The sequence below is a fragment of the Myxocyprinus asiaticus genome, chromosome 15, assembly GCF_019703515.2.
Source record: "Myxocyprinus asiaticus isolate MX2 ecotype Aquarium Trade chromosome 15, UBuf_Myxa_2, whole genome shotgun sequence".
NCBI classification, from domain to species: domain Eukaryota; kingdom Metazoa; phylum Chordata; class Actinopteri; order Cypriniformes; family Catostomidae; genus Myxocyprinus; species Myxocyprinus asiaticus.
In genome coordinates, this window is record NC_059358.1 from 42,296,429 (window position 1) to 42,440,607 (window position 144,179).

General features: G+C 37.8%; 3 protein-coding genes and 2 pseudogenes across 4 annotated transcripts; 2 read left to right on the forward strand and 3 right to left on the reverse strand.

Annotated features, from left to right (window-relative positions):
- The first annotated feature begins 5,051 nt into the window (after positions 1 to 5,051).
- LOC127452645 (CUB domain-containing protein 1-like) lies at positions 5,052 to 21,236 on the forward strand (annotated as a pseudogene).
- Positions 21,237 to 21,700: 464 nt separating this feature from the next.
- LOC127452651 (tetranectin-like) lies at positions 21,701 to 34,122 on the reverse strand. The gene is made up of 3 exons (XM_051718286.1): positions 33,957 to 34,122; positions 33,380 to 33,478; positions 21,701 to 23,018 (listed from the first exon to the last, which is right to left on the reverse strand). The coding sequence occupies exons 1-3, from the start codon at positions 34,051 to 34,053 to the stop codon at positions 22,618 to 22,620; spliced, it is 597 nt and encodes a 198-aa protein (XP_051574246.1). The 5' UTR covers positions 34,054 to 34,122; the 3' UTR covers positions 21,701 to 22,617.
- Positions 34,123 to 42,321: 8,199 nt separating this feature from the next.
- Positions 42,322 to 51,779, reverse strand: LOC127452703 (fasciculation and elongation protein zeta-2-like; annotated as a pseudogene).
- A 1,422-nt stretch (positions 51,780 to 53,201) lies between these two features.
- Positions 53,202 to 61,728, forward strand: LOC127452556 (protein cornichon homolog 4). The gene is made up of 5 exons (XM_051718093.1): positions 53,202 to 53,338; positions 53,693 to 53,761; positions 56,865 to 56,977; positions 57,063 to 57,203; positions 60,204 to 61,728. Exons 1-5 carry the CDS (start codon positions 53,270 to 53,272, stop codon positions 60,229 to 60,231), a joined length of 420 nt encoding a protein of 139 aa, XP_051574053.1. The 5' UTR covers positions 53,202 to 53,269; the 3' UTR covers positions 60,232 to 61,728.
- A 2,361-nt stretch (positions 61,729 to 64,089) lies between these two features.
- On the reverse strand, positions 64,090 to 118,917 carry LOC127452532 (WD repeat-containing protein 26-like). Of its 2 annotated transcripts, XR_007899283.1 has the most exons (15): positions 118,034 to 118,916; positions 94,383 to 94,482; positions 93,902 to 93,958; positions 93,240 to 93,376; positions 88,287 to 88,384; positions 82,721 to 82,877; positions 82,380 to 82,518; positions 81,920 to 82,060; positions 77,188 to 77,307; positions 73,588 to 73,733; positions 73,403 to 73,481; positions 72,623 to 72,752; positions 69,856 to 70,050; positions 69,173 to 69,249; positions 64,090 to 67,605 (listed from the first exon to the last, which is right to left on the reverse strand). XR_007899283.1 is itself a non-coding variant. In XM_051718046.1 (14 exons), the coding sequence occupies exons 1-14, from the start codon at positions 118,276 to 118,278 to the stop codon at positions 67,583 to 67,585; spliced, it is 1,767 nt and encodes a 588-aa protein (XP_051574006.1). In that variant the 5' UTR covers positions 118,279 to 118,917; the 3' UTR covers positions 64,090 to 67,582. The 2 variants fall into 2 exon arrangements, 1 of the variants encoding a protein (XP_051574006.1); XM_051718046.1 differs by lacking the exon at positions 69,173 to 69,249 and having other exon boundaries at positions 118,034 to 118,917.
- Positions 118,918 to 144,179: the final 25,262 nt, after the last annotated feature.

Genomic DNA, 144,179 nt, shown 5'->3' on the forward strand with positions numbered 1-144,179 from the left:
CCTAAAAAAAAAAATTATTATGTGAAACACAAAAGGAGAAATAAGGCAGAACATTAGGAACTGACATTATCAGTCACCATTTTCTATCATTGCATCTTTTCTATTTAAGTGAATGGCTGACTGAAATTCAATATTGCAATATCTTCTATTGTGTTTCACAAAATAATAACATACAGGTTTGGAACACAGAGGACAGAGAGGGAGGAAACTTTGTTGAAACGTTTCAACAATGCAAAAAATATTATTGTCTAAAAACTATTACCTTCTGAATTATGAAGAAAATGAAAGAGGGGTAAGGCACTGGACGTCTCTCTGAAATAGAAAAATAGGTACATTAGTGACATTATTAAGCAGTATTATTAACAGTCCCACTGCTAATAACAATCATAAAATCATTATGTTTAATCATTTAGGTAAAACACAAAAGACACCAACGGTTTCCCAGCACAATTTATAGGTACAGCAGATGACAATGAATTTAAATGTATGTTGAATTGTTGTGAGACATACTGTACAATTGTAATATTATAAAGATAACGTGAGACGTCTACCTTTGCCATGCTTATTTGGACCTCTGTGAACATTAGTGCAGAAAATACCACAAAGTTTGTCCCTAAAATTAAAACAGTTAAAACAGTTTTTACATCTATTCACCTTGCATGCACGGCACCACTGCAGGCGTCATAGGACATTCGCGAGCAGAAGACAGATACATTAATGAACTAAAATTAAAGTTTCGAAAATATGAGTGAAATTGATCATGTTGAAGTTGACCATCTACAACAACTGATTTGAGTCCAGTATGGTGAATTATCTAAATTTACCTCAGGTACCGGCTGCCTCACGGAAAACTGGGCAGTGTGCAAATAGGGCATTTAATTACAAAATTACCAAGCAGGAATGTTTTTAAAACACTGAAGGATAAAACAATTCAAATCTAAAGTGACATTCAATGATAGACTGACAAAACATTGGGTAAAATGATGAATAAAAGTACATTTATGCTTACATTTTTCTAGCGACGCATCCACTGACAGTTGGCCCGGTGTAGATTCAAAAACGCATATGCGCAGAACTCAGATTTCTCTAACCAAGTTTCAACATAGAACAAATGTTAAGATTTCGACCAAATGGGTCGCCGGTACATGTTGATGAAACAACCTCATTCCGACGTTGAATATATGTTCTATTTTCGACCTAACAATGTTCTGATGTACCGACCAAATAATGAATGTTGATTCAACATTGAAAATTGATTGATGACTGATCCCGACCCTTACAACTAAAAATAGACATTGAATTGATGTCTCCTTGCTATCTGGGCTTGGGGTAGTAGTCCGCTGTGATTGGTCGAGAGGATCAACAGCGGGGACTGTTGGGCAGTAGTCCACTGTAATTGGTGGAGAGGATCAACAGCGGGGACTGTTGGGCAGTAGTCCACTGTGATTGGTGGAGAGTATCAACAGCGGGGACTGTTGGGCAGTAGTCCGCTGTGATTGGTGGAGAGGATCAACAGCAGGGACAGTTGAGTAGTTGTCCGCTGTGATTGGCTGAGAGGATCAACAGCGGGGACTGTTGGGCAGTAGTCCGCTGTGATTGGTCGAGAGGATCAACAGCGGGGACTGTTGGGTAGTAGTCTGCTGTGATTGGTTGAGAGGATCAACAGCGGGGACTGTCGGGTAATAGTCCGCTCCGCTGTGATTGGTTGAGAGGATCAGCAGCTGGGACTGTTGGGTAGTAGTCCGCTGTGATTGGTGGAGAGGATCAACAGCGGGAACAGTTGAGTAGTAGTCCACTGTGATTGGTGGAGAGGATCAAAGCAGGGATTGTTGGGTAGCTGTCCGCTGTGATTGGTCGAGAGGATCAGGAGCAGGTACTGTTGGATAGTAGTCAGCTGTGATTGTTCGAGAGGATCAACACCGGGGACTGTTGGGTAATAGTCCACTGTGATTGGTCGAGAGGATCAACAGCGGGCACTGTTGGGCAGTAGTCCGCTGTGATTGGTCGAGAGGATCAACATCGGGGACTGTTGGGTAGTAGTCTGCTGTGATTGACTGAGAAGATCAACAGCAGGGACTGTTGGGTTGTAGTCTGCTGTTATTGGTCGAGAGGATCAGCAGCGGGGACTGTTGGGTAGTTGTCCGCAGTGATTGGTCAAGAGGATCAGCAGCGGGGACTGTTGGGTAGTAGTCCGCTGTGATTGGTGGAGAGGATCAAAGCAGGGATTGTTGGGTAGCTGTCCGCTGTGATTGGTCGAGAGGATCAGGAGCAGGGACTGTTGGATAGTAGTCAGCTGTGATTGTTCGAGAGGATCAACACCGGGGACTGTTGGGTAATAGTCCGCTGTGATTGGTCGAGAGGATCAACAGCGGGCACTGTTGGGCAGTAGTCCGCTGTGATTGGTCGAGAGGATCAACATCGGGGACTGTTGGGTAGTAGTCTGCTGTGATTGACCGAGAAGATCAACAGCAGGGACTGTTGGGTTGTAGTCTGCTGTTATTGGTCAAGAGGATCAGCAGCGGGGACTGTTGGGTAGTTGTCCGCAGTGATTGGTCAAGAGGATCAGCAGCGGGGACTGTTGGGTAGTAGTTCGCTGTGATTGGTCGAGAGGATCAGCAGCGGGGACTGTTGGGTAGTAGTACACTGTGATTGGTCGAGAGGATCAGCAGCGAGGACTGTTGGGAAGTAGTCCGCTATGATTGGTCGAGAGGATCAGCAGCGGGGACTCTTGGGTGATAGTCAGCTGTGATTGGTGGAGAGCATCAGCAGTGGGGACTGTTGGGTAGTAGTCCGCTGTGATTGGTCGAGAGGATCAGCAGCAGGGACGGTTGGGTAGTGGTCCGCTGTGATTGGTCGAGAGGATCAGCAGTGGGGACTGTAGCAGATGTGTAGATAACGTTGTGCTTCCAGGGCTATAGCCCCGAATTCTTTCTCCCTCATTCCCGTACCATGCGCCTATATTTTCCCTATGGTTGCAAGGAGCTGTGGCATCTATATACAGATACAGGAAGAAGCAGTAAAAAAACTCCTCATGATTCAGGCAGCTGTAACCCCAGCCCGAAGATTCATCTGACCCAGCTAGACTGTTTGTGCTCTGGCAGGTTAACATGTTGTTCCAGTGCAGCTTTTGGCTGGAGACAGTAAACCAGAGGCATATACAGTATATAAACTTCAGCTAACTTACTCGAATCTCGTGAATGATGAAGTTGTATTTTTTTTTTTTTTTTATGTCTTCTGTTAAAGCAGCTGTTTTAACACATAATGCAATTTGTTATTATCAATATTACTCTGGTCAGTTTAAAATATGTAAGGGATAATCCACGGCTAAGTGTGCGTTAAATGATTTTAAATGCACAATGTGGAGTGAAGAATGTGGAGTGATGCAAAGCGGAGGATGTTTGCCTCCGCGAAGTGCATTTAAAATCATTTAACATTACATATAACAGTAATACTACTGTTATATATAACTAATTGATTAGTTACAGCTGTAATATATTTCATGCAGTGCAAATTTTGACTGGAAGAATAAAAAATAACGGTTAATTTTATCTAAGGGCTGTTTTGGATCTGCAGTTCTGCCTGTTCTAAATCAGACAGAGAAAAAGTTGTGCAACCACACACCTGGTCAAAACTGTGAATTTAAATGCACAATCCAGAAATAATAATATCCACAGAATGTAGAGGGGTTGGCACTCCAGAGAAAATGTATTATTTCATCTTTATTCATTGTCATTTTCACATTAATGTGGAAAACCTGATGTTACAAATGTGGCAGTGACAGTAAAAGTAACACTTACTGTATAATAAGGGGAAACCCATTCAAAACACACCCTGCAGATTTGGACCTCTGAGACATCAGTATGGTATCCATCAAGGCTGCACGATTGACTGAATTAATAAAATCGCAATTTGTCCATGAACGGTAGCACTTCACTGCAAAATGCTGTGTGCATTTTGTAAACAACAGCACTTCACGTTCAGTGTTTGAGTCAGAAATGTGTGAGTGCGGGGGGCCTCTAGTGGCTTTAGGCAGCACTTCAGCACATAATATACACAACACATTACAGTTTAAATCATCGAAAAGACGCATTTAATAGGTCCTGATTTCCTTCACTCACCCTCCATGCAAAACAAGCTGAATTCCATTATATTAGCTATGCTGATGAAAGTGGTTAGGAAAAGTTTTCAATTGCTATATCTCACTCTGCTTGCTTTGTAATGTCATGTTGCTATGGTTACAAACAGCACATTAAAACTGACCGGAACTACCTGTGCTTTCAACGGTTTGAACTGCACGCATTCCAGTCATTCAGAATTGAGTATTCGAACAGACCATGGTATAATTAAATATATAACCCTTAAAACAAAGAGTAATTCACATGTGCTCGAGGAATTTGCTAACTTTAAGTCACAAGCCAGACATTTGCGTTTTTTTGCAAAACTCTTTTAAGACACGATGCCATGAACCTCACAAACGCTGCAAAATCTAGCTAATATTTTTTTCTTACAAGCACCTATTTTAGTGGATTTACTGCCTGTTATCTTCTATTTATTAATAATAAGCTATAAAACTGTCAATTGTACACAATGTGCGGTGAACTACGGAAAGGCAGAAGGGACAAAATAGTGTTTTTTGTTTTTTTTATCCCCTTTTCTCCCAATTTGGAAATCTGATCACCCAATGAAGTGAACCTTTTCCACAGTAATAACTGATACATTTCAGATGGCTACATTTCCAGTAGCCATATTCATTATTGATTTTATTTTAAAGTGTAATAAGAGTCTTCGTATATTACACTTTGACAAATATTCACCCCACAGATGTATTCTCTATAGTCTTTATGTATTCTTTTTGTTATAAATTGTCTGAAATTCTTTTGGTCTCTCAGCTCCAGACTCATGTCATAACCTGTCAAGTTTAAGGGATCCATAGGCTTAACTGGGCAAGTCACAGCTTGGATATGGGGAATATTTCCATGAAATATCAATGTGTTGTCGGTGGAGTTTGATTATAGGTGGTTGATGGTTTGTTTGCACTCTTGAGACAGGATAACCTGGCCACAGGGAAGATGGCTTTTATACCTTTGTGAAGAATGCATTGTAAACCAGGAAACCACTTTGTTTTCTTTGATGATTGGTGAAGACATGCGGTTTACTATTGATGACTCAGTCTTACATTTTTTATTGGCTATAAGTGTTATTGGTACATTTTAAAGTTATGCAAATTTGGAGTTGCTGCGTTATGTTTCTTTTTGGATTATTCCTGTTGTCAACCTGGGCAGTCATATGTAAGAGCCATACACACTCTCTGCTTTTTTCTAAGCTGTTTTGTCTTTGGAGTTTTAACAAGTTTTAACTTGAATTATGATGTTCAACAATTAATAAGGATTATTTTTAACTCTTTAACTCTTCAGTCAGCTGAACAATCGACAACAAGGTATTTCACAGTCCAGCCTACTGATCAGACTGTACAGTATATCTATCCCTCAGCCTCGTTTTCATCCCGAATAATTACAAATATAGTAAATATATCATCTGCACTCCCATTGGTAGTTGCTGGATTACATTGCTGTTCATTTGCATGGTTGAGCTCTGCTGAGAGCAATTGTGACACTCAATATAGCGATTTTAGGAATGGGAGTCCCACTTTACCATTGAAAGAGCCAGTCACCTTATTGATAGAGGCATTGCCTGTTTTTTTTTTTTTTTTTTTTTTTTCTTTCATTTATTTATTTTTTATTAATTTTTTGCTCTAGAACAAGCATGCACATTTGTTGGACTGGCCTGCAAAATACAGCTTTTAGTGCGATTTAAGCTAAAAGAAACACAATTTATAGATTTCAGTCTTTCCCCATACAAGTAGATAAGCTATACTCAGGGTTGGGAGGTTTACTTTTGAAATGTATTCCACTACAGATTACAGAATACATGCTGTAAAATGTAATTTGTAACGTATTCCGTTAGATTACTCAAGGTCAGTAACGTATTCTAAATACTTTGGATTACTTCTTCAGCACTGGTAGATTTTTTCACTTGTTTTGACTATAAAAACTCTGCCAGTACAGTAAGACAAAATACACATGTTAAAAATACATTCTCTGAAAAACCTAAATATCTTCTGCAGTGTTGTTTCTAAAACAAAATAAATCAAACTGATCTTGTTTTAAGGATTTTTAGATATTTTTTAAAGGAAAACAATACAACAATTATTATCAAGAATATGATTTTTGCCCTAATATCAAAGGTCATACTAGAAAAAAAGAAATTATGATCCAACATGAATTTTCTTGATAAAAAAATATGATCATGCCTGGTAACGTGTGCATGTAAAATGGCTAGAAATAGCATTTTAGCTTAGCGTAAAGCTGACAATTTACACAAGGTTTATTTCTATTTCTTCTGCTCCAAACTTACTTCAGACTTCTCTGTCTGCTTTTGATGCCAAGCACACATACATGATCCCCTTCCTGGACCCCCTTATTAAGTATAATGGCAGTTAGAAATTTTAATGTATAAAAAAAGAGTCAATTTTAATGTGATAAAAATAGTAACAGTGACATTGTAAAACATGTTGTTTGCAAAATCAAATAATTGGCGCTGTACTAAAATTTTATCATATTCATTTTCAATTTAAAATATTACTCTGTAATGCTTTGACAGTAAATAATAAAAAATAATCATGATTAATCTCAGAATTTCCGCCCATTCTTTAGAAAAAAGAATGAAGTAATATTGTCAACAAATTTAGTTTTAAGTTAACTTTACCCATAAAAAATTAATTTTGTAAAAATGTATGTGCCCACTGAAGCACCCCCTTGCAGCCCCCTTGGGGGTCCCCGGACCCCAGTTTGAAAAGTCCTGTCCTAGTGGACTGACTTGCCTAACAAGGTGCTCTGCTCAAATTTGTCACATTGCCAATAGTCGCTGTCGCTAATGTTGCCAGAAATTGCCAACCTCCCTTGAAAATGAATGACTTCCAGATGCTTTGTTGCTGCAAATCGCTGTTTGTGATCACAATTTTAAGAAAAAGAACAGTTGTGCCAGTCTTCTGTGGTCCTGAAAAGTAACACACTTTTGAATTTAAAATGTTCAGGGCCAGAGAATATATTTACTGTGCAGATCAGCAGAGAGACTGGTGAGGAATCACATCGTCCTGCTATATATTCTTCTGAATATCTCCTGCAGGTCCACTTTCCTGGGATTAGTTCTGACTCTGTTTTGATACTGTATCTACACTGGAGGCATGCTTCGCATCATGATACAATTAGGTTGCACCATAAAAATCACCACAAAAAACAGTTGAATGCACTAAATGCACCCGTTGCCAATTTTTGACATCTTGCAGAGCTACTCCAGCCAATTTATTTTCCCCAAACTATATATTGAAACTGTACAAATAAGAATAAAGTAACCTGATTGTCCATGTTATCCTAGCATGATTTGAGAATGTTCTATAAAACATCTTAGGCACTTCAATGGAAACTATAGGCATTTTTCCACCATCGGGCCAAACAGTTCTGAGCACAGTGAGTAACAGGTCAAATAGCATTTCCTCTTGAGCAGGTTCAGTATTGTATAATTACAAACTGTTCCCAGCCTGCATTTCTCAGAACTTTAGTGACATGACAACTCATGATTGGTCACTTGCTCAGTCCATTCTAATCTTGATTTTGCAGCACCACGATAGAAAAAGAAATCTTAACAATGCTAACGAGTACGGAACGATACGGAACCTTCCTTTGTTTTACATTTTTCAAAATGCAAAAACTTTCTGTTTTAGTTTGAATCCCAGATTTTCTGTGCTCTCAGACTTTTAGACCTCACTGTATATATGCAGTTGTAGCAAAACTAACATTATGAGTAAAACTGTCCACTGTCGGGCCAAATGAAGGCATGCTAGTGCGTGCCAAGGCCAGTAGCTTTCCCGCTGTCACTTCCAGGGCTTAATCGTGCCTCCTCGGGGCTTATTCAGGGTCAATGGCCTGCCGATTACCCTTGGGCCAAAGAAGGCCAACTGGGGATTGAGGCGTGGTCAATGTCAAAGGCGGAGTTTAGCGAGATAACTCATGCTGCGTTTCATTCAAGTCGGATGTGGGATATTCCTACTTGAATTCTCCAAACTTCAACCATAAAGGAATGCCATTGCCAGATGCTTGGAAAATTATGTTTAAACAACCAAAACTGCAACACTCTCATTAGCATAACTTGGGGTTGATTGTTTCCTAGCAACCCAACTGATAAACAATGCTGCTATGCTAGCATTTGTGCTACAGTTGTACGATCATCAAAAGATAGTTTAATTTACCGTGTTTTGTACACCTGTCTCTGCAAACGTTTGTTAAACAAGCTATAATATCTTGTAATGGAGGAACTTTGACTCATTGATCGATATCATTTTATAAAATGAATGTTTATCACTAACTTTGTACATTTCTGGGTTCCAACATATTTGTATGACATCACACACCTCCAGTTGCGGACACATTACAAATCCATTAAGATGCACAATGGACAAAGAGGTACCCAAAGGAAGAACATTCCATGGTTCAAGATCATGGATGGTGTGCTGGGACATCGTCTTGCTGTTAGTGGAGAGACCACTCGGGACACCACGGCAGTTAAAGTCGGTGAGTTATCAACGTTGAATTATCTTGCTAGCTAGCTAACGTTTACATACAATATAAACTTGATATTCAAGATAACTAGATAACATGCCTGTTTGTTTTGGCTTGTGAAATGGGAGGGGTGTGTGACGTTTGCACCAGGGCGGCGTATTAAAGGTGGGTTTTAGGGCAACGTTGCAGGGATTTTGGCCCAATGGTGGGAATGCAGATCGATTTTGGTCTCTCGTCTCGTGGTCTAAAGCTATTGGTACTGTCTGACCAGTTTATGGCCCTGGCTCGCACTGGCCTATAGTGGAAACATGGCTAATTTCAGAAATCTTTGCCAACACCTAGCCCTAAAAATATTAGTAACAGCCTATAGTATCTCCTTATCCAGACAGAATTAATTTATTAATCTTATAAGGTTAAAAAAAAATGCACTTATATAGGAAAGAAATGCCCATAGAAATCAATTCCACGGGGCAAATATTGGCCCTTAATGGAAAAGTACATTTCTGACACTGTTGTTTACAGACTCAAGCCTTTATGTCAGTTGCTTCTAGTGTAGACACAGTGTTACATACCTGCCTGAAATTCCAAAGTCTTAAGCTCGTTCAGACATGTTTGATTAAAGTTGGAATTAAACTTTGCTGGAAAGCAGATATCTAGGAGCAGGACTGAGCATGTCTGCTTTACAGTTTTTCATTAAAGGATTAGTTTACCCAAAAAAGGAAATTCAGTCACTGTTTACTCACCCCTGGGTTGTTATAACCCCACATGACTTTCTTTATTTTTCTTAACACAAAGGAAGAAATTGTGAAAAAAATGTTGTGCTCAGTGTTGTCAAACAATGGCAGTTTATGGTTCAAGCTTCAAAAGGACGCAAAAGTATAATTCATAAGTTTATTAATTTATTCCATGAGACTCATGATTGTTATGAAAACATACGATTAGCTTTGGTGAGAAACAAACTGAAATCTTTAGTGAAACTTTTGACCGACCGTTACTCTCCTCTGCGCGTTCATGATGAGACTTCACGAGAGAAGCAATTCACACGGCCAATTCAAGAGAAAACGTGTTTTGTTTATCTAAAAACAGGTCCACCACAGGGATAGAAACAACACAACACAACACAGCTGCACACAAACCAGAGAACTGAACTTACTAAATATATCTGAGACTCGGAGAATAGATGCATTTCTTTGCCCAGCCTAATTTGTTTGAAACCGAGTTCTCAATCAAACAGAGAGCGTACTTGTGCCAGGGATGGGTGATACCGCTTATTTTCTTTTCAATCCGATACCAGTAATTTCAAGTCTAATATTGTCGATAACAATTCTGATACCTACATTTACATTTACATTTATTCATTTGGCAGGCACTTTTATCCAAAGCGACTTACAAAAGAGGAAAACATAAGCGAATCATCTTAGGAGACAGTGGTACAAAAAGTGCTGTATTACAAAGTATCACTAGCATCATAATAGTATTCAAAACAGAATAAAGTGCAACTTTATTTATTTTGTTTATTTTTTTTAATGACTGGTTAAGTGCTCATGGAAAAGATGTGTTTTTATTCATTTTTTGAAGACAGAGAGTGAGTCAGCTTCACGGATGGAGTTGGGAAGGTCGTTCCACCAACGTGGTACGATGAAGCTGAAAGTCCGGGAAAGTGTTTTGGTGCCTCTTTGTGTTGGTACAACTAGGCAACGTTCCTTAGCCGACCGCAGGCTTCTAGTGGGCGCATAGCTCTGCATAAATGATTTTAGGTATGCTGGAGCAGACCCAGTAACTGTTCTGTATGCCAGCATCAGAGCCTTGAATTTGATACTTGCATCAACCGGCAGCCAGTGGAGAGAGACAAGGAGTGGTGTAACGTGCTCTCTTTGGTTCATTAAAGATCAGACGTGCTGCTGCATTCTGGAACATTTGGAGGGGTCTAGTTGCACATGCAGGGAGGTCTGCAATGAGAGTGTTACAGTAGTCCAGTCTAGTTATGACAAGTGACTAAACAAGCAGTTGTGTGGCATGTTCAGAGAGGAAGGGTCTTATCTTCCTGATATTGTAGAGTGTAAATCTACATGATCTTGCGGTCTTTGAGATGTGGTCTGTGAAATTTAGTCTGTTGTCGATGGTTACCCCTAGATTTCTGACCGATTTGGAAGGCGTTATTGTAGTTGCACCCAGCTGCACGGTGATGTTGTGTTCAACAGCAGGGTTGGCTGGAAAGACAAGAGTTAAGTCTTGGCTGGGTTGAGTTGCAGGTAGTGCTCCTTCATCCAGGCCGAGATGTCCGCCAGGCAGGCAGAAATTTGAGCAGTCACTGTGGTGTCGTTGGGCTGGAAAGACAAGTAGAGTTGCATGTCATCAGCATAGCAGTGGTAAGAGAAACCATGTGCCTGAATGATGGGTCCTAGTGATGTTGTGTATATAGAGAAGAGAAGTGGCCCAAGCACTGATCCCTGAGGTACCCCAGTAAGTAGCTGATGTGGCTTTGATACCTCACCTCTCCAGGCTACCTTGAAGGACCTACCTGAGAAATAGGAGAGATACTTCTATTAAACTGATTTTTTTGCGAATTCTTGGGATGAAATGGGTGATTTATAATATTATTTTTTGTCATAATTCAACTCATTATTATTATTTTTTACATTTGTGAGCCTAAAAAGAAAATTATTAGACTTCTGTTTTGTTTACCCTTACAAAAATTAACCATGGTTTCATTACAGTAACTACAGTTTAACCATGGTATTTTGTTTTTTGTACTTAACCATGGTTACTACTACAATATTACTGTTGTAAAACCATTGTTAACTATTACTTATTAACAACAATTACACACAAATTCATTATAAGAAATGTCATCTTTAGATATGTTGTTATTTTATTGTGAATTTACTCCAGAAGCTGATTCTCTGATTTTGTATCATTACCTCTACAAGGCGCTGATCCCTCTTGTTTGAACGAGTCTTTGTATCTTTCAGTATTTATGCATGTTAAGATGAGCGGAAGAAGAAAAAGTTCCCATCCTGCACAAGTATTTGCTTATATTGCTTAATCCTTTTTATTTCACTTTGACGCATATTATTCTTCATGTTCATGGTAACCAAATACTAATATCCCTAGTTAAAAAATGTTAGAATCGATATTTTTGTGTGAGAATCGATATTTTTGATAAAACATCAATATCGGAAGTATTGATACTTTAGGATTGATCTGTCCTTCCCTAACTTTTGCGTACTTTTGAAGCTTGAAGAGGTGGTCACCAGTGACATCACTGAGCACAACATTTTTGTCATTGAACACTGTAAAAAGGGTCCATTCACTTTCCAGTGTGCTCGGAAAGACTTACTGTTGTCCAACTTTGACTTAACACATCTCCCCCACAATGTGCAGTATTTGTAAGGACATTGAGCCCAAAGATCATCCTGCCTTTCAAAAGTTCATTCACACCTTCACCTGGAATCTAAAGCCCCCAGCTAGAAAGACATTCCAGTTGAATTTCAGTCCGATGGGTTTACGACAGATTGGACCCACAGACAGCGCGCAGACAAACACATTTACACACAGGGGAGAATGTCGTTGTTGGAAGGTTTTGTCAAAATGGACCCATCAGACAAGTCGATGTGCGTAATGTTGGCAAGATGTCTTTGGAAGTGTCCGGTGGTCAACTTCTGAACATGAAAGTTAGTGGAGTATCAGTGAGGGATATAATTGATAACTGTAAGTGCACTTGTATGGCTTTTATATTTTATCAATGTTAACATATTTACAATGTATCAACTGCTTAACGTTCTCTATTTTACAGCACTGGCTAATATCCATGTTGTTCTCCCAGACATCAGTTCAATCACTGGACCTCTTTTCTCCAAATAATCCTGACAGTGTCCCGGATAATGCAATAACAAGGTGATTATTCAATACTTTAATACTTTAAACCCCGAATACTTTTCAAATGTGCGTATTGTAAACTACACTGTTCCAACCTGCCAGGGAAGCATGAAATACCCAGTAATTAAGTATTTTTGGAAGCGTCTGTATGCCCTGGAAAAAGAACTCAATGCGAGCCAGCCATCAGATGAGTTCGGCCTTTGGAGTTTTAATCTCTCTCTAAGGAACTGCAAAATGTCCTGGCCAAATCCCACCTCAAAAGGCCTTATGGTGCACTTCCAGATCTCTGCCAGCAAGGGTATGTACTGTAGATTTCTTGTCTTGTATGCATAGCTGAGAATGCATTTCCAGAATTAGTGTTCCTATAAGCAATGTGATCATATTTAATCTCATAAAGAACTGGTAAATAATTATGCAACTAACATTAGTATATGCTGTAGACTGTATATTAATATACATATATTAGTATACAGTATTTAAAGTATTTTTTAAAGTAAGTAATATGTCATGCTTCTTGCTTAACTGTGCAATTAAATTCTTAAATATAGGCTGTCTGTCATCCTAGCAAAAGAGCACCAAAGTATTGCATATTTACAAAATTCTTGAGACTGTGGTTAAATGAGTGGTAAAATCATTGGACTTTTAGTCCTCTGAACTGAGCTTAGTCAGCTGATATTAACCTTCATGGGCTGTTCGGTCATTTTCAATAAAAACGGTTTCCTCAATGTAAGTGGTACAAGACCTTGACTTTTCCTAGATTTGCAATCTGAACATACAAAATAATTTGGACTTGATTTGATGAGTCTAAGTGGTTTTAAAAAAAAAAAAACAACACCATTGCTGTTCGCAGACAAAATTGACCAACCATAGGAAATGAATTGGAAAGACCCTGACACTGTAACGCTGGGTTCTTTGAGTGGAAGAGAGGAGACGCAGGAGTAAATCCTTTAATAACAATAACTGACAAAGGCTGGAGTGGAACAAACAACAAAGCTCAACATGCAAACTTAACACAACATAACACTTCAAGGACTGACAAATGAATGAACAAAACTAGAGGGTATTTAAACACAAGGAGCTAAATGAGGGAATGGAATACAGGTGCGGATGATGAAGAACAGATGGAAGTGATGAGGGCAGTGAAACATGGGAGATGTAGTCCGGAGGAAAACTTCAAAATAAGAGTCCTGTGACAGACACAGATCCAATTTTTTTTTTTTTTTTTTTGTAGAATACAAACATCAATAAATTTGCTTATTTGCATATGCAAATTAATGGTGTAAATGAGAAATTTACAGGTTAATAAGATCTAAATAGCATAAAATTACAAAAGGGAAGAAGAAATATTATAATTTCTTAAAAAAAATATGTTAATCTGTCAGCTCGCATGAATTTTAAAAGCACATTCACAATGGGATCTCATGAGTATTCATATGTATTCTTATGTAAAGTGTGGTTCTAGCACACATAAATTTGCTTATGTTTGCATAGACACTGAATGTACAATATTGACATAATATTGACAGCATCTGAAAGATAATTACTGCACATGTGAACAAATTTAGAGACGTACAAATGTTTACAAATCCTTATTCAATCTATGAATATTGAATTCATTGAATTAATTTATTGTATTTATAATCAATAAGATTAATGAAATTCACAAAGTTCATGCCTTCACAAGTGTTTTTTATATTGTTAAGAAATTGTCAGATTAGGTTTAGGGGTAGGTGTGGGATATGAAATTGAATAAAATAGTATATTGTTGCTTATTTTTACCATTTTTTGTCACTATAGCAGAGCCATGCAAAGGGTTTGTGCCAGAGAAGGAAACTCAGATATGTTTAAGGAGAACAGATTCTAAGTCAGCTTGTGGGTTTCTTCAGAAATGACAGAATAATAGTAGCTTCAGGGAACCATTATGAGCTTTATTTCTTTGACTGCAACAAGGATGAACCGGAGTTAACTGTCAACAAAATCATAGGTACCCATCTGCATCATATAAGGTTGTACCCAGTGTGACACTGAATATGTTTTATTGTGATATTTGTTTCATGATGTTTACTTCGGTGTCTCCTGTTAAAACGACAGATTCAACCACTAAATTCAAACATACATGCCTTTTTAAGACTGACATTCAACAAAGTCAGACAACAGTCCAACACAACAAAATAAGAACAGAATACAGAACACTTTGGGCTTATCTGTTCTGTTTATTAACTATTTCAAACATTCTCTGAAATGTGTTCTTCCACCATAGTAAAATAAATAAATTTTATACAATCAAATTACAAATTTCTATTTCTATAGGTGGCATTTCAAAGATTGATTATCTAATGTTATTGGAAATGCCCCATATGTTTTGTGTATTATAACATTTATAAGTAATTCATACTGAAAATAAAGTGTATTAAAACTGTAAAGCAAAACCAAAAAATTCTATGAATTTTATTCAGTTTTAATTCCACTTACCTAATTTCAAATTCTGATTACAATTCTGAATTTTGTTTGCAACCCAACTACATCTCATGACAAGCCATATTAATAGTACGAGATGGCGAAATCGTAAGAAATTGTAAGTGTTGCATTGTATAAATATAGAAGACTTTTAGTCTTCTAAAATTAACAAACCAATGAACAATGTTATTAGGATTTTTCCTAAGTTTAACTCCTAACCCAAACTTAATCTTGGTCACACTTTATTTAGTGTTATACAGTGTTCATGCTACTGTGTATTTAAATAGGTAATTAGTTATACTAATGAACTATTTGTAATTGCTGTGTAATTGTTTTTTAGAGCTGCTTGTCCTTACATATTGTTATTGGTATTACTATGGTAATTAATAATATATATTCCTTCCCTTCCTTGAATGTTTATAGTGTCTTAATGATCTGTCCGAGTGATGATGTGTAGTTTGAGAAGAGGAGGGGTCCAAGCACTGATCCCTGAGGAACACCAGTGGTCAGCTGATGTGACTTGGACACCTCTCCTTTCCAGGAGACCTTGAAAGATCTGCCAGTGAGATATGACTGAAACCATCTAAGCGCAGTTCCTGTGATGTCCAGGTCAGAGAGGGTTGAATACGTCCGTCTCAAGAGTTTTAGGCAGGAAGGGTAGGAGAGAGACAGATCTGTAGTTGTTGACTACTGCTGGGTTATATGTTGGTTTTTTAAGCAGTGGGGTAACTTGAACCAGCTTGGATGGATTGGGAAAGTTTCCAGTTGTGAGGGATGTGTTGATAATGTGTGTGAGTGCGGGTAAGACTGATGGAGAGGCAGCTTGCATAAGATGGGAGGGGATAGGGTCAAGTGGACAGGTGGTAGGACGGTTAGACAGAAGAGCTTTGGAGACCTCAGTCTCGGAGAGAGGAGAGAAAGAGGAAAACAGAGGATGGGATGTTGGAAGAGAGTGGCTGTGGGTGTTAGGTGTAGAGAACTGGATGCTGATGCTCACAAAAGGCATTCTCAATTCAATTTTGAATGCTGCACAACACTTTATTAGCACAGTTTATGTTTTATGTTTTAATAAATATGTCTGTAATTGTCAAGTTACTTTGGGTTTCTTTATCAACAGAATGTAAAGAGTGGGGAAACTGTACATCCACTCAGTTCCCACTAAATTTCAATTTTGAGCAACAGTGTTGCTCCCGGGAGTCCTGAATACAATTACATGGCACCTCCAAGGTCTAGAGAAGAGTACAGTGGAGCTACAGTCCCCAGGTGGTCTTTACCACTCTCTGCCTGAACAGACACGCAACAGCAACATCCTCCTAAATGTATCCCATGTTAGCCATGACATCACTGTTGGGCAGTTTTGTCCACAGGGACCCATTCAGAAAATCCAGATCCGTGAATACAGGATTACAGTTACTGCCTCCCTTATGCATGTCAGAGGCTTTAAACAGGCTTCTATCCCCATCCTAGCAGCTTTATTTATGAAAGACATACACGGTAAATGCTTTTGAAATACGGGCATTATTGAAACTTTTCAACACATTTGCTGACAGAAGTTTTATCTTTGAGGAATTCCTATATATTGATATCATGGTCATCAAGATGCTTTCATTTGCATACCTTTGATCAGGACTATGCCAAAACAAAATTGTATCATACAAGTGGACAGTGTATTATGTGTTTCACAAAAGAAGCTCACGGTACCTTAAGGCTTTTTGAGTTCTGAATGCACCAAAATGTTAAGGAGTAATTGTCCTTCTTGATATCGAAAGTCATAACAGGTATCGAGTGTTTGCTGTTCTTTCTTAAACATACAGATCACTACGTTTTCACTGTTGCACCCAGAGGAAATGATCCAACCTTGTTGGCGACCCCAGGCTGGCTGTCTGGAATGGAGCCATCTCGTACTGTCCCCTGGATTTTTAACCTGGATCCACAGTTAAAGAGCAATCTGGAATTAAATGTTAGTAAACCTAAGTGTGATTAAGGCACATGTTGGCATTGAAGTGCAGCTCATTTGCTCTCAGATGGTATTGTACAATGCCAAAGAGGAGACTTTAGTTGATGTGACCAATTTGACGATCCCAGAAAGTTTCTTCGTCAACATTATTAACTGTGAATCAGGAATCTTCAAGGCAATGATGCAGATCACACTGGTGAATAAAACAGGTAAGAGTGCCCTAACTGGCCAAGAACCTTTCCCAACCAGATGCATTTTTGCCAAAAAACTTTCCTGCATGTACATTTCGCTGCAGTTTCCAGGTGAAATGTCTTCTGAATGCTGCCAAAAAAGGTTTAATTTTTAATAAAGTCAAAAATCCGAACATATCTCCAGTCAGATATTTCTATAAAATTTTAAATGAAACCTGATCAATATTGATGCATTTTTACCAAACATACATAACCCATAACTTTACCTCTACTTAGATTTGACAAATAATTTAACTTTTTCTCTTGCTGTCAATATTCTATTTTTATCCATTTCTGAATGAGATGGTAGTATGCATACGTTAGCTTCACATCCAGAATTGTTTCATGCTCAACTGTGAATTTGATGGAAGGCACTCTAGAGTTCATGAACAAAGTAAATGCTTTTTAATCAATTTTAAAACCAGCCTATAGCATGAGTCATCAGTGTGTTGTGTCCTATATTGAATCTATATGGTGAAAGTCTAGTTCAAACTTCCTTTGAACAGATTAGCATAATTTGGTGTAAAAGGTGTACACATTGCAGTTCATTGGGTTTGTATGTAAAAACCCTTCTTAAATAAATAAAAAAAATGTTTTATCAAAATTTGCTTTGTGAGGTCTACTATAATCGTTTTTGGTTGAAATGCACTCAAAAAATAATTATTTTAAAGGTGTACTCGGTCATTTTTTCCCTATTAAAAAAGTTTGAGATGAGGACTCTAGTCATATCAGTAAGTTACCTTATAAAAGCTGTTTTATTCTACATGGGGCAGGGGTGCCCTCATGAGGGCTGCCATTTCAAAATCACATGACCAGCTGAATACTTCTCGCTTAATCTCAGTAACTGTTTTGTTATTGGACACTTTCACTCTTGGATTAAATTAATCATGGCTGATTGTGAATAGTGAATTTCTACAGTGGCATCTGTAACTGAAAACTATTGATTTTGAATGATGCTGCATCCACACCACTAGGTGTCACTGTAAGTCCAAGATGACACGAACAAAACGTTACTGAGTGCACCTTTTAAAATGTACGCATTTCAATTTCATAACAAAATTTCATCAAATTGAATTGAATAATCTTTAATAAAAATACAATTAAAAAAACCTAAATATTTAATTAATTAATTTGTTTTATTTATTTACATTTTGTTAAACATTACACCGTTTGAACTTGATGGAATTTTGTTATATAACTGAAATGCATAAATCTAAAAACTAATTGCTAAAATATTGTTTTGAGTGTGTCTTATTAAGTTAACTATATTTAACTATATTTATTGTAATGCTTTCAGGCAAACATTTGAGTATCATCCTGAGCATCATGGGAATAATTTTAGCAGTAATTATAAGAGCTGTGATCTGTTTTGTCCTCAGGCGAGTTTTCCAAAAACAAAAACAACAATAAATAAATACTGAGAGTCATTGAGAATGCAGTGTAGCGTACCATCTGATTTTAAACACATTTTCTCTTTTAATGTTGAGCAGAAAAAGGAGAGGAAAAAGGCTCCTCCAGTGTACAAACCCAATGAGCACACCGTCCTTCCAGGCCTCCATGAAGTTCCTAAGGAGGAAGAACACGTATATGCAGAAATAAGGGACTCAATGGTGTACAGCCATCTTCCTGATCTTGAGAGTAAACAGTGTGTGGAACCCTGTTTGAAAGAGAGTGGCCCATCAGTGCCTCAGAGCCCCATAAATGGTGGAAGCCCCATCACTAAAGAAAACACTTTAATTGACAATGAGCTCTATGATGGTTATGTTCAGGGACAGTCCATATCTGGCTCACTGAAGACCCCCAATGCAAACCCAGAAGAGGAAAAATGAGTTCTGTTCCAAAACCTAGTGAGCAGCCTACCTAGACAGCATTGTAAGGCATCAGCATCCTTACAGTGCAAAGACTGTTTCAAATGGTAGGTAGCATAACATTCATAACTATGCTTCATTAGATGCCTTCTTTCGTCTAAATATTAAGGCAACATCACATGTATGTACTGTTCACTTCATGGCGATGGCAATCGCAGAATGCGTTGTTACGAGTTCAGTGAAAAAAATCCATCCAAGAGTCCTGAGACATGTCAATTATAAATATAGTTAATAGAATACCAAAATGTATTGAAAAACATAGTAAAAAAATAAATAAAAAAAAAAGGATTAAAATAGGCTATTCTACTTAGTGTTTGGGTGCTGTGTATGTTTGTGATTATTACACTATTGTGTCATTAGCTTAGCAATGTGCTAACATCAAAGTCTATTGGAATCAATTGTAAGTTGTCTCCTGTGCGCTTCAAGTGAGGAGATCTAGTTGTAAGATACTGCCTATGAAGAGTGCAATGTTGGAAAAGCTACAAGCTACTCATAACTTAGGGTGTGTTCACACTTGTAGTTTGCTTTTCTTGGTCCTCTTGGTCCAGACCAAAAAAGAAAATGAGTCCTGGTTCGCTTAGCGTTCACACTGGCATTTTTAACACCGAACCTAAAGATACAAAGCCAAAGGCATCAGGAAAAATTCACAACCTGATTGGGCAGATTTTATGACGTATATTTTTTGACGGAACTTGCCGATCATCTAAAACAATGCTGGCTGCTGGGCGAAATGTGCTCGTTATATTTATATATGTATATATCGAGCTGAGAACAAACGAAGAGCTAATAAAATGTGTAAAGGAGTCAAAACAGCGCCAGGAATTCCTCCGTTGCACACACAAACGAAGATATGCTGTAAGGACAGCTGACGGCGGTTCCGAACTGTAATGGGCAACATAGCTCCTATGATGAGAAGAACCATGTATGCTTGAGGTCAGTATTAGGCATATTACTTCCTGTTTTTTGTCTGTTTAGACATCTTTGGTCCATGTTGCATTCATATATCAATCGAACCGCACCAGAGTTCGTTTGGAAGCGGACCGAGACCCACTATTCAGGCGGTCTCTGTCCGCTTGTTTGGTGCGCACCAAGGTTCGGATGGCAATGTTCACACTTGTTCAAATGAACCGCACTAACAGAGCAATCGCACCAGAGTTCGTTTTAATCGAACCAAACCTGCCAAGTGTGAACACACCCTTAAAGAGATAGTTGACCCAAAAATGAAAATGATCTCATCATTTACTCACCCTCATGATATCCCAGATGTGTATGACTTTCTTTCTTCTGCTGAACACAAACAAAGATTTTAGAAGAATATTTCAGCTTTGTATGTCCATACAGTGCAAGTGAATGGGTGCCAAAATGTTTAAGCTCAACCAGTAGGTGCTAATAGGCACAAAGAATGTGAATCATCAAAAGCAAAAGAAGAATGTGAATGTGAAAGTGGAGATTTAAAGTAAAAAAAAAGAATTTAAATATTGATCTGTTTCACGCCTACACCTATCATATCAGTTCAGAATACAAAGGCGTTTTCAAATTTATACACTTGGGAGAGCATTTTCCAAAAGCCTAATTTTCGCTGGACAAAAACAAAGTCTAAATGAGGACGGAAGGCCAAAAAGTAGTTTTCGTTTTCAAATGAAAACGTATTAGTGTGGTCGTGGCCTTGGGATTATTTTCACATATACAGCAAAAATGATACACAGGTGTTACATGCTCCCTCTTGAAGTTCCATATTCAGAAATATGTCAGTTATGGAGTCCTCTTATAATATAGTATCAGCCTTCTAACACCACTTCATTCATTACTACACACTACAGATCAAACACCACAACACAACTCTGTGTAAAATATTCATTTGAACATAATTGCAAGATGTATTTAGAGATGTATTTACTAGAAAGGGCCAAAAAACTTGAAAAACTATTGTAAAAGTACTTGCAATCAGACATTGTATTTTATAACTAACAGTCTACAAAGGTTAAATAATTAATGACAGAGATGAAAACAATTGCCAGAAATTATTTTATTTTATTTCCAGTACATATGTTTTATGAAAACACACTTGGGTTAATGTATCATGCAACAATGTAATCCATGTATTTAAAGGGATAGTTCACCCAAAAATGAAAATTCTCTCATCATTTACTTACCCTCATGCCATCCCAAATGTGTATGATTTTCTTTCTTCTGCAGAACACAAATGAAGATTTTTAGAAGAATATTTAAGCTCTGTAGGTCCATACAATGCAAGTGTATGGGTGCCAAAATTCTGACACTCCAAAAAGCACATAAAGAGAGCATAAAAGTAATCCATTCAACTCTAGTGGTTTAATCCATGCCTTCTGAAGTGATATTATAGGTGTGGGTGAGAAACAGATCAATATTTATGTCATTTGTTGCTTGAAATTATTCTCCCTGCCTAGTAGGGGGCAATATGCATGAAGAATGTGAACCACCAAAAACAGAAGAAGAAGAATGTGAAAGTTAAAGTTAAAGTGGAGATTGACTGAGCAGGGAGGATAATTTATAGTAACAATGGACACAAATATTGATCTGTTTCTCACCCACACCTATCATATCTCTTCTGAAGATATAGATTTAACCGCTGGAGTCTTATGGATTACTTTTATGCTGTTTTATGTGATTTTTGGAGCTTTAAAATTGTGGCACCCATTCACCTACATTGTATAGACCTACAGAGCTGAAATATTCTTCTAAAAATTCAGTTCTGCTGAAGAAAGAAAGTCACACATCTGGGATGGCATGAGGGTGAGAAAATGATGAGAGAATTTTCATTTTTGGGTGAACTATCACTTTAAGTACATAGTTAGGTTACATAATATAAGGGATCATTTTGATTAAAATGTGATATTAATGTGAATACATTTGTAAAAAAAAAAAAAAATTATAAATAAAGATATGATGATGCTTTCACAATATATGTCTTTATGTTTGAATATGTTGACGTTTAACATTTTCACATCTATTTGCTCTGGCTATAACCTTACTAACCTTATCTTTTTAAACTTATATCTAAAATTACAACTTTGTCATGACAACGAAACCCTGTAATCCCGGAAAGGTTAGTAATTTTCATGTTAACATGTAAAATGTTTACATCCTATGGCTATACTTTTGAAACGATGTGTACAGTATTTTAGCGTTAGTATGTCCCCATACTAGCCCCTTTCACTTGCATTGTAAGGGCCTTATTGTGTCTGCTTTTTTAATTAACGAGGGGCAAGTCGGAATTCATTTATGCATTGTGAGTGTATAATATATTTGCACATTTTGTCATGTGCAACTGTGAATTGTGTATTTAAGAAATATTTTGAAATAAAATCAAAACAAAATAAAGCTGGTTGAACCACAGACAGTTGTTTCACTCTCCCACAGCTTTCCGATTTTTTTCCAATGTTTTTGACCCGATCCCAGATCCAGAAAGGAAGATGTGAATTTTGAACTCTTCCAGATGCAGCTACTAAAAGCAGTATGTATACTACACTACACTGCCAGAGTTATGTGGAGACTTGTTGAACATTTAATTTCAAAACCAAGGCTATTACTAGGGAGTTGGTCCCCCCTTTACTGCTATAACAGTGAGGAGCTCAGACAATGTTGAACTGGCAGACAGAGGCCTTGTCATGACGGCAGTCCTCATCAAACCACTTTCCATTGGCTGTGCTGGAGAGGATGGCACAGTTCTGACTGCGGCCGCCATCAGGCTGGTGGGTGATCTCTGATTCCCAGTTCTTGAAGCGTATGGTGGAGTCGGTCTGGTCTGTCCATTCCCCCTCCTTGGATATGTCATTGATGCCCAACCATATGTGCCCTTCTGGCCTGATGGTCTGACGGACATACGCGTACAGCTGGTCGTTCTCGTCACCAGAAACAGGGCTGCTAAGTGTGCCACCTTTTGCTATGCAGTCATCGCTCGCTGCGTGAAAGGTCTTCTTCATCGTGTCCGCAAGAAAACACTTGCCAGGGATCTTGATGCCTTTCAGGCAGACTGGAGAGAAAACATGTGAAAAGTGAGTACTTTTTAGGAGTACCCTTCTAAAGGTGGTTAGCTGGTCTCCCAACCAGGTATGAAATGTACAGTATGTATTCTTTAATGTAAAGTGTGATTCTAGCACACGTACATTTGCTTACATTTGCACAGAAACTGAAACGTACAACATATTGATGTACTAACATCATCTAAAACGTAAGTAATTTTACATATGAACAATGTTAGAGCCCTACAAATGTTTACAAATGTTTATAGAACCCATGAATATTGGATTCATGGAATTAATTGGTTAATTTATTTTATGTATAATCAATGAGATTAATGAAATGTTCAATGCCATCACATTTATTTAACAGAGCTGATGCATTTACCTCATTTGACATTATAATAATTTCATTCTGTTTGGTGATTTCTGGTGTCATAGGATTTAAAGTGATATAATGGTCAAAGGATTATATCACTTTAACCAAACCTAAACTATAATGCTGAAATGAATAAAAATTCTTAATGCACTTTGATACAATGTGTTTATTATATAAATGTGTTGTTGCATTGTACTTTATTTATAGTACCTTCATTTAATTACATCTGTAGTTACAATGTTAACCTTAGCCCTAACTAGGGCTGTCACGATTTTGAAATTTGGCTGACGATTAATTGTCAAACAATTAATTGTGATTATGACGATTAATTGTCTGTTTTAGGGCTATAACGATTAATTGTCTCTTTTAGGGCTTTCACGTTTAATTGTCATATAAATTGTAATATTTCTTAAGGTGCTGGATCTGTATCTGACTGAAGGGAAGAGTGAGGGAGGTTTAACAATCCTGGCATCCTGTTCTGGTTGCTGCTGGCACGCTGCACAAGTCTGTGTTTGTTTGTAGCTTGCCAGCCTGCTTAGCATTGCTTATTCCTCTACATTTCTACGTTTTATCCTTGGCCATTTTTCCGCATGCTTCTGTTTTTTTTCTTTCCGCTTTTCTACTGTTTCAACTGCATGTATATTACCGCACGCACCCGTTTTCTTTTCTTTTTCTGTTCTTTTTTCCGCTTGTCTACATCTCGCATTTCGACTGCATGCATTAGTTTTCTCCTTTGTGTTTTGCATGGATTATTGTATCAATCTCAAACCTCTGTTGATCAGGAACTACCACAACAACAGCAAACAACTGCGTGAGGGATTCATATCGATCTCAAACCCTCGCCGCTCAGGATAACCATAAAAACAACAACAAGCAGTTGCAGTAATTCATGGCATCCGCTAATGTTAGGCCACATGTTTACTATAGCTTCATCCGTCAGCAGTGAGAGATTTACATGTGATAAATGTAAGGAATTAGTCAGGCTGACGGAGAAGGTAAATGAGTGAGAGACACGCATCTGAACGCTAGTGGAGGTCAGTGAGAAAGAAAAGCCGGTAGATACTGTTTCGGATGCGGATAGAATAGCAAGCAACACACAAACTTTGGTTCCGGCTGTAGAGCCCCCACAGCAGGGCGTTTGGGTGACGTCTCGGCGGAATACTTGCTCAACATAGCAACATCACTCTCCCGTTCCTGTTAGGGTTTTCAATCGATTCTCTTCACTCAGTGATGCACCCACTTAGAATCATATTGAAAGTGCCCTTGTTATAGTTGATTCTATTGTAAGAAATGTGGAAATAGAGACTCAATCCACTATTGTTAATTCATTTTGGAGGCTCGGGTGTCTGACATCAGATCAAATTTACAAGTGCTGGCTAATGCTAAACATGGATTTTCTACAGTTATTGTTCATGTCAGCACTAACGATGTCCAGCTTCGCCAGTCGGAGATCACTAGAGATAATGTTAAAGAGGTGTGTGAACTTGCAGTAACGATGTCAGACACTGTAATATGCTCTGGCCCCCTCCCTGCTCATCGTGGTGCAGGGTTTATAGTAGATTAGTGTCACTGAATGGCTGGATGTCTGAATGGTGTCCGGAGAATAGCATAGGATTTATAGACAATTGGAAGTGTTTTTGGGGTAGACCTGACCTGCTAATAGTAATAATATTTGACTAACTGAGGCCCAGGTCAGGAAGCAGAAAAACTGACTAATCTGAACTTCTGCTAGCTGCCTTAAGACATCACACAGGTCACATAAACTACAACACATAGAGGCTTTATCACCTAGATATCACATAGAGACTGTGCCTGTTCCCCGAACTACCAAACACAAACCCCTCACTAAATCATTTAGAAAAAATTGACGAAGGTTAAACTTGAAAATAAAAAATAAAAAATTGAAGATAAACATCATATAAAGGTAGGGCTACTAAACAAATCTCCTTCAACCAAAGCACTAATTGTAAATTAAGTTATTACAGATCATAGTTTGGATGTGCTGTGTTTGACTGAAACCTGGCTTAAACCGGATGAATATATTAGTTTAAATGAATCTACTCCCCCAGGTTATTGTTATAAACATGAGCCTCATCTGAAGGGTCGAGGTGTTGCTGCAATTTACAGTGAAGTTTTTGGTGTTACTCAGAGGACAGGATATAAGTTTTAGTCTTTTGAACTAATAATGCTTAATGTGACACCATCAGATACATATAAAAAATCTCTGTCGTCTTTTCCCTTGCTACAGTATATAGATTACCCGGGCCGTATTCTGATTTCCTTGGTGAATTTTCATCAGATGTAGTAGTTACTGTGGGAAGAGCCTTAATTGTTGGTGACTTCAACATTCGCATAGATAATGAAAATGACACATTGGGATTAGCATTTGTAGATATTTTCAACTCTTTTGGAGTCAGACAAAATGTGACAGGACCAACTCATCGCCATAATCATAGGCTAGATTTAATTCTGTCATATGGAGTTGATGTTGATACTATAGAAATTCTGCCGCAGAACGATGACATCTCAGATCATTACCTCCTCTCTTGTATGCTGCAGTCAGCTAATGTTACTCAATCTACACCATGCTATCATTCAGGTAGAACTATTCTTTTGGCCACTAAAGATAGCTTCACTAATAATCTTCCAGATTTATCTCATATCCTCAGTAAATCAAAACAGGATATGTAATAACAGAAAATATAAATAGTCTTTGCTAGCACTCTTGATAGTGTCGCCCCCCTTCGATGAAAGAAAATGAAAGAAAAAAGCCCTGCACCATTGTACATTGATCACACTCATGCTCTCAAGAGAGCAGCTCGGAAAATGGAGCGCAAGTGGAAGAATACAAAATTTGATGTATTTCGCTGTGCATTGAAGGATAGTGTCTGTAGCTACAGACAGGCACTAAAAGCTGCCAGGTCAGCGTATTTTAATAAAAACTCATAAAAAATAACCGCAACAATCCTAGGTGTTTATTCAGTACTGTGGCTAAATTGGTTAGGAATAAAGCCTCGACTGAACCAGATATTCTGTCGCAGCACAATAGTAATGACTTCATGAATTTCTTTACTGATAAAATCGAAATCATCAGAAATAAAATTGGAATTGTGTAATCATCTGTCACAGTACCTCAGAAAACAATGTCTCATCATCTTCCTCACGAGCAACTTCAATCCTTCACTGTCATAGGTCATGAAGAGCTAACAAAACTTATCGAAACATCAAAAGCCACAACATGTATGTTAGATCCAATACCAACTTAGCTCTTAAAAGAGGTATTCCCTGTAATCTCAGAACCTCTTCTTAATATTATTAACACCTCGCTATCCTTAGGACATGTCCCAAGAAACTTTCAAATGGCAGTTATCAAACCGCTTATTAAGAAGCCACAGCTTGATCCCGGAGAGTTGGCTAATTATAGAATTATTGGCTAAATATTATTATTTCAAATCTCCCGTTTATGTAAAAAATACTAGAAAAAGTAGTGTCCTCCCAACTATGTTCATTTCTACAGAGAAATAGTATATATGAACAATTTTAGACAGGATTTAGGCCCCATCACAGTACAGAGACTACAGTTATCAGAGTTACAAATGACTTGCTTTTATCATCTGATTGCGGCTATATTTCTCTTCTAGTGCTTTTAGATCTTAGTTCTGCCTTCGACACCATAGATCACAACATTGTCTTGAATAGGCTTGAGAATTATGTTGGCATTTGTGGACTTGCATTAGCATGGTTTAGGTCCTATTTAGCAGACCGCTACCACTTTGTCTGTGTAAATCAGGAATTGTCAAATCAAACAAAAGTTAAGTACGGTGTGTCACAGGGATCAGTTTTAGGGCCTCTGCTTTTCTGCTTATATATGCTTCACCTGGGAGATATTATCAGAAATCATGGAATAAGTTATTCCAACGATACCCAACTTTATATTTCTTCGAAACCCGATAAAATTTCACAATTCAGTGTATCAATGAAATCAAAGATTGGATGGCCAGAAATTTCGTTCTTCTCAGTTCCGACAAAACAGAGTGTAACAGGACTGGTCGGTGTGGGAATATGGAAGCATGGTTCAGGTATCTTCAAACTCTTTATTCACAAAATAAACACTCAAAAGTTGGATTAAACACTCTAATGTGCCACGCTCCCGTGCATCACTCTCTCTGTCCCCTTCCTCTGGCGTGGGCTCCTCATATCACTCTCCCCAGATTACTGCAACAAGAAACAGCTATTAGACCTAATTATCACCCAGGGATGAATCCTTACCGCTTCCCCTCTCCCCGGATGAATGCTAAACCACGCCCTTGCCACATACCCCCAACACCCAACTCAGACCAGGGAGCCATCCGGCCTGACCACCACTCCCCCCCCTCCATTTCTGGAGAGGAAATCCACGACAGCCATCTGCGCCCCTGGCCTGTGGACCACCTCAAACTTAAAAGGCTGTAATGGCAGATACCAACAGGTAATCTGTGCATTAGAATCCTTCATGCGGTGGAGCCACTGGAGTGGGGCATGATCCGAACTGAGGGTGAAGGCCCGCCCCAACATGTAGTAATGGAGAGTGAGGATGGCCCACTTGATGGCCAAGCATTCCTTCTCAACAGTGCTGTACTTAGTCTCTCTCAGAGAGAGCTTCTGGCTAATGTACAACAAGGGCTGTTCCTCCCCCTCCACCACCTGGGAGAGCACCACCTCAACCCATGGTCCGAGGCGTTTGTCTGTAAAATAAAAGGGAGAGAGAAGTCAGGTGTATGTAAAAGTGGCCCGCCACAAAGTACAGCTTTCACCTGCATAAACACCTGTTGACACTGCTCTGTCCACTGGACTGGATCTGGTGCTGCCTTTTTAGTAAGATCAGTAAGCAAGCTGGTGACGGCCGAATAATTAGGTACAAACCTACAATAGTAGCCAACCAGCTCCAGGAACTGTCTTACCTCCTTTTTGGACTCAGGCCTCAGGCAGGCTGTAATTGCTGTGGTTTTATCAATCTGGGGCACACCTGCCTGTGGCCCAAGTAGAAGCCAATATACCGTACCTCCACCCCCCCCATTTGCGCACTTCTTTGGGTGTGCTGTGAGCCCAGCATGCCTCATTGACCTCAGGACAGCCCTCAGATGTTGCAGGTGCTGCTGCCAATCATTTCTGTAAATAATGACATAGGCAGCGGTGTAAGCAACGTGTGGTCTGAGGACTCAGCCCATGAGCCACTGGAACATAGCCGGAGTCCCGAACAAACCGAACGGAAGCATCACAAATTGGTGTAAACCAGACGGTGTGGAGAAGGCAGTTTTCTCATGGGATATTGGGGTTAAGGGGATCTGACAATAACCCTTTGTCAAATCCAGTGTCGAATTAAAACAAGCTGTGCCTAACCGATCGAGCAGTTCATCAATACAAGACATTAGGTATGTATCATATTTTCACCGCGTTTACTTTCTGATAATCCACACAAAACTGGACCGACCCATCACTCTTAGGATCCAGCACCACCGGGCTGGACCATTCACTGTGGGATTCCTCTATTAATCCCATCTCAAGCATAGCATCCAATTCTTCTCGTATCACTTTTTTCTTGTGCTCGGGAAGTCGGTAGGGATGAGTACATACCACTACCCTTGGCGTAGTCTCGATGTGGTGCTGTATGAGGTTTGTATGACCAGGCAGAGGCAAGAACACATCTGCAAATTTTTTTTGCAACTTGGCAAACTCTGTGATTTGAAATGGCGAGAGATGGTCCCCACAAGTGGGTGAAATGATTGGCTTTTAGGTTCACCCCTGGCCCGAGCTCCGCCCTCTCCAGAACCACCATTGCCACCTCCCTCCATAATTTCAGGAGGTTGAGATGGTATATTTGATGTGCGTCACCTCTATCTGTTTGTTTTACCTCATAATCGAGATCTCCCACTCATCGTGTGACCTCAAAGGGCACTTGCGAGTAATTTGGAGCTCAATGTTGGGAGTAATACAGGGTAGAGAGTGAACGAGAGAGAGAGCGAGGAGAGAGAGAGAGAAAAGGAGGGCTCCTCCGCCCCCGGGTACGCTGCCATATGGTCCTCAGCCAGCTGGACGGCCTCCTCCAGCGACACCGGGCGGTGGTGTTGGACCCATTCCGCTGTTCCTGTTGGCAGACGAAGGATGAACTGCATCAATGACTTCCTCTGTGTCACGCTCCTCCGCCAGCAGCCACTTCCGGCAGGAGGGTGAACATAAACGGGCGACCGTGATCGCTCAGCGTTAGCTAGCAGAAGTGCTGTCATTTTTGCTCTGGGCTGCAGCCGACCCATTGCAAGATGGCTTTCTTTTAGTCCTCATACACCAGGAGGCTCACTGCAGGCTGATGTTGGGCCGTGAGCTAGGCTTCCCTATACAACAGCAGAAGGAGGCAGGCACCCACTGTGACTTTGGCCATTTCCACTGCTCCGCCATTCGCTCAAACAATTCTATGAATGCCTCCGGTTCGTCTTGTAAGCTGTTGGGTCCGGGGTTGCGGCTGAGCCTTGCTCCTGGTGTGCAAAGCTCCAGAGCACCTGCCAATCTGCCACTTGAGCCCAGAGAATTACCTGGAAACACTGGACTTGGTCTTGACGTAGCTCAAACAGGGCCTGGTGTTGAACATGGTGCATGCTGGCGAGGGATTTAATGACTTCAGCCAGCGACGAGGACTCCATGATGGAGTATTGTCTTCCTCAAGATCCCGGGTTTCGGCACCATTGTAACAGGACTGGTCGGTGTGGGAATTTGGAAGCGTGGTTCAGGTATCTTCAAACCCTTTATTCACAAAATAAACACTCAAATGTAGAGTTAAACACACTAACGTGCTGCACTCCTGTGCATCACTCTCTCTCTCCCCTTCCTCTGGCGTGGGCTCCTCTTATCGCTCTCCCCAGATTACTACAACAAGAAACAGCTGTTAGACCTAATTATCACCCAGGGATGAACGCTCAACCATGCCTTCCCACACAGAGGTACTAATTATTTGGACCTAAAACCTCTAAAAAATAAGCTGCTAAAATATAATTTGACTCTCGATGGATGTACTGTTTCATTGTCTTCCACAGCAAAGAACTTAGGTGGTATATGTTATACCAGTCTGTCCTTTGAAAATGTTGTGTATATGTTTGTAGAACAGTTTGTGTTTGTAGAACAGCATTCTTCCACCTCAGAAATATTGCTAAGTTACGACACATGCTCTCTGTTGCTGATGCCGTAAAACTAATTCATGAGTTCATGACCTCAAGACTAGGTTATGGTAATGCATTACTGGGAGGATGTCCAGCAAGTTCAGTAAATAAACTTCAATTGGTTCAAAATGCAGCAGCCAGAGTGCTGACTAGAATCAAGAAATATCATCATATTAGCCCCATTTTATCATTGTTACATTGGCTACCTGTTAAATTTCATATTAATTTTAAAATGTTGTTAATTACATACAAATCTTTGAATGGTCTCGCTCTGCAGTACTTAAGTGACCTTCTACCATACTATATTCCATCATGTTCATTATAATCGCAAACTTTTGGCCTGTTATTAGTTCCTAGAATATCAAAATCCGTAAAGGAGGTAGATCCTTTTCCTATTTGGCTCCTAAACTATGGAATAGTCTCCCTAACACTGTTCGGGATGCAGACACATTCACTCAGTTTAAGTCTAGTCTAAAGACTCATCTATTTAGCAAGGCATACACCTAATTTATCCATCAACTCACAATTAGGCTGCTTTAGTTAGGTCTGCCGGAACCAGAAACAGTGATCATGATCTATAACTCTAGCGTAGATGCCATGCTAATTGAATGGCATCTACGCTATTATTATTCTATTTGTTTCCCTGTTTCAACCTCAGGATTCATATCTAGAGCCAGATCCAGCTCAGGTCCTGCTTGGTGTCAGACTCCACTGTTACGTGTCTCTGAGTGATGTTGACTAAATGCAGCCGGTGCCAGCCAAACATCACTTCAGTCTATTACAATGGACTTCAGAGGATGAACTGATGCAAACTCCAACCATAAGACATGGGATGCTTCATATGCCACTGCCTGAACCTTGGACTTAGGATAGACCTCACCGAAATTACCGGCCGGTTGAACTGTGAAGCACCTCACTGATCTCTGCCTGCATCACCTCGGTCTAATGATGGACTACACTCTTGAAATGGAATACACAGACTATCAATTAATTGCCAGCAAAAGCCTTCAACAGCCAACTAACAAAGGACAATTGCATCTATGTGAACTTCTGCAGTTAATCCAGGATGAACTTCAAAGACATTAGTCATTAATCTTACAGTTCATACAAAATCTTTGTTTAAACACTGGCCCTTAACACTTACTTAGTTTACTAATTTTAAACCATGACTTGCACTGCACACAAATAACTAATACTGGCATTATATTTATGCTGTTTAGCCAGAGGGGAACTGGCCCCCACAGTGAGCCTGGTTTCTCCCAAGGTTATTTTTCCCCATTAACCAACATCTTATGGAGTTTTGTGTTCCTTGCCACAGTCGCCTCACTGGGGTTCTAAATACAATGATTATTTAATTATTTATTTTTATACACAATTTACAATCAAATTTAATCAAACTACATAATGATGACTAAGAATGTATAGATATTACAGTTTCATTTTCTATTGATTTTCATTTGATTTGAGATTTTCTGTAAAGCTGCTTTGAAACGATGTGTGTTGTGAAAAGCGCTATACAAATATAAATGAGTTGACTTGAAGGTGCATGTGTGATTCATACACCTTAAGAAGAAATTTTTACATATTTAACTTCAAAATGTATAAAATCAATAACAAAAATATAGGGGTTTATTATTTCCTTTTAAGGCTTTAAAAACTTATGAATGACATGGAAACAAATATCCAAATATTTTCAAATCCTTAAAATATGTCTCTCTTTTTTGTCAACTTTAGTTCTGGTCAATTTTATATGTACACTGTTGTTTTTGGAACTCATATGTTTAATATATTTTTTTTATAAAAAACAAAATATACAATATATATTTTTATATAATATTATAATATGCAATAGTAAAATATTTCTGTCCTAATTTCTTCACTTTCACATGTTATTTTAATGCTCTTTGATTAAACCCATGAGCCCTTATTTCTCATGAAGCAAAACCTTTGAGATTTCATTTCATCATTTTATCATCTCCAAATAAATCAAGTAACCATGCGTCTCCTCCTCCACTGCGTGTATGAACACGATATGACCAGGAACGTTTGCCATTAAACGATCATTTAAAGTTAAGCTGGAATGCTTTGTGTTCAATATCTATGTTTATCTTTGTTCATTTATATTTTCACAGGAGTTTGGAATGTTTGAGAAGCGGTTCACGTGCTCTTCCGGAAAGGAGCTGCTCTGGTTGACATCCGTGGTGTGGCTCAGTGACGCTCGGAGATCAACTGAATGTTACACAAACGCACCGTTGATGACATTTATATTTTCGCTTAAAATTCCCTTATTTGGGCATTAAAATATGAATGGAATTTGAAGTGCTCAATAATCGCAGTTAGGATTTGGTTAGGGTTAGGGTTAGGTAGGGTTAGGGTTTGGGTTAGTAAGGGTTAGGGTTAGGTTTGGGTTAGGGTTCAACCTCAGTAGCAGCAAATCTGAATCTTGTGTGAGTATTTAAGAACAACATGTATTTACACAGTAAATAAATTATGTATTTATTTATGTGGCACTGGAGTCAAATGCATTACATTTATGCTGCCTTTATGTGCTTTTTGGAGCTTCAAAGTTCTGGCCACCATTCTCTTGCATTGTATGGACCTACAGATCTGAAATATTCTTCTAAAAATCTTCATTTGTGTTCTGCAGAAGAAAGTCATACTCATCTGGGATGGCATGAGGGTGAGTAAATGATGAGTGAATTTTAATTTTTGGGTGAACTATTTCATTAAATATCCCCCAGTCAAACAATACACAGTTCACTGACATGTTCTGTTCTCTTTATGTACATTATCAGACTTGGTTCAGTACCTGTTTGTAAAGCTTGCTGTTCCTTCAACAGATTCAGATCCTGCACAATCTTTTCTATCTGCTTCTTCAGCTCCTCAATAGCAGCACTGTTAGCAGACTCTGAGGTTTAAACCAGCACATATGAACATAATTTACACATTATCTATATAAAATAATAATAATAATTGACCACATTCAATAAAAAAAAAAAAATAAATAAATAAAAAAAACTACTGATTTAAAAAACTTGATCTACAGAAAACAACCCAAATTAGCTCTTCTCAATATTCATTTTGTAACATCTTAAGTTTAAAGTATTATTTTACAATTTTAAACCCAACTGCACAATGCTCAAATACACAGCACAAAGCCAGAATATACATGTGGGTGTGTAAATGACATGAAATACTTTTGGCAAGTTTTACTCCATCTAAAACTATTTCAACTAGTATTTTGCTCATTCCTTTTTAGTAATTATGCAAGCAGTTTTATGGCCATATTAACTGAGAGACTACATGCAATAATTGTACTTTTAGAAACTTAGTACCTTGTAGAAAAAATGTTGCTTGTGTTAAAAATATATATATACGTATTTTACCTTTTTTCCCATTTTTTTTCTTTGTCGAGCTCTGCTCCAGGGTTGCCTGCGACAGACAAATTACACAAAAAAACAGTTTCACTGCTTTAAAATCCATATCACTCACTGTAATTCTCAGTAAAAGATTTTGATACACAAACAGCAGTGATCTGTTCCAGTGCTTGAGTGAAACTAACCATTATGTGCTGCGTAACATCATGAGGACATGAAACACATGAGCACAGATGATTTTAATTTAATGCTGTGTGTGAAACACATCCACAAGCATTTTTTTCTTTGAGGCACCGTTAGGATACATTATTGAAGTAATGAAGTGTAATTTTATTATAACTATTGACTGGGTCCCTTGCCAATATTCGTAGTTATATTGTTTTGTTTTGGTTAGTTGATGCATAATGGATTTATTTTTTATTTTATTTTATTTTTACATTTTAGGTTAAAATTATATGTAAGGAGAATATAAACTGTCATTTTTAAACACCCTTTTGCCTTTTAAAGGAACAGTTCACCCTAAAATTAAAATTCTCTCAGCATGAAGAATGTCAATCGCCAAAAAAACAAAAGAAGAATGTTTAAGTGAATGTGAAAGTGGAGATTTATAGTAAAAGAAGACTTAAATATTGATCTGTTTCTCACACACACTTTTTATATCACTTCTGAAGACATGGATTAAACCACTGGAGTCAAATGGATTACTTTTATTCTGCCTTTATTTGCTTTTTGGTGCTTCAAATTTCTGGCCACCATTCATTTGTATTGTGTGGACCTACAGAGCTGAAATATTCTTCTACAAAACTTTGTTTGCATCCTGCAGAAGATAGAAAGTGATACACATCTGGGATGGCATGAGAGGGGGTAAAAATTAGGAAATTTTATTTTTGTTTGAACTATCCCTTTAATTTTCATTTTAAATGGCCATGTGGAAACAAATTAGTATTTAGAAGTACAAATATTCTATAGTCTCAATTAATATAAGCTCATAAAAGTGTGTATAAAAATTATATACCAAAACAAAAACAAAAAATAGATGTCACACCATGAGGAATATCATCTATCAGTTTATTATGTGTAATTGTTTATAGTGTATGATTCGTTCCGTCTGTTATTTGCAATGCATACCTTGTGAGAACAACATTTTACACTGTTGTAATTATATTCTGTATATATACACTGATCAGCCACAATATTAAAACCAGGTGAAGTGAATAACATTGATTATATATCGTTACAATGGCATCTGTCAAGGGGTGGGATTTATTAGGCAGCAAGTGAACAGTCAGTTCTTGAGTTTCGTGTATTGGAAGCAGGAAAAATGGGCAAGCGTAAGGATCCTAGCGACTTTGACAAGGGCCAAATTGTGATGGCTAGACGACTGGGTCAGAGCATCTCCAAAATGGCAGATCTTGTGGGGTTTTCCCGGAATGCAGTGGTTAGTACCAGGGGTGTAGATTCCGGGAGGGATGGTATATATGATATGTAACCCCAATAACCAAAACAAGCAAGTACAACCCCCCCCCCCCCATTATTTATACCATGATCAATGGTAACATGTAAATGCTTCATGGTGCAGCCTCCCCAATGTTCAAGCCAAATCTACACCCTTGGTTAGTACCTACCAAAAGTGGTCCAAGGAATGACAACCGGTGAACCGGAGACAGGGTCATGGACGCCCAAGGCTCAGTGATGCACTTGGAGAGTGAAGGCTAGTCAGTCTGGTCTGATCCCACAGAAGAGCTACTGTAGCACAAAATGCTGAAAAACGTAATGCTGGCCATGATAGAAAGTGCGTGTGCGTCGTTTACCTGGGGAAGAGATGGCAGCAGGATGCACCATGGGAAGAAGGCAGGCCGGCGGAGGCAGTGTGATGCTGTGGGCAATGTTCTGCTGGGAAACCTTGGGTCCTGGCATTAATGTTGATGTTACTTTGACATGTATCACCTACATAAAGATTGTTGCAGACCACGTATGGCCCTTCATGGCAATGGTATTACCTGATGGCAGTTGCCTCTTTCAGCAGGATAATGTGCCTGCCACATTGCAAAAATTGTTCAGGAATGGTTTGAGGAACATGACAGAGAGTTAAAGGTGTTGACTTGGCCTCCAAATTCCCCAGATCTCAGTCTGATTGAGCATCAATGGGATGTGCAGGACCAACAAGTACGATCCATGGAGGCCCCACCTCACAACTTACAGGACTTAAAGGATCTGCTGCTAACGTCTTGGTTCCAGATACCAGAAGACACCTTCAGAGGTCTTGTGGAGTCCATGACTCGATGGGTCAGAGCAGTTTTGGCGGCACGAGGGGACCTACATGATATTGGGCAGGTGGTTTTAATGTTGTGGCTGATCAGTGTATATATATATATATATATATATATATATATATATATATATATATATATATATATATATATATATATATAGATAGATAGATATAGATATAGATAGATAGTGTATATGCAGTACTGTGCAAAAGTTTTAGGCACTTGTGAAATATATTGCATAGTGAGGATTTCTTCAAAAATAGTGCCATAATTAGTTTTCGTTTTTCAATTAACATCCAAAGTCTAGTAAACATAAAAAAAGCTAAATCAATATTTGGTGTGACCAACTTTCCCTTTAAAACAGCACCAATTCTCCTAGGTACACCTGGACACAGTTTTTCTTGGTTGTTGGCAGATAGGATGTTCTAAGCTTCTTTGAGAATTCACCACAGTTCTTCTAATTCCAGACTGACTCGATGTTCAGTGTGGGTCTCTATGGGGCCATGCCATCTGTTGCAGGGCTACATGTTCTTCTATTCTATTCTATTCTATTTGCAGAAGGAATGTTTGGGAGTCTTAAATGTATATTTCCTATTGACACACTACAGCTAAAGATATAAATAACCATCTTAAGACAAATGTTTTTGTTAAACATTTTATGTGTTTATGTTAAGACTTTTGCACAGTACTGTATATAGTGTGTATAAATATATGTGTGTGTGTATATATATATATATATATATATATATATATATATATATATATATATATATATATATATATATATATATATACACACACACACACCAATCAGCCACAACATTAAAACACATATACAGTTGTGACAAGGAGGAGGGTGGGGCCAGGCCGTGAGGAGACACGGTCGGCCCTGAATCGGGCTTATCAGCCGGGGGGGATAAAGACTAGCCGGAGGCGCCGGTTCCGGAGAGAGATGCAAGTGGCCGCATTGCATGTGTGTCTGTGTTTGTTTATGTTTGTTTTATGTTGAGTTTTATCATTAAACTTTCCTGCCTCCTCCTTGCCCACCTTACTTCGTTAACAGTATACATATAAAAAAGCCTATATACAGTAGGAGAGAAATAAGCTAAATTAACAGAACTTATATTTTAATGATTCTATAATTTTGTGAAGTATACAAATTACGTCTAAAGACTTTTAGTAATAAACATCCTCATCTGAGATTGTATTATTTAGGATTGCATCAGAGCAATAACCTCAGTAAAATGATGAAACACTGACATCATTGTGTATTGAAATGGGTGGAGAGTCGTCAGTCTGTTCTCTGGAGTCGACTCTCACACACAAGCCTAGAGTAATACATGGAAAACATGGGTGTTAACTTACTTTTATAAGAACATTCAGCAATTATATATTATACAACAACTGGAAAGAGGAAATAGACAACAAAAGAAAGAAGATGAGGCTGTTTTCTTCAAGTATACATTTGAAGTCAGAAGTTTCTATACACTTATGTTGAAGTCATTAAAACTCATTTTTTAACCACTCCACAGATTTAATATTAGCAAACTATAGTTTGGCAAGTCGTTTAGGACATCTACTTTGTGCATGATTTTTTCCAACAACTGTTTACTGCCAGATTGTTTCACTTTTAATTGACTATATCACAATTCTAGTGGGTCAAAAATTTACATACACTAAGTTAACTGTGCCTTTAAGCAGCTTGGAAAATTCCAGAAAATGATGTCAAACCTTTAGACAATCAGCCAATTAGCTTCTGATAGGCTATGGAGTCAGTTGGAGGTGTACCTGTGGATGTATTTTAAGGCCTACCTTCAAACTCAGTGCCTCTTTGTTTGACATCATGGGAAAATCCAAAGAAATCAGCCAAGACCTCAGAAAAAGAATTGTGGACCTCCACAAGTCTGGTTTATCCTTGGGAGTAATTTCCAAACACCTGAAGGTACCACGTTCATCTGTACAAACAATAGTACACAAGTATAAACACCATGGGAACATGCAGCCATCATACTGCTCAGGAAGGAGACACATTCTGTTTCCTAGAGGTGAACACAGTTTGGTGCGAAAAATGCAAATCAATCCCAGAACAACAGCAATGGACCTTGTGAAGATGTTGGAGGAAACAGGTAGACAAGTATCTATATCCACAGTAAAACGAGTCCTATATCGACATTACCTGAAAGGCTGCTGAGCAAGGAAGAAGAACTGCTCCAAAACCGCCATAAAAAAGCCAGACTATAGTTTGCAAGTGCACATGGGGACAAAGATCTTACATTTTGGAGAAATGTCCTCTGGTTTTATGAAACAAAAATTTAACTGTTTGGCCATAATGACCATCGTTATGTTTGGAGGAAAAAGGGTGAGGCTTGCAAGCCGAAGTACGCCATCCCAACCGTGAAGCATTGGGGTGGCAGCATCATGTTGTGGTGGTGCTTTGCTGCAGGAGGGACTGGTGCACTTCACAGAATAGATGGCATCATGAGGAAGGAAAATTATGTGGATATATTGAAGCAACATCTCAAGACATCAGCCATGAAGTTAAAACTCGGTCACAAATGGGTCGTCCAAATGGAAAATGACTGCAAGCATACCTCCAACGTTGTGGCAAGATGGCTTAAGCACAAACAAGTCAAGGTATTGGAGTGGCCATCACAAAGTACTGACCTCAATCTGATAGAAAATTTGTGGGCAGAACTGAAAAAGCGTGTGTGAGCAAGGAGGCCTACAAACCTGACTCAGTTACACCAGTTCTGTCTAGAGGAATGGGCCAAAATTCCAGCAACTTATTGTTAGAAGCTTGTGGAAGGCTACCTAAAAAGTTTGACCCAAGTTAAACTATTTAAAGGCAATGCTACCAATTAATATCAAAGTGTATGTAAACTTCTGACCCACTGGGAATGTGATGAAAGAAATAAAAGCTGAAATAAATCATTCTCTCTACTATTATTCTGACATTTCACATTCTTAAACTAACATAGTGATCCTAACTGACCTAAAACAGGGAATGTTTTCTATGATTAAATGTCAGAAATTGTGAAAAACTGAGCTTAAATTAATTTGGCTAAGGTGTATGTAAACTTCTGACAACTGTGTATAATATATACAGTATTTGTGTCTAGCTGTTTTTAGCAAAGCATGATTTTTTTTAAAGACAGAAAAGCAGAAAATAATGCAAAATAGATCACCATATATTTCTAAAATATATATTTTTCTTTTTTGCTTTGAAAAGTATAAATATAGAAACATAAATTGCCATATTATTATTACTATTTTTTGTATTTTTTTACAAAACTATATTAATATCAGGTCATTAATTTAAAAAAAAGACACAAAGACAAAGTTTTGTTCATCATGACATAAATTAAACCTCCTAATTAACACCATCGATAGCTGTCCAGCAAATATCTTGCCAGGGTTACCGATTCAACAGGCACACAAGTAGATCGTACAGTCAGGACAAAACAAAACACAGGCACCAAAAAGTTATCTCATCAGCATATAGATAATAAGGTGTAAGGTGCCTAAAGTTATGCCTTTTTGACAATACTGTAATGCATAGGCCATAGGTGTCATTTCAAATTAGCCAGATGTTTGTTCAGTGCCGTGCATACATTCATTTAAATAGTTTCTACACAACCTTATTAGCGAGTCAAGTTCTTAGAACAAAGGTTGTTTACAGTGAGTAAATAGACATGTAGTGACATAAGGCATTACATCAGTTGATTCACTCACTAGAGCTCTATCAGTCTGAACAGAACATACTGTTAAAAGACAGAGAAGTGCACTCAGGTTACAGGACGACTAATAAACCCTTAGGATTGGAACTACAATACCCCTTGGTGACACAAAAGTCAAATTTACAATCTGTTTCAGAGCACACTTGAAAAAACTGATTCTTACCAGGGGATGGTTTAAAACTTAACATACACACAACTAAACTTTTGCTAAACACATGAACAGCAAACACATGCAAAATACAGGGTCAATACAGAAGAATTCAGTCCTGCAGTTTAAGTCCAATACATCACAACAGTGAGAAGGTAAAATCTGAGTAACACAGTGAATTAAATCCCTCCAGAAGTTCTTGTTTTGGAAAAATCTTCTTTACAGATGTGACGACAGAAGTGTCTTTCCTCTCTCTAGGTGGGGTACAGTACTGCAAATGATCACTTATGTTATAACATTTAAAATTCTGGTATGTTTTATTAGATCTGTTTGACTGATGCAGCACATTTTTGTTGTAATACAATGATATGAAGTTTAGAGATTTACTTCTGAACCAAGTTGAGAACAGTTTCCCCAAAAATGAAAATTCTGTCATTTTTCACTCACTCTCATGTTGTTTCAAACCCGTTTGTTGTTATTTTGTCAGTGGAACACAAAATACGTTTTGATGAATCTTCACACAGCTCGGTTCATAGTTGTTGTTTCTTTCAAGGAATATTCCAGGTTCAATACAAGTTAAGCCTAATTGACAGCATTTTTGGCATAATGTTGATTACCACAAAAATTAATTTCAACTCGTCCCTCCTTTTCTTTAAAAAAAGTAAAAATGGAGGTTACAGTGAGGCACTTACAATGGAAGTGAATGGGGCCAATTTTTGGAGGGTTTAATAACAGAATTGTAATTTTATAAAAGCACTCACATGAATTCTTCTGTTAAAACTCGTGTATTATTTGAGCTGTAAAGTTGTTTAAATCATCGTTTTTACAGTCGTTTTAGGGTTTTATGACGTTACATCGTCATGACAAAGAAGTTATAAAATTAGATATAACTTTACACAGAAAAGGTTAGTAAGTGATTTTATCACACTAACATCATGTTTACACGCATATAGTTTACGTCTTGTGTCTATACTTTTGAAACAGTCAGTATTTTAATGTTCAAAAATTGGCCCCCATTCACTTCAGTTGTAAGTGCCTCACTGTAACCTCCATTTTTGCCTTTTTTAAAGAAAAGGGGAAGCAAGTCAAAACTATTATTTGTGGTTATCAACATCATGCTACAAATGCTGCCGACTGAGCTCAGAGCATTCCTTAAAAAGAACATAAATAACAAATCAGAAATTAAATTTAATACAATTCTTGTAAAAGGTGTTTACACAGAGGCAGCATAAATGTACAGGTAATTTAGAAATTGCTCCTAACTATATACTAATTAAAATTACTAATAAAAAAAAAAAATAACATTCAGTTGCTTTGGAATCTGACTATACTTTGTGCACTGTACGTTTTGTGTTGTAGATTCAGTAATGGTGTTGTAGCTCAGGAAACACCTCCAGAGTATTTTAGGATCTGTCCGCATCGGTGGAAGAATTCACAGTCGAGAACCGTTAACAGAACCAGGTCCCAACCCTACTCATAACACCAGCTGAAGCCCTGCTATAGACTATAGACTGTGTTAAAAAGCTGCTGAAGTCACATGCTAGCGTGGTATGAGGAACAGACAATTTTGGAGGCAAACATGGGCTAGACGTGAGCTTCAGCGGAGGGTTGGATTATCAGTGAATAACAACTGAAACTTTTGTCTGTTCCTCATTTAAAGGGATTGTATTAAATTCAGAAGACTTGTAATAAAGCACACAAGTCCTTTGGACTACTTTAATGGTGCTTTCATGATGTTTTTGGTCCTTATTAGAGCTTGACAGTCATGGTCACTATGAACTCTCATTGTATGGAAAAGAGCTGCAAGAATGCCCAATTCTCAATGTGCTCTCTAAGTCCTCATGGTGGCGTAGTGACTCGCCTCAGTCCGGGTGGCGGAGGACGAATCTCAGTTGCCTCTGCGTCTGAGACCGTCAATCTGCACATCTTATCACGTGGGTTGTTGAGCGCGTTACCGTGGAGACGTAGTGCGTGTGGAGGCCCACACTATAAAGAAAACTACATGGCATCCACGCACAACTCACCACTCGCCCCACCGAGAGCGAGAACCACATTATAGCAACCATGAGGAGGTTACCCCATGTGACTCTATCCTCCCTAGCAACCGGGCCAATTTGGTTGCTTAGGAGACCTGGCTGGAGTCACACAGCACACCCTGGATTCGAACTCGCATAAATAATGACAGAATAATGACAAAATGTAACAAGCACTATTAATTACAAAACACTGAGTGTGTTATAAGCGTTGTTACTTTTAAGAATGTAGCCTTTGTCACTGTCATCTCTCATGGCTTCTAAAACTGGACAAGAGCAAATATTAACAATAACATGTCATGATAGAATGGAGAAACAAACTGCAGCAGCAAAAAACAGGGTATTTGCTTTAATGCACTTCCTCTCACTTTTGGTATAAATCTGCAGGTCTTGGACGGACGACGGCCCGTCGTTCCTCTCAAAATGGATCACTGTTGTTACATACTGAATAAAAGTTGAGATATGGCGAGGTTAGACACTGCTACATCACATATCCAGCTGATTATTTGACAGACATGGGATGTGTCTTAAAATCTAATGAGCTCACTCAATGTCTATTGCCTACATGGGTGTCACGCTATCTAAATAAAAAAAAGAGAACCTGATACGTGACTGATTTGATGCTTGTCAGTAGGATTTATGATGTATAAAATGTGATTTTTATGAGCAACTTCGACACTTCCAGAGCAGAAGAACAGAGGAACCAAGAGATATGGCCACCTGTTTCTCCCCACCCACATGCCCAAAATTGTGCCGAAAGCCATTCTGAATGGCAGTGTAGATGCCCTCCATAGAGAGAGAGAGAGAGAGAGAGAGAGAGAGAGAGAGAGAGAGAGAGAGACCAGGACAAAAGGAAGAAAACAGAATGTTATCTGATCACAACAACTAAGGCAAGAGGTAGAAGAGGAAGAAGGAAGAGCATATCAACAGTCCTGCTAATTTTATTACTATTATGATCTTTTTGTGAGAACTATTCCTTTCACATCTGTCTCAGGTAATTTGGTCACAAGTGGTCATCTGTGACACATTGCTGTTCACACCTGGAATTAACAGGTGTCTCACATACGTTTCCAGTGGCCACTTAACCTCGTGCGACCCCATGTCCACATGTGTGGACGTTGTATTTTGGTACACAACATATAAATTAAATGAATTAAAACCGACTGAATGCTGTTCGCAAGACTCTAGACTGTCATTTAAGGGCACACCGTGTCATGTGACACAACAGTATGACGTTGATTTCCGTGAAATGCTCCTACGGACGCAGCACCAACAAAAGTAAGAAACCTCTAAGATTTTGGACTGAAACCTGTCTGGGTGTGGGCGGAGTAGCGTCTCTAGTTCCGTTTGATATGTCGCTTCATTTGCCATTCATTTTTCGCACGTCAGCGCACTGATAAGCATGACGTCCACATATGTGGAAATTAGGACCGCGTTCCGTAAAAAGTTGAAAAAATATGTTAGTTATTTTGAATATTTTTCAACATTAACACATCTGTGGGTAATTTCGCTTCATTTTAATATACATTTTGTTATATTTTATTTTGTTATCACTGTACAATACAGTTCTATTCATTACATTAGTAAATGCATTCCTGTATATTTACTGTGCATTTTCACATTGAGAATAAATGTATCATCCAAAAGCTGAAAAATGTTGCTTTCAGAGATTTTATATGGAGCTAGGATTAAAATAAGATGCATTTCAAACTGTTCTGAGACCAGTGCAGACAGACAGCACACTGGAGGTTAAGTCATTCACTAAATAGGGAGCAAGGGAGCATCCTACAACTTTTTATGCAGCTAAGTGCATTCACTCCTAAAATCCGGTCAAAAGTTCAGTTTCAGGCTGCAGATGATGTTTGGATCACTCAACATGTTTGGCAGACATGGAACAATGATAATCAGTACATAGATTCAGAATTTTATAATGCTACATTTTATTTTAACATGGTTGTCAGTGATTGGATAATGCTGGACATTACTTTAAATAGGAATGATTTATTCAGCTTTATAGAAAATCAGCTGTAGTGTCTATAATGTCTCAAAAACATGAATAATCAACACTCCTGGACACATAATAAACTATTTTATGAAAGAAATCTGACTTTCTATAGTTTGGTATTATTTAAAATTTCACAACTTAGTCCCGCTGTCCACATATGTGGACATACACTGGCGGACAAAGTTTGGAATGATGTACAGATTTTGCTCTTATGGAAAGAAATTGGTACTTTTATTCACCAAAGTGGCATTCAACTGATCGTTTTGAAAAAAAAAATAATTTTTGAAATTATTAAACTACTTCAGAGTTCTCATCAAAAAATCCTCCACGTGCAGCAATGACAGCTTTGCAGATCCTTGGCATTCTAGCTGTCAGTTTGTCCAAATACTCAGATGACATTTCACCCCACACTTCCTGTAGCACTTGCAATAGATGTGGCTGTCTTGTCGGGCACTTCTCATGCACCTTACAGTCTAGCTGATCCCACAAAAGCTCAATGGGGTTAAGATCCATAACACTCTTTTCCAATTATCTGTTGTCCAATGTCTGTGTTTCTTTGCCCACTCTAACCTTTTCTTTTTGTTTTTTTGTTTCAAAAGTGACTTTTTCTTTACAATTCTTCCCATAAGGCCTGCACCCCTGAGTCTTCTCTTTACTGTTGTACATGAAACTGGTGTTGAGTGGGTAGAATTCAATGAAGCTGTCAGCTGAGGACATGTGAGGCGTCTATTTCTCAAACTAGAGACTCTGATGTACTTATCCTCTTGTTTAGTTGTACATCTGGCCTTCCACGTCTCTTTCTGTCCTTGTTAGAGCCAGTTGTCCTTTGTCTTTGAAGACTGTAGTGTACACCTTTGTATGAAATCTTCAGTTTTTTGGCAATTTCAAGCATTGTATAGCCTTCATTCCTCAAAACAATGATTGACTGATGAGTTTCTAGAGAAATCTGTTTCTTTTTTGCCATTTTTGACCTAATATTGGCCTTAAGACACGCCAGTCTATTTCATACTGTGGCAACTCAAATAGAAACACAAACACAATGTTAAGCTTCATTTAATGAACCAAATATCTTTCAACTGTGTTTGATATAATGGCAAGTGATTTTCTAGTATCAAATTATCAATTTAGCATGATTACTCAAGGATAAGGTGTTGGAGTGATGGCTGCTGTCTAGATTTGATCAAAAATGACTTTTTTCAAATAGTGATGGTGCTGTTTTTTACATCAGTAATGTCCTGACTATACTTGGTGATCAGTTGAATGCCACTTTGGTGAATTAAAATACCAATTTCCTTCCAAAACAGCAAAATCTGTCCATTATTCCAAACTTTTGGCCGCCAGTGTACATTTCTAGGAAATTTGGAATTTGATTCAAATTGTATTTGCATTTACTTGTTTTGTAGAAGGTTGTGCATAGAGAGAATGATCATTCTTGGGATTTTAAGAACCGATGTCGGGATCGTTCAAATAATGATTATGAATAAACGAAATATCAATATTTCACCCAACACGTTTTATTTGTTTTTTGTTTTTTTACAACAACAGGCAAAATAATATAGATTTAAAATATCGGCCATCATATCTGTTATAGGCTAAGTAAAATAATCATCAACTATAGGAATTGGTCACAGATTTCTTCGTTAATGCATCCAGAGATGCATCAATAGTTGTACACAAGCCCAGAATGATTTTATCACCTTGTCTTTACCATAAAGTTTTCATTCCTGGTCATTTTTGTCACTAATAAAACCATTCAGAGCTGCAGTTGATTTTAGTGATCCTGTCACAAAGGCCACATACACACTGCATGTTTTGGGAATGACAGCCACATTTAAAGTAGGAATGAAAATTACCACTTAACAGATTATACAACATTTAGTTCCGGTCCTCGCATCTGATTGGAAGAGAGACGTTCCATGAGTGCTGATGTCTCACACCATCAGCACTCGGATGCTTCACTGTTTGTATTACTCCGCTTGTGTTCGTGCCATTCTAAACTAAAGTGTAAGATCAGCGCAGATGTGTAAAAGAGCTAGATGTGTCTTTTCATTCATCTTGTGAGATTAAAGATTTTAGTCAGCAGGTGGTGACAAAAGACAATTTTTATGTGTTGTGAGCCACTAGTTAATTTTGACGTGCATTGAGTCAGCGCACGTCAGTCAGCAAGTGGTTTCTTTGAAGTCACTGGTATTGTCTCTCACTCCATGATCGCTCGGATAACTACTGCACTACACCTGGGAAATATAGTTAAACTAAGAGATTCAGCATCAAGACTCATCACAGATGAGAGACAAAGTAATCACACATTCCTTTTACCAGAATTTCCAGGTTTAGAGGAGATGTAAATATTCGACATAGCGAGGAGAGAACGGTTAGACGGTTATTTTTACACAAAGAAAATATTATGTATTTGACCAAAATTCAGGTAATCGCACATGCTCAATTGCGCTCTCTCTTTCTCTCTCTCTCAAACACACACACACACACACACACATCCTTGTTTCTCCAATAACTTGTTAGAAACAGTTGGATTAGGACCATTGTTACTAGTTCTAAAGTGACGTTTTCAGTAGTGATGCATCGAAATGAAAATTCTTGGCCGAAACCGAAAAGTGCAAACTGCGTGAGACTGCAAGTGGATGTCGACTGGGTCGGGCTCTTCCGTGTGTTTGACAGCGCTGATGTAGAGCGCGACTCGGCTTAAACAGTGGGTGGGGTTATTTAATCGCTGAACTCACAGCCTCTGCAGAGCCAGCACAGGAAAATTCTCTTTATAATGCGCTAATAACCATAAGAGCGGTTTATCACTTCTGGGAATGTGGACTTTATTGAGCAACTAAGAAATACTAACTGTGCAATCACATTTGAATTTTTAACACAGTGAGATATTTTGTGCTGTTGCGCTCGTTCGAGTGGCCACACACACATACTGTATAAAGAGATGCGTCTCAACTATAAGCAGTTACCGTCAATAGCTATTTATCATCAATCATCTGCTGCTGCATGTTTACATGAAATGTAATTAAACCAGGATCTTTTCACATAAACAATGCATTTTCTCCATGTCAGTGTTCCAGTTACCGTATTTTAAAGTAACGATTTTTTATCAGATGGTCGGGCCAAGATTTTCTGCTTTTATTCTCTTTTTGCTGAAAACCAAAATTAGCAATTTCGTCGGCCAAAATTTCGGTGCATCCTTAGTTTTCGAATTAGTAAAGTAGGTTGGGGCACATCTTTGGAACTTACAATGGCAGATTCTGATCCAATGGCAGGTAAAGTTCCATGCACAAGTGCGTTTTTTTGTGACAGTCCTTAGGTTTTCCTCATTTATTTATTTACTTGTTCATTGAACTGTTGTATAAAAGCAATATAACACTTGCAATTGTGCTGTATGTCCCTATATCCGCACGGCTGTTATTACCTGTGGCACTCATGCCTGCGGCTGAATCACAGTAGTGCTGATATAGGTACATACAGCATTCTTGCTCATGTGATATTGCTTTAATATGGAAAACATCATGTTGATAATTCAATGTTTGTTATGAGATGAAATTTCAAATTCATTTGACAGCAACAGTGCACCAAATGTTCAATTTTTTTTCTTTGTCATCATGTAGTAACAAACTGATGTTAACTGATGTATATCGTCATGAAATCAAAGACCCTATCCTTAATGACACCCCAACAAAAGTGGTCACAGGAGACTAATTTAAGCAACCAGGTGAAAATAGCGATCTGTCTCGCCTGACCACATGTGATGGGATCACCCGAGACGCATCTTAATACCAGGTGTAAACGGGGTCCTTAATAACATCCAAACAAATGTGTTCACAGGAGACACATGTTAATACCAGGTGTAAACAGCGATGTGTCTCACCTGACCACATGTGGATCGAATCACCCAAGACAGATGTTAATAGCAGGTGTAACCGGGGTCATAGAGCTATTTGGTTGCATCAATGTTATCAAGAAAATAAAAGCACAATTACTTCCCCTAAAATTCCCAATCTGCTGATTTGTGTAACTCACAGAAGAGGACAGTCTTTCTGATTGAGTCTGCAGTGCTCCAGCTGTGTTCTTGAGTTTCTTCTTCTTCTTCAGCATCTCTCTGTGTTCCTTCTGTTGGTTCTGCACATCTAAGAGAACTTTGATGAAGCTGTTCTTTGCCTCCTTCTCAAACTCCAGCTCGTCCCTCATGGCCAGATGCTGGATCAACTCCTCTGAATGTCCACGGATGGATGTCTTCACCTCCTACAGAACCTTATTCAGCTCCAATACAGACATCAGCCTTACTCGTGAACACAAATAACACACATGACAGGCGTGAAGCAAACCCAAGCATGGAGCTTGCAGAAGGATGTACTCACTCTCCTCATGGATGTGGCTGGTGTGAGATCTTTGGGTCTTCTGAGAGACATGTGAGAGTTCTGAATGTGCAGAGTTCTGCTCTGATTCCATTTCTGGTGAGTCCTTCATGATCTCCTCCAGCTCAATCCTCAATGATCTAAACACAACACAACTAGTAAAGGAAGACTTTCAAAACAAACTTTGAATGCTTTGAAACTTTCAAAGCCTTGTCAGAAAGTTTAATCAAGTTTAAAAAAAATCCTTTAATCTTCTACTTCGAAATCTGGATGGATGGATTGATGGATGGACAGGACAAACTGATGGATGGACAGATGGATGGATGGACGGACGGACGGATTGACGGACAGACAGACAGATGGATAGGAAAAACTGATGGATGGATGGATGAATGGATGGATGGTTGGGAGGGCCGGACAGACGGACGTACTAATGACTGGATGGATTTGAAAGACTGATGGATGGATGTGCAATGATTTTTCCAAGGAAAAACCACTTCATTGGTTATGAAGTAGTTCCAGGTCTTGACCACATAACGGTTCCATATCACTTCGCCAAATTATTTCAGTTATTTCAAAGAGCCCTAAAGGCTACCATAACAAAATAACAAATTAAAACAAAGTAAATTATTTAAATGGTTTAAAGTAAATCAATTAAGAACATCAAAGAATATCTATAATATCCTACATTTATTTCAATTTTGATTAAAAAGAGCCCTCGCGCTCCCTCGTCTGCCCCGCACTTACACACACACACACACACACTGAGACTCGAGCCGCACCCCCTCGACTTGATCAATACATACATTTCTATTATCCGAAATAACTTTTAATGTTTCAATGTATTTCGCCCTTAAAGCCCCCCCCCTTTCACTTTACCACACAGAGAGAAAAGCAGCGCATCCTCCATTGCTAGTTCTAACATGACGTTTTCGAATTAGCAACGAAGGCTTGAGCTGTATCAAAGCTAGATACACTTGATCAGTACAACAGTTTCTATATTATCTGATATCTCTGGGAAAAACCCTCCCCCTCTCACACACACACACACACACACACACACACTCCCACACTCGTGGACACACATTATACGCATAACGCACACACTTAAGGCCCAAATATACTCCTGAGAGCAAAATGTCATGTCAGCGCACTCCTGCATTTCAGTGGGGATAAAAAAAAAATTGTTAAGATTTATAACGGGAATATGGCGACACACATCTTGGTGATTTTGAAGCGATGTTACTTCTGACGAGAGCTGCAACAAAAGAGGTAATCCCAGAAGCGATCTATCTCATTTTCTGATTTTCTCTTTTCGATCCCTCAAACACAAACCCACACACATGCACAAACGCGCTACCTTATTACTCCAGTAAGTCCTCGAGTAAAGCAGCACAAGCCTCCGTTGCTAGTTCTAATGTGACGTTTTCAAATTAGCAACGAAGGGTTGAGCTGTATTAAATTAAGATGCTGATGCCATGGCGGAAGAAAGTAGTTCCACTCACAAGAGCGTTTTAGGGACGAAAACCAGAAAATGTCTTGAGATAAACCCTGAATGATGTATTTAGGTGTGGTAACCGTGGTATAAGCAGAATAATTGACTCTGGGCCTTTGAATTTTTTACAAATAATGCACACTCCGCTGCGCATCATGACCGCATTTCCACCTCGGGCGTGCATTATTTTTAAACAATTTAATGGTCTGTCATCAATTATTCCTTACATATGCATCTGAGTGAGAAAATTAACCAGTTAGAAAAGTTCATTGTACAGGTATTCAGCTCTTACAGTTTAACATCACCAATAATCCCCAACATACTATGACTGGATTATTTGAATAAATTCTTTCTTGATTTTTCTTTCTTTAAAAATAAATAAATAAATGTTAGTGCGTTGTTAATATCTTGCAGTATTATTTTTTCTTGTCATATTTTCATCAACAGTATGTTTTAATTAAAAACCTATTTTTTGTCTCGTCTTCATTATCGTTAACAAAGTTTGGAATAATGTACAGATTTAAGTGTTTCGGAAGGAAATTGATATTTAATTCACCAAAGTGGCATTCAGCTGATCACCAAGTATAGTCAGGACATTACTGATGTAAAAAACAGCACCATCACTATTTGAAAAAAGTCATTTTTGATCAAATCTAGACAGCAGCCATCACTCCAACACCTTATCCTTGAGTAATCATGCTAAATTGCTAATTAGGTACTAGAAAATCACAGCTGAAAGCTATTTGGTTCGTTAAATGAAGCTTAACATTGTCTTTGTGTTTGTTTTTGAGTTGTCACAGTATGCAATAGACTGGCATGTCTTAAGGTCAATATTAGGTCAAAAATGGCAAAAAAGAAACAGCTTTCAATAGAAACTCATCAGTCAATCGTTGTTTTGAGGAATGAAGGCTATACATTGCTTGAAATTTCATACAAAGGTGTACACTACAGTCTTTAAAGACAAAGGACAACTGGCTCTAACAAGGACAGAAAGAGATGTGGAAGACCAGATGTACAACTAAACAAGAGGATAAGTACATCAGAGTTTCTAGTTTGAGAAATAGACGCCTCACATGTCCTCAGCTGACAGCTTCATTGAATTCTACCCGCTCAACACCAGTTTCATGTACAACAGTAAAGAGAAGACTCAGGGGTGCAGGCCTTATGGGAAGAATTGCAAAGAAAAAATCACTTTTGAAACAGAAAAACAAAAAGAAAAGGTTAGAGTGGGCAAAGAAACACAGACATTGGACAACAGATAATTGGAAAAGAGTGTTATGGATCTTAACCCCATTGAGCTTTTGTGGGATCAGCTAGACTGTAAGGTGCGTGAGAAATGCCCATCAAGACACATCTTGCCACATCTATGGCAAGTGCTACAGGAAGTGTGGGGTGAAATGTCACCTGAGTATCTGGACAAACTGACAGCTAGAATGCCAAGGATCTGCAAAGCTGTCATTGCTGAACATGGAGGATTTTTTGATGAGAACTCTTCAAAGTAGTTTAAGTAGTTTTTGAAAAATATTTTCAAATTGTAATAGAAATTTTAAACGTTATTAATATCCTGACTATACATTGTGATCAGTTGAATGCCACTTTGGTGAATAAAAGTACCAATTTCTTTCCATAAGAGCAAAATCTATTCATTTTTCCAAACTGAATATGAAATCTTTTCTCAGAGGCACCCCTGCAGCACCATTTCTGTGCACGCCACTGAAACCTATTACCATCTAAAAACGTATATATTTTACACTGTTAGGATCTCATCTCGCACCATTGTTCTGATCTATTTTTCACCGTTGTCAGCAATATTGTGCTGTTTCTTAGCTTGTTTAATTCTCTGTTTTCTAGGTGAGACTGACTCAACTGTTTAGGAACGTAATAGATTATGTCATTCATTATGACATCATTCCATAAATAAAATTATTCATTGTTAAAAATGGACTTTGTTGTATTGGTGAGTTTGATTCTACAGGAGGAAATCAAATCCTGCAGGATACCACCTAAATAGTTCCTGTAAAAAAATCCTGCACAATGTGTATGGTTTAACACTTGCTATGTCCTGCAGGATTTTAAATCTACCCAGCACAATATTCCTGCAGGGAATAAAGGTGTTTAATGACCTGTAAGACAATTCCTGCAGAAAATTATTTCCATTCCTTCATAATATTCCGGCAGGATTTCTACAGGAAAATGAGCAGAAAATCCTGTAAGAAAACTGCAGAAAATTCCTGAAGGATTCCTGTAGGATTGTGTGTGTGTGTGTAAGGGTGTAAGGGTGTATTTTAAGGTTTACAGATTGGCCCCATTCACTTCCCTTTTAAGTGCCTCACTTTAACCTCGATTTTTGCCTTTTTTTTTTTTTCTTTTTTTTTAAACCGAGGGACCAGTGCTGAACCCAGAACATTCCTTGAACAGGGGCATTTTTTAATTATTTTTTTTGGCCACCACATTTGAAATATGTGGGACATTTTGGTCACTTTAGTAGCATTTTTTACTCTGAGTCCTAGTTAATTTCTTAAGTTGGTTAGATCAGTGGTTGGTTCTCATGTGAAGCCTGTAAATTGATAAAATCTTAGTCATGGGAAAGTCATGGAAATTTCGGTAAGAATTTACATTTTGCAAGTAATGCTAAACTATTTTAATAAATGTAAAATATTTCATCTGTAATATTGCTCCTGAGTCAAGTAAAACTTGCTCGCTAGCCATAGTGGTCTGATTTTGAGTTTCTTTTCAATTAATTGATCGAACAGACCGAATCACAAATAGGTTGAATGATTCATTAACGAATCGATCTGAATCTGAATGATTTTTGAACATCCTTATCCAGTAATCACAAACATCTGGGAAGGGTCATGGAAATGCAGTGGTCAAAAAGTGTGGCAAATCTTGATATCATTTTAGTCTCGAGCGCAGCAGCATCTTTCTCTAGAGGGATATAGCTGTAGGCTGAGCTCCAAAAAGGGGCGGGACCTCCAAACTGCCAGCAAAGATAAACAAAACCTAACCTTAACCATGTATGGATTGAAAGTGTCGCCCCCTTTCAGAGCTGGCCCATCCCCCTTCTTCAGTAACTCCACCTCTTATGGAGCCATCCCGCCCTCTTTTTAAGATTCCGCCCCCATTTGGAGATCTCCGGGCTTGAGCCGATGTTGTTTCATGTCTCCGCCGCCGGGTGGCACCATTGTGACTCCACACTGACTCTGCAGCACTAGAGAAGAAAACAGCCCGGAAGCGGCGGCGCAGCGGTGAAATAGGAAGTGTAAAATGGAGGCAGCCGTGTTCATCTTTTCACTCGTCGACTGCTGCGCTTTAATATTCCTCTCCGTGTACTTCGTATCCTTTACTCACACTGCACACGAGTGGATCTCTCATTTCTCAGTGTTCACTTGTGTTGTGTGTCTCAGCATGTGCTCACTGAGATTGCGGGCAGATGCTACTGATTGATCTTTATGATCATTTGTCTTATAATGTGTGTTTAATGTGGTTCTCATGCTTTGACACGATGCATGGAAGATCTTTACATTTATTGAGTTGTGAATTTATGCTGATTGGCTCTTTCGTTATGAGTTGAGGGATGGGACATAATGCAGCTTTGATAAACAGGGTGAAGGACCATATTTTTATCATTTATAGATTGCTCTGACTCATTCTTTATGATCTGTGCACATTCTTGAACTCTATTCTCAGATTATTACTCTGTCTGATCTGGAATGTGACTACATCAACGCTCGAGCTTGCTGTTCAAAGTTAAACAAAGTAAGTGTGAATTGAAGTGTTGAAAGTGTTAATGAGAGAGACGTCTTTTATTAGAGAAAAGTAAATGTGTTTGCAGTTTACATTATAAAGCAATACATGTTGTTTTGATGTGTAGATAGATGTGCACAGCGCGGTCCAATATGGAGCTAGAACAATGACAAAAGTATTTGAATCTGAATTTGGTTCATTTGAAATATAGATAAATATATTTTGTCTACTCGAGTACTCAGACTAATTACTCGTCGAGTACTCGAGGGGCAACAACACATAACTGTATATATAATAACATGTCTGCCAAACGTCTTTGGCTGCTAAATTGCATCTTCAGTCTATCGTCTATTCATTATTATAGGCTGTTATAAAATAATCTGTTACAAAATGTACAAAAGATTGCATAATCAAAATAAAATGCATCATATTTTGTTATTATGTGAAGATTCACTGCCCAACTCAATGAAAGAATGTGCACAACGCGTCTGTCTGTTCTTCCTTCAAGTTACCGTAGTAATCTTAGTAAGCACCCACCAGTTTTTTAGTGACTGGTTCAGTGATCATTGGACTAAACTTGGATTGTGCAGTACTATCAATTGAGGATCAAACTCTGTGGAAGTACAATACCTTTTTCAGGACTGTTCTCCTTGGGTTTGATTACATGCACTGGTGAGCTCACATTGGATTGCAAACACTCACACCATCTCAAAGACTGTTAGTTGTATATACACTTAAGAAGTATTGTTGTGTGTTGTGAAGTGTTGTCTGTTGTACATATATTTATTGTTAATACACAAGTGTTTGGAACTTTCCTTTCTTGCTTTTTCACTCATTAACACTCACACAGATTGATCAGGATCCTACTTTTTATTGTGTAACGCAATAGTTAAGGCTGGTCAATACAACATGATCACCATCGATCATCGTTTTCATGATCAATCATTGCTGCAACGTCCGAGTACTTGTGCCCATCCCTAATATAGATGTGAAATTGTGTTTTGTATTTTTAAAAGGCTGATTATTTTCAGTTGACATTTTTTAGAGGTGGAATTAGCTGTAAATTCAGATTAAGAAGAAATTCATAACTCCAAATGCAGATCTCTTGAATTCAGAAATTCATGCAAATTATTATTATTATTTTTTTTTTTAAATCTTCTGTTTAAAAATACAAATTTAGAAAATACACCAATAAAGTCTAAAATTTGGTTAAATCTCATATCTGGAATTCAAATGAATGAAATTCATATACTTTTGTCATTGTTCTAGCTCCATAAGTCCAAAAGTCTGAAACCACACAGAAAAATCTGGTATCCTCTCCCCCCCCCCCCATTTAAACCTGGAAATAAGCAAAGTTTATGGAAATTTTGCAAAATGTAAAATGAATAAAAGTTATGTAAAACAAAGAAGAAATATTACGATTGTGCACTATTTCTAGGTCATTAATCACATATAAAGCAAATGTGTGACCATGATCAATTATTTGTACAAATGATCAGACTTGAGATGCTCTTCGGAACATTCTCAAATTATGCTGGATAAAATGATCATCAGGTTTTGTTAACGGCAGCTCATGTGAATATGCTGTTGTTAAAGTAAAAGGAGGTAAAACATTTGTCAGTTCAAAATGCAAAATAGAAGCATTTTCAATAGAGGTCTTAGATGTTTGGAGCCTAGTCTTTCTTAATACTACATTCAAATTACACTGGTATCACTTTATGAAATTAATATCATTAACAAACATACATTAGATTAATGCATATTATATGGTTAGAAAAGTCATGAAACTTTGATTTATACACTCACTGAGCACTTTATTAGAACACTATGGTCCTAATAAAGTACCCAACGCGGTCTTCTGCTTATCTAGCACACTGCAGATTTGTTGGACAGAGTCAATGGATCAAACAAAGAAAAAGAAACTTACCGGTTGACCAACATGTTGGCTCGTACTCGCTGTGTCCCCAGGATAAATTGATGGAATCGCGTTGGGCTTCCATATATATATGTTTTGTGGCAAAACCCATCTGTTTTGGGGTACAATTTTCAAAACAGTTCTCTGGAAAATGACTACTGCAAACCCGAGTTTTCTCTGGAAGTTTGCACCCATTTATCTGGATTTTCAGATTCTTTGATAATACATGAAGGCTCACCATTTGTGCTTTCGCAACTTTGCATCAAAAACAGAACGTCTCTGCCATCGTCTTGAAAATGGTGAAATGTAGCTTGCAAAATACCGATACTTAGCTACACCTGTCTTCTCCTGATACTCCTTGCTTCACCATAGTGTATGCTAATGATATGGAAAGTCCCACCCCACAAGTTGAGGGGATTGGTTCATAGGTTTGTGAAGTATGAAACCCTGGCTGTCTGAATCCGTGTTTTTTAGTACACTGCAGTTCCAAGACAAAAATGCTCAGCCATGGCGCTGACTGCTGATTTTGCTCATGGTATGTCTTTTAGCATATAAAAAACACCATATGGACATGTAAACAATGTTAACTTGATTTTCACCCAAGGGGGTCTTTAAATATTAGCTTATTTAAATGTTCTTAATTTATAAAAATATTAAATTTGCCAAAATTTCTCAATTTTGGGCTTGTCCCCCGTCTAGATTTTTTAACTTCGCCTCTATAATACATTTCATAAAAAGTGTTCAAATTAGGGCAGTTCTACTTTTTGTTATGCACATAAAACAAAAATTGTATTTTCAATTAATTCTAAGCATTTTTACATCATGATCTGGGAGTAGATATATTTAAAGTGTCATTACCAAATCAGAAGCAATGTCTGAATATTTATTAATAAACTGGTTCATGTTGAAAGTCCAAGTCAATTTAATCAATATTAAATCCACTACAATACTAAATCCACTTGAAGGTTGATCAAGGCCATGATCAGATCTTTATTCCATGTGATAAATGTTTAGATGAAACCGTTTGAAGAGGTTTTACTTTTTAAAGATTCAAGTACTCAAAAGTGCCAGTTCAACAATCTGGACTGAAGGAACTACAGATTTTTTTTAAGCATTTATTGACTTTCTTATGAAAGTTATTTGAATGTATTACCAACAGATTCTTTGCCTTTTGTTAATAACTGCTGTGTTTGTGTTCAGTGGGTGATACCTGAGATGATCGGTCAGGCTCTGGCCACAGTGTTAATGCTGGTGTCCATGCACTGGTTTGTGTTCCTACTCAACCTTCCGGTGGCGTCATGGAATGTGTACAGGTGATCTGTCTGAAACAGGTTTTATAGAGAATACAGTATAAGCCTAAAGAATATCCCACTAACCATTATTGTTCCCTGCAAACAGATACGTGAAGGTTCCGATGGGGAACATGGGGGTGTATGATCCCACAGAGATTCATAACAGAGGCCAGTTGAAGTCCCATATGAAGGAAGCCATGATCAAACTGGGCTTCCACCTTCTCTGCTTCTTCATCTACCTGTACAGGTAAAAACACTTACTCCACTAAGGTCTGACATGCAGCAAACCAAATAATGCAGGCACCTAGTTTTGCATAGCCAGACTTAAGCAAGTCTGATCCACTGTGCAGCTCATTCTGTCCAAGAACCGCCCACTTAGACAGAAAGTTATCTCACTGATATTATCTCACTGATATGTAAAGCATCCAACCAAGGCTCAATTTGTTTTCAGGGCTGGTAAATTGATTATTTTATAATAATAGAATAATAGTTACTCCTCAAAAGTTACCCATGGGATATACACCGTTCAGCCACAACGTTAAAACCACCTGCCTAATATTGTGTAGGTCCCCCTTGTGCCGCCAAAACAGCGCCAACCCGCATCTCTGAACAGCATTGTGAGATGATATTCTTCTCACCACAATTGTACAGAGTGGTTATCTGAGTTACCGTAGACTTTGTCAGTTCAAACCAGTCTGGCCAATCTCTGTTGAACTCTCTCATCAACAAGACGTTTCCATCCACAGAACTGTCACTCACTGGATGTTTTTTGTTTTTGGCACCATTCTGAGTAAATTCTAGAGACTGTTGTGTGTGAAAATCCCAGGAGATCAGCAGTTACAAAAATACTCAAACCAGCCCATCTGGCACCAACAATCATGCCACGGTCCAAATCACTGAGATCACATTTTCTCCCCATTCTGATGGTTGATATAAAAATCAACTGAAGCTCCTGACTCGTATCTGAATGATTTTATGAACTGCACTGCTGCCACACGATTGGCTGATTAGATAATCGCATGGATGATTGTTGGTGCCAGATGGGCTGGTTTGAGTATTTCTGTAACTGCTGATCTCCTGGGATTTTCACACACAACAGTTTCTAGAGTTTACTCAGAATGGTGCCAAAATCAAAAAAGACCAATGAGCAGCAGTTCTGTGGACGGAAATGCCTTGTTGATGAGAGAAGTCAACAGAGAATGGCCATCTTTGGAATGCTCTCGGGAGGCTATTTCCAGTCATGCTATTTCCAGTCATGCCAGTGCAGTTCCTATCTACTTGAATGGAGAAAGACCAAGATCAAAAAAACGGTTGGTCAAGGTTTCGATCAAAGATCATATTTCAAATCGGCAATAAAATGTGATAATATTGGAATCATAAATTGTGCTGCTTTAACTCATATTACGGAAAACAAAAATGCAATTTTCCAGGATTGTATAGCTAATGCGCGGTAGCGAGTTGATTGACAGATGATGTCTGTATCTAAAAGGTGATTGGCTCTTTTACCTGTAAGACGGGACATCCTTTCTACATCCATTGACTGTTGGGTGCTAGAGCTTTTTGGTTGGGTGTTCCAATTTCTCCCATTCATTTAAATAGATGTGGCCCTTCTCTACTAAACAATCTCTGGATTAGTATATGCAATAAGGCACTATTTTTCACAATGAATGCAATGTACCGTGTGCTTATTTCCATGATAGTGTTTAAAAAATATCATTGGAAATGGTCTTTTGGCAATAATCGAAAACTTTTAACAATGTTTATTTGTTGAATACTGTATGCTATAGAAACAAATAGCAAGCTGTATACAACGTGTAATAATGTAATATGCAGTATGATATTGTGTTATTTTGAACATAGCATATCGGTGACTACACCATTATCGACAAACATTAGTTTTAAATGCAATGGTTTGAATTGGCCGATAATGGAAGCAGATAACATCAAGGCTTTCCTTTTCCCTAAATGAAAATACTAAAAATAAATATTAAATGTATAATAAAACAATAATATATTATATTTAATAGTATTAATATTATAATTAGGGCTGTCAATTAATTAACACTAATTCAGTGTTGTAAATTATATTAAAAAAATAAGGCAATTAATCATGCCTCCGGGATGTAATAAGAAATATTCTTACCATCAGAGCAATTCAAGCTTGAAGTACCACCTTCATAATTTTGCAAGTCTCAGTCATCAGGGGGCAGTAAGTGCAGCTGTACAGGCAACAAACCAAACTTACCGACAGGCTTAGAAAAGCCCTTATGATAAATCTATCACTGACAAATTCAGTTGCAAAATGGATTGCTGTGAACTGAAGGCCATTGATAAGCTTATGTTCAATGATATTGAAATAAACAATATTGCCTTCTAAAGCCACTTTTTGTATTGCCCAATCGATACTTGTCTGCCACAATAATGTAATGTATTTTATTTATCTCATAGTAATATGAGATATTTTTAATTCTTTTAATTATATCCCTAGTTATCATTATAAATTGAATTATTTGTATTTGGGGAGCATTCTCTGCAAATATTGATATACGATTAATTGAGATTAATTTGATTAATCTGTATATCATGAAATTAATTCAATAAAAAATGCTAATCGATTGATGGCTCTAATTATAATATTTAATAAGATATAATACTGTATTTAATATTAAATAAAATACTAATGAAAATATATCAAATAAAGTACTTTACTATGCCACAATACAATTAAACTGTTATTATTTTTATCTGTCCTTCATAAAAAAGTTTTGATGTGGGATGTTACTTGACGGATTAAAAATTCTAGATTGGAGCTTCACTGTGAACACTGTTTTTATTCCAATATGAGCCATTTTATTGGTCACATGCAGTGGTGTAACTACAGGCAGTGCAGGGTGGGCAACTGCACTGGGGCCCGGGTTGAAATGGTGGCCCGCGATGGCCGGCCGAAAGGGAATGTTTAAAACAATCACAGGCCCTGTCATCAAAAGTTTTGTCTTAAAGACATGACATAATGTAAACATTTGAAATAATTTGGCTAAACATTCATCACACAGCATCTAGAAAATTCACTCACAATGTGAGCCCACAAGTGGTTTAATTTACAGATTAAATGTTAAATAGTAAACAGTTTGAAACAAGAGCCGCACTGCTGGTTTAGAGAGTCTGCTTCAGTTAAATCCCCATGTTGCCTCTCTGTTTATCTTTCAGTAAGTGAGGTTTCATTTGTTATCTCTGGTGTCTTTTGTAGCATGATCCTGGCACTGATCAACGATTGACCCACAGCAGTCTTCAAGAACAAACTGCCAAATCATAAACTGGCTTTTATGCTTTGTAAAACTAAATTCATCCACCCCAAACAGAAGATGTGCTCCATCATCACTATTCTACGAACAGAAAAACACAACCCACATCTGTTGACCACAAACCATGATGAAGCGTGAGACGGATGTCATTTGGCTCCTGTTTACATGTGTATGTTTTATTTGTGTTGGACTGAGTGATATTGAGCTGCTTCTCAGAGCAGAAGCATCAAGACAATCGCACTGACTCATTGGACCTCTGTTTGGCAAGTTTTAGAGCGCAAACATGGCACTCACAGGTGAATCTCACGCCACATTTCACCCTGAAGTCAAAGAAAAAATAAGAGATTATATTTGCTTACAGAAAATAATGCCTGTTTTAACACCATTAAGAATTTCTGCATTGTGACAACTAAGCATATAATTCCCCTTATTCTCAATGTTTTTCTTTTATTCATATCAGCATTAAACGGATACTATCTTAATGCATAAATACTTAACTCTTCATTTTTTTGCATTATAATATTATGAATGTATGAAATAATGTTGTAATAATTCTAAAATAGGCTTTATTTTCTCTAAGCAAATATAGAGATTTTCAGAAAAAAAGTCTCGATCTTGACCCCTGCATGTATTTTTGAAACATTTGTGTATGTTTAATTGTTTGCAGTTTAATGGAGCGTGACTCAGAGGACAACTAGAATAACCATTATGAGAATAAGATGATACTCTCATAACATCATCTGTTATAACAGCTATCACCGATTCTATTTAACTTACTAGTTATGGGTCATTTCAATGGCATGTTTTTGTTTTCAGAGCGTTTTTACCTCGTAAAAAAAAAACATGTCAGATTTTTATCAAACCAGTCAACCTGATATTTGCTCATTTGGAAGTGAAATTTCATCCTTATATCTTGAATCTTACAAAAGCTATCAAGAACATGTCCAGATCATAATTGGCCCCCAATTAAAAATCAAACGAAAGAAATAATGAATTTTATTTTACATGGATCCTGTTCTAAGGCCACTAAGATTTTTGAATTTCCATTATTTTCATGACAGTTTCGCAGTTTTTATAATATTCTCAGACATGGGTGTGTAATAACAGGTTTTATCCGAATACTCCGTTCTCCTGGTTATATAAAACAACAATACATCGCTGTAGTGATGGGTCCAGCCAAATAGTGCGTCACATGATCTTAATTCAGTTTTATTGAACAGTGTTGTCCTGGATTGGGACAGATGTGTATATTTTGCTGTCTTTCAATAATTCAGTGGCAGATACTGTAAGAATAGGTGCTGCCCTTACCTTTGTGTCATTATAATACTGTCATCTGAGAGGGTTTGATTTTTAAGCATGTAGTATTAAGTGTCATCCGTCATGTTTTTTTTTTCTTTTCTCTTTTTGCATTTTTTTGGCATTTGTGGGTTTTCTTAAATAAAAGATGATCATAAACAAGTTCTCACCATTCATTCATAGAATCGAAATACGATACTTGGAAATCAAATGTAATTTTCAATAAAAATTTGATTTGCAATATTTTTCAAAGCAAAAAATACAGAAAGTCACATATACAGGTGCATCACAAATTAGAATGTCGTGGAAAAGTTCATTTATTTCAGTAATTCAACTCAAATTGTGAAACTCATGTATTAAATTCAGTGCACACAGACTGAAGTAGTTTAAGTCTTTGGTTCTTTTAATTGTGATGATTTTGGCTCACATTTAACAAAAACCCACCAATTCACTATCTCAAAAAATTAGAATACATCATAAGACCAATAAAAAAAACATTTTTAGTGAATTGTTGGCCTTCTGGAAAGTATGTTCATTTACTGTATATGTACTCAATACTTGGTAGGGGCTCCTTTTGCTTTAATTACTGCCTCAATTCGGCGTGGCATGGAGGTGATCAGTTTGTGGCACTGCTGAGGTGGTATGGAAGCCCAGGTTTCTTTGACAGTGGCCTTCAGCTCATCTGCATTTTTTGGTCTCTTGTTTCTCATTTTCCTCTTGACAATACCCCATAGATTCTCTATGGGGTTCAGGTCTGGTGAGTTTGCTGGCCAGTCAAGCACACCAACACCATGGTCATTTAACCAACTTTTGGTGCTTTTGGCAGTGTGGGCAGGTGCCAAATCCTGCTGGAAAATGAAATCAGCATCTTTAAAAAGCTGGTCAGCAGAAGGAAGCATGAAGTGCTCCAAAATTTCTTGGTAAATGGGTGCAGTGACTTTGGTTTTCAAAGAACACAATGGACCAACACCAGCAGATGACATTGCACCCCAAATCATCACAGACTGTGGAAACTTAACACTGGACTTCAAGCAACTTGGGCTATGAGCTTCTCCACCCTTCCTCCAGACTCTAGGACCTTGGTTTCCAAATGAAATATAAAACTTGCTCTCATCTGAAAAGAGGACTTTGGACCACTGGGCAACAGTCCAGTTCTTCTTCTCCTTAGCCCAGGTAAGACGCCTCTGATGTTGTCTGTGGTTCAGGAGTGACTTAACAAGAGGAATACGACAACTGTAGCCAAATTCCTTGACATGTCTGTGTGTGGTGGCTCTTGATGCCTTGACCCCAGCCTCAGTCCATTCCTTGTGAAGTTCACCCAAATTCTTGAATCGATTTTGCTTGATCAATCATAAGGCTGTGGTTCTCTCGGTTGGTTGTGCATCTTTTTCTTCCACACTTTTTCCTTCCACTCAACTTTCTGTTAACATGCTTGGATACAGCACTCTGTGAACAGCCAGCTTCTTTGGCAATGAATGTTTGTGGCTTACCCTCCTTGTGAAGGGTGTCAATGATTGTCTTCTGGACAACTGTCAGATCAGCAGTCTTCCCCATGATTGTGTAGCCTAGTGAACCAAACTGAGAGACCATTTTGAAGGCTCAGGAAACCTTTGCAGGTGTTTTGAGTTGATTAGCTGATTGGCATGTCACCATATTCTAATTTTTTGAGATCGTGAATTGGTGGGTTTTTGTTAAATGTGAGCCAAAATCATCACAATTAAAAGAACCAAAGACTTAAACCACTTCAGTCTGTGTGCATTGAATTTATTTAATACACGAGTTTCACAATTTGAGTTGAATTACTGAAATAAATGAACTTTTCCACGACATTCTAATTTATTGAGATGCACCTGTAATGTAAAATGCCAGTATGTATTGCTAATGGAATAGAGAGCAACAATTGGGTTCTGGTAAAAAATGGATTTTCTCCATCGGGAAATTAACAATAACATTTAAACCAGACCGACTATGAGCTCAGTGCTGTCTGGTGTTTTTTTTTTTTTTTTTTGGTATCTGCAATGTTGCTCCCATAAGCTTCTAAATGAAAAATAATTAACTAAGCTCAAAACTGTTTTTGAAACAAAATAGAAAAAAATATATCCGATTATGAAAACTGAAATAAATGTCACATGTCAAATAACTGCATGTATATTTCTAAGCTGCAGAACACTGTGCCGACAGCAGTGCTTTTACATGGATGACTAAGATCCTACTGGAGTTCCCACGGTCATGGAAAACTTTCCAATGAATATCATGGAAAATATTTTTTTTCTGGTTTCGTTCAATTCTAAAATATTTCATTGGTTATAAATTGCTCTTTGTGAGTGCATTCTCTGCAGAATGATTTAAAAGAAATTCAGTAAATGCAAATAATGGAAATTAATCGTTTAAAAAGATTACTGTAGATCAAACAAGGAACACTGTGGTTAAACTGCAATTCTGAACACTTCAGTTTCTCCAGTTAGATCTTAGTCAGTTCTGTCTGGATTTTATGTCCTGAATTATTAGTTTGAAACAAAAGTTATTACTCACTGGATAGTTTAAAACCCTGAATGCTTTATTGAAAATATGTATACATAACACCTCTCCTACATGACATTACATACTAGTACAATCACTAAGAATAATAACACACTGAAATGCAAAACAGATCTGTCAGAACTCGACTGCCCAGGGTGCTACCGTTACCCCTCATAGCACAAGAAAGTCAATCCAAGACCTCAAATGAAACACAAATATTCAGAAGAAAAGGAAAGTTAGGTTGCATAAACCAGAAACACAACACCACAATTCCGTGATATCTTCATGGTTGAAGCGCATGTGTGAGGGCGTGTTTTCTGCATGCACCCGTTTTTTTTTTTTTTTTTTTTCGTTTGTGTGTGTCACTCCTCAGAAACAAAACAGGTTTTGCTGGTCTGAGTACGAATAACCTGTACAGAGGAGTTTACCTGATGCAGGTGAGAAACGGTTAACATTTGTAAGGGAGGATGCATGGCAAGAAATGCACAAACATATGTATATATATATCTATATATCTATATCTATAGATTCTTCATATATAAATGATGAACACTTAATTACAGAAGAAATCATAGTAGGCAAAGTTTCTTTCGCTCTGAATAATTAAATCATTATAGGGTACACCTGCATGTACTAATGCGTAATATGGTACGAAAGTATAAGAAATTTACAAATAGAAAAAAGCAGTTTAGAGGCCACTTGCCAAGACATCCGCTATATGATAATATAAGTGGAAAAATTATAAATCAACCCCAAATAAAACAGGAAATCATAGGTGATAAAGTCATATATGTCTGAAAAGGATAAAAAAAAAAAAAAACATCCAAAGAAATCCAAAAATGAGACCACCGAAAGGGGACAATATGGAATGAGAGGGAAACGAATATAATGGAACACAGACCACACATGTACACAAGAATCACATTTGGGGGTCCATTCAATGTGTTGGTGTACTTAACCATAACAATATATTTTAGTTCTTATGTCCCCAGCGTCCCTCAAGCCATGTTCACACAAATCAGTTTACTAATGTCATAGTTTTCCAAACTATGGGGGAATGGAGAACGTTTTCAAAATGCTCCTCTTTCGGTGGAGGAAAGCGCCGTTCTAGTGTGGATGAAAGGTGTAAACAATGCGTTTTTAAACGAAAATTAATTAGCTGTATTTTCTTTTAAAAACGCACTTATGGGGGAATGGAGAACATTTTCGAAATGCTGTTTTCGATGGAGGAAAGAACCATTCTAGAGTGGATGAGAGGTGTAAACGTAGCAAAACGAAAATGAATTTGCCATATTTTCTTTTGAAAATGCACTGACTTTGCTATGTTTACGTGGGAATGGATAACTTTTTCGAAACACTGTTTTCGATGGAGGAAAGCGCCGTTCTAGAGTGGATGAGAGGTGTAAACGCAGCAAAACAAAAATTAATTTGCCGTATTTTCTTTTGAAAACGCACTGATTTTGCTATGTTTACGTGGGAATGGACATTTTCGAAACACTGTTTTCAATAAAGGAAAGAACCATTCTAGAGTGGATGAGAGGTGTAAACGTAGCAAAACGAAAATGAATTTGGCATATTTTCTTTTGAATACACACTGATTTTGCTATGTTTATGTGGGAATGGAGAACATTTTCGAAATGCTGTTTTCGATGGAGGAAAGAACCATTCTAGAGTGGATGAGAGGTGTAAATGCAGCAAAACCGAAAATGAATTAGCTGTATTTTCTTTTGAAAACGCGCTGACTTTGCTACGCTTATGTGGGAATGGACAACATTTTCGAAACACTGTTTTCGATGGAGGAAAGCGCCGTTCTAGAGTGGATGAGAATATAAACGCAGCAAAACCGAAAATGAATTAGCTGTATTTTCATTTGAAAATGCACCGATTTCGCTACTTTTGTGCCTCTCAACCACACTAGAACAGCACTTTCCTCCACCTTTTTTTTTAAATCGTTCTCAAATGTGTTTTTAAAAAAAAAAATTTTTTTATGGAGAATGTTTTTCAGTAAAGGAAAGTACCATTCTAGAGTGGATGAGAGGCAGAAACATAGTGAAATCAATGTGTTTTCAAACTAAAAAGTATTAGGCATATTTTCAATTGAAAACATTTACATCTCTCATCCTCACTAGAACAGTGATTTCCTCCACCAAAAAAAAAAAAAAAGAGCGTTTCAAAAACATTCACCATTCCCACACATTGGAAAACAATGACGTTAGAAAACTGAAAACTGAGATTTCAAATGAAAATGGAGTGGTGTAGATGAGGCCTCAGACCAAAAGCCTATAAATTTACTTCAAAAATGACTTCAACTATGATACAAACACCTATTCGCCATTTACGAAGGCAAAGTATGTACGCTGAAGGTCAATATTTACATGACATTAGTTTGTTGTTATCAGGACATTTAGCATGCTGCTGCAAGTCTAAGCAAGCCTCACAGTCTAAAATATGTATCGGTTTATCTGTTGAGGGTTAATTTTCAACCCTGTTAACAAAACATAACTGTGTCCTGTTATGTATCTTTCCTGGTGAATCTGAGTCGGCTCATCTTAAGTATTCGAATAAGAAATTATGAATAATCCATCAACTCTTGCAAACATTCCCCTTCTCAAAATGACCACATTATAGAATAAAATAAAGTACTGTAATCATGAACAGAGGGACAAAATTATGATTTGGGGTCTTGATTGGAATTCTCTAAACAAAAGATGATATCAAGCTGTTAAAAAATGCCTGTAAATTCAGTCATTTAAAATTGACGTTAAGTCATGGAGGAAAACAAAATACTGTATATATATATATATATATATATATATATATATATATATATATATATATATCTCTATCTGCTGGTGAAGACACTTTCAAGCATACGTTGTCACAGAGGTGGCTAAAAGGGCACAAGAGTTCATGCTGAAAAATAAAGATATGATTTGTTCTCTATAGAACACCTCCATTAATGTAATAGTCTTTGAGACCGTGCCACCCCATTTTATGGCCGGAGAAGTTTCGGTGCACACATGCCAGAAAAATGACATTTTTGTGTGTTTGATTATTGTACAGAACAGAAGGCGAGCCTGAGGCCTTGATTCGTTCACAATAATAAATTAAAGCCGTAATAAATAACGTTTTAAAAGACGTTTGTTTTTGTATGTGTGCGTGTGGTTTCAGGAGTCAGTCGTCCACTCAGGATGCAGGGTAGAAAGGAGGAGGAGCTTAAACCGAGATGGGCATGTCCTCAGTGAGGGGTGTGGCATGACCGTTTGGTGCCACATGGTTTTGAAGTCAGGTGGTGAAGGGCAGCAGCCGGCTTCATATTAATTCAAGTGAATTGACGTCTCTGGTGGCGAACGCTGCCAATCCATTGTGAGTTGGGGATGTGAAACCGCCAGAAAAGAACATCCATCTGCCGTTGTTTTCTACATCATGTTTTCATTCTTCATTCACAAAGTCTATAGTGTGTCTCACTGTAAATTTTCCAAAGTGGACATCTGCTCCAGAGTCAACATCAACTGTCCCTGCTGTAGCATTCTACATGAGAAGAGAAGCAGAGAGAATTTTACACAAGATTCCTTCCACTCACTACACCGTGTCCTAATCAGGCACGATGTGACAAGTCTCCAGAAACAAACAATTTGTCTGTCCACACTGAATGCAAAACTGCTGTGTGACACCACACAATCTTAGCCAATCTCAGAAGATATTTTTGGTTTAATACACACAGAGGAACAGGGACTACCCAGCACAACGTGACGGAAATGGAAACGGAGCGCCCAACAAAATGTCCAGTCGCTCGTTACAGGTGATCAGGACAAAAACTCAGATTTATGAGGAAGAGATGCTTTTATCACTTGTTGATTTACTGTCATGCCAAGCCAGCAGTACACAGTGACAAAACTAGATCGTTCCTGTTATAATCAACACAACAGTCTACACCGCAAGTGTAGTGATGTCAGGAATTTGAAGTGTGGACAGCTTTGATTATCAATGTGATTGATATAGTGTTGTCACTACGTGCCACTCGCAGTGTTGTGTGGGTGTTACTGGTAGGGATGTCAATAATTCATTTTAAACACAGTAGTATTTATTTAAATACAGTAGTAATAATTGAAATCAAGGACTGAAAACGTTCCAACGGATGAAAACCGAAAACGAACAAAGTCCCTTTCAATTGTTCTGGAGTGAAAACTTTAAGTGTTCAGAATTACACCACTTCCTGTCTCGTTAAACATGATAAGCATGCGCTTTGATTCTGCTGCATAACACATTTCTTTGCCTTAAAGGAATATTCCGGGTTCAATACAAGTTCAGCTCAATGGACAGCATTTTTGGCATAATGTTGATTACCACAAAAATTTATTTAGACTCGTCCCTCCTTTTCTTTAAAAAAAGTAAAAATGGATGTCACAGTGAAACACTTACAATAGAAGTGAATAGGGCCAATTTTTGGAGGGTTTAAAGACAGAAGTGTTTTGCTCACAATTTTATAAAAGCACTTACATTAATTCTTCTGTTAAACTCATTTTGTGGTAATCAACATTATGCCACAAATGCTGTCGACTGAGCTTAACTTGTATTGAACCCGGAATATTCCTTTAATGCACATTGTGGATGTAGCATTCTATGACAAGCTATTAACTGCCTCTTCAAATTATAAATGTGTGTCTATATGCACATCCCAGTGAGCCACACTTCAATCCCATTGGATGAATTTTAAGAGAAGGCTGGCAGAGCAGATGTGCCTGAATTCTGAAGACAACTAACACAATTTTATCAGCACAGTACAATCTATTGTTACTGCTCATCAATTGTTCTTGTTTAGAAAGTGTATTTATAAAAGTAATTGTCCACTACCTTTTGGACATATATACTGCATAAACACTTTGATGATTTTATTTAAAAATCCAGGTTTTTGTACAACTCTGGTTCATTTCAATTTGAAAAAAGAAATATACTTTTAACGTGTTTTTAAATGTAATCAAGTAATGTAAAAGGTTTTAAAAGTTACTCCAGAAACGTCAAGTGCTAGACTGAGTAGACTTGCGTAAGACTCTCGCTTTATGAGTGCGGTCCATTTGTCATTTAAACTTTAACCTACCGTTTTACTGATGTAAACTGGGGAGTTAACTCATGGTTACTTGATCCTCCTCTGTCATCTCCTGGTTGCGGACAGCCCTAAGGTGTTATAACATCGGGGAAGTTGTTATTGTATGCCAATTTTTTGTCACAAATTTGGCGTTTTACTTGATTATTTGTTTAATCCAAAGTTAAATATCGGCAGACTACGAATATCGGTCTGGAAAGCAGAAAGGCTTGTGTGATTGCTTCATACAGATAAAGAAATGGATCTGATTTACTGATGACTGGCGGACAAAAGAGTCACATCAATTAGTCAAGAAATTATGACCATTTACCTGCAGTCACTTTAAAATCTGTATTTTGAATTAGTGCTGTAAAGGCTTCTCTGAAATGAAGTTTGGTTATTGAGGAAACAAACACAATCCAAACGTCATGCCCCTGAACGGAGTCTATTCCCAGCTTTGGAGTCAAATCTCGATTCCTAAAGCCTTGGAATTGAAGAATTTTTTTAAAAAATCAACTAGCCCTAGTATCCATGTCAACTACTTAAATTTACTTGCTATTTGTACCAGTCACCTTCTCATTTACACATTGCATCCTCTATTATGAGCAGCATATAAGTAATGATTTCAATTACTTTATGTACCACAGGAATTACATCAAAAATAGAGAGCAATTTCATTCTAAAGAGAAATTTCATACCATTTAGCCCTTCGGTCTCCTGCGAGTCCAGAAAGGGGGCGGGACCCCAGACCCGTACAGTGCCATCGTCTGAGGCGCTGGCCATCATGCCCCAGAGCACTGGGTTCCAGCTCACGCAGTTCACTGTGCGCGTGTGACCCGTCAGCTCTGCAATGGGCAGCTCGCTGCGCTTGTGCCAGATGTAAACTTTGTGATCTACAGAAAAAAAACAGGTCACAAAAACTCTGTCGACTCTGTCAGAATGTGCTCCATCCTATATTAGGGTGACTCTTTAATTAGGGATACTTTAGACCAGAGGTTTTCAAACTGGGGTTTGGGGACCCACAGGGGGCCTCAAGGGGGTGCTAGTGGGTACGCGTAAAACGTTTCGGGGAAAAAAAAGTAAAAAAATATATAAATAAATAAATAAAAAAGTCTAAACTGTTTTACATTTTTAGCATTTCACTCCGAAACCATGGGATTAATCACAATTATTTTATTTCATTGACTATATTTTAAAAACCATTAGAAATAAAAATTTTTTTGCATATATATATATATATATATATATATATATATAAAAATCTTATTTTTGAGATATATAAGGGTTGTACCAGTGTTTCCTGCACCGCTTTCCAGCAGCGGTGCTGCGGCGCTTCTGAATCTCCAGCGCTACGGCAAAAGAATATCCAAGTTGAGAGCTTGCAGTCAGAAATGAGTGTGATGAGATAAAAAAAAAAAAAACAAGAGTGTGTGCCGTGAAACAAAGAAAACACGTCTTTCTTTTGCATTGTGTGGGGCTGAACGAACAATCGAAATTAACATATAAATTCGTGCGAGGGATGAGATTTAATTAAACTGTCTGCACACGCTGTTCGTGCGCAGCTCTTCCCTGAGCACACGTGGTGCAATTCAGTGCTCACTCCACAAATTTCACCTCGTGCTTACGGAAACAGATGTGCTGCGTTCCGTTTGAACATGCACTGAACTTGTTGTTTACAGTGCTCCAAATTCACTTTATTTGGCCGCTAAAAGTTACACAAATCTAAAATTACCCTATGACACCAGGTTTTAGTGGACAGAAGAGGAGATGAGAGCATTTCGCCATGTTTGGATTGAGGTGCTCATTCAAAGGCTGATGCGTTGTAAAAGATCGCCTCTCAGTTTCTGCTGCTCTTGTATTTGCATTCAGGGCTATACAATGACACTTTTGCACGCATTTGCGGTTAAAAATTATAACGTGCGAATATAATTTTTAACCCATTCCCACGTGTGCATTAAGTTTAATTTCAAGCGCTTGGATAATCCACAAATAATGCCTATTAACAGCCAGGGGCGGTGCTAGGGGTGGGCTTACTGGGCTTAAGCCCCGGATATTTCAGGAAAAGCCCAGAATGTTTTTATAACCTTGTACTAATCACAGAGTTCTTATGAGCGCAGTAAAATAAAATCCTTTAGAACCAATATTCTGCTCGCTGCGCATCAAATAGTGTCTCCTTTTACGTTAATTTACTCCTGACAAGAACCTCCCACTCATACAAGAAGTACTGACTGACGTGTAAACTGGCCAATCGTTGATGAGAAGTTTCACACGATCCAGCCAATGAGATTTGAACTTTTGGATGTAATTACCTCGACTGCTTTAAGGCAGGCCGTGCACGAAGCGATTTTCGGCTGTCGTGCGAGCTCCCAGGATCGGGAGAGATCGCGAGGAAATCGTTTGTGCTCATGTGGTCGCGGCTCGCATCGTGTGAGAGGAATTACGAGTGGAGCCGAGTTGCTTATGGGCATCTCAAGAGCTCCCGATAATTTTTTTAATTTCAAATAATATATTTTTATATTTCTTTACATTCAGATACCCAAGTATGGGGGCATAGAAGCCCCTGTGACTGAGGAATGATACTGTATGCAGGTTCAGGGGTATCCCCTGAGAGAAAATTTAGAAAATGTAAAAGTCTGAATGGATCATTTTTATATTTTTATTAAAGTGAGAAAGACTAGGCTACCAACTAGTAATTTTATTGTCTTTCCTTGTCATCCATGCCAGAGATGATGACATCGGATTAATTTTCACAAAATTACGACAGTATTCTATTTGTTTACTATTTAAGACTCGTAACATGCTAATTAATAGAGCTAAATTTAGAAGGAAAAACGTTATGTTCTTAAGGCGCACTGGAACCACGTTAACTTATGCAGGATAAATAGAGATAATTTTATCGCCCAGCCCTATATTCATATATGCATAAAGTATTATATTAGTGTTAATTACAAAGCAGGAAAAAATAAAACGTGTATTCTGTGGTGTGTTGGAGTTTGACTACTTGAAATTTGATAGAAGAAAATTCCTAAAACTATGTTTTATCCATGTTAAAAAATGTATTACATGGAAGAAAGATCTTGATCAACCTTCAAGTGAGTTTTTGACATTGTGCCTGATGGTAATGACATTTTCCAGTTTTGGAGAAAAATTTGGATAAGCCTTGGTCTTACACAACAAGCTAGCTAGCAGTTTATTAACTTTTTTTATGATTCTTATTATATAAATCTACTTCAGAGGGGAAGTTAGAGTCTGGGTGGGGAATAAGCCCAAAATAGAAAGATTCTGGCACAACCTCTTTAAAATGAGGAAACAGTATTTAAAGAGACACATTAGCAAAGTTTAAAGCTAATACAATCTATCCTTTATACCTAAAATGATTGCTTTTCTTCTTTAAAATCATTCTAGGGGACAGAGAAGATCCTCAAATTGAAAAATCTGCATATAATGAGATTTAAACGTTCTTACCTTCACTGCCACTCGCAATAAAGTCTTCGTTATAGCCGCCGAAGCAAGAGTGGATGGTATAGAAGCCCTGAGTCACACCCTGGTACTTCCTGACTAAAACCCGGTCCTGAAGGTCCCACAGATGAACTCCCTAAACACACACAGAGAGAATCATGAAGTTTTAAGGATGTTAAGAAATTTTTACTGAAATAAAGAAAACGATTTTAGCAATGTGAAGAAATGTGGGAATTTAGTAGTGCTTGTCCATACAAAAGTCACCAGCATGATGCTAGGGTGTTGTGGGTGGTTGCCATGATGTTGCTATGTAGTTGTTAAAGTGTTTGGAGTGTTTTTAGTGTTCTGGCCCAAGTCAAAAGAGCCAACCCTCAAGTCTCCATGATGTTTCCGTCCCTCCTTCAATGTGAGTTGATGGGAATTTTTTGCCATGTTATCATCTGCCAGGTGAAACTCATCAGTCAAATGTCTTAAAATAGCCAATATCTGCTTACTTGTGACTGCCCATCAGAATAATTTTTAATAATGTGCCAAGATTTGACGTTTCAGAGCAATGGTAAACTAAACTCCAGTTCGCGTGGTACCAAGCAAACATCCCTTAAGTTTCTCCTGGGACAGGTTCCGCTCGTACTTTTGCATTACTCCATCACGTGTAAATAATGTAAAACAGTTCTGCCACTGATAGCCGCACATAGTATATCTATGGCGATGTAAAAAGCACACTGACACATTTCCATGGTTACTTGGTATAAACCATCACACCATCCAGCACTGACTGATTCTCACCTGAGTTGCGACATTTAACAGAGCTAATCTTCCATTCTTTGACACGGTGAAGGACATTATGGGGTGGTCCTCTTGAACACTGTAAAACACCAAACACCAACACATCCTCATAACTCATACAAACACTTACAGAGTGGCCAGTCCAGTCAAACAGGATGTGAAAGTGACAGAAGCAGTCAACATACATGTTCCTGTCAGTCAGATCTTCAAAGTTATATCCACGGATCCGCTGGTGTGTATCAGAGGCGAGGACTGTTCTGCCGTCACTCAAACACCACAGGCACTGCACACGCACACCCTCCCACGAGTCCAGAAGATTTCCATCCAGATCCTGATAAACAACACGTTCATTATTAATTGTCAATGATGAATTAGTGCGTTAGACAGTCCTATGAACAAAAGTAACCAGACTCCTGGTAACTGCAAGTGGGTATTTCTTCAACAATAGGCACTTTTGGCCCTGTAGACTTACAGAATATAAGCTCTCTTAAAACACACTCTCAATAGTTGATTTAATTCATCTATTATGTTCAACAGTGTATGTACATGCATCACTGGAGAATTTTGCCAACATTGGATTGTGAAAAATAGGGAGATTGTTTTTTTTATGGGGGTGGGGGTACGTGGTTTGTATGTGCGAGGAACGGCAGTCGGCAGAGCTTCTGTTGTGCCGAGAACGTTCCTGACACATGACATAAAAAAAATATATAATTATTTTTATTTCTTCGATTATTTATCTTCTTTATCTCATTTATGTATACATCTGTGTTGGTTTATATGTATATTTACCATTTTTATTTAATTTACTTAATTTTAATTCTTTATTTTCTTCCTTGACCTGTACTTCTTGTCTTTATGACTTAGTGATAGTATTCATACATTGTTGGATCTGTGTAATTTTGTACATCTTACTGAACATTTATATTGAACCTTCTGTTTTTCAATAAAAAAGAATCCAGTTTTAACACAATATGTGGACTTTTCAGATGGTCCCCTACCACACCCTTCACAATATTAGCACATTTCAGTACAATGTGTGGACTTTTCAGATGACCCCTTACACACCGTATGAAAAGTTTCCAACTTGTACCAATGTTATATTAACGATCTGGAACGATTTCACCGTGACACCATCTGACCAGCTTACGGGTTTCATCGCTGCACATTGGCTATTTTTTATTTTTTTGATCTTGTAATCTTTAATCAAAACTTCATAACTTGCTCTTCTGGTGAAATGACTGACTCTGCTCTGCTGACGTATGCAATTTTAACCCCGCCCCTTCAAGTGTATAAACAAACTTGCAGTCAAAGCAGCTAATGCAGAGATGAAAAGGTGTATTTTCGGCAGTTTTTCTCCAAAACTCCTTAACCCAAACTTCCTTGGTTATGGGTCAACTGTCTTGAATTTACATTTCGAATGGCTGAGGTGATCACTAATGAATACAACGCTTTGAATGCCTCTGGAGTTTATTTATATTTTTTAATGCAGGTATCTAGGGATGAACAGCACGAGTAAGTGTTTTTTTCCCTTTATATTTAGTGTATTGTGATGCAAAACTTTAAAACATTGTTAACTTTTACTCTCGTTTTTCAACAGCTACATCAATATGTTGAGATCGCTGCTCAATTTCACAGATTACCAGCTCTGATTGAGCAGCATGGGGAAGGGGTGTGTGCAAACTCGCTGTGTTTGTGTCCGGTATGCAATGGCCACTTTTCACAATCCAATCAACAACCGATGTATAAAATCAAATCCCCGCCATTCGATAAGCCGTTTCACTCAGAAATACGTCACAACTTCCATTTCATGCCGACTTATGATGAAATGTCTTCTTCAGGCACCTTCATAAAAAATAAAAAACTTAAAACAGTTAAGTTTTAACAAAAATTAATAAAATGGAATTATATATATATATATACACACACACACACACACACACACACACACACACACACACACACAGTTGAAGTCAGAAGTTTACATACACTTAGGTTGAAGTCATTAGAACTCATTTTTTAACCACTCCATAGATTTAATATTAGCAAACTATAGTTTTGGCAAATCTTTTAGGACATCTACTTTGTGCATGACACAAGTAATTTTTCCAACAATTGTTTACAGACAGATAGTTTCACTTTTAATTGACTATATCACAATTCCAGTGGGTCAGAAGTTTATTTACACTAAGTTAGCTGTGCCTTTAAGCAGCTTGGAAAATTCCAGAAAATGATGTCAAGCCTATTGGCAATTAGCCAATTAGCTTCTGATAGGCTAATTGGAGTCAGTTGAAGGTGTACCTGTGGAAGTACTTTAAGGCTACCTTCAAACTCAGTGCCTCTTTGCTTGACATCATGGGAAAATCAAAAGAAATCAGCCAAGACCTCAGAAAAAAAAAAAAAACTGTGGACCTCCACATGTCTGGTTCATCTTTGGGAGCAATTTTCAAATGACTGAAGGTACCACGATCATCTGTACAAACAATAGTACACAAGTATAAACACCATGGGACTACATAGTCATCATGCTGCTCTGGAGGGAGATGAATTCTGTCTGCTAGAGATGAATGTAGTTTGGTGCAAATCAATCCCAGAACAACAGCAAAGGACCTTGTGAAGATGTTGGAGGAAACAGGTAGACAAGTATCTATATCCACAGTAAAACGAGTCCTATATCGACATTACCTGAAAGGCTGCTCAGCAAGGAAGAAGCCAATGCTCCAAAATCACCATAAAAAATCCAGACTACAGTTTGCAAGCACACGTGGGGACAAAGATCTTACTTTTTGGAGAAATGTCCTCTGGTCTAATGAAACAAAAATTGAACTGTTTGGCCATAATGTCCATCGTTATGTTTGGAGGAAAATGGTGAGGCTTGCAAGCCGAAGAACGCCATCCCAATCGTGAAGCATGGGGGTGGCAGCATCATGCTGTGGGGGTGCTTTGCTGTAGGAGGGACTGGTGCACTTCACAAAATAGATGGCATCATGAGGAAGGAAAATTATGTGGATATATTGAAGCAACATCTCAAGACATCAGCCATGAAGTTAAAGCTCGGTCTTCCAAATGGACAATGACCCCAAGCATACCTCCAAAGTTGTGGCAAAATGGCTTAAGGACAACAAAGTCAAGGTACTGGAGTGGCCAACACAAAGCCCTGACCTCAGTCCGACAGAAAATTTGTGGGCAGCACTGAAAAAGCATGTGCAATCAAGGAGGTCTACAAACCTGACTCAGATACACCAGTTCTATCCGAAGGAATGGGCCAAAATTCCAGCAACTTAAGCTTGTGGAAGGCTACCCAAACGTTTGACCCAAGTTAAACAATTTAAAGGCAATGCTACCAAATACTAACAATGTGTATGTAAACTTCTGACCCACTGGGAATGTGATGAAAGAAATAAAATCTGAAATAAATCATTCTCTCTACAATTATTCTGACATTTCACATTCTTAAAATAAAGTAGTGATCCTAACTGACCAAAGACAGGGAATGTTTTCTATGATTAAATGTCAGGAATTGTGAAAAACTGAGTTTAAATGTATTTGGCTAACTTCTGACTTCAACTGTGTGTGTGTGTGTGTGTGTGTGTAATGTATATATATATATATATATATATATATATATATATATATATATATATATATATATATATATATATATACACACACACAGTACTGTGCAAAAGTCTTTCAGCTTTAGTGTGTCAATAGGAAACCTGGAAATGTCTTTGTGAGAGTCATCCTGTTATAACTAAGAACAGTGTAACTTTGTAATGGTCACTCACACACTGGTAGAACTGGCCTCTCTGCCCTCCGGTAACGAAACGCTTGCCGTCTGGGTTCCAGGCCACACTGGTCAGGCTGTCCTCATGAGACTGACTCATTTTAGTTCTCAGCTCCCCTGTCTGGATGACCACAGTGGATATTTAAAGGGTTGAAAAACACATTTTTAAGATATTAACAGATATGTGTATGAGTTGGACATGATGGAAGACAATGTCAGCATCTGTTATTTTAAATTCTAAGAGAAAAAATTGTCAATTTAATCTATTTTCATCTTCCAAGTTTGAAATAAACTTTGAGTCAATGCCACATTATGTGCATGTTAACAGCAGCAGTGTCTTAATTTTTCATGACTTTTTTTTAAATTTATTTTTTCATGACATGCGTGATTGCAAAAAGCAATATGTCCATCCACACTGAACAATGCGGTACACTCACAGCCAGTCAAAACTTATTTGATGTTTAATACACAGTTATGATGAGCTGGATTTTGGACCAATGAGAGTTCACAGTGGACGGGGCTACCCACCACAACGCTGCGGAAATAAAAACTAAGCAATCGACCAAATTTCATATAGCTTGTTGCAACTGGTTAGGAAAAAAACTCTGATTGACAAAGAGGGAGGAAGAGAAACCTTTTATTACGTTGTGTCTGGTTAGGACAGTGTGAGACTACAACGCCTTATCCTATGAGAAGGAGCTGTCCCATTCATGACACCATGTGGCCTATTCTAAACATAGGAGTGATCATTTGGATAGTTCAAAAATACCATCCAAAAGGTGTTACTTGTGCATTAAAACACTGAAAAAATGATTTTTTTCATGACATTTTTTGTTTGTGGAATACATTGTGAGCTAACAAAATAGTATGTGATACACAGTTGAATGCATAAGTTTGCATTCCCCTTTGGTCCAATAAGTCTACACACCCCTGTCAGAATGCATACAAATATAAAAGATCATATGCTTTTTTTTTTTTTTTTTATCTAATACTGCCCTACAGAATCTACATACCATATTTACATATATCCCATAAGACAAAATAATAAAAATTTACACAAATAATCCTGTTCAAAAATGTAGATCCCATTGGTTCTTAATGTACTGTGCTGCCTTCTTAAGCATCAATTAATGTTTGCACCTTTTGAAATAGTTGTGCATGAGTCCCTCAGTTGTGACAAGCTGGATGTCAATATCATATAGCCACTGTTGATGATGCTGGGAAAGATCGTGCAGTACCTGTAGGATTTTTCTTAAGAACAGTGGACTGTTTTACTGCTTAGGGCAAAGCAGAAACTCGTGCACAACTATCACAAAAGACACAAACAGTCATTTATTCATCGAGGGAGCAACACACCATATTAACAGCCTGGTCATGCAAATATGCTCTGTATAACATTAGGAAGATCAGACCCTTCCTATCTGAGCATGCTACACAACTCCTTGTCTACGCTCTTGTTATATCCAGACTGGACTAATGCAATGCTCTTCTGGCAGGCCTTTCTGCATGTACAGTCAAACCTCACGATTGGTCTTCAAGAGCCCAGGAGAACGCACATCACGCCTCTCTTCATTGAACTGCACTGGTTGCCATTGGTTGCTTGCATCAAGTTCAAGGCAATGATGCTCACTTACAGAACAACCACTGGCTCCGCACCCCCTATCGACTCTCACTACTTCAGGTCTATTATATGTGCCCTCCAGAAGTTAACAATCAGCGGGTGAATGGAGCCTTATGCTGCCATCTCACAGTGACACAAAATAATTTTCCCAGACCTTCACTTCAACTGTTCCTCGCTGGTGGAACAACCTGCCAAACCCCACCTGAGCAGCTGTTTCTCTAGCCACCTTCAAGAAACATCTAAAGACGCATCTCTTTCGCGAGGACTTGACCCAGTGCTACTAATGCAATAACTGTCTTCTTCTTTAAAAAATAAAATACAAATAATCTCACCACTGTCTCTCACCTTCCTCTCGACTTGTGCCTCTCAGATCAATTTGCAACTTTGTAATACAGCACTTCTCTTATTACTTCTTCCTAAGGATGCATTGCTTCTGTTGTATTCCTCATTTGTAAGTCACTTTGGATAAAAACGTCTGCTTAAAGAAATATTCCGGGTTCAATACAAGTTAAGTTCAATCGATAACATTTGTGGCATAATGTTGATTACCACAAAAATCAATTTCCACTCGTCCCTTCTTTTCTCTTTCTCTCTCTCAAAAAAAAAAAAGCAGCAGCAAAAATCGAGGTTAGAGTGAGGCACTTTTGAATATTGAACCCAGAATATTCCTTTAATGAATAAACGTAAATAAATGTATTAAGATCCAAGGGGATCCAAACTTTTGAACAAGTTCAGTTATTATTTTGTCTTGGAATATATATTTGTAAATATTTGTTTCATCAAATAGCTTCATCAGGGCAGTACAAAATAGAAAACAAAATAAAAAATTTTATGAGCTTTTATTTTTTAATGATGAACACCTTGCCGATTCTGCAAGGGGGATGCAGACTTATGCACTCAACTGTATTTCTGCATTTTGCAGCATGGATTTGTAATGACCTTTGACACCGTTAACTCCATTAAAGTGAAATAAAACTTAATTTGTTTGTTAAAGTGATCTCCCCTTCCTCCATTAACTTTGGAAAAGCCCACTTTTAAGGCATTGTTTAAAAAACTGTGGTGTGAACTGTAGGGCCTTGGCCCACTTAAAATGGCAGCAGAGACCGCATGGCCCTTTGTTCTATGATCAAAACGAGAGACACTGAACTCAGTTTCCCAGGATCCTTCACAAATTCACAACTAGATGTGAAGTCCCGCCCATGGACCCAGTCTCAAATGCCATTGGTCGAACGGCCTACGACCGATGACGTCATCTTGTCAACAAAACCAGCGGACATATGAAGTTCGGCCTCTCTGTGCTAAGCTCTGCTTGGCTGTTAAGGGACATCTGTACTGTGCACATACTGAAGGAGTTTTCCCTCCGTTTGGACTGAGAACAAAAAGACCACGCTTTTCTAACCTCGCCATTTGGCCACGGTAGAGTAAGATTAACTTAGCTTTGTTCAAGTCTTATAGTATACTTATATCAACCGGTTCAGTTTCACTGTAAAGCACCAGTGAATTTATTTTGAAAAACGGAAAGGCGACCAGTTTCCCTTCTCCCTCCTTTTCTTTCAACGTTGACTACTTTCTGCATTCTTCTCCATCGCTGGATCCGAAGAATAAAGCCGAGACGAGTCTTTTCGCTGACGAGCGTAAGACAAGGGACCATCCAGACCGTTTCTCCTGACCGCTCAATGCAACAGGAATTCCAACGGACAACCCTACTGAAATCACACAGGATTTCCCAAGTAAGGCTTGATATCTGGGCAGATTTAGTTTAGAAACTGTGATTTTTCTTGTGAATCTAAATCGTATTTTTGATTCTAAATGCTGATGTTTTGAGTATATTTGTATGTTAAACTCTGCTCGCTGCTTCGAGTTGGGAGATTTGTTTTAGTTTCTTTTGGGGTTACGTTTGTTTTGTTGAGTGATTTGAACTAGTAATTCAGTCCCGTTGTTACGAGCGGTTACCCTTAACTAAACTGCATGCATTTTTCCTCGACCCCGCTCGCTCTCATTCTCTCTCTCTCACTGATATTCATTGAGTGAGCGGCGCCACAGTTTGTGTTCGACTCAGGCTGGTGAACCAAATTCTCCTGCCTGTTTTGTCAGTTCCTTTGTGTGTCCGCTCATTTCCACCCGCACATGGTATCAGCTCCATTTTGGATTTAACCCTCCATTTTGAACCTGATCCTCCATTTTGATTCCTTTGTTACCACACCTGGACACACACACACACACACACACACTAGCATATAGCTCCACTGTTTGTTTAGGATTTCCTTGATTTATTTTTGGATTATATTCGGATAGTATTGGCTGTGTTCACTGGCTGGCGAACCAAATTCTCCCGCCTGTTCCGTCAGTTCCTTTGTGTGTCCGCTCATTTCCACCCGCACGTGGTATCAGCTCCATTTTGGATTTAACCCTCCATTTTGAACCTGATCCTCCATTTTGATTCCTTTGTTACCACACCTGGACACACACACACACCCACACACACACACTAGCATATAGCTCCACTGTTAGCTTAGGATATCCTTGATTTTATTTTTGGATTATATTCGGATAGTATTGGCTGTGTTCACTACTGCTTGATTATAATAAATCTTGTTATATTATAATAAGTACTCCTGTTTGTTTTTGTTTGAATATTGTGTTGAAGCCAACCTCTGCCACGTGAAGAACTCCCAAGTTACCTCAGAGTACTGTTAATTTATTGGTGTTAGAAACTAACTGTAACTAGATTACTATTAGATTTGTATATCAATAATTTAACTAGTTTTTCCCCTTTTTGATTATTTTGATTAACAATTAAGATACTCAACCTACAGGGTAGATTTTGTTTTATGAGACTCAATCAGTAACTTGCTATCATTTTTCTCTTTTCAAAGAGTGGTGCCCCGAGAATAGAGTTTAATGAATTAAATTCTATTTAATTACTATTTAGTTATTTAATTGTTATTTATTCCATAATTAATAACAATTAATTATTGATTATTTCTGATAGTAAAACTGATTTAAACAACCAGTAGCACCTACAGAACAAACCTGTGCTGAAACAGGAGGTTTCATGACACTTGAAAACGAAGAGAATGTGAGAGCTAACTCTAGGTCAGCGGTGTCTCACCTGAACGTTCCAGAGCCAGAGCTCAGAGCAGTCGTCTGGGCCGCAGGCTATCAAATAAGTGTCGTCAGGGCTCCAGGCCAAATAGGAAACCCCATAGGCATGACCCTCCAGGGTCTTCAACTGCTTGAGCTGGTGAGTCTCCTGACAAAACACCTCAAATCATTAAACTCTTTCATTATGACATTAAATAGAGAGTTGCTGTCATAATTTACTACCCCTCTCAAGTAATTCCAAACCTTTATGTCTTTCGACTGTGGAACAGCCCCAGTCATCATTCACCTTCATTACATGAGAAAGAGTGGCTATGATTTTCATAAAAAATCCACCTTTTGTATTCCATGGGGGGAAAAAAGAGCAAGTCATAGAGGTTTGGAACAACATTTTGGGTGAACTATTCCTTTAATTCTGTATTATTGTTTGATCATGCTGAGCACTTTGCAGTTTTAAAAAGGTCACTCACAGGGTTGACCTGCCATAAAATGACTGTTGTGTCTTTGGATCCAGAGGCCAGTTTGGTGCCATCATTGGAGAATTTACAGAACCAGACTTCATTGCAGTGCTCTGTCAAGATCTGTTGGGTGTAGCAGGGGAACTGTTTCCTGCAGATAACAGTGAACGCACCTTAGACGAGCCAAAGCTTTAACAAGCACTTTTAACTGCCATAGACATAATGCATTAGAATAATGCACACGTTACAGCTGGAATTAGCCTACATCAATTTGACCAATATCTATTTACGAAATGGATATTGGCATCGGAAAAATGGCACACTTCAGCTTTAACACAGATCTCTCCACAAACCTGCTGCACACGTGGTCTATGAGCAGAGACACTGAGTCCAGCCCACTGTCCAGTTTGGTGTTGTGGTACAGACAGCGATCTCTCTGCAGCTCCACTGCCTGACGCAAAAGAGTCTGAAGACGACGGGGCGGCAGCATCACAGACGGGGGCAGATACGCTGTGGCGAGATATGAGAGACAGAGAGAGAGATATGGAGAGCATAGAGGTTGTGGAGTGTTAGACTCAGTTTCATCTGAATTCAGCCAACACAGGACATGAACTGAAATTTAAATCTTGGACTTGAGACTACGCAGGTCCTTCACGTTGTTTAGGTTACCCCCAGAATTCAATTCATCTCCTGCATAGGCTGAACTGAAATAGAACTGAACCGAACCCTAGCTGAAAAAATAATTACATGAAACTGTAAAAAAAATAAAATAAAAAAAATAAACAAAAAAGAAGGGGTGAAGAGGAAGAGAAGTGTAGAGAATTCAGTAAAATGTGAATAATAATAACAGCAGTGCAACACACACACACATTCACACAAAAACATCTACAGTTGCTGGATCATTCCTGCTATGCAGTACTGTATATACTAATGTTCTTATCATATACAGTGGGGTCCAAAAGTATAAAGCCTCCTTTTCACTGCCTTTTGTGATCTATTGCAACGTAAATGATAATTTCTGATTTCTACATTCATATGCGTCCACTCTACTGGAGTAGCTGGCAGTTTAGGGTGGTCGCATACAGTCTGGTCACACAAGTTGAAATACTGCAACGCATCCGAAGCTCAAAACGGATCCGTAAATTCTGCAGATGGTCAGAACTCCACACAGCTCCCGTGTTATTGGAAATGAATGACTTCCAGTATCTCATGTGTCAGATGCAGTGAAAAGGCGGCTTAAGACCACATTTATATTCTGGGATTCCAAAGCTAATTTGGTAACACTTCACAATAAGGTTCCATTTCTAAACATTAGTTAACAACATTAGTTAACATGAACTAACGATAAAAAAATTTCAGTACTTATTATTCTTTGTTCATGTTCATTTCAACACATACAGATAATTTTTTTTTAAATTAAAATCTGTACACATTAACATTAGTTAATGCGTTATAAACAAACATTAATATTAGTTATTGCGTTATTAACTAACAATAAACAATTGAACTAACATTACCCAAGATTTAAAAATGCTGTAAAAATATTATTAATTGTTATTTCATGATACTTAATGCTAGGAATGCAACGATATGAACATTTATGGCCGATACGATCAAAAACTATAGGACAATACCGATATTTTGCCACTCACCATTTGTTTGTAATCAGATCACTGTTTTACTGTACTTAAGAATTATGCTATTAAAATGTACTAAAAAGGTTCAAAAGCTTTTTTACTGTTCTAACAATAAATTATTTCCATTAAACATAGATTGGATCTGTTGAACACATAACAGGCCAAAATTTTAAAGAGAGCCACAATGAAAGATAAATAGAAGATAAAATGATAAAGGCTAAAAAAATTAATATCATAGCATGATGACTGATGTGAAAATAGGTTATTTTGAACTGCTCATACAGTGCTGACTATATGTTGAAACATAGCCTTTTTAAGGTTTAGTAATCGTGTAAGGCCTTGCTGCAATTTCAATCTTAATTCAGTCAATCATGCAGCATTAATAGATATTATACCGATGTCTCAGAAGTCAAAGTCTGCTGGTTTCAAATCATGTACAGCAAGTGCCGCTTTCACAACGGTCATGTCAGTTTATGGCGATTTTTCCACATTAACGTGAGAACGAGAAAAAATAAAAATGACATATTACATGTTCTTAGGAGTGCCAACCCTTCTGTATATTGTGGATATTATTATTTCTGGACTGTTCAAAGAGTTTTTAAAGAGGGTGTTACTAATTACTTACAAATAAACCAGCCGATACATCAGTGCATCCCTACTGAATGCATTAACTAATGTTAACAAATGGAACCTTATTTTAAAGTGTTAACGCTAATTTTAACTGGGAAATAAACAAAGTTTTAAACTATTAAAAAGTTTAAAACAGAGAGAGTCTTTTTCTACCATTTGAAATATTTATCTCGGCCATTGATATTAATAATGCTTTTAAAGAATTCTATCTTGATCTCTATAGTTTCACGTCTTCGTCTACTGATGAGGAAATTCAAAACTTTGTGGAACCATTAGAACTTCCTAAACTGACGACTGAGCAAAAAAATTATCTTGATTCTGAGATAAACTTGGAGGAGCTTGGCGAGGTAATTAAGGCTTTGCCAACTGGCAAGTCTCTGGGGCCAGATGGTTTTCCCGCTGAGATTTTTAGATCTTACGCTACAGAACTGATTCCACTTTTGCTAGAAGTTTATATGGAATCATTAAAGAACAGAAAGCTTCCACCAACCATGACACAAACCCGGATCAGTCTGATTCTTAAAAAGGACAAAGATCCAAGCGAGTGTAAGAGTTACCATCCAAATTCCCTGATCCAGCTAGATGTTAAAATATTGTCAAAAATTTTGGCTAACTGATTGAATAAAGTTATGACATCTCTTATAGATCAGCTGGAGTTTATTTGGGGCCGCAGCTCTTCTGATATCATTAGGCGTCTCATCAATATCATGTGGTCAGTAGCGAATGATCAATCTCCGGTTGCTGCCATCTCACTTGATGCCGAAAAGGCGTTTGATATGGTAGAATGGGATTATCTTTTTAAGATTTGGGAAATGTATGGGTTCGGGAATACTTTTATTGGATGGATTAAGTTACTTTATAGACACCCAGTAGTGGCGGAACAAACAAATGGATTAATTTCAGATTATTTTACTGTGGATAGGGGCACCCAGCAGGGTTGTCATCTTTCCCCATTATTGTTCTGTCTTGCCCTGGAACCATTAGCAGCCGCGATAAGAAGGGAAGATAATTTTCCAGGGGTGGTGGTGTGAGGTATCGCGGATAAGCTTTTGCTTTACGCAGTTATATTATTCATCTCCGACTCCACTAGATCTATGCCTTGCCTCCGCAGAATTATTAATTCCATTTCTAAGTTCTCAGGATACAGAGTCAGTTGGTCTAAATCCAAAGATTTGGCTCTGACAGCGTACTGCCCAGTAACGGCTTTTCAGCCGGGTGCCTTCCAGTGACCCAAACAGGGAATTAAGTATTTGGGCATTTTATTCCCAGCAAATTTGTCTGATTTAGTTAGAATTCATTTTGATCCCTTAATAAAAATGTTTTTGAGCGATGTAGACAGGTGGGCTTCATTACACTTATCAATGATTGGGAAGGTTGATGTTATTAAAATGAATTGTATTCCAAAATTTAACTACCTGCTACAATCTCTCCCTGTAGATGTCCCCCTCTCTTATTTCAAGCAATTTGATAGCATAGCGAAGATTTGCTTCATTTGGAATGGTAAGCGTCCTAGATTACATTTTAATAAGTTACATAGGCCGATTGACAAAGGTGGGCTAGGCCTACCCAAGATTTGTTTTATTATTATGCACTCGGTCTCAGACATTTGGCTCATTGGTCACTTCCACCTGAGAGAGCCCCTCCCTGCTTTGTATTTAACAGGAAGTTCTTGCCCCTATTTCGCTATTACAAAGCCTTTCTATAAAACTAACCGGAAAAGTTACACCCCGTTATCTCGCATTTGCACGCAGTATGGACAAAAGTGTCCAGAGTGTTTAATTCTGACATTTATTTAAATGTAGCTTCGAGCATATAGCTGAACCCAAAGTTATGTATTAATAAGTCCCCTTTCTGCTGGACAGAGTGGATTATGAAGGAGGTTAATATGCTCTGTGACCTATATGAGAGTGGAGTGTTGAGATCCTTTGAAAATTTGGTTCAACATTTTGGGATCCCCAGGTCTCAATTCTTTTGGTATTTACAGCTGCGCCACCTGCTTTGTACTATATTTGGGAGTAGCATACACCCCCATAAAGTGGCAGATACTCTGGGAGTGGTGATTACTGCTTTTGGAAAAGGTCATGAGGCATCAGTGTATTTCTCCCTGCTAATTCAGAGTCTGAGGGACGGAGCTTCAACTTCTCAAGAGATTATGGGAGAAAGATTTAAACTTGGTATTGGATTAGGGAGTGTGGGCTAGGATTCTAAAAAACATCAAGTCTACATTTAGAGAGGGGGCCTGGGTAGCTCAGTGGTAAAAGACGCTGGCTACCACACCTGGAGTTCGCTAGTTCGAATCCCAGGGTGTGCTGAGTGACTCCAGCCAGGTCTCCTAAGCAACCAAATCGGCCCGGTTGCTAGGGAGGGTAGAGTCACATGGGGTAACCTCTTCGAGGTCGCTATTATGTGGTTCGTTCTCGGTGGGGCATGTTCGGGGGGAAAAGTTGTGATTTCATGTGGTTTGATTCTGCATTTTTTGTTGTGTCTATTTGATTTGCTGCATGGAATCAATTAATAATAATTAAAAAAAAAAGTTTAAAACAAAGTAAGGCTAAGAAGAAGAAATATCAAAGAATCTGCACTTTGATTAGGTCACTAATCAAATCGGTTATGTGTGATATTGACAATTTGAACTCATGCTATTGTTATAGGGTCCTACCCAATTCTAAGAAATTTTGAAATTCATGTTATTTTTTCAACTTTTCACTCAAACTGATATGCCGATAATATAATTTGGAAGGTTTTTTTATTTTTTGGTCTCAAATTATTGGTGTCACTTGTGGTCTTAGACATTTGGATTGTTTGTCTCAATACATTGGATGAAATATTTAAGTCACAATTTTTTAAGATAGAAAACACATGCATTTGTTTAATTTGTTTTTTAAAATCACAATAATACAATTACATCAACACAGGGTGAATTTAAAATAATTTAATAATTGCTTTGAGCTAATGATGCCATTGTTGCCATGTCCCCGTGAACTATGCTTAAACAGAGAATCCTTTAACAAGGACGTGACAATTTATTAAGAAATATTCCAGGTGTTTATTAATTTATTCCTTTCTCTAATCGAAAACTTTCTAGGAAATATTGTTTTAATTAATAATCAATTTTTAGATTCTTCCCATGTTATCAATATCACTTTCCATCTTGTTAGCCTTTAATAATATCCTTTTAACTAACAAAAGCCAGTTACTTAATGACATCATCCTCCAGGAAGTGACATCATTTATTGTGGAATAACAAAAGCATAAACACCAGCAAGTCTTAGCAGTAGATTTGATGAATTCTGTGATGTTTTGTGCTATTAGTTTTATAAAATTACAGAAATTGGTATGATATCAAAATGAACGTCATGCCATGTAAGCTCACTGTCAATCCCTCACTGAGCAATGGCTAACTTTAACTCTTTATGTCCATCCAGTTCATTTTCTTGCCAGTATGTAAATAATCAAGTTATAATTAATAAAGTGCCTGTACTTGACTAGAGTGTATTTCTGAAAGTCTGGTATAACCTTTTTTAACCTATTTTTTTTTAACACTTCCTTAAATTATAACACAAGTATGTAAAGTTAGAGTTGAAAAGGTACTGCATGACAGGAATGTCTCAGCTGTCTGTGATTGTTCATGCAGGTACATAGTGTAACTCACTCTGCAGCTTGTCGAGGAGTTTGGATCGCGAGACCGTTCCTTTCCCCTCCCACTCAGCCTTAGCGCACAGATCATCAGAGTGACTGCACATCAGGTACCTAAACAGCAGATCAAATGCAGAGTCACCATTGAGAACTAGATGTACATTTCCTAAAGGAAATACTGGTGCTTGCAAGGTAGCCAAAAAGTTGAATCAAATTTTTAGCTAACTTTATGATTTAGGCTCTGGTTCTGTGAAAATATATTCTGCATCAGAACTGCTTTGCTGTTGTCATGACACTGGGCACGTGTCTTGTTTCTGTCAGCTGTGCAGGAGAATGAACACATAAACGTTGAACAGTGTAAAAGTTAGTGGTTTATGTTTGTAGAATATTGATAAAGTGCTTTGCAAGCACAGTTATTAAAGAGGTAAATATATTTAAAGAGGTTACTTTGTTTAGCTGTCAGAAAGAGGATAATTAAACAGAAAAAACACAGAACTTTTGAATTAACTGCGTTGGTTATTCGTCTGCACAGGGCTTGTGCTGCATGACAGTATGCAAATCATTTTAAGAGGTCATGTTATACATTTTTTATGATTTTATTGTTTTTATCTGAGGTCCATGTTAGTCTAATTTCTCCCCTTTTCTCCCCAATTTGGAATGCCCAATTCCCACTGTGCTCTAAGTCCTCGTGGTGGTGTAATGACTCGCCTCAATCCGGGTGGTGGAGGACGAATCTCAGTTGCCTCCGCGTCTGAGAACGTCAATCCGTGCATCTTATCACGTGGCTTGTTGAGCGCATCCACACACAATTTACCACGTGCCCCACCGAGAGCGAGAACCACATTATAGCGACCACGAGGAGGTTAACCCAATGTGGCTGTACCCACCCTAGCAACCGGGCCAATTTGGTTGCTTAGGAAGCCTGACTGGAGTCACTCAGCATGCCCTGGTTTCGAACTTGTGACTCCAGGTGTGGTAGCCAGTGTCTTTACTTGCTGAGCTACCCAGGCCCACTCCACCCTCTCTTTAACCCTTCGAATTATAAGGGATGTTTTTTGTTGTTGTTTTTAATCAACAACTGACTGTAAAGAACAGAAAGGGTATTAAAAGAGACAATGACAAATGGATTGTGTGAATCTCATCTTTGGACACACGGAACAAGTCAAACCAAACTTTTACTCTCATCACACAGTGAAAGAATCTAAGTGCTAATAACTTCTTCGCCACTATACTACTCAATCACTGGTGAGTGAAATCTGAAAGTTTACTAGCCAGTGGCTAATCACCACGGTTGTTATAGTTTTGGGTTTTTAATTTAGTTTTAATTTTTGTTTCAATTTCAAATTATTATTTAGTTTAGTTTCAGTTATTTTATCACTGTGTTTCTTAGTTTTAGTTTAGTTTTTCAATTAATTTTCGTTTTTATTTTAGTCTATCAATATATTTTAGTTTTTAGTTTTATGTCTATTTCAGTTAACACAGATGAGTAAATGACTTGGCAGGGGACAACTCTGTGTATTGTTCTTTAAATTAAACTATTCCCTATCCAGTCCAGATCATTTTTGTTTTATTATATTTATTTTTGAACAGCAATGGATGATGTGATTAAACTAATCAATTATCTTGAAACACTGAGCACATAACCGAATGTGGGCACACACACACATGAAACTCATGGCCAGTATATGGTATGTTTGTAATGCAACAGATGGAGATGTTAAAAGAAACAAAAACGATTTTGTGACATGCAGAAGTATTAAAAAAAGAAAACGGAAAATATTTTATGATCATTTCTATTTTGTTTTAGTTAGTTTTGAAGCATTACATGATAGTTTCAGTTTAGTTTGAGTTTTTTGGAAAAATGTTAGGTTTAGTTTTAATTTAGTTTTCCTAGGTTATTTTTGGAATTTAGTTTCAGTTAACTATAATATCCTTGCTAATCACTAGGGATGCACCGATACCACTTTTTCTCTTCCGATATCAGAAATCTCTGTATCAGCCGATGCTTTTTTTAGCATAATCAGTTTCGAATATCTTTACATTATTGTGTGGAACTAATTGGGAGTACTCTTTAATATGTAAAGAAACACAAACCTCTAACTACACATTATTTCAATATAAATGTATAGATTATTAAGAAACACTTTATTATTAACTAGTATACTGGATAATGTAGCAGCAAAATTAACAGTAATTCCAGTCTTCAAGTCTTCAGTAGAAAAGAAACCAGTGCTTTATTTTTGCCCTTTTTTGTTCTTTTTTTCAAAAATGTTTCAACTTGTATCTGGACTTTAAAGGATTCAGATCTCTTTTTTGTTCAATTTAGTTGTAAGACATCAGTCCACTTTTCATTCACACAGTTATTTTTTGGAACCCATTCAACTTAAATATTGTTATAAATTGTAAACAAATAATATTGATGACAATAATAATAATAAATTGTTATTAATATTATTGACTTTTAATTTTAAATACAACAGTAATATATTTAAATCGTGCACTTTTTAAACCCTCACGCTTTTATTTTGACATTCTGAACTCTCCAGGAAGTCCTGTATGTGTCTGTTTGTAGGCAAGTTCACAGTAGTTTAATTCACTTCTTATTCAAATTCTGGTAAAATGCACCTCCGGTGCTGTTCTAAATGCATATTATAAGTGAACCGAACTATTGAGCATCTACAGTTGCAATCAAAATTATTCAACCCCCTGACCAGCAATACATTCTGGTGATGTGAATTAAAACATCATCTAAAACCTCAGTAAACAGTCAAAGTAAGTTTTTAATATACATTTGAGTGATTTTGAGAACAAAGAGTTCAGTTTACCCAAATATTAAAATAAAATATAACTAATTCAATCCACAAATGTCATGGCAAAAATATTCAACCCCCAAAGTCAATCATTTGTGGAGCATCTTTTATCCTTAATAACAGCAAATAAATGTTTCAGGTAAGTGTTCTCAGGCTTCAGACACCTCTCTATTAGAATCTTTACACATTTCTCATGAGCAAAAGCTTCCAGCTCATTGACATTCTTTGGTTTCTGTGCTGCCACTGCTTCCTTGAAATCCCAACAAAGGTTTGCAATGGGATTTTAATGATGGACTGAAAGGGCCATTTAAGGTCACGACCTATCCCTGAACCAGATTTTGGACAACTTGGATGTATCCTTGGTGTTATTGTCTTGCTGGAAAGTCCAGTGATCACGAGCTTCAATTTACACACTGAAGGCATCACATTTTTCATGCCAAAATGGCCTGATACCTGAAATAATCCATGGTGTCAGTCACATAGTCAGGATAGCCATTTCCTGCAGCCACAAAACACCCCCATAACAGGACTGACCCACCTCCATGCTTGACTGTGGGGATGTCATTCTTGCCATCTTACTCCAGACGTACTGCTGACCCATGGGTCTAAAACTCATTTTCAGTTTAGTGTCATACGTCTATAAAACCTTCTTCCAGGACTCCACAGGTCTTTCCTATTACTTTTTGAATATTCAAGTCAACAATTCCCTTGGTGAATTTTTGCTTTCTTCCACACCCCAAGAAGGTTGCTGTTGTACCATATTTAAAAAATGTATGAATGGTGCTGCCAACTTTGTCTATTGGAAATTTAAGTGCCTTGGAAATGTACTTTTAGCCATGACCTTTCTTGTGTAATGAAATAATCTCCTCTATTAGCTTCTGAGACAGCTTATTTTTAATTGCATTTTTTGCATTGAAATACATTTTTGCTTACGACACTAAATTTACATTTTAAAACTTAAATAAGTGCCAATGCAGATTGATGACTTAATTTTGTTTTAAAACAATTACTTGTGTAGCCGTACATATTTAAGAAACGGCTACATGCAATAGGGGTTGAATAATTATGACATAGCTGTATTTTATTTATTTTAATTCCTGCTATTTAGAAATATTAGTTATATATTCACACTAGGACTTTGAATGTGTCACTCAACTGATATAGATGTAAAGTTAAAAAATTCTGCGTCATCAGAAATGCTTACCTTTGTAAATCCTTTGGGGGGGTTGAATAATTTCGATTGCAACTGTACATCTGAGATGCTTTTCTTGAGTAGTGCTCAAATATTGCGCACCGCTGTGAAGGCTAAAAATAGCCGCAAGTGTATCACCAGCCTGTGCGTGATTTTGTGTCAACAGAGCAGCACCATTCACTAACATGCTTGCGCTGCGCTCACTATATATTTACTTATTAAACACAGCCTTTTGTGATTCACAGAGCAATCGCATGTCTTCACGTGGTTTTAATCAAATGCACGAGTCATATGAACTACTTTAATTGTGTTTTTATGGTTCTTTTCTATCATTTTTGGAGCTTGACAGTAACGAACATGACTAACACACAGTATCCGATTTGGATCGGGCTAGTCGGACCAATACCCGATCCGTCTAAAAGCTTCAGTATCGGAGCCGATACCGATCCAGGTATCAGATCAGTGCATCCCTACTAATCACAGACATTTGTAGTCACATAGTGTGAAATTTGGTCGCACATGTGAGTGATTTACTTGCATTATAGAGGATTTCCGCATAGAGTAAAAGATCGATCTTGGGATAAGAATCGATATCGAGATTGTTCAAACAAAGATCGCGATGCTTCGAAAAATCAATATTTTTACCCAGTCAGTCCTACCCAGCGTTGACCAATATGAAGTTTCTTGTTTTGGCAAAGCCCTCTGTGTGGGCAGAGCTTCGTACATAGCTGCACTGCAAAAGGAAGGAAATGTGACTGAGCCTTTAGTTAGCTTCAGGGGCCGCATGTGCCAGCCGAGCGTCTGCCATTGAGATGAATGGAAATGTTAAATGATAGATTTTTCATATGACCCCCTTAAAATTAACATGTCACTTCAAAATACGAAGTTGAAGTGACTTCTTTCTCCTAATTTCATTCAAATGAGAGAAATTATGTTGTGAAGTTGTAAAAGGAGGGAAGTGTGTTACCCGCTGAGCACGTGGATGCGTTCAGTGTTGTACTTCAGTGGGGTGAGCTCAGCTCTGAGCACATGCAGAGCTTCCAGAACCTTCCCATCCTCTAGATACTCCAGATACTTCTGCTGCAGGAGCAAAAACTTCATCCGCTGAAAAAATTAATAAATAAATAAAACATTCAAAGACCACTTGGTATTAACATGCATCTCAAATGTATCTCCTGTGACCACTTGTGATTGGATTTCAAAGGGGAGGGTCGGATGGGGTTGTAATCAACATTATAATGATAAGGAAAAAATGTGCAACACACTCAATCTACAATAATGTAAGGTATTTATTTTATTGGGCCATTAAAAAAAAACTAAATAAATTTTGAAGTCTTTTGAAGTTTAAAACCCTTGTTTTCATGCAGTGGTTTGATTGACAGGTGAGTATGTGGTCCATTGCTGTTGTCTGGGATGCATTAATGTTTACACTACAAATACAATGTGGTCACATGCATTTTGACTACTTTCAAATGTAGGTTGAGTGATAGGAACACAAGGCATTTTGGACCTCGTTTATCTGTATATCACGCTGTCCACTTGTGACTGCATCACTCAAGATGGATGTTAATACTAAGTGTAAATGGGGTCAAACTGATGGGGGATGTTTAGTGGACCCTGGACTCTTACCACAACAGCGCTGGGTGAATGCATCAGTGTCTTCAGCTCGTTGAGGTCACTCTCAGCCTGTTATAAAAAAAAGAGACAGATCAACAAGTTCTGTTGCTTGTTTGGTTTGTTGTGACCCCTATGACCATTACAAACATAAGGACAAAGTTTATAAATACACAACTCATGCAAGTGCTAAAATAAGAGCCAGGACAAAGCAGGAAGGTCTGGAAATCAAGTCAAGTGGATTTTTATTGTCATTCCTCTATATAGCTTATACACATTGGAATGAAATGTCGTTACTCCAGGACCGTGGTGTAACACAGAACAGTACGCAAGACTACATAAAGTACAATACACAACAGAGAGCATGACAATAAATACACAGAAAATGAGCTGTAGACTGTAAACTATTTTGTAGTGTAGCAGCAATAAGTATAGCATACTTATATGTATATATCACAAATGTTACTCAACTAGCCACATAAAGACTCTCTCTCACCTTTTCCCACTCTCCCTCCATCACATGATTCCGGAACTTGGTAGCAGCTGGATGTTCAAGTCTACAGCCTGACTCCTGCATCAACAGGTCCACAGTTTGACTGCAACAACACCAATGACAATGTGTTAATGGTTAACATAAATAGATCAACATTCCTTTCTAATGCTCAGGATTAAAGTATAAGAATTGATTAAAAACATTATACTCTTTCCATCATACACACACATACACTTACAAAAGGTTTCAATCTCCTAGCGACAAGTCAGTGTTTGAGGAACACATTAGTTAACAAATAAACTCCTGAATGTGTCATTTCTTCTACCACCCAATTTACTATAAATTGTGGAGCAAAAAAAATAAAATAAACAATTAACAGTTTTTCTACGCACAGAGACACACACACACAAAAGAGCAAGAGGGTTGACAGCCCAAATATTATGATTATGATAACAAGGTGTTCTGTAAGAAAAGTTTTTATACCTTGTTTTTCTACGGTTAACTATTAAATGAACATTACAATACATTAATACACATTACATTAGGCTGTAGACCATTTCCTGAAATAGTAGTGCACTGTAAAGAGACTGCAGTATTGTATTATTGACAGAGGCTTAAATAGTATTAAAAGCATTCATTTGCTGCAGTCTATACAATGGAAACTCTCTATGTTTGTATATCAGCTCCAGCTGACTGTTTACATTCTAGGGATGGGCATTTTGGTCATTTTGTCTACTCGAGTACTCGGTCTAATTATTCCATGTACATAACTGTAAATATAATAACATGTCTGACAAACGTCTTTGGCTGCTGAATTGCATCTTGTTGTTCCAGTCTATCGTCTATTCATTATTATAGGCTGTTATAAAATAATCTGTTACAAAATGTACAAAAGATTGCATAATCAAAATATAATGCATCATATTTTGTCATTACGTGAAGATTCACTGCCCAACTCAATGAAAGAATGTGCACAATGCGCGTCTGTCTGTTCTTCCTTCAGGTTACCGTAGTAATCTTAGTAAACGCCCACCAGTTTTTTTAGTGACTGTCTGAACCGTCTATTTTCAAATCACAGTTGGCTTAACTGGAGACGCCATAACCATCGTGTTTTTAATATGCGTGTTAAGTTGAAGTTAAGTTTTGAAGACGCTGCATTCTGTTCCATTTAGCTGCGCTCTGTCTAGCTGTTTGAGACACTCGCAGCACGTTGAGTCCACTGCCACACGTCTGGTGTGTGCCGAGTGTTCGCTCCTGTGGGGAAAGCCGCGATGCTCCGTATTGTTGTTGCTGTGATGATTCATGTAGCATTCCATTCAACTTGGAGAGTCAGAATTTCCACCTTTCAACTGGGGAAAGTGCAACGGAATGACAATTTATGTCAGTCTTCTAACTTGGAAACTCGTGCGGAACTCCCATTTCGTCGAGATGCAGGTGTGTGTTACTTCACGCAAACATGTCGGCACCCAGGGCAGGGAGGTTTACAGTCAGTGATAAACGTTCACTTTTATTAAATAATATCCATTAATGAGTCAAAGTTCTTACATTAAATGATAATAAAACATGTTTAGCAAACGTTTTGCAGAGACAGGTGTTCAAAACACAGTTAATTACACTCTCTTTTGATTATTGTAACGATAGCATTGCAGCGTCGTATATCAGTTTGGTTGCTATGAGACGTCTCTGATAATCAATGTACCCCTCAAAATCACAACATAATCAATCTCAAAATTAAAAATAAGCTGCCACTTTGACACGTGTGTTTAGTTGTCAGGTAATTGTCACTGAATTTCAAATTAAGTGAAAAGTCACATCATGCATGATCACCATCGATCATCGTTTTCATGATCGATCATTGCTGCCACATCCGAGTACTTGAGTACTCTTGCCCATCCCTGTTACATTCAGTAGAAAACAATGTTGCAATGCAGTAGGGCTGGGCGATATGGCCAAAAATATTATCGCAATTTTTTTTTTCATGTCAATATTTATCATGATATACATTTCATACCATTAATGTGGAAGGAAATGCATTCCACATGTTTATTAGACCTCAAGAATAAATGTAAAAAAGAACTTGTTTGTTTAAAAGTAAATTCCAAAGGGTAAGCTACCTTTTAATTTAAAGTTCAAGAGGTATACTCAGTTTAGGATTTAATCCTGTATAAGGTGTTTAACCTCTTTTTGCCATAATTTCATCATCTTTAACAGACTTTTGACTCATCATGGTCATTCATTTTTACATTTCCAGCAATGTTCTTCTTTCTGGTTTTGCTCTGATGCGTGTCAGCTACGTAACCCGTACATGACATAGTTATTACATCCACTGAAAAACTTTCCTGTGTCAAAACATTTGTGGACTTGACCATGCTATGGATCATGAAAACACGTTTAACTAAATAGTACATAAATAAACAGCAATGGAGTTCATGTCGGAGTTGTTGTGTTCAGTCAATAGCTGTATTGCATTGTCTCACGCTTCTAAGGAATGAGATCTACTTTTCCATAATGTTATTGATCTAACACCATACATACATACATAGTCACAATACCAACATTTCAGCAGTCGGTAGTGAAATTTTATGATACCACAACAAATAATTATATTAATTTGTTAATTATGCAAGCATTGTTTCAAGTTCTCAAGTAATTATTCAAGACAAGTAAACTGGCTGTAATAAAAAATAAAAAAAACAATGAATAGAAAAAATAATAATAGAAAATGAATGAATAAAAAAATACAAATCATTAAAACAGTACTTTACAACAACTTAAAAAATAATAATAATAACAGCAGTAGGCCTAACAAGTATTCAAGTAAATATTCAGAATGAAATTAAATGTGAAATGAAACTACTAGCAACTGGTCTTCACTGTTTGATTATCCTCTGCGTGACCTGAGCGTGACTGCTGTGTACATTTTCCATTTCCCTTTTTGATTTGTAACTAGTAGCCCCTAATAAACAAGTAATAATAATAATAATAATAATAATAATTCTAGAGCAAATAGTTTTCCTAGAAACGTATGTCCACATATGTGGACAGCGGGACTAAGTTGTGAAATTTTAAATAATACCAAGCTATAGAAAGTCAGATATTTATATTTTATAAAATTCTGAATCTACGTACTGATTATCATTGTCCCATGTCTGCCAAACATGTTGAGTGATCCAAACATCATCTGCAGCCTGAAACTGAACTTTTGGTCAGATTTTAGGAGTGAATTTAGGAGTGAAGCTATAGGATGCACCCTTGCTCCCTATTTAGTGAATGACTTAACCTCCAGTGTGCTGTCTGTCTGCACTGGTCTCAGAACAGTTTGAAATGCACCTTATTTTAATCCTAGCTCCATATAAAGCCTCTGAAAGCAACATTTTTCAGCTTTTGGATGATACATTTATTCTCAATGTGAAAATGTATAGTAAATATACAGGAATGTATTTACTAATGTAATGACTAGAACCGTATTGTACAGTGATAACAAAATAAAATATAACAAAATGTATATTAAAATGAAGTGAAATGACCCACAGATTTCAGGGCTCAACATTAAGCATTGTCATGTGCTCGTCCTTTGGACAAGTAAATTGGTCATTCACTTGTCTGAGTAAAAAAGTTACTTGTCTGGAGAGAAAAAAGGACATTGAAGTACATGCTCAAGTAACATGTCAAAGTTTATGTTGTATATTTTTCTAAAATTATTACTGATGCCCAACCTAATAGTGTACCTTTGTAATCAAGTCTCTGAAACAGAAATGTAAACTGCACTGGGTAAGGGAGGAGGCTATTGTCATATGATAATTATTTTATGTCACATATGATAGTCAAATAAAGGAAAGCCTCCATTGCCATCATTTACAGCAGGGGTGCTCACACTTCTATGGAATGAGATCTACTTTTCATCATGTTATTGAAGCAAGATCTACCATGTACAATAAAGGCCATTACCACAATACCAAAATTTCAGTAGTCTGTAGTGAAATTTGACCATTCTCAATACCAGCTTTAAAACCACAACAAATAATAACACTAATATATTAATTATGAAAGAATGGTTTCAAGTTCTTATTATTCAAGACTAGTAAACGAACAGTAATAAAATAATAGTAAAAAACAGCAATGAATAGAAATAGATTAAAAAAATCTTTTTTTTTAACAGCAGTAGGCCATCAAGTATTCAACTAAACATTGAAAATGAAGTGCAACATAAAACTACTACTGGTCTTCACTGTATGATTATAATACATGAATACTTTTTAAAGCTACTAAAGTTACCCAGTCAAGAGCGGTGAGTGTTTTCTTGTTCTGTTTGATTATTATAATGACACACTAGACGGCAGCAGGTCTATTAGCTTACATTTAAACGTATAAGTCCAACATTTTAATACAAATCTACTTTTTTCTCCACTGTTTACGTTCACATTAGACATCACTCTGTGTGTTTACATGAATACCTCACAAAGACGGGCATTCTGGTGGAATTTTGAAATGTATTTGACTATTCAGGTGCGCATTAGCGTGAGCATTTTCGGAACACACACATACGTCGCCTGTCAATCAAACAGGGCGCAGCTGTTACTAGATCAGTAGTGAATTATAAAATTACTTTCAACAGCAGAATAAGAATATGAACTTTCTAATAAGTGACACAGGCCTAGGCTATCACAAATCTAGCTGGTTATTTTTCGTTATTGATGTTTTAATCAGTCTGCTTGTCCGGGTGGGCAAGTAAAATTCTCTTTCACTTGCCCCTTCAAAAATCCGCTTCTCCCGGACAAGCTTAATGTCGAGCCCTGGATTTGTTACTGTGAAAAGCTATTTAAAATAATGAACAAGTTTTTGGAATGTCTGTCAGAAAACTGCTCCACAGCACTCATCCGAGTATTTCATGTTTATCAGCGCGCCAAAGTATGAAAAATTAACAAAATATTTAAAGCAGCATATCAGACGAAACTAGAGATGCTTTTCTTTACAACCAAACAGGTTTTAAAAAAATCTGAAGAGGTTTCTTACCAGAGGCACTTTTGTTGTACTGCACCCATAGAAGCAGTTCACGGAAATTGACGCCATGGTGTTTGGTCACGTGACTACATGCGTCAGAAGTTTAACCTTTAAATGACTCCTTAGAGTGTCCTGAACATATGCAATGGGTTTAAATGAATTTAAATTATGCATTGCGTATAGCAAATCCAAAATAGCAAAAGTCCTTGTATGAGGCCACAGGGTCGAACAAGGTTATAATACACTAATTTTTTTTAAAGCTACTAAAGTTATGCAGCCAAGATCAGTGAGAGGTTGTATCATTTTTTGTTATTGTTGTTTGATTAAAATGACATACTAGACAGCGGCAGGTCTATTAGGTTACATGTACACATCAAGTCCGACATTTTGATTCAAAGGCCATTCCTACAATTCGGTGACATTTAAGTCCCCAGTACAAGTTGTGGTATTTATATTGTTTAATTTCTCCCAATTACAGTTTTAATATGCTTGGTAAAAATAGCCTAATTATGACAAATGTTAATGTTACACACTCCTGTGTGCCTAAAAGTTACATTTTAAAGAATTGAAAACATTTTCAAATATTGTCTCATTTCCTCATATTCCCAGAGATGCACGCATTTTTGACAAATATAAGTGCTAAATCATCTGATTTAGCACTGCAGGTGACATCAGTCATTCAGCAAAATATTTAGAACTCTAAAAATCTTTAGAGTTATCTGACATACATAACTCTTTCATTTTATTTATGTTTTCAATTTGTGGCATTAGTCATATGTGGTCATGCATGACATGACAATGAAGATATAGGGAAAATGTATGTATTTTAAAATTCCAATAGATTTATATTAACAGAAATTAAATAATCAAGATAAGTTCACAAAAATGTTTGCTATCATTCACAGAGCATGTAGTGGTTAATTTATCCACTGAATATCCACCCTGTTTTTTCCACCCTGACCACGCCCATTTAACTGGATGGACATCTGAATTTTTTGGGGCATTTAGCTTGACCAGTATCACAAATAAATCTTTAACATGTCCCTTTAATGATGAAACAAAGATGCTAGTAAAACGGTTTTATTTTTCAAAGGTTTCAAAGCCAAAATGGTTTGACAAAGCCAAACCGGTTCCGGTTGAGTGAACGCTGGTGCGTTTTGGCTGCCGCTACTCACCGATTTATCTTTTTCTTTACTTTTCTTTTCTTTTTTACATCTGAATATTTTAATGTTTGGAAATTGTATTTAGTTTCTGCTTCTCTATTAAATGTACACCCTGGACCTTGGAATTTTGTGGCTGCTGTTTGATATCTACTGCTGCTGATTCACTTGCGGGCTCGACTTCCATCGCCGTTTGGTTTGCCTGTCCTAGCATTAAGAGATTACGCCATGTGGTTCCTCGAGCTGCTGTTATGGATTATTCTGTCATTTACTCTGATCAACGCCACTCCACGTTTGACGTATACGGCGGCAGAGCTCTACAAACTCAGGCCCTTAAACAACCCTCCACTGTCTTTGCTTCATCACCTGGATTTATTATGACAACCGAAATACATTCACCGTGGATCTCGTCGGAATATCTGGATCAGTACTGCTAAACCTGGACAAATTCTGTCTTTCTGGTCTACCAACCCAAGACTATCTAAAAACGCTGGGAAGTTTGTAGATTATGAAGTGTTGACTCCTTTGCCCAGGTCTCCCGTACTCAGTTTTTCTCTTTTTAATGTTCGGTCACTTAATAATAAGTCTTTTCTTATTCATGGACTCATCGTAGACCAAAATCTTGATTTTGTGTGTCCCACTGAGACTTGGCAAAAGCCTAATGACTTTCTTCATTTAAATCAAACAACACCACCTGGATATGCCTACATATGTAAACCTCATTGCTTTGGTAAAGGGGGTGGCCTTGCACTTATTTATCATGACAGTTATAAAATCTGTCCGATCATTTTTTGAAATTTTGGCAGTACAACTTAACGGTTCAACTCCTACTGTTGTTGTAATGATTTATAGACCACCTAAGTCATCTACTTTATCTACCTTTTTCAAAATAATTTTCTACTATTTTAACACACTTATGTACCTTGTCTCTGAATATTATTAAAATGGGAGATTTTAATATTCATTATGATAATACTACTAGCACTCAATATAATGATTTCAAATCAGTTTTGGATAGTGCTGACCTTGCTCAGTTTGTTAATTTTCCAAACACATAACTAAGGTCATATTTTAGATTTAGTATGTTGTTCTGGTGTCATGCCTTTTCATTTTACTTCTACTGAATTTCCTATTTCAGATCACAAGCCTGTATTTTTTAATGTTTCTGTTCCCTTAGCAAAGGTTATATCACAATGCTGTGTATCATTTCGTAATATTACAAATATAGACCTTATTGTTTTGGATGGAATGATTGACTGCTCTGTAAATCAGTGCTGTTTTAACTCTTCCACATCAGATTTGGTAAATTTCTAAAAATGACAGTTTTTCTCAAATACTTGACATTGTGGCTCCTGTGAAAACCCGTGTTGTATCATTTGTTCATTCTTCCTCATATACTCCTGAACTTCGCCACCAAAAGGCCATAGGTCGTCGACTGGAGAGACTGGTCTGTGCAAAGAACTGGTCTTGCAGTGCATAAACAGATGTACTCTGAGCATCTGGTTTCATATAAGGCTACACTTAATACAGCTAAATCATCCTTTTATGCAAATATCATTGGCTCTGGACAAAGTAATACAAAGATTTTGTTTAGCACTGTTAACAAACTGTTGAAGCCTCTTGATACTGTTTCTTTTTCTCCCAATCAATGTGCATCTTTTTATGAAATTTTTAGATCTAAAATTGACAGTATACACCAAGACTTACTTAACTCTGTTTCTATGTCTAGTGGTTATCAAAATGGAAAAAATCAGATCTGTTGGTCCGCAAATACTCTAATTTTGAGCTTCCTTCAGTGGATTATATTACTAAACTGATTATAAAGTCTAAGTCCTCTACTTGTCCACTCGACCCTTTACCCATTGTTTTGGTTAAATCTTGTATTCATTCAATTTCTCCTATTATTACAGCTATAATAAATTCTTCACTATCTACTGCTACTGTTCCTTCATCATTAAAATTGGCTTCTATCACTCCAATTTTTAAAAATTCTGATGTTGATCCTAGTGATCTAAATAATTATCGGCCCATTTCCAATCTTCCTTTTATTTGAATAATTCTTGAAAGAACAGTAGCAACCCAACTTGAATCACATTTGCAAAGTAATGACCTTTACGAACCTTTTCAGTCGGGCTTTAGATCTAAACATAGTACTGAAACAGCTCTTGTTAAAATCACAAATGATCTTCTCCTTGCAGCGGACTCTGGCCTCCTATCTATTTTTATTCTTCTAGATATTAGTGCTGCCTTTGATACCATTAGTCATTCAGTATTATTAGATCGATTGGCTTGTATTGGGGTATCTGATAATGCACTGCTTTGGTTTTCATCCTATTTAAATGACAGAAAACAGTTTGTACAGATTAAGAATGTTCAATCAGAGCCAGTATCAGTTACTCACGGTGTTCCACAGGGGTCAGTGTTGGGTCCGCTTTTATTTATCATTTATATTTTACCTCTTGGTAATATTTTTCGCACTTATGGCATTCATTTCCATTTTTACGCAGATGATACACAGTTGTACATATTTACAAAACCAAGTATTTCCTCTCTCCCTTTTGAACTTACTAAATGTTTGCAGGATTTTAACATATGGATCACTAATAATTTCTTAAAGCTTAATACTAACAAAAGTGAAGTTCTTCTTATTGGGTCTAGGTCTACCTTATCTACAACACCATCTTTTAATCTGCTTATTGACAATTGCCCAGTTAGTATTTCCACCCAAGTGAAAAGCCTTGGTGTTATATTTGATGGTTTGCTTTCTTTTGGCTCTCATATTAATAATATTTCACGTATTGCATTTTTTCATTTACGTAATATTGCTACACTCCGTTCTTCACTTTCTCAACACAGTACTGAAGTCCTTATTCATGCTCTAGTAACATCAAGGATTGATTACTGTAATTCTCTTTTATTTGGTGTTCCTGAAAACAAATTCACCGACTGCAGTTAATTCAGAACTCAGCTGCAAGGACTGTTAGCCGTACACATACTTCTGACCATATTACACCTATTCTTTTTCAACTACACTGGCTTCCTGTTCGTTATCATGTCCATTACAAAACTGTTGCTCACCTACAAAGCTCTTCATAATTTGGCTCCTCTTTATCTGTCAGACCTTCTTCAACTATACATTCCTTCACGTTCTTTAAGATCATCTTCTGCAGACTTACTGACTTTTCCAAATTTTTAATTATTTTGGTGCTAGGGCCTTTAGTTGTTCTGCGCCGAAATTATGGAATTTTTACCACTGCATATTCACCAGTTGGATTCTATTTCCCAGTTTAAAACTCAGATTAAAACTTATTTGTTTAGAATAGCTTTTATTGATTTGATTGATTGATTTTTTTATATAATTGTATGTTTGTGTTTTTTATGTTTATATGTTTGCTTTGTATTTTATTGATTTGCCTCTATGTTGTAAGGTGTCCTTGAGTGTCTTGAAAGGCGCCTATAAATAAAAGGTATTATTATTATTATTATTATAAATCCATTTTTTGTCCCACTGTTTGTTCACTTTAGACATATCTGACTGTGTTTTCATTAATACTTCGCCAAGACGGATATTTTGGTGAATTTTTTGAGCATATCTGAATGTATAGGCGCATATCCACATTAAAGCTCAAAATAAACTTTGGTCAGACACAGGACACGTGACAAATTTTGTCATTAGCAGAGTGCTCGAGTACTAAAAGCGTGCAGCCAGACTTTTCTAACCATGCGTTCTCTGAACCCGCAGAATGCGCATGCACCTGGAGTTATTTGCACTAATAAGTGGGTTCACAAGGTGGCAACACTCACAGTTGAGTCATTGTTGTCACAAGAAAGCGCTAGAAGATGATGTAATCACCACTAAACAACTGGAGATGAAGGTGGAAACAATAGTGGATTTGCACGTCAAGAGCGCATGTGTGAGGAGGTCAGGAGATACCTGCATTTGTATAACTCCAGTCTGAAGGACTATAAAGACATCTTTATGGGTCTAAATTCCTGAAGAGAAATAGTCCAGTATCTCATAGCTGTCGTAGCATGCATGCACCATACGCCTGTGTATGCATGCAAAGACAAATTAAGTATAGTTTGAAAGGTGGCATTTGACTGAACGCAGACGCCAAGCGTTCAGTGTCTTTTAAGCTTTAACGCGAGCGCTCTTGGAGCCCACCCATATGTAAAGCGTGCATAGGCTGCCTGTTAGTCAAACAGCACGTGGCTACAGAAGTGAGGAATAAGAAGTCAATCTATAAGATTTTACCTATCACGATCGACGTAATGAGCACTCCTGGTCTAAATGTAGAACATAGGCTAAATATTGACAATTTCTCAAAGTTTTATCATCAGTAGAGGACTTTTTTCACAGTAAATATCAAGATTGTCTTGCACTGTCGTTCAGCCATACTATCAGCCCTACAATCACAGTCACAAAAATACCTCTTCATCATAATTAAACCACAACTGACAGCATCATGAAAAAACACCACTGAAACCATCATAAAAGCACAAAAGCACTGACACAGACAACACTATGACCACATAAAATCACTACTGACACCATTTTGTTCACTGTCGGATGTCTAAATCCTCTGCTGTGATGAATGTTCCTGTTATTATGAATAATCCAAATTTGTATTTGAGAGGTTATGGAGTGTATTTGTCACACGTAGGGATGTGCAAGAATTGTTGTCTCGTCGATTAGTCTTTCAACAACTGACTGACTGATCGATTAGTGACTTCGACTAGTAATTTTTAAACAATAAAAAAAATTATTAAAAGGTTTTTACTTTTAAAAACTTTAAGACAGCATGTTAATATTTGAATTATTGTGGTTTAAAAAAATTTCTAATCAAAAATACTATTACAATTAGTATAAAATTATAGTATAAACATTATTTTTATAAATCTGACGGTTTACCTCATATTTGCAGCAGGCATTAAACTGTTAGCACGAGTCACGTTGCAGATAACAAGCGCTGCCTGGACAAGTTTCACAAAAGTGAGAACTGGTGTAGTACAATGCAACATTTGCAAAATAATGTCAATAATGCTCAGAATGTCGAGGATGTGAGCTCAAGTCAGGGGTAGAATCTTCATCTGGCGTTGAAGAAGAGAAAACAGAAAAGCGATAATGGCCATCAATTGCATTATTGACAAGGAATACTACTCAAACATGCTTAGCCGACCTACAGAGCTGGAATTATATGACAAAGATCACTGCATGGACCTGGACCAGAACCCTCTACAATGGTGGATGAATGAGTCTCTCATGCTGTTCCTTCCGAGTCTGTCCCAGCCAAGAGAGTGTTTTCTGCAGCAGGTGTCAACAGGCTTCACTCACGTCTCCTTCTGTTGGAGATATGTTGATGCATTTATGATTACGCCGTTTTTGTCTGTGAAATATCTAGACTATTTTTTATTATTTACAGTCTGCATTTTCTGGGGGGAGGGGGCTTTTCATTTAAACATGGTGAGGCCTATGTTTAAATTTCGGTGCCCTGTTCAGTTCTGTATTTATTTTAAATGCATCAACAGATTGATTGATTGATTTTTTGGGGTCAAATAGGTCCATTTATTATCATGGTATTTTGAAACACTGATGTTCAGCCTATCATCCAAGAGAAAGGTAGAACACCTTTTTTAATTGCATTTTTATTGTTCTAATGTAGTTGATATTTGGTATACAGTTGAAGTCAGAAGTTTACATACACTTAGGTTGAAGTCATTAAAACTAATTTTTTAACCACTCCACAGATTTCACATTAGTAAACTATAGTTTTGGCAAGTCGTTTAGGACATCTACTTTGTGCATGACACGAGTAATTTTTCCAACAGTTGTTTACAGACAGATTGTTTCACTTTATATTGACTATATCACAATTCTAGTGGGTCAGAAGTTTACACACACCAAGTTATCTGTGCCTTTAAGCAGCTTGGAAAATTCCAGAAAATGATGTCAAGCCTTTAGACAGTTAAACAGTTAGCTTCTGATAGGAGGTGCACTTAATTGGAGGTGTACCTGTGGATGTATTTTAAGGCCTACTTTCAAACTCATGTGCGCTACGACTAATTTGACTGTCGTTTAAATGGAAGTTTTGTAACCGACTAGTATGAAGAGAAACCAACCTTCAGAAAACAGTAAAAAAAAAAAAAAAGTGTGTTTATGCAACCCATTTAAAATACTTAACCTATTCCAAATCCGATGCCAAATTCCACTGAAAAGGGGCATTTATCTGCGACGTGCTGATTACGATCATTGTACATTAAATATAGAACATGACACGCATTCACTGAATCAACATTAGTGAATATTTAATAGACATATTTATTGAAAACAACTGAATAAATAGTGCAGGATCAATGGAACAACCCTAAAAGCCTGTTCTAAACGGAAATCACCAAGTAAAAGTTACTTAACATATTAAAACAGTCAAGACATTGTTGAAAATAATTAACAGGTAGACTAAGCCAAATCTATGAGAGAGGAAAAACTGCACTGAAAAGTTGCACGTATTTCACCAACATGCAGTCGTGCATTAACCATTGATCTTCTAATATGACAGCTGTTCGGTAAAGAACGTCAACCAATAACAGTTACAATGTAAAAAAAAAAAAAAAGTAGCTATAAGATAGAAAAAATAGGCCTGTGATGTAGCCTACAATAAACCTAATGTATTCTAAACATGACTTGTACACAGAATAAAAGATAGTTTAACATGTTCAGCAGTCGGCACCTTGTTGAAAATAGCCTTCTTAATCAGCAGATTAAAAAAATGGCATACCTAGCCTAAAACAGTTATTTTCTAGGCTACTTACTCAAAAGCATAATTTTTTGATGAGTAAAATTAACACGTCGACATGGTCCGGTGAAAGACGGGACTTGACTCACCTGAGGCATCTATCCTGCGCTTGAAAAAGCCCGCTCAGTGGAAAAATAACGTACAAGCATCCACAGATGTAAAGAAGTGAAAACATCCATCGGGACTTTCAAACGTTTGGAAAGCCGATTCCCGCACCACCGAAGTGATTTCATTACTACTTTGCTGAGTTTGCTTGTCTAGCGAGAGGACATTTTCCTGCACACGCTGCGAGTGTGAGAGGGAAGAAGCACGTGCAACCTGAGGTGAAATTAAACTCTGTATCTGCTCCAGAAATCCTCTTTTTTAAATAATATTTGTATTATTAATTCTATTTAAAATATGTAACATTAATATGATAGTAATTTAAGTGCAGTCTCTGTAAAAAAAAAAAAACTATGATCAGTTTAATGAGGGGAAATATTAACCGACTAGTAATTCCAGTGTCAACTAGCAGCATCAGAACCGTTTAGTTGACTAGTCTCACACATCCCTACTTGACATCATGGGAAAATCAAAAGAAATCAGCCAAGACCTCAGAAAAAAAAAAAATTGTGTACCTCCACAAGTCTGGTTTATCCTTGGGAGCAATTTCCAAATGCCTGAAGGTACCACATTCAACTGTACAAAGAATAGGATGCAAGTATAAACACCACGGGACCATGCAGCCATCATACCACTCAGGAAGGAGACGCATTCTGTCTCCTAGAGATTAACACAGTTTGGTGCAAAAGTGCAATTCAATCCCAGAACAACAGCAAAGGACCTTGTGAAGATGCTGGAGGAAACAGGTAGACAAGTATCTATATCCACAGTAAAACAAGTCCTATATCATCATAACCTGAAATGCTGCTCAGCAAGGAAGAAGCCAATGCTCCAAAACCACCATAAAAAATCCAGACTACAGTTTGCAAGTGCACATGGGGACAAAGATCTTACTTTTTGGAGAAATATCCACTGATCTGATGAAACGAAAATTTAACTTTTTGGCCATAATGTTCATTGTTATGTTTGGAGGAAAAAGGGTGAGGCTTGCAAGCAGAAGAACACCATCCCAACCGTGAAGCATGGGGGTGGCAGCATCATGTTGTGGGGGTGTTTTGCTGCAGGAGGTACTGGTGCACTTCACAAAATATATGGCATCATGAGGAAGGAAAATTATGTGGATATATTGAAGCAACATCTCAAGACATCAGCCATGAAGTTAAAACTCGGTCGCAAATGGGTCTTCCAAATGGACAATGACCCCAAGCATACCTCCAAAGTTGAGGCAAAATGGCTTAAGGACAACAAAGTCAAGGTATTGGAGTAGCCATCACAAAGCACTGACCTCAATCCGATAGAAAATTTTTGGGCAGAACTGAAAAAGCATGTGCGAGCAAGGAGGCCTACAAACCTGACTCAGTTACACCAGTTCTGTCTGGAGGAATGGGCCAAAATTCCAGCAACTTATTGTGAGAAGCTTGTGGAACGCTACCCAAAACACTTGACCCAAGTTAAAGAATTTAAAGGCAATGCTACCAAATACTAACAAAGTGTATGTAAACTTCTGACCCACTGGGAATGTGATGAAAGAAATAAAAGCTGAAATAAATCATTCTCTCTACTATTATTCTGATATTTCACATTCTTAAAATGAGTGATCCTAACTGACTTAAGACAGGGAATGTTTACTACATATTGGCTAATTTATAATTATAATTAATTAATTAAGGTGGCTAAGGTGTATTTAAACTTCTGACTTCAACTGTATCTAAAAATCCTTCAAACAAGATACATATACTTGAGAAGTAACATATTAGGTATTCAGACTTGCTTTCAGAGAATGTATCTTGAATATAAGTGTATTTTGTATATGTCTATTTTTTCACTTGTTAGTACTTCTGCCAGTGCAGTAAAGAAAAAAAATATACTCAAATACAAGATATATTCTCTAATAGCAAGTCTAAATATCTTATATGTTGCTTCTCAGGTAAATGTATCTTGTTTTAAGTAGACTATTTTTAAGATATATTAAAATATATAAATATTAAATATTGTATTCAACATTCTCCAATTAAAACGTTTTCTTCTGCAGTATACACTGGCGGCCAAAAGTTTGGAATAATGTACAGATTTTGCTGTTTCAGAAGGAAATTGGTACTTTTATTCACCAAAGTGGCATTCAGCTGATCACAAAGTATAGTCAGGAAATTACTGATGTAAAAAACAGAATCATCACTATTTGAAAAAAGTCATTTTTGATCAAATCTAGAAAGGCCCCATTTCCAGCAGCCATCACTCCAACACCTTATCCTTGAGTAATCATGCTAAACTGCTAATTTGGTATTAGAAAATCACTTGCCATTATATCAAACACAGTTGAAAGCTATTTGGTTCATTAAATGAAGCTTAACATTGTCTTTGTGTTTGTTTTTGAGTTGCCACAGTATGCAATAGACTGGCGTGTCTTAAGGTCAATATTAGGTCAAAAATGGCAAAAAAAAGAAACAGCTTTCTCTAGAAACTCATCAGTCAATCATTGTTTTGAGGAATGAAGGCTATACAATGCTTGAAATTGCCAAAATACTGAGGATTTCATACAAAGGTGTACACTACAGTCTTCAAAGACAAAGGACAACTGGCTCTAACAAGGACAGAAAGAGATGTGGAAGACCAGATGTACAACTAAACAAGAGGATAAGTACATCAGAGTCTCTAGTTTGAGAAATAGACGCCTCACATGTCCTCAGCTGACAGCTTCATTGAATTCTACCCGCTCAACACCAGTTTCATGTACAACAGTAAAGAGAAGACTCAGGGGTGCAGGTCTTACAGGAAGAATTGGAAAGAAAAAGCCACTTTTGAAACAGAAAAACAAAAAGAAAACATTAGAGTGGGCAAAGAAACACAGACATTGGACAACAGATAATTGGAAAAGAGTGTTATGGATCTTAACCCCATTGAGCTTTTGTGGGATCAGCTAGACTGTAAGGTGCGTGAGAAGTGCCGACAAGTGTGGGGTGAAATGTCACCCGAGTATCTGGACAAACTGACAGCTAGAATGCCAAGGCTCTGCAAAGCTGTCATTGCTGCACGTGGAACTTTTTGAAGCAGTTTTCTTTTTAGTTAGTTCTGAACATTTTTCTTTTTTTTTTTATTGTAATAGCAATTTTTCACGTTACTAATGTCCTGACTATACATTGTGATCAGTTGAATGCCACTTTGGTGAATAAAAGTACCAATTTCTTTCCATAAGAGCAAAATCTGGAAATTATTCCAAACTTTTGGCTGCCAGTGTAGCTCCTAAAGTAAATGTACTTTGTTTTAAAGGATTTTTAGATATTATTTTTGGAAAGCAAGCCAAAAAAGACTCATCAAAACTTATTTTGTTGCAGTGTATAATGGGGCTAAGACTCCACTCTCTCACCTTTATGTTCACTTCGATCCATCTTTAACTAAAAAAAAACAAACTCTCTCTTCTTAAAAAAAGCTGCGTATCGCCGATTTTCTTCACAATAAGATACACACCATGACACATTATATTATGATTCAATACGTCGCAGGCCATAATGTTATAATCTAGCTGCAGCAAGCGTGCGCACTTAAGGGACAAGTGTCCCCGCACCAGAGTGTGCCTCTGCCAGGTTTCAATCTCTCCCCATTCACACGACTCATAAAAGCGGCACTGACTGCACAGAGAAATGCCATTTTCGGAGTTTGTTTATGACCCACTTCCTTATTATTTGAACTTTAATAAAGGATGCATTAAAGATATAATGCCAGGTTGTTTGCTTTTTAAACGCTCTGACATGTAAGTTTTTGCTTAAGCAGAATGCCAGATCTGGCTCTGCTTTATTTCACCATGACAATGCTTCTGTATTTGCTTATTTTGTATTTTTGCATTATAATTCCCTCATATTTTGTGATCTACATCACCTGAAGCTGTTTGGAAAGTTTAGAGTGCATCTTGACGTGTTTTCTTCTTCTCCTCAGTCAAGCGTGAGCTGCGGTGCTCCTCTTGCGTGCCATCATTAGAGTTTCATACGATCTCATGTTACGTTAAATCAGAATCACAATCAGAATGAGCTTTATTGCCAAGTATGCTTACACATACAAGGAATTTGTCTTGGTGACAGGAGCTTCCAGTACACAACAATACAAAAACAGCAATACAAAAGACTTTTAAAAAATAATTAAAATTGAATAAAAAAATAGATAAATATTGAAAAGAAAAAGTATATATAGAATACACAATAGACAAATATATATATATATATATATATATATATATATATATATATATATATATATATATATACACACACACACACACACACACACACACACACACACATACATACATAAACATACATAGTGCAAATCTAAATACAAATCGGTTATGTACAGTGCAAGGGAATGTAATGGCAGAAGAGGTATGATGTGTTGGATAATATAAAAAGACTAAGCAGTGTATTGCACATTCATTATTCTCAAAGGGGCAGTTTTAACTGTTCATGAGATGGATAGCCTGGGGAAAAAAACTGTTCCTGTGCCTGACGGTTCTGGTGCTCAGAGCTCTGAAGTGTCGGCCAGAAGGCAACAGTTTAAAAAGGTAGTGGGCAGGGTGAGTGGGGTCCAGAGTGATTTTTCTAGCCTTTTTCCTCACTCTGGAAGTGTATAGTTCTTGAAGGGGGGGCAGGGGGCAACCAATAATCCTCTCAGCAGTCCGCACTGTCCTTTGTAGTCTTCTGATGCCTTATTTCGTAGCTGAACCAAACCAGACAGTTATTGAAGTGCAGAGGACAGACACAATGACCGCTGAGTAGAACTGTATCAGCAGCGCCTGTGGCAGGTTGAACTTCCTCAACTGGCTAAGGAATACAACCTCTGCTGGGCCTTTTTCACAATGGAGTCAATGTGGGTCTCCCACTTCAGGTCCTGTGAGATGGTAATGCCCAGGAACCTGAATGACCCCACTGCTGCCACAGTGCTGTTTAGAATGGTGAGGGGGGACAGTGTTGGGGGTTCCTCCTAAAGTCCACAATCATTTCCACCGTTTTGAGTATGTTCAGCTCAAGGTTGTTTTGACTGCACCAGACAGCCAGCTGTTTAACCTCCCTTCAGTATGCAGACTCATCATCATCTCGGATGAGGCCGATGACAATGGTGTCATCTGCAAACTTCAGGAGCTTGACAGAGGGGTCCTTGGCGATGCAGTCATTGGTGTAGAGGGAGAAGAGTAGTGAGGAGAGCACACATCCCTGGGGGGCACCAGTGCTGATTGTTCAGGTGCTGGAAGTGAATTTCCCCTGTCTCACAAGCTGCTGCCTGTCTGCCAGAAAGCTGGTAATCCACTGACAGATAGACGTGGGAACAGAGAGTTGGTGTAATTTAGTCCGAAGAATAGCTGGGATGATGGTGTTGAAAGCCGAACTGAAGTCCACAAAAAGGATCCTTGCATATGTCCCTGGCCTGTCTAGATGTTGCAGGATATGATGCAATCCCATGTTGACTGCATCATCCACAGACCTGTTTGCTTGATAAGCAAATTGAAGGGGATTTAGAAAGGGTTCAGTGGTGTCCTTCAGGTGGGCCAACACCAGTCTCTCAAATGATTTCATGACCACAGACGTCAGGGCGACAGGTCTATAGTCATTAAGTCTTGTGATTTTTGGTTTCTTTGGTATGGGGATGATAGTGGAATGTTTGAAGCAGCATGGGACTTCACACTGCTCCAGTGATCTATTGAAGATCTGTGTGAAGATGGGGGCCAGCTGGTTAGCACAGGATCTAAGACATGCAGGTGAAACACCATCTGGGCCCTGTGCTTTCCTTATCCTTTGTTTTCGAAAGACGCAGCTCACATCATCTTCACAGATCTTAAGTGCAGGTTGAGTAGCAGGAGGGGGTTTGCAGGTGTTGGTGTTTGTGTGAAATGAAGGTCAGAGTGGGTGTGGGGTGTGAGATTGGGCCTTTCAAATCTGCAGTAGAACACATTCAGGTCGTCAGCCAGTTGTTGGTCCACCACAGGGTTGGGGGTAGGAGTCCAGTAATTCTTAAGTTGTTTCATGCCACTCCACACTGATGCAGGTTTGTTAAATAAAAACTTGTTTTTCAGCTTCTCAGAGTATCATCTTTTAGCCACTCTGATTCCCTTATTCAGTGTGTTCGTGGCCTGACTGTACAAGACTTTATCCCAACTCTGTAAGCATCCTCTTTGGCCTGACGAAGCTGCCTGAGTTCCGCTGTAAACCATGGTTTGTCGTTGTTAAATGTTAAATAAGTCCTAGTAGGGATGCACATATCCTCACAGAAACTGATATATGATGTAACAGTATCTGTGAGCTTGTCCAGGTCTGTGGCTGCAGCCTCAAAAACACTCCAATCCGTGCAATCGAAGCAGGCTTGTAGTTCCCGCTCTGCTTCATTGGTCCATATCTTTACAGTCCTTACTACAAGCTTAGCAGATTTTAATTTCTGTCTGTAGGTTGGAAGAAGATGAACCAGACAGTGATCAGATAGTCCCAAAACTGCTCTAGGAACAGAGCGATATGCATCCTTTATTGTTGTGTAGCAATGATCCAGTATATTTCTGTCTCTGGTTGGGCATGTAATGTGCTGTTTGTATATGGGCATTTCACGTGTGAGATTTGCTTTGTTAAAATCCCCAAGAATAATAATAACTAAGTCCGGGTATTGTTGTTCCGTGTCTGTGATTTGATCAGCAAGCTGCTGCAGCGCAGCATTCAAACAAACGTTTGACGCGATATACACACTCACCAGAATAAACGACGAAAACTCCCGTGGCGAATAGAAAGGCTTACAGTTAATAAAGAGTGCTTCTAAATTAGGACAGCACAACCTCTTTAACGTTGTTACATCTGTACACCAACTTTCACTGATATAAAAGCATGTTCCACCGCCTCTTGAAAAAAAAAAAAAACCACTGACACCATTATGAAAACACAAAAACACCACTGACACCATTATGAAAACAGAAAAACACCACTGACACCATTGTGAAAATGCAAAAACACTACTGACACCATCATGAAAACACTACTGACACCATCATGGAAACACTACTGACACCATCATGGAAACACTACTGACACAATTGTGAAAACACAAAAAAACACTGACGCCATTATGAAAACACTACTGACACCATCATGAAAACACTACTGACACCATCATGAAAACACTACTGACACCATCATGAAAAAACAAAAGCACCACTGAAACCATCATGAAAACACTACTGACACTATTGTGAAAACACAAAAACACCACTGACACCATCATGAACACATAAAAACACCACTGACACCATTATGAAAACACAAAAACACCACTGACACCATCATGAAAACACAAAAACATCACTGACACCATCATGAAAACACAAAAACACCACTGACACCATCATGAAAACACTACTGACACCATTATGAAAACACAAAAACACTACTGACACCATTGTGAAAACAGTACTGACACCATCATGAAAACACTACTGACACTATTGTGAAAACACAAAAACACTACTGACACCATTGTGAAAACTGTACTGACATCATGAAAACACTATTGACACCCATCATGAAAACACTACTGACACTATTGTGAAAACACAAAAACACCACTGACACCATCATGAAAACACTACTGACACCATTATGAAAACAGTACTGACACCATCATGAACACAAAAACACCACTGACACCATTGTGAAAACAGTACTGACACCATCATGAACACAAAAACACCACTGACACCATCATGAAAACACTACTGACACTATTGTGAAAACTGTACTGACATCATGAAAACACTATTGACGCCCATCATGAAAACACTACTGACAACATTATGAAAACACAACTGACATCATTATAAAAACACTACTGTCACCATTATAAAAACACTGTCACCACCATGAAAACACAAAAACTCTACTGACACCATCATGAAAACACAACTGACACCATCATGAAAACACAACTGACACCATCATGAAAACACAACTGACACTATTATAAAAACACTACTGACACCATTATGAAAACACTACTGACACCATTATAAAAACACTACTGTCACCACCATGAAAACACAAAAACACTACTGACACCATCATGAAAACACAACTGACACCATCATGAAAACACAACTGACACTATTATAAAAACACTACTGACACCATTATGAAAACACTACTGACACCATTATGAAAACACAAAAACACTACTGACACCATCGTGAAAACACAAAAACACTACTGACACCATCGTGAAAACAAAAACACGACTGACACCATCATAAAAACACAAAAGGACCATTAACACCGTCATGAAAACGTAAACACAAGAATACATAACGTAGAATACATAAACACTACTGACACCATTACAAAAACACCACTGACACCATTATGAAAACACAACTGACACCATTGTGAAAACACAACTGACACCATTGTGAAAACACAACACTACTGACACCATAGTGAAAACACCACTGACACCATTATGAAAACACAACTGACACCATTATGAAAACACAACTGACACCATTGTGAAAACACAACTGACACCATTGTGAAAACACAAAAACACTATTGACACCGTCGTGAAAACACCACTGACACCATTATGAAAACACAACTGACACCGTCGTGAAAACACAAAAACACTACTGACACCATCGTGAAAACAAAAACACGACTGACACCATCATGAAAACACAAAAGGACAATTAACACCGTCATGAAAACGTAAACACAAGAATACATAATGTAGAATACATAAACACTACTGACACCATTACAAAAACACCACTGACACCATAACGTAAACACAACTGACACCATTGTGAAAACACAAAAACACTACTGACACCATCGTGAAAACACCACTGACACCATTATGAAAACACAACTGACACCATTGTGAAAACACAACTGACACCATTGTGAAAACACAAAAACACTACTGACACCATCATGAAAACACAACTGACACTATTATAAAAACACTACTGACACCATTATGAAAACACTACTGACACCATTATAAAAACACAAAAACACTACTGACACCATCGTGAAAACAAAAACACGACTGACACCATCATGAAAACACAAAAGGACCATTAACACCGTCATGAAAACGTAAACACAAGAATACATAACGTAGAATACATAAACACTACTGACACCATTACAAAAACACCACTGACACCATTATGAAAACACAACTGACACCATTGTGAAAACACAACTGACACCATTGTGAAAACACAACTGACACCATTGTGAAAACACAAAAACACTACTGACACCATTGTGAAAACACCACTGACACCATTATGAAAACACAACTGACACCATTGTGAAAACACAACTGACACCATTGTGAAAACACAAAAACACTATTGACACCGTCGTGAAAACACAAAAACACTATTGACACAGTCGTGAAAACACCACTGACACCATTGTGAAAACACAACTGACACCATTGTGGAAAAAAAAAAAAAACTATTGACACCATCCTGAAAACACCACTGACACCATTGTGAAAACACAACTGAAACCATTGTAAAAAAAAAAAAAAACTATTGACACCATCATGAAAACACCACTGACACCACTATGAAAACACAACTGTATTATGAAAACACTACTGACACCTTTGTGAAAACACAAAAGGAGCATTAACACCATCATGAAAACGTAAACACAAGAATACATAACACAGAATACATAAACACTACTGACACCATTGTGAAAACACAACTGACACCATTGTGAAAACACAACTGACACCATTGTGAAAACACAACTGACACCATTGTGAAAACACAAAAACACTACTGACACCATCGTGAAAACACCACTGACACCATTGTGAAAACACAACTGACACCATTGTGAAAACACAACTGACACCATTATGAAAACACTACTGACACCATTGTGAAAACACAACTGACACCATTGTGAAAACACAACTGACACCATTATGAAAACACTACTGACACCATTGTGAAAACACAACTGACACTATTATAAAAACACTACTGACACCATTATGAAAACACTACTGACACCATTATAAAAACACTACTGACACCATTATGAAAACACTACTGACACCATTATAAAAACACTACTGTCACCACCATGAAAACACAAAAACACTATTGACACCATCCTGAAAACACCACTGACACCATTGTGAAAACACAACTGACACCATTGTGGAAAAAAAAAAAAAACTATTGACACCATCGTGAAAACACCACTGACACCATTATGAAAACACAACTGTATTATGAAAACACTACTGACACCATTGTGAAAACACAACTGACACCATTGTGAAAACACAAAAGGACCGTTAACACCATCATGAAAATGTAAACACAAGAATACATAATACATAACACAGAATACATAAACAATACTGACACCATCATGAAAACGTAAACACAAGAATACATAACAGAATACATTTTACTGACACCATCATGAAAACACAACTGACACCATAAAGACAACAAAAACACTACTGGCACCAACATGGCTTCATCTCCTTTGATCAATCTGATAATAACCCAGCAACAAAACGCACATTAGGGTTCAGCTTTACTCACTCGAGTCCTAGCCCGTGTAGGTGCTGTCCAATCAGTCTGATCACATCCTCATCGCTCTGGGACAGTCGTTTCTTCTTCTTCATGCTGGTGTCCGATGCCGGGCTCTCGGTGGACGGCAGCCCGTTATTAGCGGAGGACGGCAGTCCGTTGGAGTGCAAAGCTCCTGCTGTGGAGGACGAAGGCTCTCCGTTCCTGCACGACAGCTGCAGTTCCGGCTCTTGTCCTCCGGTCCCGTTGGTCTGCATGTTTGTACAACGCGTTTATATGATCTGAGCGGTGGTGGGCTGTTATTGAGCCGTATGAATGAGTGCTGGTGGGGGGTTGGGAGAGAAGCCGCCGAGAGGCCCGTGATCCCGGCAACAGACGCACCGCTCGCTCCTGCTCCCTCCGCCGCCGAAACTCGGCTTTTCTTCCGCGGGGGCGGCGAAGCTCCGCCGGTCTCCAAGTCGGTGGAGGGGGCTAGAATTTCCCCCCCGGCAATGTCCGAGTGGTGTTGCCTTGCACGATTAATTTCACCGCGGTTACAGATACGAGAGCCGTCGCTGTTCGCTCGCCGCTCTTGTTATTGTTTGTCAAAGAACAGCTGCAAGTCCATTTCAGACGTCTGTGCGCGATGATGTCACCGAAAGCGCCGCAACAACCTTGAACTCGTTGATATAGGTGACGTTACAAAGGTGTACTGCAGAAAATGACCACGTTATACTCTTGAAAACACATTTTATCAAATGTTCCTGGTTTTTGACATTAAAAAAAATAAATAAATAAAAAATCAATTCGCATAGATGATTAGTAAACAGAACTTGAAAGGACCAGAAAGAATCTGTAAATTTCATTTTGAACCTTAATTATATTATTTGGCAAATATAATATACACAAAAGCAAATTTGAAAAATCTAAATTATGCTGATATTTTTATAGCCTCCAAACAAGCATATCTTGTGGTAATTTAAAGACTACCAAATTACAGTCTTGCAGAGTTTTGACAAACTTGAATGCTCTTTTGACACCTCAGATCATTGACCTGTCAAGTGTTCATGGATGTCTCCTTCAACATTTCTGTAAGATAACATATGAATAGAATATAAATAAAATACAATACAATGAATGTGCAATACCCAACTGGCTTTGCCTCTACGTTGTGTGTGTCTTTGTGAATGACTGAGTGCATTTCCTTGGAGAAACATCTAATACACAGTATTTATGTTGATTACATTTTGTTTACATGTTGATTACACTTTAGGATTTGTCTCTTGAGGGGTTGATTTCATGTTTTTCATTAGGCCTAAAGGTGCCCTTAAAGTGATAGTTCACGCCAAAATTAAATTCTGTCATTTACATGTAGCCTGTGTTAATTTCTTTTGTCCGCTGAACATGAAAGCAGATATTAGGCTTAATGTCAGCCTCAGTCATTTACTTTTATTGTATGGAAAAGGATGAAAGTGATCGGTGACTAAGGCTAACAGTCTCTTACATTTTGGCTAACATCTTTTGTGTTCTAGGCATTTGGATTTAGAACAACATGTGGGTGAATAAATGTTGACATAATTGTCATACTTGAGTGAACTATCACTTTAAATGAGTAAACACAACCTGGTCTACCAAATGCAGATCACTTATGCTTTCAAAATACAATATTTAAGATCCACATCAGAAGCCAGTAATACAGTAAAAACCTGCCTGTATGAGTGTACTTGTATCTACTGTTTAAACTAACAACGGCTTACCAGTCAAACACAAAACATTCTTATACATCCGTAACATCCAGCCATTCATTACGCAACACAAACAATAATTAAACACTATGAACAAACAAAAACAAGCCAGTTCAACTGGAAATGTACTATACTATTTAGGTATCTATAAGTTGAATGCTATGCACTTCACGGTTGCAATGCTCCACTCTCATTGTCAGGGGGAGCTGTCTCAGCAGGTCTTCAGCGCTGACTGGGTGCACGGCAGCCGGCACTCTATAATCTTCATAGTCCCTTGCCAGGAGAAGAAGCCCGCCTTCATATTCCGCAACACCAATAAACTCCACATCCTCAGTGGTGAAAGTGATCTGAAAATGTAAGTTGCGACAACATGACTACAACTGCCAAAAGGATGAGTTTCCACGCTTGAAGTGAGTGAGACAACTGTTGTAGTCCTTATGTAGCACCTTTTAGCAACTTATGTTTTTAAAGCACAGAACTGCTTCAAAATTCCCATTTGAGGGGTATGAATGTGTGTAACACATATTGCTACACAAAACATGAAGGTCTCTTCAAATAATCTAACCACAAACCTTATAAATCTAAAAACCCATTAGTAATTTCCATTCTCTTGCGATATTTAGGACTACAAACTGAACAGCTCTATTGGCATGGAGAGATTTTATAGCATGGATGTTTATTCACCCTCTTGCTGTCCCAAACTCATATGACGTTCTTCTACTGAACACAACAAAGATATTTCGTTAAGTCATTTTTGGAGCTTGAAAGTTTTGGACCCCATTGACTTACACTGTATGGACAAAAACACATAATTCATCCTTCAAAATATCTTTATGTTTTACAGAAGAAAGAAAGACATATGAGTTTAGGACGGCACAAGGGTGAGTAAATGATGAGAGAATTTTCATTTTTGGGTGAATTATCCCTTTAATGTAAGCAATTTATCGAGAGAATCAGCAAATGTATTGTGCATTGTGTTGTGTACCTCTACAGTTGTGAAACAGCAGGAGTTAAGTTTACTTTGTCCATTGGCCCAGATGGTGGCCCTGAGGTGGGTTATGACCACCTGGGCCCCCACATGCAGCTCTGTTAAAGCTTCGTCACGCCAGAGGGATATGTCAATGAGCCTGGTTCCCCATCGTAAACAGAAATCCAGGATGGGAACTTCTCCATCATGGACACTTATCATTCAAACTACCTGCAACTGGAAAAGTACAACAAAATGATAACATTGTTTCTGTTGCATTACAGGTAAATACAATTAACTATAATTAGACCTAATTTCTTAATAATTTGGTATATCCTTCTTCTGCTTTGATTATAACATAAACTCAAGTTGACATGGACGTCAACCTAAAAATTCATGTTTTTCAGCATGATTTGAGAATGTTCCACAGAGCATCTTGTGTGCTTCAATGGATGCAAGGAAACCTGACCTTTTGTCCAAAAGGAGTTGGCATGTCACAAATTTGCTTAGTTGATTAGTAGCCTAGATGTTGTGTGGCAGCTTAAATATTTCTTATTCATTTTGTCATAATGTTTCTTTGTATAACATCTTAAAAAAAAAAAAAAAAAAAATTATTTCCAGGGTCAATGTAGATTTTGAATCAGACTCAGACTGTTAAAGCCCATTTTGTGTTTGCTCTTTTCCCTTAATTATGTAGTTTTGAGTCCAAGGAGCATGTACGCTGGGTTGAAAATCACAAACATTGATATTGGTATCATCTTATTTACATCAATTGTTGTTCTGAATGCAAAAAGTAACAAATAAAACAAGAAAATGTATGATATCATTCACTCAAATGCACAGCGCAATAGATGCAAAACAAACACGTTTACTTGTTTGATTCACCAAAAGTGAATGTGAATTGATCTGTAGCGGCTGGTGATGCATGAGTGGTTTGCATGTGCTGCGTTCATCATTAACTAGCTCAGATTTATCACACTTTAATAGCTTCCCATTCAGCTCATCGCTACAGTACATGAAATATGCTACGTGATTATGAGGAAGAATTACATAAAAAGGTACACTGGCATGTATGCGCGAGGGTCTTCTCTCTCACTGTTGCTCGCATGCCAGTAAATTACCTCTCCATGCCACAGATTGACGACCCCTGGGTTAACATGTCAAAATATGTGTTTTCGAGTATCCCTTTTATTCTAAAACATAAAATTTGTTTCCTAATAGGCCTTAGGGTAGACGCCACGTTTCATTTTTCACGTTTGACAGCGAGGCTTGAATGGATAGACATGCAGAGTGTTTAATAAGGGATGTCAACAGTACTAGTACTTTGGTATCAAGTTGATACTAAAATAATAAAAGAAAAGACTTAACAATACCAGTGTTTCTGCAGTACTGGTAGTACAGAGTACAGAGTAAGTTCAGGACCCGAACGCTGTCTGACTGACACAAGGCCACTTTCAAATACTCACACGCACGTGCACTGTTGCTTCTTTTACACCGAAATGCTGCTGATTGTTGTGTCAGTGCTGGAACTTGACCGGAGAAATTGAGAAGTGATCAGAAGAAGGTCATTCGCACCTCATGGAAAAGGCAGCAACACAGCTGCACGTACAAGCGGTCGAATGAGCTTCATGGTCAAAATGGGAGTAAGACGTTGTATTTCTGCAAACACAGTAAATAAGGGAATTAGTGAATCAAATCCCTTATTTTATCACCCTTATCATTTCTGTTTAATAAAAAAAACAATTTAATAAAATACAAGAATTATTATTTTTTTAATCTGATTAATGAAAGAATTATCGAAGATTAATCGATTATCAGAATAATCACTATTTGCAGCCCTATTTATATAACTCCCCTTTGTGTTTGTGGCATTCCAAACTGAAGTGTATGGGGATATTTACCCTTAGTCACTTTATGCATTTTAACTGATTGGATTGCTATCTGATTGAATAAGCACATTCCATTTACACTTGGCAACATAAATGTCTCTGCCAAACATATATTTCAGATATAAATCCGATCTTTAATTCCTGAGCTATATGCAAATAAAACAAAGTTCACTTGTCAGGTGATGCAGGTCAGCAAAATTAAAAGATGTGATTTAGGGGGCCTGGGTAGCTCAGCGAGTATTGACGCTGACTACCACCCCTGGAGTCACAAGTTCGAACCCAGGGCGTGCTGAGTGAATCCAGCCAGGTCTCCTAAGCAACCAAATTGGCCTGGTTGCTAGGGAGAGTAGAGTCACAATGGGTAACCTCCTCGTGGTTGCTATAACGTGGTTCGCAGGGCTCCAGACTGCGACTAAAATGGCCTTTCACCCGTTCTGTTGCAATGAGCTCACTGCACCACACGCAACAACAAACCCAGCGTGAGAGAGTTGTGACCAAATGACTCTTTTGAACTGGGTATTTTTCATATATACACACACACACACACACACACATATAAATAAAATCAAGCTTTTGACACTTAGGACATTTGAGGGACTTGTACACAACTATTACACAAGGTGCAAACATTCATTGATGCTCAAGAAGACAACACACTACTATATGCATTCTATACTTTATGTAAATATCTGTAATGTAGATTCGGAAGAACAGTACTAAATAAAAATAATTTATCTTTTATTTTGTCTAAATTACGAAAGGGGTGTGAACATTTATGAGATACAAGGTAATGCAAACTTATCTTCTCAACTATATACACTGTTTATTAAATCTTCGATTAATGGATTATCAGCTTTCTTTTCTTTGGATTTCTATATTGTTTCTGAACAGCAATCTAAATTGAGCAAATCTGTGATTTGGCAACTAAAAACAGCCATTTGGCTCCTTAATGTTTCAGTTTAGGGGCCAATGGCTCCTAAGTCATTTTTTTAGTCTGAAGCCCTGGTTCGCTCTCAGTGGGGAGCGTGGTGAGTTGTGCGTGGATGCCGCGGTGGATGACAAGGACTAGCAAGGTTAACGAGACAACCAATGAAGAGACAGAACCAATAAACACATGAACCAATGAAAAGACAAGACTAATAAAACCAAAACACATGAAACATGAGGATAACAGGAAGCCTCATGACTAAGACGCATTACCAGACCAGGAAGTAAACCAATTTCAAAATAAAAGACATGAAGTCAAAACATGAACTAAACACACTTAAACGTGACATATCCCCCCACACAAGGGGCTGCTCACGACATCCCAAAAAACAAAAAAACAAAAAAAACAAAAACAAAAACAAAAAAACAAAAACAGAACAAGAGTTCATCTGGGAACTATAAAGCAAAGGTGGGCCTGGGGGGCTGTGGTGGACCTGGACATTAGGGCAGGGGTGGACATGGACCGTGAGGCAGGGACACCAGGGGACCAGATGGGGCAAGAGAACATGGGGGACTAGATGGGGCTAGAGACCATGGAGGACCATGCATGGCGACAGAAGACCAGGGCAGAGCGGGCAGAGGGCCCAGAGACCAGCATGGACCAGGAGAACAGGGCAGAGGGCCCGGAGACCGGCACGGACCAGAAGACCAGGGTGGAGCGGGCAGAGGGTTGTGTGGCTGACGAAGCAGCGTGGCATGTTGTACTTTCAGGGGGCAGAGCCGCTGGAGGCAGAGAACCAGGGGACGGAGCCCCTGGAGGTGGAGGCCTGGCATAGTGTGTCAGACATGGAGGCTTGGCATGGTGTGTCAGACGTGGCAGCTTGAAATAGCGAGACAACATGGCTTGGCATGGCAGGCATGACAACATGACTTGAAAGGCGTGGCAACACGGCTTGATGAGGCAAGCGTGGCAACATGGCTTGATGAGGCAAGCATGGCAACATGGCATGATGGGCAAGGCTTCAGGCACCGGCTCTGGCAGGGACGCGGCTTCAGGCACCGGCTCTGGCAGGGACCAGGCATCAAGCGCCGGCTCTGGCAGGGACCAGGCATCAGGCGCCGGCTCTGGCAGGGACCAGGCATCAGGCGCCGGCTCTGGCAGGGACCAGGCATCAGGCGCCGGCTCTGGGACAGACAAGGCTTCAGGCGCCGGCTCTGGGACGGACGAGGCTTCAGGTGCTAACTTGTGGTCAGTGGCAGCCGTAGGTGCTGGCTCATGGTCTGTAGCAGTGGACTCTGGGATGGTGTTCACTGCAGCAGTGCCAAGGTCCTCAGCTACTCCCACTGAGAAAGATGAACCACTCAGCAAAAGAGCATAGTCTATATATTTCTCGAGAGTCCAATCTATTCCCCCTGGTGGCATCAGGGAATAGACAGGCTTGTTTAATACCACGTGAAAAAAAGTTTAAGGGAAATCTCTCCAAATTCCACTCAGGAGCAAAGTCCACAAAACGTGCTCCAAAACAGACAGATGACAAGGGAAGGCTCACCTGTGTTCTGTTTCAGACGTTGCACTGCGTCCAGACTGTTTTTAGCGCAGGTGTCACAAAGATTTAACGTTCTGAACAAGTTCAGGCTGCAAAGAGGTGACTGTTACAATTTTTAACATTATTCCAGATTATTCTGCACCAAGCAAAGTTTCAGCACTTGATAAAAGGCAAAGTTTTTTTTTTTCTTATGCTCTAGTGTGCTGAGGGGCCTCCATGGCAATGTTTTTTTTTCTTATACTCTAGTGTGCTGAGGGGCTGCCATGGCTTGTATGTTTACTGTTACAATACTGTTACGAATGTTGCCTACAATGCTTAGCCTACATAAAATACAGCCTTTTGCAACACGATGAACAATACACTGCAGCATTAGAATATAAGCTCCAGGTGAAAGTAAATAAGACAGAACTATATTACTACTGTATACAACAAATTCTCAAAGTAATAATAATAATACTGTATCATATTATAATGACAATCCGGACAACAATAAATAATTGTTGAGTTATAATATTAATATATACTGTAACAACTGAGTTTCAAAATGTTACTGGGTGAAGTAGTAGGTTTTGCACCCCCTGTTCACACACACACACACAAAGTGTTTTGTAAACATATATGTAGGTAAATATAGTTTTTTTATCACTGTATTGTGGAAAAACTGGAAAACATGCATTAATTATCTTTAACTAGATTTTTATTTCATTAAACCTTTTGAATGTACTTGGTTACAACGGCTGATAGGAAGAATTTAAAATGATGATTTAAAATACATTTTGTCATTTTTTTTAGCTAAATTTTTTGAAATGGGGCCCTGGGCTGGTTGGTTGCTTGGGGTCTCAGAAATCGTAAACCCGCCCCTGTTTAAAACATAACATTTCAAAATTACCACATACACAAACACCAGTAATCTAAAACACAAAATACAAACACTCCAAAACTGTGTCCCTTCATTTCATTTGTTAGACTCAAAGGACAGTGTAAAGAGATGAGATTTCAGATGTGATTAAAAGTCTCCATGTCATGTACTGTTTCTCCGGAAAGTGAAGATTCCAGCAAAAATACACATCATAATAAAAGCATGTCTCAAAATATAAGCTAGAGCCCTGAAATTTAGGAAATTGTGACAGTATAGTAAAATGTAATATTCACTGTAATGATAATGATAAAATAATAATAATAATATTAAAGCAATATATCACAAGCAAGACTGCTGTTGAATAAAACTTTGACAAAAATGCAATGACATGAATTAATTGATTAGACACCATTTTGATGATGAAATTAAAATTAAACTAAAACATGGAGTTCTGGGAAATAATAATAATAACAAAAATGAAAACAGGATTTGGTCAAGAATAAAACAGATTTCAGGGCGCTACTTAAAAACACTTAAGCAATGCATCCTTGATTGAAAAACACTTTGTCACAATTTATTATTAACATTGAAATGTAACTTTTAAAATAGGCTAAATGGATGTGTTCAGTAGCACATTGTCATATTAGCATATTTATGCTGTGGTACTGAAATTGGTATTGAGAACTGTGAAATTTCACTGGTATCCGTACCGACTACTGAAATTTTGGTACCGTGACAACACTACTCTTGATGAATAAAAATAAACCTGTCTTAGTTGAATGAAGTCCTGATGGTGAAAATCAGGAGCCTCCGTCTCGCGTGTTCTCAACAAAGTGTGTGCGTGACGCAGAAGCAGCTGTGAAGTTTGTGAGTGAAGTTGCTGTGAGGTAAGGTTGAATGACACTTTTTTGGGTGAAAAATACTTATCGAGAATGCACCAGACAGGACATTGTCGATAACATGAACCCCCATTTAGTTAATTCAGGATTAATCTGGAAGAATCACATCCCTGAACCATAATAGCACTCTTGCTTGTGAAATATTGCTTTAATATTACAAGTATAATATTTTGTCAATAAATGTCCTTTTGAGCTAGTCTGGGAACTTTTACTTTTCTGTGTGTTCATGTCCGGTGCATACACAACCAAAACCCCCCTCAACATTTTTTCAGTTTTTTTTTTTTTTTCAGCTAAATGATTGACACAAAGGTCTTAGACTGTATAACCAACTGAACGGACTGTATCTCTATTCCTCATAACATCGCTTTTTTATTCATGCAAAAGATTCTAATAGTAATAATAAATTCACCCACTTTTTCACAGTGACCTCTGAGTGTAACATATCCTCCGGTTGTGAAGTTGGACTCGTTGTCGTGGAGTACTGCAGAGGGAGGAGTGAGGGCATCCTTTGCATTTATTTCTGCCTCATCCGTTAAGGGTAATGGGGCTGCTCTGTATTTTGATGTCAGGCGTCCACTAAACTGGCACTCCTGCCCATTTCTGACTGCCAGAGTGTAATTTTTGATCACATAAGTCAAATCCACCTCGAATTCTGCAATTTCACCTCTAGTTGGTGATAAATACACCCGCTCCCCATTAGTCAGGACACTTGTGGTCGTTGACCTATATGTGCCGATTTAAATTTTCCCCCCTCTACCACATAAGACACAGCTCTCTGTCTTGTGTTGTTGCAGACACATTTGACATACACTGGAGCTGGGCGGCTATAAGACCTTCTTGCAGTTGACATCCTAAGGGTAAGCAAAAAGACAGAAAGAACACTCAAGTATCTAATTTGCACAGAACATAAATCTAGATATACAGCCCAATCGGAATTCAGAATGAAAAAGCTACAATGACCTATAAATGGCAATACAATTATTTCACCCAAAAAAGAACATTCAGTCATTGTTTAGTCACCCCTGTGTTGTTATAACCCCACATGACTTTCTTTATTTTTCTTAACACAAAGGGAGAAATTGTGAAAAAATGTTGTGCTCAGTAGGGTTGGGAATCGAAAGGAATTTTACAATTCCGGTTCCGATTCTTATTAACGATTCCGGTTCCTTAACGGTTCCAGTAACGATTCCAGTAATTCTTTTAGTACCTTTTTTTAAAAAGAATTATTTAAGGGGGCCTCAGTAGCTCAGCGAGTATTGATGCTGATTACCAACCCTGGAGTTGTGAGTTCGAATCCAGGGTGTGCTGAGTGACTCCAGCCAGGTCTCCTAAGCAACCAAATTGGCCTGGTTGCTAGGGAGGGTAGAGTCACATGGGATAACCTCCTCGTGGTCACTATAATGTGTGGTTCTCGTTCTTGGTGGGGCACGTGGTGAGTTGTGCGTGGATGCCGTGGAGAATAGCGTGGGCCTCCACACACGCTACATCTCCGTGGTAACGCGCTCAACAAGCCACGTGATAAGATGCTTGTATTGATGGTCTCAGACGCGGAGGCAACTGAGATTCGTCCTCCACCACCCAGATTGAGGCGAGTCACTACACCACCACGAGGACTTAGAGCGCATTGGGATCTGGAGAGAAAAAAAAAAAAGAATTATTTAGAAATGAGAAATGCAGTTCTTATTGCATTTACTACCCTCTGCTGTCTGTTACCAAATAATGAGATTATTTCAGATTTCTACAGAGCAGATATAACAAATCAGAAATTTAATAAAGTTCTTATAAAGGGTGTGTTTGCAGACTTTTTAGAGACATAAATACAATCCAATAATAAATCCTAACTATATTTTAAATAAATCTAAACCAACAACAAATGTGATAGCATATTTAATTATTTCATTTATTATTTTATACAATTCCACTTATTACAGCAAAGCTCGTGTATTTTTAATTATACATTATCATTTGAATAATCAGTCAGTAACTGCCCTGCTTGATTTAATAGAGACACAGCAGGTCATCATTAAATAAATAAACAGTAACAGTTCCAGAGCCTAATGTTGTATTTCAGGCTTGTGAGACTTCAACAGTTCTTATTTAATTTCGAGTTGGACATTCATAACTTGCACATCAATAAGATTACTTGTATACTGGACTATAAATGGTAGTGCTGTATGTTTTGCGCTGTAGATTCAAAAGAACCAGCCCATTAGAATGCTTAATACGGGATCGGACTATTCCGGGAGCACCATATGTTTTGTGCTGTAGACTCTAAAGAACCGGCTCATTTGAATAATTCTTTTGGGAATCGAATTGTACCGGAAGCGCATATGTTTCGCGCTGTAGATTCAAAAGAGCTGGCACTGCAGAGCTGTGTGTTTTACGCTGTAGAGTCAGTAGAGGCAGCGCTACTGCAGAGATGTGCTGCTGGAAACACTGTCAGAGTATTTCAGGACAGTGTTCCAGCCGCATCGGCAATGGAACCGGTTCTTGGTTCCCCACCCTAGTGCTCAGTGATGTCATACAATGGCAGTTTATGGTAACCACCTCTTCAAGCTTCAAAAGCATGCAAAATTATAATTCAGAAGTCTATTAAATAATTCCACGAGACTAGTGATTTTTATGAAAACATACGATGAGTTTTGGTAAGAAACAAACCGAAATCGGATGTATTATTTAATTAAACTGTTGACCGACTGTTACTCTCCTCTGCGCATTCATGAGACTGCACGAGAGCTGCAGTTCACACAGCCTCCAGCTCGTGACATGGGGCGTTCAAGCAAAAACCCGTTTTGTTTATCTAAAGACAGGTCCACTGTCCACCACAGCGATAAAAACAACAGAACACAACACAGCTGCACACAAACCAGAGAACCGAACTTACTAAATATGTCTGTTGAGTATGTAGTCGGAGAATAGATGTATTGTTATGCCCAGCCTAATTAGTTTGAAACAGAGTACTCAATCAAACTGAGAGAGAGAGAGAAAAAGAGAGATAATGGAAGCAGGAATTAGGGTTGCCACGGAGTATGGTGTTACCAGTTTTACTCGGTACAAGGGACAACACCGGTGTGAAATTTTATACTGGTGGAAACATTATGAATGGAACTTCCAATAACAATACAATAGCCTAATGAATAGAATAGCCTTAAATAAAGAATAGTTGCCAAATAAAGAGTTAGGCATGATAAACCCATGATAAATGAACCTAAATAACGCATTGAAAGCCAGATGTTCTTTACCAACATATCAACTTACACAGGCAGCAAAGTACGCACTGAGTAAAGGCATTCAATTGCAGGTAGCAAATATAATGTGCATGGTGGGTAACTGTAAGATGTCTCGGATTCAGAATGACACAAGAAATGCTGTTAGACACACAGACATGTTTGAAGAAACACACTTTATTATATTTTTAAGAAGAGATGACAGAAAAGCCATCTATTGCGGAGTCGTGCAGTCTCATGCAACACACATATGTAAAAGGTTCTCACTCTTTCTTTGTTTCAGTCTTGTGAAATTTTTTTACAAGAATATTATCGTCTATGAGAATGCTGCAAATGACCTCAGACATCTCAGCTCAGGAGGTGCTCGGAGTTCAGTTCACTTTATTTCCACAGAGCAGTTCATTGTGAGTGCAACTCTGCAGGGTGTTGGGCCTCATGTGCTCAGATAGGAGACAAAGGCGGGCCTACACACAGTCATAAAGCCTGACTGAGGCCTGTAGGAACACTCAAAGCCAAACGGCGCCTAAATCACAAAAAGGGAGTCCAAACAAGACTACAGATCCCATCAAGCCTTGCACACTTCACACTTAGGTGTGAAATTCTGAAGGATCGAACTCTCAACTACTACTGGATGAAACGCATGACAGAACGCATCCCTCAACCATGATATCATCGAGAGTATAAAACCCTGGAGATTCCTCCTAAGCCTTGCTTCCAACGACAGTATTCGCCACGTCTAGTTGCAGCCCTGCTGCTCCCAGGTGTAGCCTCGCTGCCCAAGGAAGTAACATACGTACCTGAACTTTGGCCATACAATCTCCATCTCGCTGGACGAGCCGAGATTCTCCGTGTTCCACCGAGCATGCTAATAGATCCAAAGGAGACCGCTGAGCAATCTGCGTTTCACCCTTTTGCCTGCAGAAGTGAAGAAAGAAGATTTCTCTTCCTTCTTCAACCGAGTCGACTTCACTGAACTCTCCGCCAACCCGCCGAGAATCAGCCGCTGTACTGCCCGCCGACAGAGCGAGGAAACAGCCTCCCATCATCACCCAAGCTTCGAGGAACTGAGTCGGTGTCAAACATCGGACGAACACACATTCTACCCACGTCCCCAGGCGACTCAAGTAAGAGGTTTACATCTGGGCAGAGATAGATTATTATAGTGTGTTATTCTTGTGTATCAAGGTTACAGCTTGTACAGTTTACGGGCTGATAATACTCAAGGTATTACCGTAACTTACGTTACCATGAATGAGATTTGCTGTGTTGTTGTCCAACCACGTTGGGCTTTTTGTGCATTTCTGCCATAGCGGGTGAGACCAGCACACTGAGTTTATCCATTAAAGAACCAACAACTGTGGCGGACAGATTACGAGCCATTCACCACGTCTCTGAGTGATAAAACAAACTGTTGCTGTCTCTCCCACGATCACTAAACCGGCTTCAGTGCCGTCGCCCTGTTCTCTCTCTCTCGTACTAACCGCACACACATTTGGCGAATAGATAACTTGGCGATAGAGCTCAGCTTTGTCCCAAAGTTATTGTACCAGCGGAGACGCACGTTAAACGGGCAGACGGCATTAACCAGTCTCTCCGCCCACATTCTCTGGCCGGAAACCTTGCGTGACATACACTCCACGAGAGCCATGCCCGCCATTTTGTGCACTCCTTCTCACCTCACACACACACACACACACACCTACCCTCCTCTCATGTATTTTAAACTTATTTGTTACCATATCTAATCATGTTACTGTTTAGTTTGTTGTTGTAAGTTGTAAGTTTATTGAATGCATTGTATTAATTATTAATTGATATTATGGCATCAATAAACTTTGTTATACTTTAAAGAGAAGTGTTTTGGTATTGTTCTGCATGCACCTGTGTCAAGGGCTGGCAGGGGATGTCAGTGCTCAGATTCAAGCCTTCATTGTTTTCCTTTTGAATGTCGATGTTCTCTGGACGTTGACTTTCCTAAGAGAACAATCCTATATTGAGACTGTTATACTGTCTGGTTATTAGTCCCTGATTCCAGGGTGGTGCTCAGGTGATATTAATCCTTATTAATATTCTATTGATTTTGATAACTGATAGTTATCTTTGATGACTGTTGATTTGAAGGATTAATAAGCTAATGTTGATTTTAATCAATGTACTATTGATTTTAATAATTAATAGTTGTCGATGTTATTGGATATTGTGGTATGTATATATATATTATATATATATATATATATATATCAGGAATGTTTCGTCTCCATTCTGAACTGGTGAGCATTTGTGACAGACCTCCGACTGAAGAGATCGATACCTCAGCGAAAACATTCGCTAGAGTAACATTCTTGGTCAAAATCAAGTAGTTTTTAACCAGCTAGTGAGATGCAGGCTTCAATAAACCAGTATGAGAAAGTTTTTGGACCGGTGCCAATTCACAGCAGGCGAGGCTGCAAACAGAATCCAAGTGATTGACAGAATGTCACGATTGGTTAGGACCAAAACTCTGATTAACATAGAAAATATACCTTTTATCATGTGTCGTTTGCTGTCAGGTTAGGACACAGTGTAACTTTAGCTGCCTTCAGCCTCCTCCATCTCTCTCTCTCTCTGTTTGATTGAGAACTCTGTTTCAAACAAATTAGGCTGGGCAAAGAAATGCATCTATTCTCTGAGTCTCAGATATATTTAGTAAGTTCAGTTCTCTGGTTTGTGTGCAGCTGTGTTGTGTTGTGTTGTTTCTATCCCTGTGGTGGACCTGTTTTTAGATAAACAAAACACGTTTTCTCTTGAATTGGCCGTGTGAATTGCTTCTCTCGTGAAGTCTCATCATGAACGCGCAGAGGAGATTAACGGTCGGTCAAAAGTTTCACTAAAGATTTCAGTTTGTTTCTCACCAAAGCTAATCGTATGTTTTCATAACAATCATGAGTCTCATGGAATAAATTAATAGACTTATGAATTATACTTTTGTGTCCTTTTGAAGCTTGAAGAGGTAGTCACCATGAACTGCCATTGTGTGACATCACTGAGCACAAATGTTTTTCACAATTTCTCCCTTTGTGTTAAAATAAAGAAAGAAAGTCAAATGGGGTTATAACAACACAGGGGTGAGTAAACAGTGAACTATCCCTTTAATATAAAAAAATAAAAATAATTGACATAAACTTGTTGAAAATTTAAAAGTGTCTCTCTTTAGAAAAACAATCTGTTCTGTGCTTCATGTGCAAAACTTTGCATGGATTTTATCCTAAGATTAGGCATAGACACAAACTGTAGATTGTGCACGCGCACAAATGTTTTTAACACTTATACACAGTTCGGTCATTTTTAACCAAAATCTATGTTGTTTCTTCAATAAAACTGGCTTCCTTTATCTGACGAGTATGTGACTTGGTGACCTTTTGTCCATTTCATATCTGAACAATCATAAAAAAATTTGTTGATTTGACCATTCTATGTGGTAGAAAAAAAAAAAAAAAGTCACACTGTACTGTTCCTGGTCAAAAGTGACCACCATAGGAAATGAATGGAAACACTAAAAATCTGATTTTATTTGCATAATTAATTATATAAAATCTAAAAAATAGCCAAAATGCAGAAAAAAACAAAGTTTAATATGTTTTTTAAGTGATTTGAATTATGGGGACACTAGAAATGTCCTCATAAACCACATTTATCATAATACCCTTGTAATTACCAGTTTGTAACCTAAACAAATGTCCTTGTAAACCACTTAAACCTGCCCACACACATACACACACACACACACGTTAGTGCAGCTATCCTAATGAGGACTCTCCGTAGACATAATGATTTTTATACTGTATGAACTATAGATTCTATCCCCTAACCCTACCCCTAAACCTAACCCTCACAAAAAACTTTCTGCATTTTTACATTTTCAATAAAACATCATTTAGTACTTTTTTTTTTTTTAAGTTATTTGAATTATGGGGACACTAGAAATGTCCTCATAAACCACATTTATAGCACAATACCCTTGTAATTACCAGTTTGTAACCTAAAAAAATGTCCTTGTAAACCACCCAAACCCACTCACACACACACACACACACACACACACACACACACACACACACATTAATCTTGCTACAACCAGGGATAAAGTTGTTACTTGTTTATTTCAGGTTATTTTTGGAAGCAGGTATTATACTGTTAATAATGCTGTTATTTGCTGTTTGTTGATCATTTTTATGAATTAGTTTGTAGCTGTTCTTTATTGCTGTTTACTTCATTGATTATTTTCAATATAGAATTTTGAAAAATAAATGCTAAGTTTGCCACTGAAAATGTTTATTCTTCTGTTTGAATCGCTGCACATTCATGTTCATTTACTTGACATTTATATTGAATTACTTATATCAAGTTCATTGAGTTTTGATGTTTGAAATAAATGATAAATGATGCTTTCTCTATATATGTCCTCTCTTTGTAACACCATGTTCAGGGTTGACTGTAATAATAATGTGGCATTATTGCAGAAACTGACAAAAAATAACCTCAAACAAACCAAACAAAATGCTAAACCTAGTGTTTATACTTGGAATTTCATCTGGTTTTCATATTATTTTTTAAATGGACACCACAGCTTGATTCTTGAGACTTTAAGCTTTCAAACGGTATACGAAAATTACATTTTCAATGTCAAGTTCAAGGTCACATAGTTAAATAGATTAAATAATTAAATAAATAAAAACATAAGGTCTAAATACCCAAAAATCCACTCAAAATGTACAACTCTAGTCCTTTTACAAGACTGAAGTTAGAGTTGATACATTTCTTTCATAGCAATTAAAAAAATTACACTCTTAATGTTTTGGGTCACTTTTGAACAGGAACAACTGTATTGTGATTCAATAATGAACAAGGCATAAGGGTTAAATGTTTTCTAAAACCGTACAAATGTCCTGTAGAAAGTTCATTTATAAATTTCAGTTAGCAGAAGAATGTGGGGGGGGGGGGTGTTCACTATGCACTTTGGGGGTAATACAATTTGTAACCACTGATATATATATAGAACTGGATTGCTCAAGACGTCATATCAGTGAAGCCACTGTGCCGCCATATTGCTATGCCCAAACATTCTAATGTCGCTATTGACTTAATAGGAAATAATCTAATTTCAGCGGGTAAACATTACTCATTCAATCACCGATTTTATATCTGAAATATGCACGTGCATCCCTACAACGCAAACGTCCTACACATGTAAATATTTATTTATTTTAAGTCTGGAATTTTTCCTGTTTCTTGAAAACCCGAGTGAGTTATGTGTATCTATATCAAACAGTATCCACCTCTAACAAACTTCATCAGCGAACAGATCAGCTGAACGTAAACATGTTCACTGAAACTGAGGTAAGATACAAGCAGACATTTTCAGACTTATTTATTGTGATCATTGAAGTGTTTGTTCAGAGTTACTTGTTTTATTTTTATCAAAAAGTGCCTTGTTCTCGCGGTCACTTGAATAAGAGCACATGCTCTGTCTCCCTCTATCACCGCGCAGTGGACGCGCAGGAAGTGAGACATGCAAAGCAAAGCTCGTTAAAATTAAAACAATACGCTAGATTTAAATGGCAAATGAACACGTATTTATGACATGTATCCATGTATGACTACAGAGAGCACTTCAATATGAAAACTGGCAAATCCCGGGCATTTAAGGCGATTTAGAAATCCCAGTCTGACTTTTTTAAAGTCCCTTTTGGGGGTAAGGACATATTGTAACCATAAACAAGCAGATATTACAGCTTTTCCTACTGACATTACAACTTGTGAACAGTTTTGCCGCTTCCTTTGGTGATTGTTGTGCTGCACTGAGAGACTGAACACTGGGGCAGGTGAATGCTCTGACATCGCGATCGGCATATATCTTCTCCTTCATAACGAATATGATCCATAACAAGCTAATTAAAAATTAAACATGATTGTCACTAAAGGGCGAAATGCAAATGTCGTATCCTTAAGTCAGAGACAGTGAAACGGGGGTGTTTTCACCTGTCAGTCATTGATGCTCTATGGCAGTTTGGGTATACTAAGATGGCCGCTTGAACACTTCCGGTGACTTCACCTCCTGCAGGCAGTTTACTGTTGCGTCAGCGATCCAGTTTTATATATATATATATATATATATATATATATATATATATATATATATATATATATATATCAGTGTTTATAACACTGAAACATCTGGAATTTTTCTGATCACACAGTAGTGTTTTTTTCTATCAATGAATCAAGAAAAGTCCAATTAAGCCCACCCTAATCTAAGTTTTACATGCTTTCTTATAGGATTTTTTTCAGCAGCCGTGCTATTGTGTGCATGTCCATGAGTCCGTAACGTCGGACCTGTATTTACGCATGTCGTTGGTGTAATAGCACAAAACGACTTTAGAATCATTATGGATGGGTTATTCATGTTCTCCTTGTCATGTGTGTATTTACTGGAGGGGAGTAAATAACATTTCTTAAAACATCTGAAAATCTATAACAATCTTATAGGGGCCTACTTTCTAAATTTTTACCTGCATATTTTTTTTCCCCATACAATGAAAGTGAATGGTGACTGAAATTTACACTCTCCCTAAGATCTCTTTTTGTGTTCCGTGAAAGAAAGAAAGTCATAAAGGTTTTATCAGGAATTATCACTTTAAGACTTTAAGTCGATACTCACCAGTTACATTAAATGGCCTTTTAATGTTGATAAAATGCACTGAAAATGTTAACAGATTAAATCCTGAGAGAGAACTTGCTTATAAAATATAATTAGAGCCCGAACGATATGGGATTTCTGAGACCGATACTGATTTAGTGGGGGAAAATTCACCGATTACCGATATGGTGGCTGATATAGTTAATTTTTGAATGAAAACAGACCTTTTCTATGTGGATTTTTCACCGATTCTGCACCGATATGACAATGCAAATGTCCTAAGAAGGCTGATTTCTTAAATATTTTTTATCAAAGAATAGTTGACATTATTATTATACATTGTCAACAAATTCTAGAAATGAACACTGAGAAAATGAAGAATAAATAAAAATAAAATAAATAGCTAAATAAACATCAGTACTGTTTAGTATCAGTCAACTGCTGACCATTTAAATAAAGAATAAATAAAAATAAAATAAATATCTAAATAAACATCAGTATTGTTTAATATCAGTCAAATGCTGACCATTAAAATAAAAATAAATAAATAAATAAATAGCTAAATAAACATCAGTATTAGTTTAGTATCAGTCAAATGCTGACCATTAAAATAAAGAATAAATAAAAATAAAATAAATATCTAAATAAACATCAGTACTGTTTATTATCAGTCAAATGCTGAGCATTAAAATAAAGAATAAATTAAAAATAAAATAAATAGCTAAATAAACATCAGTATTACTGATTAGTATCAGTCAAATGCTGACTATTTTAATACTGCCAGTCAGTTAGGGGCAGGTTGTAAAACAAGAAGCTTTTACACCTGCTGAGTCAAGAGATAAACAGTGGCAGCGGTGTTATGCCGTATTCTACTATACAAGTTCAGGGGAAACTTTCAACGGTGGAAAACCAGACTTCTAAATATTACATTTAATAAATGCAATGACTGGAATTGTTCGGTTGAAGGGGGTACCAAACTGTGAATCCTGAACAAAACAGTTTGGTGAATACGTTTACACATTAGCTTCCACTCAGCTGACAAGCAATGAAAGTAGCTACGTGATTAGCTAGTTAGCTATAAGCTCATTGCCACGGAAGATGGACCAGCATTGCGTCTCACCAACTAGGTAATAACATAGCGTGAACACTCAACTGACAAAATCCACCACCACAGACGCTCTGTTGCTTACCTTTCAATCTGCTACATTACTGACTGCACTGACAAACTATAGCTAGCTAACATAGCAAACAGATGTGATCAACATGAATGACATGGTTGTCAGGGACAGGGTTAACGTTATATTAGTTATATTGAAAAGGGAAAATGATGGGGTCATTGTTTATTACGTTTCCAGTATGTATTTCACAAACTAGTTAACTTACCGAGAAGATACCGCTTAACTCCGCCCTGTCTGCAGAGCCACCATCAGTTCAGCTCTGTAAACAATGGAGACGGAGCACACTCTGCTGGACAAACTACATTATGACACCAATTCAAGCATTATTTTCTGCATTATATGTTCTGAAAAAAAGTTTTTCCGATAAATCGGTCGGGCACTAAATATAATTATATATAATTACATTATACTGTATAATATACAGGCCTATATACTTTACATTAAAGATAGCTAACAATATATTTTCGTATAATGTGTATTATTAATATTATAGTATTTAAATTACTATATTATTTATGCATATTTTTACATACTAAAAATATTGAAAATATTTATATTTACCAAACTGACTGATTCACATGCCAGAGAAAATACAGTTCAGATGGGGCTTCAGAGTGATGGAGATGACAGATGTAACAGGTGTTTAAGTGCTTCTCTTCTCCCTGCAGTAGGTTCTCTTTACCCAGAGTAGTTCTGGTAGCATTTTACACAAAGCATTTTTGCTGTGTCTGCCTTTCTTGTCAAAGGTGCCATGGGAGCGATATGAAAATGCGGCTTATATGTTAACAGTTTTGTTTGTTGATTATAAACAGGGGCGATTATCGCATCGCTTGCTTGTCAAGACGGGGTACAATGCCATTCGCATGTTTAATCTTAAGTTCAGTAAATATGCGACAATCATACTTGTGCACTTGTCTCTCTGCGCACTTACACAAACTCAACAAATTTTCAATGATCTGCATGAGAGAGGGAGAGAGGGATGCGGAAGAGCTGATTTACTTGCGCAAATTCAGGAATTACAGTTTGAAACAAAGAAAAGACTATTGATTAAATGTTTTCATCTGTATGGATGGTTTACGATTCTCAGCTAAATGTTTAAGTGAATAAAAGTGTGCAGGAATTCCCCACATTATGAACATGGAACATGCAGGGATTATAAAATTTGTGTGCAATACCGACAATCCCGTGCCGAATTTGTTGGTTATCCTGCTACTCCGTTGTGCACATGCGCTCAAAAAACAGCCTTTGTTGGACTGCTAAATGGTGACGTCACTGTGAGTATGTGCATGTATGTGTGTGTGTGTGTTTCCTTTAGTTTCATATCACCATTCAACAGTGTGCAGTGTAGAAAGCACACAGTTGAAAGGGCCTGGCAAGTGTTACGTTGCATAAAGAATATTAATGAACCATGTGAAATTTCAGCAGCAGCACTCAATGCATGTAGGCGAAACACGGCATTCAAATGGGAATTTATTTACACAGAACAGAACTCAAACAATATTTTGCAGAAAATAGCTTTATTAGATCAGATTTATTGTACAGAATGTGTAACTGCTTGTGTAACTTTTATCAAGTCCGTAGGACGTCTTTTTCGTGACATTTGTAGGGCTTTACCGGTTGTTTAGATCAGTGTTACTATCAGAAATAATTAATAATTATTTCTGTAGTTATTAATTAATATTTAAATTAATTAATTGGATCTAACTCATTAAAACCTCATATGGGGCTCCAGTAAATGTAGTGTGCTACGTTTAGGAGCAAGTTTGGTTATTAGCAATAATTAATAATTATCAAAGATAATTATTAATTATTAAAATCAATAGAACATTGATTAGAATCAATGTTAGCTTTTTAAAATCCTTTAAATCAACAATTATCAAAGATAATCGTTAATTGTTAACATCGATGAAACATTAATTAAAATTAACACTAGCTTATTGATCATTCAAATTCAATCATCAAAGATAATTATCAATTATCAAAAATCAATAGAATATTAATAAGGATTAACATTGACAGGGCACCACCCTGAAATCAGGGACTAATAACCAAATAGTAAAACAGTCTCAATATTAGATTGTTTTCTTAGGAAAATCGACATCCGAAGAATATCGATTTTCGGGAAAACAACAATGAATGAAGGTTTGAATCCGAGCACTGACATCCCGTCAGCATGACACAGGCGTATGCAAAACAAACCAAAACACTTCTCTTTGTAATATAAACAAAGTTTATTTATGCAGTAATATCAATTAATAATTAATACAATGCAGTCAATAAACTTCCGACTTACAACTACAAACTAAACAGTGATATGATTAGATATGGAAATAAAATAATCCTATAACACATAAGGTGTGTGTGTGTGTGTGATTAGTAAGAGAGAGAGAGAGATGATTAAGTGACAGCCCTAAAGCCGATTTCGTGAATGTGGGAGAGAAAGCAGCTGTCAGTTTATCACTCAGAGAGTGGACGGCTCATAAACAGTCCCACTTTATTTGACTCTATAATGGATGAACTCAGTTGCTGTCTCACCCGCGATGGCGAAATTGTACAACAGTCCAATTTGGTTGGACCACAATACAGCAAAACAAATTTGTGATAATTAATACCCTGAGTATTAATAATGAGCGGACATGGCGGTCCGTAAACTGTACAAGTAAAAACCTTGAAACACAAGAATAACACACTATAATATTCTATCTCTGCTCAGACATAAACCTTTCACTTGAATCGCATGAGGACACAGGTAGAATGTGTTTTCCTCCGTTAACTCTGACCCGGTTCCTTGAGGCTCGGGTGATGACGGGAGGCCGTTTCCTCGCTCTGTCGGCGGGCGGTACGGCTGTTGATTCTCGGCGGGCGGTACGGCTGTTGATTCTCGGCAGGCTGGAGGAGAACTCAGAAATGTCGACTTGATTGAAGATGGAAGAGAAATCTTTAATCTCTTCACTTCTGTAGGTAAACGGATGAAGATGCGAATTGCTCGGCGGTCTCCTTCGGATCCGTTAGAGTGTTCAGTTGAACACAGAGTAATCTCAACTCATCCAGCAAGATGGAGATTGTATGGCTACAGTTTCAAGTCGGACGTTACTTCCTTGTGCCACGAGGTTGCACCTGAGAGCAGCAAAGAGCTACGTCTATATTCGGTGAACAAAGTCGCTGGAAGCCAATCTCGAAAAATTTCAGAGGTATTTCAACTCCTGATGATGTCATGTTTGAGGGACATTCTGTTGCGTGCCTCATCCAATAGGAGTTGAGATTTCGATCCTTTAGTGAGCAAGGCTTCATGGATTTGTAGTCTGTTTTGGACTCCCTTTGTTTGATTTTGGCGCGATTTTTATCAGTAAGATTTACGACTTAAAGGTGGGGGCTTGAGTTATGTTTTTACGACTGTGTTAGGCCTGCCTTTGTCTTCTATCTGAATACATGAGGCCCAACACATTATTTTATACTGCTTTGTAAAAGCCTATATTGAAAACTAATGTGTAGATGAATAGGTTTAGACTGCATTCCAATGTGTTTTTTGCTGAGTTCAGGGTGTCCCGCACAGCAACGAAAAGCTCAACTTCTCTCACGCATCTGGACGCAGCACCACAAATTGCATGCAGTCTGAACTACCGTGCTGTGTTTAGCGGGTCTGTGAAAACTGGATATCATCTTTTCAAGTGCTGTTGCATTGCTAAAGTGATGTTATGGGTTAAGGTCCTGCATTGTTTTTCAAATATAAACTGAAGTGCTCTTGTCGTTTTGTGTTCACACCCTCGTCCATAGACTGCGGCACTTTTGTAATCAAGGAATTGTTTTAATCGAGTAATTGAATTAAGTAATCGTGACAGCCCTAAGCTTAACAAAGTTTCACTTGTGGTAAAGACAAATAGTTTTGTGTAATGGAAATACGCACTTGATTTTTCGCATGCGCAGTAAGGGGAAACTTAATTTAAACTTAATTTAAGCTTTTTCATAAATTTCAGTGTGAACAAGTAACTTTTGGAAAACACTTGAAAACGGTGGATAGAGAGCGTTTCAAAAACGAAAATGACATTTTCAAATATATCAGGATTAATGTAGACGTAGCCTTAAATGCTGTGTCCACTGGCGCATGGTGAGCGAAGGTGGATTCAGTGCTTTTAATCCAGACTTGGATGTGCAAGTAAGTTTTAATTATCCACAACCACACATTAAAATTCTCTGGTAATGACTGCATTATAATATAAACCGAATGATTTTCATGATGTTCTGTTTCGTTAACGGTTCTTGCACGTGCATTATTCCGGTGATGTGGACAGAAAACTGGACTAAAATAATACAGTGTTTCCTGTATTACTGTTAAGCGCCACAACAACACTACTGAATCTACAGTGCGAGACGAGACATAAAGCACTACCAGTAGACCGATTCCAAAAGAAATAACCTATTTTGAGCCAGTTCTTTTGAATCTACAGTGCGAGCATAACAAAACAGCGTAATCTGATTCACAAACAAATTACTATTTTGAGCCGGCTCTTTTTAGTGAATCAAAAAGACTGATGAATCCATTGCAGCTGACTGAATTGACCGACTTCAAGTAAACCAAGAATTGCTATTGTGTTGTGTGTACTTTAGGCTCATGAGAGAACAAATACTCTAAATGGACTATCTGGCAATTAAATATTTCATAAATAATAAAACAATATAATTCTTTAAAAATGCAGTTCACTTTTAAACATGCATACAGCATTGTTTATTTGTCTCATATATCTGTAAAATCCACATGTAAAATGCAAAACAAATCAAATAAAATGGCCGGTAAGAAATCTGACTGGCTGGTAAATTTTTTTCATCTACCAGCCACCTTGGCTAGTGAGCTAAAAAATTTAGGGCCCTATTTGTATACATTATAAAACAGAGTAAATAGAAGTAAAATTTAATTTAAGCTTGGACCAAACCCCCGTTTGTTTCCTCCCCTCTTCCCCTGCCCCCTCTGGTCACTGTTTACATCATATTTTTTGGGTCCAAACTACGGTACGATTGTGGCATCAACGTGAGTACAAGCGGCAGCTGTTTACCACTGTAACTAGGTAACAACTCAAGAAGACATCAGCTTTACTGTGTTATTGAAGTATTCATCTCTTTGGATTTACCACCAAAACTTTACATGCTCAAAATGACAATTGTGTTTGTCTGTCACGAATACACTGAATGTGCAATGATGTGAAGAAAATGAGTGTTTGTCTGCCGTGAGCCCACAGATGCGTAGCAAGAGATGTGAAGACTGTGAGCTGCTCTCAGAAGGTGATATATTTGGAAACAAGCAGGTATGAGAAATGTATTAAACCATAAAATTATAAGCCTGCAAAGACACAAATTTTACATCATCAATAGCGGTTCAGTTCCGTGATTTGGTACGGGTGCGTTCATATCAGTAGCGAACCGAGTTCACATGAACCTAGGGCCCTATGAAATCCGTTTTGTTTTTTCCCAAATTCCGTGTTTTCCATTTTATTTTCTCTGAATTCCGGGTTTTAAAGTTTAATTACATTTTATCATTAAAAAAATGTCTAATCAAATGAATTTATATCATTTTAATTAAAAAACAGAACAATTACTTTTCAACATATCATTGCATTATTTTTATAAAATGAAGAGCTTCTATACTGATCCTCACAGCACAATCCAAAACACAACATATGAGTTTTTTTATGTATTTAATTTGTCAAATACAGTGCTGCACAGTAGAGCATCACGGTATCAATGAAAGCAGAAAATAAAATCTTGCTTGTAAGATATTGATTAGATATAATGTAATAATTATTTATATATTATTATTATTATTATTATTATTATTATTACTACTACATTGAATTTTACTTTACAGAAGTAATATATTTATCCCAAATTTGTCCATTTCTATGACATTCCACGTTCTATAGTTAATTCCGTTTTTATGACTGGATTCCACGATTCCGTCCGTGTTTTCCACGACGCTGACCCCAGACCACCTTTTCAAGCGAACTGCTTCTGAAAACAGGGTTCACATTACCCAAACAAACCGAACTTTGATGTCATTCGAACCCGGGTGCTCACCAAAAGTGCTAGTGTGAAAGCACCCTTAAGCTCATCAAACAGCACAAGCACTCTGTCAACACCCCTGATGCAGCAATCACTTCACATGAAACTGTATGCTTGTTATGTTCTTCTTTGAAGTGTTTATAAAGTACTCTTATGCGCTGGACAACTTGGGTTGTGTTTTTGCCGCTTCAACTTGTCTCTGTCATTTTTCAAA

What these genes read in the sequence shown, in the direction of transcription:
- LOC127452651 (XM_051718286.1), bottom strand. Translation starts at nt 34,053, where the DNA reads ATGGATTTTAAAGCAGTGAAACTGTTTTTTTGTGTAATTTGTCTGTCG. An exon ending in GAAAAAAAATGGGAAAAAAG is followed by an intron (nt 33,479 to 33,956) that starts GTAAAATACGTA and finishes TTTAAACCTCAG; the next exon opens with AGTCTGCTAACAGTGCTGCT. An exon ending in ACAGCAAGCTTTACAAACAG is followed by an intron (nt 23,019 to 33,379) that starts GTACTGAACCAA and finishes TTTTCTCTCCAG; the next exon opens with TCTGCCTGAAAGGCATCAAG.
- LOC127452556 (XM_051718093.1), top strand. Translation starts at nt 53,270, where the DNA reads ATGGAGGCAGCCGTGTTCATCTTTTCACTCGTCGACTGCTGCGCTTTA. An exon ending in TATTCCTCTCCGTGTACTTC is followed by an intron (nt 53,339 to 53,692) that starts GTATCCTTTACT and finishes CTCTATTCTCAG; the next exon opens with ATTATTACTCTGTCTGATCT. An exon ending in GCTGTTCAAAGTTAAACAAA is followed by an intron (nt 53,762 to 56,864) that starts GTAAGTGTGAAT and finishes GTTTGTGTTCAG; the next exon opens with TGGGTGATACCTGAGATGAT.
- LOC127452532 (XM_051718046.1), bottom strand. Translation starts at nt 118,278, where the DNA reads ATGCAGACCAACGGGACCGGAGGACAAGAGCCGGAACTGCAGCTGTCG. An exon ending in ATTCACCCAGCGCTGTTGTG is followed by an intron (nt 93,377 to 93,901) that starts GTAAGAGTCCAG and finishes TAATTTTTTCAG; the next exon opens with CGGATGAAGTTTTTGCTCCT. An exon ending in TATTGCGAGTGGCAGTGAAG is followed by an intron (nt 70,051 to 72,622) that starts GTAAGAACGTTT and finishes TTTTTTCTGTAG; the next exon opens with ATCACAAAGTTTACATCTGG.